The sequence below is a fragment of the Arvicola amphibius genome, chromosome 10, assembly GCF_903992535.2.
Source record: "Arvicola amphibius chromosome 10, mArvAmp1.2, whole genome shotgun sequence".
Lineage (NCBI taxonomy): Eukaryota > Metazoa > Chordata > Mammalia > Rodentia > Cricetidae > Arvicola > Arvicola amphibius.
In genome coordinates this window covers 92,221,035-92,362,466 of record NC_052056.1, presented here as the reverse complement: position 1 = coordinate 92,362,466, position 141,432 = coordinate 92,221,035, and the positions used below count along the sequence as shown (strand labels likewise).

Genomic DNA, 141,432 nt, shown 5'->3' with positions numbered 1-141,432 from the left:
AGGACCTTGAGTGTGGGGTGGGTGGGGACAGAACAACACTGAATAGGAGGAGCTTTGGTGATCCCCTTGCAGGTCGGGGAGCATCTTCCCCACCACAGCCCAATGCAGGAGTTCAAGCTCATCCTTGGCTACAGGGTGAACTAGAAGCCACCCTGGGGACCTGAGACTGTGTCTCAGAAAACAAAGAGGACTGAGCATGGTGGCACACATCTTTAGTCCCAGCACTGGGGAGGCAGAGGCAGGTGGATCTCTGTGAGTTCGAGGGCCAGAACAAAACTTCCATTGTTAAACAAATACAGCATAAACAATGTAACACACCTTTACACAGTTAAGTACTCTTCTGCAGCAGGAACAAAGGTAGCACATCTTTGCCCAGTTAAAACAATACTCCACAATGGGACTGCCCTCCTGCTGTGTCTGCTCACCCGGTCCTCTCCCCTGTGCAGACATCACAGGCCCCATCATCCTTCAAACCTATCGAGCCGTTGCTGATTATGAGAAAAGTTCCCGCACGGAGATGACTGTGGCTACCGGAGATGTGGTGGATGTCGTGGAGAAAGGCGAGAGCGGTCAGCACCCCCACCCGCCATCCTGAGGAGATGCTTCCTTGAGTTCCATGCAGAGGCCCTAGCAGCCTTTGGCCTCCAGCTCAGGCCAATCCCATGCCTGGGTTGTATTTAGGGGTGCCGTCTCACCTGCGCATGGCAAAGGGCTCTGAGCTCGTGTCCCCGGGGTGGGATTCGGGTGTGGAGTTTGGAGATGTTGCTGAATACGTGCATCTGGCATTCCCTTCTGTGTTCCCACCACCCTCATGGCTGAAGAAGGCTGCCAGGCACCATCCCTCACTCGTCTCTCTGTGCTCTTGACATAGGCTGGTGGTTTTGCCAGATGAAGACAAAGAGAGGCTGGGTCCCCGCATCCTACTTGGAGCCCCTTGACAGTCCTGATGAGGCAGAGGACCCGGATCCCAACTACGCAGGTGCTCCCTGCCCTCTGAGGCAATATGGGGTGTGGGATGAAGGAGAGGAAGGGGTACGGGGACATGAAGAAGCCAGCACTTCTCTGTTATTCTTAGCTTGGTAATGTTGTTGGTCAGAAAAGTTGGAGGCAGAGAGGGCCAGGGAGAAGCAGACATCTGGGAACGTGTGAGCAAGGTGGAGGCTGGTACAAGGTACAAGGGATGGGGAACAGAAGTTGAACTCAGGCTGGGAAGGCACGCTTCCTGGGGTAAGGTCATCATCGCCCAAGGTAGAAGCTGGCAACTCCAGGGCTTGAATGGCCTCTGCTGAGTTTGAAAGCAGAATTGTTTGGTCATGCTTAAAGATTGTAAAATTCCACCTGGGTGTGGCGGGGCACACCTGTCACCTCAGCTACTCAGGAGGTTCATGCAGGAGACGCTCAAGTCTAGGGATGCACAGGCAGGCTGCAGAGCATGGCCCAGTCAGCAACATAGGGACGCCCTGCTACAAAAATATTGTAGAATCCCCCAGTGAGGGGCTGGGGTGTGACTCAGTGGTAGAGCCCCTGCCTAGAATCCCCCAGTGAGGGGCTGGGGTGTGGCTCAGTGGTAGAGCCCCTGCCTAGAATCCCCCAGTGAGGGGCTGGGGTGTGGCTCAATGGTAGAGCCCCTGCCTAGAATCCCCCAGTGAGGGGCTGGGGTGTGGCTCAGTGGTAGAGCCCCTGCCTAGAATCCCCCAGTGAGGGGCTGGGGTGTGGCTCAATGGTAGAGCCCCTGCCTAGAATCCCCCAGTGAGGGGCTGGGGTGTGGCTCAGTGGTAGAGCCCCTGCCTAGAATCCCCCAGTGAGGGGCTGGGGTGTGGCTCAATGGTAGAGCCCCTGCCTAGAATCCCCCAGTGAGGGGCTGGGGTGTGGCTCAGTGGTAGAGCCCCTGCCTAGAATCCCCCAGTGAGGGGCTGGGGTGTGGCTCAGTGGTAGAGCCCCTGCCTAGAATCCCCCAGTGAGGGGCTGGGGAGTGGCTCAGTGGTAGAGCCCCTGCCTAGAATCCCCCAGTGAGGGGCTGGGGTGTGGCTCAGCAGTCGAGCTCTTTCGCTGCATGTTGCAAACCTTTGGTCCCATCCTTACACTGTTTAATCTTTAAAAACCTAAAAAGGAACCAGGTGGATGTGGTGACCTCTTAATCCCAAGCTCTCGGGAGGCAGAGGCAGGTGGATCTCGAGTTGAGGCCAGCTTGGTCTACAGAAACTAATTCCAGGATAGCTGGGACTGTTACACAGAGAAACCTTGTCTCGAAACAGACAACAAACAAAAACCTAGAGAGGGAGACCTAGGAAAAGATCTAAGGAGACAAAGGAGGGGGACTTGGTTTGCTGTCGGTTGGGCTGGACGTAGTGGAAGAACACCCCGGGGAAGTGAGGAGCAGAGAGCTGGGAGCTGAAGTACAACTCTCACCTCATTGGGATGCCCCTCGTGGAACAGGTGAAACCATATGTAAACATCAAAGCCTACACTGCTGTGGAAGAGGATGAGGTGTCCCTTGTCGGAGGTTGAAGTCATTGAGGTCCTATCAACGCTTTCTGGATGGCTGGTGGTGATCAGGTAGGAGATCCCCCTCCCCCTGAACACCAACTTACCTGACTGGGTCACGGGGGACCTCACTTGGGCTCCTAAGCTAACTTGACAAAGGAAATCAAACAAAGCCAAATCAAGAAGGAAAAAATGACAGTCTCTTAAAAGTGTCACAACACACAATGTCAGGATTCACACCTGACTTCCTGCCCAGACTCAAAAGGGCAGGTTGGTGGGGGGGCAGGCGACTTCTGTCGCTACAGATAAGGAAAACAGGCAGGCCCTATTGGGTGTGAATGTTTGAAGTATCTTAGCCTGCACTTGGTCCCCATGGCTGAGGCACTCTGAGCCTTTCCAGCTCTGTGAGCACACCCCTCTGACTGCCTGGAGCCTCCAGTGTGGCCCATCTTGCAGGAAAGGAGACGTCACCGGCTACTTCCATCCATGTATCTGCAGAAGGCTGTGGAGGAGATAACCCAGGCCCAGAGGCAGATCAGAGGCCGTGGGGCACCTCCACGCAGGTGAGAGCCGCCCCTCCCCCACTGCCACGACTGGGCAGGCCTGAGGGAGGGCCACAGGGTCCTGGCAGGTAGGTACCTATCAGGTTTAGTGCTGTGCCTTCACTGTTGCTGGATGTGGCAGACACGGATGGAGGGAAGGTAGGAGCAGAGGTAGTGAGGAGCCCGCTGATGCTTAGAGGCCTTTGAGATGGTCAGGGAGGCCTGGGAAGTCCCCAAGTAAGGACATGTTGATGGCCAGAGCAGGTGTGGGAAACAGGCCTGGGCTCTGGGACAGGAAAAGATCTGGGATACCCACAGCTCTTGCAGGTTTTTCCTGCCTGCACTCCATAAATATAGGCTTAGGACCTGAGGGGGTGCCACAGTCCCTCTGCACCCACTTGCTGGGGTCAGACTTAGGATTTCAGGGTGCCACGTCTCTCCTCACCCTATTTTCTCAGGCCAGGCTTGGGTTCCCAGGGACCCCGCGTGCCGGGGACAGGGATTCCGGGTCACTGACACCTCCATCCTGCTGTGCCAGGTCGACCATCCGAAATGCACAGAGCATCCACCAGCGTTCTCAGAAGCGCCTCAGCCAGGACGCCTACCGCCGCAACAGTGTCCGATTCCTGCAGCAGCACCGTCGCCCAGCACGACCTGGGCCACAGAGTGCGGAGGGCACAAAGAGTGAGAGCTGGAAGGGGGCGGGGCCAGGGCCATCCCATCCCCTAATCCTAGGCGGACTAGACCTAACGGGGTGGGGTGGATGGCGCGTTACTGCCATTTTAGGGCTGGGAGGCAGAGCCTCTGATGGTCCTGACATTCCCGTAGACAATCTGTCGACTCAGCACAGCAAGGCGCAGCCCGCAGTGCCCCCGAGACCCAGCGCGGACCTCATCCTGCACCGCTGCACAGAGAGTACCAAACGGAAGCTGGCGTCTGCCCTGTGAGGGCGCTGCCGCCTCTAGAAGGCGTCCCATTCCTATCCCTGTATATACTTGTATATAGCTTGTAGTCAGAGGTTCCTCCCTTGCCTTAATAAATGTTGTTTGGAGTGAACTGAGACTCTGTAGTCAAGGACGGGACTGGGCTTCGCTCCAGGGGTATTGCTAGGGGTCAGTGAGCGCTGCTGGGGCAGTTTGCAGGAACAGAGAAAGGTCTGGTTGCATGCTGCTTTAGTCTTGGCCAAGAACAAGTTTGCAGCAGGCCAAGTGCTTTAGTAAGGCCCTGAGACAGTAGTTCTCAACCCACCGGAGTCGCCTAGGGCAATGGGAAAACACAGATATGTACATTGCGATTCACAACAGTAGCAAAGTTACAGTTATGAAGTAGCAATGAAAATTTTATGGTTGGGGGTGTCCACGATATGAGGAGCAATTAAGGGTCGCAGCATTAGGAAGGTTGAGAAGCACTGCCCTAGGGTCTGTGGACGATTTCCAGCTGACTCCCATCCCCTGCACCCCATAATCGGCTGTGTCAGTGGTCCAGCATCTGGGAGGTCAAGGCAGAGGCTCATGTCTGTAATTTCAGAGCCCAGAGGCAAGGAAAGTGCTGCCAGGTTCAGCGTCGTTCTGGACCGTGTAGTGAATTTGGGATCATGTTGAGTTACTGTGTGAGACCCTGTCTCAAACTACTGCACCCCAAGATGTAATCTTAGCATAGAGGGTCCTGGGGGTTATGACGGAAAACAGCAGTTCATTCACGGACAGTGTCCACCACGGTCATTGCTTTCATGTCCCTAAGACCTTGCGGCAGGTGGTTCCTTCCCCAAATGCAAAGAAACTGTGCTGGCTAGTCTTCCCTCAACTTAACCAAGCTGAAAGAAGGGAACCTCCATGGAGAAAATACCTCCATTGGAGCTGGAGAGAAGGCTCAGCAGTTAAGAGCACTGACTGCTTTTCCACAGGACCGGGGTTCAATTCCCAGCATCCACATGACAGCTCACACCTGTCTGTAACTCAGTTCTAGGGGATTCAATAACCCTCACACAAGCATATATTCAGGCAAAACACCAATGCACATAAAAATAAATACATATTGACCGGGCGATGGTGGCGCACGCCTTTAATCCCAGCACTCGGGAGGCAGAGGCAGGCAGATCTCTGTGAGTTCGAGACCAGCCTGGTCTACAAGAGCTAGTTCCAGGACAGGCTCTAAAGCCACAGAGAAACCCTGTCTCGAAAAACCAAAAAAAAAAAAATAATAATAATAATAAATAAATAAATAAATAAATACATATTGAAAGATAATTTATAAAAGAGAAAATGCCTCCATAAAACCAAGATGTAAATCACACCTTTAATCCCAGGAGGCAGAGGCAGGTGGATTTCTGTGAGTTCAAGGCCAGCCTGGTCTATAGATCGAGTTCCAGGACTGTCATGACTACAGAGAGAAACCCTGACTTGAAAAAAAGCAAAAATTGGGGGATGGAGAGATGGCTCAGAGGGTAAGAGCCATTGCCTGCTCTTCAAAGGTCCTGAGTTCAATTCCCAGCAAACACATGGTGGCTCACAACTATCTGTAATGGGGTCTGGTGCCCCTCTTCTGGACTGCAGGCATACAGACAGAATATGTATAAAGAAAGAAAGAGAGAGAGAGAGGGAGAGGGAGGAGGAGAGGGCGAGGGAGAGGGAGAGGGAGAGGGAGATGGAGGACGAGGAGAGAGGAGAGGGAGGGGAGGGAGGCGAAGAGGGAGGGAGAAAAGAGAGAGAGAGAGATGAGGAGAGAGAGAGACGAGAGACAGACGGTGAGAGCGGAGAGAGAGAGAGAGAGAGAGAGAGAGAGAGAGAGAGAGAGAAAAGTACTGGGCGTTGGTGGCACACACCTTTAATCCAGAATTTGGGAGGCAGAGGTAGGCGGACTCTGTAAATTCAAGGCCAGCTTGGTCTACAAAGGCTCCAAAACTACAGAGAAACCCTGTCTTGAAAAACCAAAAAGAAAAAAGAACCCCCTCCTCAACAATAACAAAAAAAACCCCAAGAAAACAACAAAAAAATCTGTAAGGCATTTTCTTAATTCGTGATTTTAATGTGGGAGGGCCCAGTCCATGATGGTGGTACCATCCCTGGGCCGGCGATGGTCCTGGTTCTATAAAAAGCTGGCGAAGGAAGCCAAGAGAAGTGAGCCAGTAAGCAGCATCTCTCCATGACCTCTGCATCAGTTGCTGCCTGGATTTCTTTTGGTATTGAATAATGATTTGGAGCCAATTCAACCCTTTCCTTCCCAACTTGCTTTTGGTCATGATGTTTTGTAATAGCGATAGAAACACTAATTGTAAGATTTTGGCCTGAGTTGAGACCCTGGCAGGTCCCAGAGCTGGTGGGGGACCGTGGGCGGGAAACAGAATACATCATGCATCATGCAGAGGGAGCTTGGGGAGTATGAAGTTTTCGTTAGGAAGAGGATATGGGGGGGGGGGTAGAGAGGAGGAAGGGAGATATACAGGGCCGGGGTGGGGGAGAGGGAAGACAGACACACACACACACACACACACACACGTGCACACATGCAGGTCAGGTGGCCTCAAATCCCCTAGCTGGTAGAAGATGACCTTGATATCCTGATCACCCTGTCTCCATCTCTGAGTGCTGGAATTCCAGCTGTGCACATCCCCTCCATTTGTTTTTCTGTATTTCTGATCTTGCTGATGCTGTCTTGTATCAGCCTTAGTGTCTCCGGCCAAAGGCCTGTGTGTGCAGGCAGGGAAGCCCTAGAGAGAGCTGCCAGCCTGTCAGACATCACTGCCTGCTGGCCGTCTGTCTTCCTGAGTGTGCATACAGTATGGGGCTTACTCCAGTGTCTTTGGGCTTGAAATCCAGAGACACGAGTCCACAGCCCAGGGGATGTTGGCAGTTTCCTTAGGGTAAATCCATAGGAAAGAGGCAGAGGCTATTCGGGATCTCACTAGCATGGGCATATGAACACATAGTTTTTTGAACAGTTTCTCTTTTGTGAAGACAGGGTTTCTCTGTGTAGCCCTGGATGGCCTGAAACTCACTCAGTAGACCAGAACTCAGAAACCCACCTGCCCTTTCCTCCCAAGTGCTGGGATTACAGGTGTGTGCCACCATGCCTAGCTAGCTGGACCACATTGTACGTGTGCTGTATGAACTGGATTCACTCTAGTGAGGTGGGTGTGTCCTCTGGGCTGGGTTTATCTGGGCCACTTCTTCTCCTTTGACTGATGGGCATCAATGCCTGATCTGAAGAAACAGCAGCAAATCAAGAACCAGCTCCCGCGGGAATGAAGGGATGGCTCAGTGGGTGAAGGCGCTTGCTGCCAAGTCCAATGGTCTGAGTTCAATCCCTGGGACTCACGTAGTAGAACTGACTTTCACAAGTTGTCCTCTGACCCCCACGTGTGCACTGAGACACAAATGCACAGCCTACCCACATAAGCACACATAAAACAAATACATGTTAAAAAACAAAACAAAACAGCTCCCAGGCCAGTTCCTTCCCCATTTACCCGGCCACACAACTCCGTAGTCATGCCATTGCCATAGTTACTGAAGGACTATGTTCCTGCCCATAGTCCATCCTCTCCCACAGTGGAAGTGCCTGTCAGTCCCCACAGGGTCCCACATCACATTCCACGGTAGAGAAGGATTCTGGAGCAGATGCCATGGAGTGTTCCTGTAATCCCAGATCTTTGGAGGCTGAAGCAGGAGGTTCTGGTTTCTAGGTCAGCCTGGTCTGCATAATGAAGTTCTGTCTTAAAAGAGGAGGTGGGAGAAGGACAGAGAAAGGAAGGATGGAGGAGGAGAGAAGATGGAGGAAGAGGAGGGGAAAGGAAGAGGAAGGCGATGACGGCCTTGAAGCCTCAACTTACCTGTCTGTTAAATCCTGTGTTCGTTACTCCGATCTTCTCCAGGCACAGGAATTCTGGAATATGGGACAGTGTCTCCAGATGATTGTCCTTAAACTCAGGAGCTTACTAGACCACAGGCCACAAGCTGGTAAAATGGGGAGACACCCGTATATGCGAACACCCCTACACACACACACATACACACATCTTTCAGTGGGTTTATTACAAACTGTATTATGTGAATGGACAACACAGGGCGGTCAGGAATAAGAGGCACCAACCACTGGAAACACCTCAGTTACACTGAACCCCCTCAAATGCCATCTGAACAGGTGTGGTATGCAAACTGGGGTTCCAATTCAAAGAGGGACTTTTATCCCATTCAACTGAGAGGTTTTTACAGTCGGTTGCTCTCATCTCACAACCTCTTAGGCCTGGGACAGTCTAGGTCTCCACACAATGGGGGGAACAGGGGAACAACGGCCATGTTTCCGCTCCTTCCGTATCTCTTCCAGCACTTTCTCTGGGGTCTCGATACTGATACGTAGCCCAGGCGGATGGCAAAGTCAAACTCAGATCCTCCTGCCTCGACCTTCCCAGTACTGGGATGTCAGGCCCCGGCCCTCTCCTCCCTCAGGTTGCTACCTGCGCCGAGCCCCACTGCGCCTCCTTCTTGCTCAGCTTCATGATGGAGAAGAGCTGCTCGCAGATGTGGGTGCTGCTGAACATGGAGAGCATCTTGGCACAGTGGAGCCTGTATCTAGGGTAGCTGCTCCAGAGGTGCTTGTAGAAGTCCGGGACGCCCACCTTGTCGTATGTGGTCCTCAGTGCCGTGTTGCACTGCAGGTCGATCACCTCCATCTGGAGCTCCTCAGGGACACTGTCGATCTTGACGGAGAAGGGGGAGCTCAGCAGCATGAGCTCGTTCTCCCAGGCCTCGAAATCCGCCAGCCGCTTCTGGAACTCAGCTTTGAGTTCCGCGATCTTGGGTATGTAGTTAAGCCCGTCGCTCTCACTCTGGGAAACAGACTTCAGCGTGGGGAAGTGGGCTAGGTTGTTGCTGGCCAGGTGCGTCTCCCAGAGGCACAGCTTTGCTAGGAAGGCCCGGATGAAGTCGTACATCTGTGTCACCATCTGTGAATGGCCTTGGAGGGAGGCGTCCAGTGTGTTGAGGTGTGTAGTCATGTCCACTAGGAAGGCCAAGTCCAGGATCCAGTCCTGGGAGCTGAGCTGGGGCACAGGTTTGCCCCGGGAAGACATGAACAAGTCTATTTCCTCCAGAGATTCGAAAAACCTCCTGAGGACCAGCCCCCGGCCCAGCCACTTGAGGGATGTGTGGTACAGCAGGCTACCGTATTGGCTGTCCAGCTCGTAGAGCAGCGTCGTGAAGTCACCGTGGTTCATGCCACGGGAGCAGATACAGTTCACCGAGTCCACCACCACGTCCATGACGTGGCCCATCCGTAACTTCTGGGAGCACAGCCACTCGGGGTGGATGATACAGCACACGGACTTGAGGTCGGCCCCCTTGCAACATGAGGCTGCCCTGGCTCTGAGCTTCGTCACCAGCCCACTGTTGGCGTCCACCATGGCCGGGGTGCCAGTGGAGGCCACACTCACCAGCTTGGACCAGTCGATACTGAACTTCTTGAGACTATTCTCTACGCAGAGAAGAATCTCATTCCCGGATTTGGCGCCTGTCATGGGCACAGTGTCCAAAAGCTCCTCGGCCACGTCGAAGTTGTCATCTATGCCGCGGATGAAGATGGCCAGCTGGGTGGTGTCGTTGATATCTGTAATCTCATCGATGGCAATGGAGTACGCCACAAATGACCGGATCTTCTGTCGGACTGTCTTCCATATGTTCCCGGCCAGGTCTTCCACGGGTGGGGCCACGGGGTTCGCAGGTGGACTTGTGTTGGAGAACGCTTGCTCGGGGCACACGATGTCTGAGGCCCCCACGAGGTACTTCTGCAGCCCCGCTTTCAGTTCTTGCAGCTTCTCGTCCCGCGCCTGCCCCGAGTACTGGTCATAGTGCCGGCTGTGGTTGGTCTGGTAGTGGCGGCGCAGGTTGTATTCCTTGGACACCGACACGCTCTGCTTGCAGATCAGACATGTGGGGATGTTCTGCACCTCCACAAAGAAATATGCTCGCTCCCACTTTTCTTGAAACACTCGGCCCTCCTGGTCTATCTTCCGTTTTCCCACTTTATAGAGACAAGGAAAGGTGATTTCGCAACTCCCTATCCCTTACCCCGTTTTCTTGTATTTTTGAGAGTGGGTATCCTGATTCCTCCTCAGCTGGCCTCAAACTCACTAGGCAGCCAAGAACTAGGTAGGAGACCTTGAATTTTGATCCTCTTGCTTCTACTTCCTGAAGGTGAGATTATTGGCATGTGCTACCACGCCCAGCCACTCTCTGAATCTCTCTACATAGTCTTCCCTGGCTGTTCCTGGAAGTCATTCTGTAGACCAGGCTGGCCTCAAACTTGGAGAGATCTGCCCATCTCTGCCTCCTGAGTGCTGGGACTAACGGCCTGCGCCACAATACCCGGCTCTCTTTCTCTGGCTTTTTGAGACTGCCATAATCTGTAGCTCAGGCTGGCCTTGAACTCCTAGCAGGACTCTTGCCTCAGTTTCCTGAGTGCTGAGATCACAGGTGTGTGCCACCTTACCTAACTTCCCAAGAGAGATTTGAAATATTAAAGTAGGGCCCAAACAGAGGTGATATATGACTTAATCTGCTGTCAATCTCAAAAGACCCAGGGTAAGGACGGGCAGTGTTGGTGCACGTCTCTAATCCTAGCACTTGGGAGGCAGAGGCAGGCAATTTCTGTGAGTTCGAGGCCAGCCTGGTCTACATAGAGAGCTCCAGGACAGGCTCCAAAGCTACGCAGAGAAACCTTGTCTCAAAAAAAACAAAAACCAAAACTAAAACAAAAATAAATAAAGGTAAGTGGAGCAGTTACTGATAACACAGATATGAAAATTTATCTTAAGAAAATGTAGTTGGGGGGCTGGAGAGATGGCTCAGTGGTTAAGAGCACTGACTGCTCTTCCAGAGGACCTAGGTTCAATTCCCAGCACCCACATGACAGATCACAACTGTCTGTAACTCCAGTTCCATGATACCCAACACCCATCGCAAAACATCAATGCACATAAAACAGAAATAAATTAAAAAAAAAAAAAAAAAAAAAAATGTAGTTGGGTAACGAGGTATAGTGGTCATAGTGGTGCATGCCTTTAATCTTAGTACTTGGGAGACAGAGGCAGGTAGATCTCAGTGAGTTTGAGGTCATCCTGCTCTATGATCTCCCAGAGTGAGTACCAGGACAGTCAGGGCTATACAAAGAAACCCTGTCTTGAAAAACCAAAAATAAAAAAATTAAAAAAATAAAGAAATTGTAGTTGGGGCTGGGGTGTGATGGAGCACTTGCCGGCTATGTTTGAAGCCTGGGCTCTGATATCCAACACCACATAAAGCCAGGCATGGTGTCATGAGTGTGAATCTAGCACTTGGGAGGTGGAAGCAAGAGGATTGCTGTGAGTCTGAAGCCAGCCTGAACTACACCATGAGTTCCAGGCTAGTCCGGGACTGCAGGAATGTGCGATGTTTCCCAACACCTAACAGCTGGGTGTGGTGATGCACACCTATAATCCCTTCACCAGAAGCAGGAAGCAGAGGCAGGTGGATCTTCGGGGAGTTTCCAGGCCAGCCAGAGCTACACACTGAGACTGTCTCAAACAATAACGAACAGCAACCAAACAAAAGGTAACCAAAGAGAAATGTAAACCAGGGCTGTGGATGGAGATCAAAGGCAGGGTGCTTGCCTGGCATGTGGGAGACCCTGGGTGTCATCTCCAGCCCCACAACAAAACAAACATAACAAACACACTTGAATGTCCACGCGCTCCACTGGAAGGCTTCAGACTACAGACATGGGACTCTGTCCCAAGTGCCCGCCAAGACACTCCCCAAAGCACCATGTCCCGCAATGTTCTTACTTTGTAGAGTACTCACCATTACTAAGTTCAAGTCCAGGAAGGGGTCTGCAGGGAGACACAGGAGAGAAAGGGGGAGCTCGTTTTCATTCTGCCCAGCAAGCTGTGTCTCCACACTTTTGGTGGAATCAGCACAATGCTAGGCAAAGTTGGAAGTCAGGCCAAGGGGCGCTGCCCACGATAGTCAGCAAGATGCTTGCTGCCAAGCCCGAGACCTGACTGCGTTCAATCATGGCCCACGTGGGGGCAGGAAAGAACTGATTTCCACAAGCTGCCCTCACACATGTGCCATGACAAGCCCCTTGTAAATAATTGCAATAAAAAAATAATGCAAGGAACTGGAGACACAGCTCTGCCAAAGTGGAAGAGAGGGAAAGCCTTGGGACATCTCGGCCCCGAAATGAGGTGCCGCTCCTTCCCACACCTTGTCTCCTGGCTGAGTTCGTGCACTCGGCAGCTGCCTGTGTCCAGCTGCGTTCTCACGTGGAGCTGGGACGCGCTCACCTGACAACTGTGAACTTGATGAAATCCGCCGCATCCAGGATCCTCCTCATGGAGCTGATCTCCAGGTACCCAGGGGCTTTGAACACCACTCCTGGGGGCATGCCATCGATCACCACGCAGCCGGGGTTAAAGGTGATTCTCCTGTAGGGAACCTTCACAGGGAAGTCCACTCCTATGGCCTCCCCTGTGATGAGAGGCAGGGTGTAAACTGGGTGACTTTGGGGTTTACTTTTCCAAAACTCTGCTTTTTGTTCTTGGTCTTTTTTTTTTTTTTCTTTTTGAGTCAGGGTCTATGGTGGCCCAGACTGGACTTGAATTCACAGCAATCGTCCTGCCTCGGCCTCCTAAGTGCTTGGATTACATGCCAGGCTGTCCATGCTTGGTTGTTAATGTCACATCTGAGCTGGACCTAGAGGCACACATACAATCCCTGCTGCTTGAGTGGTTGAAGAGTAAGATCACTGGAGTCAGCTAGGGTGAGATAAGTGACAAGCTGTCTCCAAACTCAACGGCGACTGAGCTGAGCCTCGTGACACAGGCCGAAGCAAAGCAGGAGGCCGAAAACGCATACTGCTTACTCTACGGAGACTTTGGAAACACCTGCCAACGGTACTGGCCTGTGCTTCTGGCACTTCTCAAGGGCAATGCAAGCATGTCCTGACTGACTTCAAGGCCAGGCTAGGCTATCTAGCCAAGTCCTTTCTCAAAAACAAATAAAAAGAAAAAAGTATTTTGGTTAGAGACTAGAACAGGCCTAGAGTACTTTCAATGTTCAGTGCTTCAAATGGGTGGAGGGAATAAAGTTTACAAATTTGGGGGCTGTAGAACAGCAATGACTCAGCAGTTAAGAGTCATTAACTTCCAAAGGGCTGAGTTTGATTCCCAGTACCAATACTGGATGGGTAGCAACTGCCTGTAACTCCAGTCCCAAGGGATCTGGCGCCCTCTGCTGGCCTCTAGAGACACTGCACTCGCATGTACATACCCTCCTCCCCCACATAATTTAACAAATACATACATTTTGGATGTATAACAAGACAGAAGCTTACCAAATTTTCTGCTGAAGAGGTAGTTCACCTGTTCTCGAAGCTGCTTAATTTTCTCAATGCTGGACAGTCTCTCCTTCTCATTATCTAAAAATAATTTGGAGAAGCAAACCAGGCTCATTCATACTTTTTTTCCCCTCTAAGACAGGTATTAGCAGAAATGCCTGTTGGCACTTTACCTGCTGTGGTGGTTTGAATAGGTATGGACCCCAGAGGCTCATGTGTTTGAATGCTTGGCCCATAGGGAATGGCACTATTAGGAGGTGTGGCCTTGTTGGAGGAAGTGTGTCACTGTGGGGGCGGGCTTTGAGGTCTCATATGCTCAAATTATGCCTAGTGTGGTACACAGTCTCCTTCTGCTGCCTGTGGATCAAGATGTAGAACTCTCAGCAACTTCTCAGCACCACATCGGCCTGCACTCTGCCATAATGATACTGGACTAAACCTCTAAAACTGTAAGCCAGCCCCAATTAAAAGTCTTCCTCTATAAGAGTTGCTGTGGTCATGGTGTCTCTTCACAGCAACATAAACCCTAACAAAGACACTCAAATCACCTGAGCACAATAACTAAGCATTTGGGAAATTCACAAAATGGAAGCCATTACAGATGATCACTTTCTGAATGACAACCCTATAGAAATATACGCCATATTACTTTTAAATTTTTATTTGTATTTATGTGTATGCCACATGCATGCAAGAGCCCTTTGATGAGGATAGGGGCTCCCCTGGAGCAGATGTGGGATGGGAAACAAACCCAGGTCCTCTACAAGAGCAGTAATCTGTCCCTCTCAGCCTTGGGCCATCTCTGGTCCCTGCTCACGCTACGTTTAGGAGCCTTCAACGCTGCACGAGACTTCTGCCTTCAATGCCATGGCACAGATCTCAGACCACGCAACACGACGACAAAGGAAAAATAAATGATGCTGGGACTAGAAGGGAATATTCTATTTTTTTTAAATTAAAGTTCCGTGTTTTCTTTTCCAGACAGAGTTTTTCTTTGTAGCCTTTGCTGTCCTGGAACTCACTCCGTAGACCAGGTTGGTCTTGCATTCGAGATCTGCGTGCCTCTGCTTTCTGAGTGCCGGGATTAAAGGTATGCCCCACCATGCCTGGCTCTTTTTTTTTTTTTTTACAGACTTTTTTTTTTTATTTATTAAGTATGCAGTGTTCTGCCAGAAGAGGGCACCAGATCCTATTATAGATGGTTGTGAACCACCATGTGGTTGCTGGGAATTGAACTCAGGACCTCTGGAAGAGAAGCCAGTGCTCTTACCTCTGAGCCATTTCTCCAGCCCCCCTGGCTCTTATTTTAAACAAAAAAAAATTTAAAACTGGTGTGGTAGACACACCTTTAATTTTAGCACTTGGGAGGCAGAAACAGGCAGATCTTTGTGATCTTGAGGCCAGCCTGGTCTACAGAATGAGTTCCAGGACAGCCAGGGCTACATAGAGAAACCCTGTACCGAAAAACCAGAACATAGCTGGGCAGTGGTGGTGCACACCTTTAATCCCAGCACTTGTGAAGCAGAGGCAGGTGGATCTCTATGAGTTCAAGGCGAGCCTGATCTAAAAGAGCAAGTTCCAGGGTGAAAAAAAAAGACAGCCAGGCAGTGGTGGTGCAGGCCTTTAATCCCAGCACTTGGGAAGCAGAGGCAGGTGGATCTCTGTGAGTTCAAGCCCAGTATGGTCTACAGATCTGTAGAACCAGTGCCAGGACAGGCTCCAAAGCTACATAGAGAAACCTTGTCTCAAAAAAAGAAAGAAAAAAAGAAAGAAAGGAAGGAAGGGAGGAAGAAAGGAAGAAAGGAAAAAAAGAAAAACCAGAACATAAATAAAAATAAAAAATATTTTTTTTTTGTTTTTTTTCGAGACAGGGTTTCTCTGCAGCTTTAGAGCCTGTCCTGGAGCTAGCTCTTGTAGACCAGGCTGGTCTCGAACTCACAGAGATCCACCTGCCTCTGCCTCCCAAGTGCTGGGATTAAAGGCGTGCACCACCACTGCCCGGCTAAAAAATAAATTTTAAAAAAGGTGGTGGGTGGGAGCGGCAAGGGAAAAGACTCAGCAGCTAGAACACTGTTGCTCTTGCAGAGGACCTGGTCCCTTTTCCAGCACCCACATGGTGGTCACAACCATTCCTACCCTCATCTGAACTCCACAGGCAGCAGGCATGCCTGTGGTGCACAAGCATACACACAGGTGAAATTCATACATGGAAAACAAATAAAGACATATCAAAAATAAATAGAATCGGGCTGGAGAGATGGCTCAGAGGTTAAGAGCATTGCCTGCTTTTCCAAAGGTCCTGAGTTCAATTCCCAGCAACCACATGGTGGCTCACAACCATCTGTAATGAGATCTGGTGCCCTCTTCTGGCTTGCAGACATACACACAGACAGAATATTGTATACATAATAAATAAATAAATGCTTAAAAAAAATAAATAGAATCTTTATGTCAGGTGTGGTGGTCCAAAAGTCAGGAGGCAGAGGCAGATGAAGCACTGTGAGTTCAAAGCAGCCTGAATCTTGAGACCCTGTCTCAAAAAGAAAAAGAAAAAAAAAAGAGTTCAAGGCCACCCTAGTCTACATAATGAGCTCCAGAATAGCCAGGGACACACAACGTAGTCTGTCTCCAAAAATAAGTAAATACATAAATAAACAAAATTGATGTGGGAGGGTCTTCTGTTTGAGTTGATTTCATTGGTTAATGAAGAAACTGCCTGGCCCATTTGATTGGCCAGCCCTTAGGTGGGCAGAGTAGACAGAACAGAATGATGGGAAGGGAAGTTAATAAATCGCCATGCCTCTGCTCTCTGAGCCAGACTGCCGTGCCTCTCCTCAGAGAGAGAGACGCGATGAAGTGCTGGCCCAAGATGGACGTGCACTAGAATCTTCCCGGTAAGGCACTTCGTGGTGCTACACAAATTATTAGATATGGGTTAATCAAGATGTGAGTAAGAGGCTGAAACTAATGGGCCAGGCAGTGTTTAAATGAATGCAGTTTGTGTGTTGTTATTTCAGGACATAAGCTAGCCAGGCAGCCGGGAGCCAGGTGGGACGAAAAGCAGGCCTGCCCGCAGCACCTCATTACACAAAATACTCAAAACTTTTCATTTAAACTATTTTTTTGGGGGGGAGGTATTATGTGGAGAGCAGAGATCCCTCCTTCTAGCATGTGGGTCCTGGGGAGGAACTTAGATGGTTATTGGTCAGGCTTGGTGGCAAGTACTTTTACCTGCTGAGCAATCTCATCAGCCCTAATTTTACTTTTGAGTAACTAAAACAGTTGTGTGGCTCAAAATTCAAGAAGTATAAAAGTGTGTATTAAAACAATTCTGGGAGGCTGGAGAGATGGCTCAGTGGTTAAGAGCACTGGCTGCTCTTCCAGAGGTCCTGAGTTCAATTCCCAGCACCCACACGGTGGCTCACACCATCTATAATGAGATCTGGTGCCCTCTTCTAGCCTGCGGGCACACATGGAAGGAATGTCATATACATGATAAATAAATAAATCTTAAAAAAAAAACCAATTCTGGGAATGGGTCTGGAGATGGCTCAGGTTAAGAGTGCTCACTGCTCTTGCGGAGGATCCAGGTTTAGTTTCCAGCACCCACATGGTGGCTGGTAGCCTCCTGTGACTCTAATTCCTGGGGGATCTGACATCTTCATCCAACCTCCATGGGCTCTTACATACATGTGATGCACACACACACATACTCAGGCCCATACACTACACATAAAATAAAAAATATGTACTAACACACACACACACACACACACACACACAGTAAATTAAATGTAACTAGATACTGCCCCCCCCAACTCAGTTTCCTACTTTGGAGTAACCATGTAACTAGACTGTTTACCGAGTTCCTAGACAGAGCTTATATACACGTGGAGAAAAGATGATTTAAATGACCAGAAGCCAGTTCTGACTGCCTGGGAGCATGAAGCTGACTGTAGGAACCTAGGCAGAACCTGGGCGTGGCTGTGTGGCACCTGCAGAGTACTAGATGCTCACAAAGCCCCACTCTTTAGTTATGGTAAACCAGGAGGAAACACAGCACCATGAGACTAACACACGCTGGAAAACTGTTAAGACAAAAATGAAGACTGTAACACAGGGCTGGAGAGAGGGCTCAGTGGTTAAGAGCGTTTGCTGGGTTCAGTTCCCAGCACCCATACAAGGCAGCTCACAACTGCCTGCAATTCCAACTTCATGAGATTCAAGGCCCTCTACTGGCCTCCACAGGCACTGCACTCACATGGCTGACACACACACATACACACACACACACAAAATTAAAAGAAAACAATCTTTACAAAAAGAAAAATATTTAATCCTAGAACTTGGGAGGCAGAGGCAGGTGAATCTCTGAGTTTGAGGCCAGCCTGGTTTACAAAGCGAATTCCAGAACAGCCAGAGCTGTTACACAGAGAATCCTGGTCTCAAAAACCAGAAAAGAAATACGATACAAATGATGACAGTAAATGACTGTCCTACCTGGAACTGTCACCTGTACGATCCTAAGATCTTCAACACCCGCTGCAGAGTTTACAATGTTGGACAGATTTGCGGTTCCTTAAGAAAGAAGAGTTGGGATGAGCAGAGAAGCAGCAAGTCTCTACAAACTACCTGTTGGATGAGAAGTACAGACTGGATGTTTTACAGCCCAGAACAGTGAGCAACCGGGTGGGGTGGTGGAGGGATGGCTGACCCTGAAGGTCTGAGGGTGCTTCCAGGGGTTTAGTTGAGGGAAGCTCCACCCTGGTGTTGGGGCTCCACCTCATGGGCTAGGGATCCAGACTGAGTGCAAAGGAGAAAGCGAGCTGAGCACCAGTATCCGGCTCTCTGCTTCCTGTGGATGTTGTGTGACCAGCCACCTCAGGCTCTGGCTGCCATGCCTTCTGTACCGTCAAAGACTGTATCCCCTCAAACTGTGAGTTACAAGACACACTTCTGCCTTTAAATTGTTGGTTTTCATAGAAAAAATCTGTTTATTTATGTGCATGAGCGTGCATCTATGCTGGGATCTGTTTGTTTATGTGTATGAGCGTGCATCTATGCTGGGATCTGTTTATGCGTATGAGCGTGCGTCTATGCTGGGATCTGATTATTTATGTGCATGAGCGTGCATCTATGCTGGGATCTGTTTATGTGCATGAGTGTGCGTCTATGCTGGGATCTGTTTATTATGTGTATGAGTGTGCGTCTATGCTGTGATCTGTTTATGTGTATGAGCGTGCGTCTATGCTGGGATCTGTTTATGTGTATGAGTGTGCGTCTATGCTGGGATCTGTTTATGTGTATGAGCGTGCATCTATGCTGGGATCTGTTTATGTGTTGTATGAGCATGTATCTATGCTGGGATCTGTTTATTTATGTGCATGAGTGTGCGTCTATGCTGGGATCTGTTTATGTGCATGAGCGTACATCTATGCTGGGATCTGTTTATGTGTATGAGCATGCATCTATGCTGGGATCTGTTTATGTGTATGAGCCTGTGTCTATGCTGGAATTTGCACAGGTGAATACAGTGGAGGTCAAAGAGGGCATCAGAGCCCTGAAGCTGGACTTACAGGCAGTTGTGAGCCACTGGACATGGGTGCTGGGAACCAAACTCAGGTTCTCTGGAAGATCAACGCACACTCCTAACCTCTGAGCCATCTCTGCAGTCCCTTTAGACAGGCATTCTGTTGCAGCATTGTGACAGTACTAGCATGCCAGGTGGATGGCAGGGACTGGCACTGCACTGTGCAGCTTAACAGGATGACCAAGGAGAGGGGGGCTTGATCTTCCTCTCACCTGATGTTCCCGCCACCCCGCCTGCATTTATTTCTTTATTTTGTGCATCAAAATGAACAACTTTAAAGATCTGAAAACACTACATCTGTGGAAATACACACGACTGCAGAAAAAGACACGACTTTATTTAACTTGGCTCTCGAATCGCCTTCCTTGAAAATCAACGTTTCAGGAGGGGAATTAACCTTTCTTCCTGTCTTTGCACAGCTGACTTGGGACCCTAGCTTTCTTTGTATGTGCTGTTCTTTGGCTGGGAGAATATATTTTCTTCATTTTTAGAGGTACCCTGCGAAGCCTGAGGCCCCACTGCTTAAGGCTTCCTTTGACTGAGAGAATGCTGTCCCTTTCCTGTGTTCCAGATCCACAATCAAGAGCTGGTGTGGAAAGAGCCCCAGAAAAGCCACATGTGCGCGTTTCTCCAGCATCACAGCCATGTCCAGGACCTTCTGAGCAGGTGCCAGGCTAGCCCCCTTCTGCTTGATGACGCACATGGTGACATCTTCAAAAATGACTGATTCTTGAGGCTCACCCCTTAAGGAGACAGCTGTCATAACTAAGTCTTTTATTCTTGTTGTAAAGGTCAAACTACCAGGACCAAGGGCTCCAACTGCTCTTGCTAGTTTTTCACAAATGGAGACTGAGGACCCCACACAGTGACCCCCCACAAACCAAGCCCACAAGCGTTAATTCTAACTACAGTTAAAGAGAGAAGTATTAATCGTTCATATCTGCGGGCCAGAGATGGCACAGTGAGTAAAGGTACTTTTTCTGCAAGGCTGGTGACCTGAGTCCGGTCCCCAGAACCCATGTAAAAGTGGAAGAGAGGGGGCTGGAGAGATGGCTCAGCGGTTAAGAGCACTGACTGCTCTTCCAGAGGACCAGGATTCAGTTCCCAGCACCCACATGGCAGCTCACAACAGTCTGAAGATCCAGTTCCAGGGGATCTGACACCTTTATACCAATGCACATAAAATAAAAAGTTAAACTATAAGAAATATTTTTTTAAAAAAAAGTGGAAGAGAAGGGGCTCCACTGTCCTCTGACCTACACATGCACTGTGGCACAGGATCTGTCTTAGTTAATTTTCTGTTGTTGCCAAGGTAACTTATAGAAGAAAGAGTTTATTGGGCTTATGGTTTCAGAGGGTTAGAGTTCATGACCACAACAGGGAGCGTGGCAGCAGGCAGGCATGGTGCTGGAGCTGGAGCTCACATCTTGATCCACAAGCACGAGGCAGAGAACTGGAAATGGTGTGGGCTTTTGAAACCTCAAAGCCCACCCTCAGGGCCACACCTCCACCACAAGGCCACACCTCCTAAACCTTCCTAAACAGTTCCACCAACTGGGGACCAAGTATTCAAACACATGAGCCTGTGGGGCCATTCCAATTTAAACCACCACAACACACACATGAACGTAAGCACACACACTCTGGCTTCGGTCACCATCCTACACAAATCATTTCAGAAACAGTGAAAGTCACTCTGACCATGTGACAATCACAAGTGCTTTTGGGGACTCACCTTCCATTTTCACATTGGCCTCAGGATCCTCATTTGTTTCTGAAGAGACCAGTGGAGTGGACTCTTGAAAAGAAAAGGTCTAAAATGACATTCATTATTAAGTAATCTCAAGTTCCAACAGTTTACTGTTCGCATCCCACCCTTCACCCAAATCTGTCCTCAACCCTGGGGTTCTGTTTTGTTTTGAAGCAAGGACTCACTCTGCAACTCAGCTGGCCTCATTTTAGAATTTATAAAAAGATTTGTTTTATATGTATGAGTGTTTGCTTGCATGCTTCTATGAACATATGTGTGTGCAATTCATGCAGAGGTCAGAAGATGTCAGGTCTTCTAGAACTAGAATTATAGCTGAAAGTAGTTGTGAGCATGCTGGGAACTGAACCAGGTCCTCTGGGAGATCAGCAAGGGTTCTAACTGCTGAGCCATCTCTCCAGCTTTTAGCCTTGACATTTTATGGTTTTTAATTATGTTTTGTACATACTAAACACACAGTGAATTTTAATTTTGTCAGAGGTAATCATCAGGCACTGATGGGCAATTTCCGGACAGGGGACTTGGCTCGGTTAGTAGACACTTTGCCTATCATGCACCAAGCCCTGTGTTCCATCCCTCAAAATGCACAAGGATCAGAAGTTGAAGGTCATCCTTAGTGACACAAGGATGTCACAAGTCTGTGGCTAGTCTAGGCTACATCAGACCTGGTCTCCACAAAAGTAAACATCATGAATTTATATGGGATTCCCCTATTAAGAATGAGGGGAGACAGAAACTCCCACAGATTCCTAAACAATATCAAACTCTTCACATCCACGGACACGGAGTATTATCAAACAATATAGAGCTGCTCACATCCATGGACACGGAGTCCTCTGCTTACTGCAGCAGGATTTCACACGGTCACAGTGCTTCTTAATTTTGTAATGGATTACTTTGGGGTGGGGAGGGGCTGACAAAGAGATGACTTTTTTTAATTTTTGGTTATTTTTTGTGTTATCTATCTATCCCATCCATCCATCCATCCATCCATCCATCCATCCATCTAACTGTTGGGGGCAGGGTTTTTCTGTAGAGCCCTGGTTGTCCTGGAACTCACTTTGTAGACCACACTAGCCTAGAACTCAAGTAGATTCACCTCCCTAATGGTTGTGCAGCACCCTCCTGCCCCTACTGAGATGACAGCCAGGGACAGGAAAAAGAGCAGACATGGCTTCTGAAGCCTCCTCCCACACTCAGAGGTGGACAGGACTGATGCAGAGTCGCGGCCAGTGGCTCCATGCTGAGCTCCAACCTGGGCTATCCAGAGCCTCAGTCGACACGCAAAGACCTAGGGCTGTAGCAAGGCCACAGGCGGCACTGGTTCCCACTTACAGTCCAGGGACCAGAGCACACAGCCCTTACTGCTGCTTCCTAGGACAGGTGTGCCAGGAAGCCACTTTCTTTATTTCCCACATGGGTAAGGGAGCAGATGCTTTGTTTTCTAACCTGCAGACGGCAACTCCATTCCTCTGACTTCACTGATGGTGGAAGAATGCTCATTTCCTGAAGGGAGAAGAAGCAACCTACAGTTCAGTGAGAAATGCGGATTGTTCAGACGTCACTCAGCAGGTAAAGGTGCTTGCAGCCAAGCCTGACGACCTGAGTTTGATTCCCAGGACCCATATGAAAGGGGGCGCTGACTCCTGAAAATTGACCTCTGATCTCCACTCAAGCACTATGGCACTTCCCTCTTTTCCCCACCAATAACTAAATAAAAATGTGATACAACATTTAGAACAAAACACAGAAGTCACTGAATGCAAGGGAAACATTTCAAAGACTGGGGTGCGCTCAGCAGGCAGAAGGCTTCCTACTGTGCAGAAGTCCTGTGTCCACCCCAGCACCACATGAAACTGGGAGCTGTGCCCACCTATAATCCCAGCACTCAGGAGGTAGAGACAGGAGGATGGGGAGTTCAGTATCATCCTCTAGGACACAGTAAGTTTGGGGCCAACCTGGGCTACATATGAGACCCTATCTCAAACAAACAAAATAAAATACAATAAAAAGGAGGCGTTACAGAAGCATGGGTGACCCCAAAACAATTAAATCACTACCAAAATCCTATTTTTTTCTTATCTTAAAAAATTATTTTGAGGCCGGGTGGTGGTGGCGCACGCCTTTAATCCCAGCACTCGGGAGGCAGAGGCAGGCGGATCTCTGAGTTCGAGGCCAGCCTGGTCTACAAGAGCTAGCTCCAGGACAGGCTCTAGAAACTACAGGGAAACCCTGTCTCGAAAAACCAAAAAAAAAAAAAATTATTTTGAAAAAAATTTATTTTGGGGGCTGGAGAGATAGATGGCTCAGAGGTTAAGAGCACTGGCTGCTCTTCCAGAGGACCTCCGTTCAATTCCCAGCACCCCACAGTGGCCTACAACCATCTATAACGAGGTCTGGTGCCCTCTTCCGGTTTGCAGGCAGAACACTGTACACACGAACAAACAAACAAATGAACACATCTTTAAAAAATTTATTTTTATGAGGGATGGTGGTGGTGGTGCACGCCTTTTATCCCAGCACTCAGGAGGCAGAAGCAGGTGGATCTCTGTGAGTTCGAGCCAGACTGGTCTACCAGTCTAACTGGCTAACCCAGGTTAGCCAGGGTTACAGAGAAATCCTGTCTCAGAAAACCAATCATCATCATCATCATCTAAAGTATTTACATTAATTTATCTATTATTTGTATGCAAATGTGTAGGAGTGCAAGCCATAGTGCACGCATGAGGGTCAGAGGTCAACCTGTAGGTTTGGTTCTCTGCTTAGAACGTGTGGGCGCATGCAGGCTGGGCAGCAGGCACTTTACCCACAGATCCTCTATTTTTGTTGTTGCTGTTATGGAAAACTGTTTATTTTTGAAACCATCTTAATGTAGAAATAGAAACCATCTTAGGAGGAGGGCAGGCGAGGACGCAAGGCATACAGACAAATCTGTCTGCCATGGGCTTCTCACGCCTCACCTGTTCACTAGTGCCCAGATGAGGATGCACTCAGCCACCCACAACAGGGTCAGTATAGGCGTGTGGACCAGTGTCACAAGGAAGCCAGTGAATCTCATTACAGAAAATCCTATTGCTGTGCCCACAGCAGTCTTCTGGAATTCATGTTAAACCCCATCTAATGCCTATGGGGCTTTGTCTGCAAGTACATCTGTAGACCAGAAAAGGGCATCAGATCCCACGAGACCACAGTTACAGACGACTGTGAAACCCCATGTGGGTGGGGGGAAGTGAACCCAGGTCCTCCGGAAGAGTGTACGGTGCTCAGGGCCTTTAACTGCTGAGCCATCTCCAGCCCCTGGAATTCTTTCCTGTGAGGTTTGGCGTATCTTTTAACCAGCTGAATTGGATCCTTTACAAACTGCTGACTTCGCTCAGTGAATTGCATTATCTGATCAATCCACGATTGCACACAGGATTTTGAGAAGCTTTTCTTAAATTTTTGTTGTTGCTGCTTTGTTTTTCAAGATAGGATTTCTCTGTGTAGCCCTGGCTGTCCTGGAGCCAGGCTGGCCTTGAACTCAGATCCACCTGCCTCTCCCTTTCAAGCACTAGGATCACAGGCGTGAGCCACCACTGTCCCTTCTCTTATTTTTTTAAAAATTATTTATGTATTGGGGTTTTGCCTGCATGTATGTCTATGTGAGGGTGTCAGCTCTCCTGAAGTGGAGTTACAGACAGTTGTGAGCTGTCACGTGGGGCCTGGGAATTAAACTCAGTTCCTCTGGAAGAGCAGCCAATGAGAATTCTTAGGCACTGAGTCATCTCTCGAGCCTGATTTTCTTCATTTTTGAGATAGGGTCTCATGTAGTGTGGAGTCGAACTTGCTATCTAGTCAAGGATAACCTTTGGGGGGGGAGGGCTGAGAGATGGCTTAACGGTTAAGAGCACTGGCTGCTCTTCCAGAGGTCCCGAGTTCAATTCCCAGCACCCACATGGTGGCTCACAACCATCTGTTGAGATCTGGCGCCCTCTTCTGGCCTGCAGGTGTACATGCAGTGCACTCGTACATAAACTATAAATAACTTAAAAAAAAAAAAAAAGGATAACCTTGAATTTGTGATTCTCCTGCCTTCGCCTTCTGAGAGCTGGGATTATAGGTGTGCCCCACAAATGCTCCACTGGACTGAAGATAAATTCAATCCATTCAATAATTAAAAAGAATTTTTGTTAGGGTAGGTCAACACACATACATCTGTGTTCCTCTTTTTGTGGTGTGGTATATTCCCATGTATGTGTGTGTGTGTGGTATATTTACACATGTGTGTGGTATATTCATATGTGGGTGTGTGAGGTATATTTACATGTATATATGGGTGGGTATGGCATATTCACGTGTATGTGGATGTGTGTGGCATGTTCACATGTGTGTGGTATATTCTCATGTATGTGGGTATGTGTGGTATGTTCACACGTGTGTGTGGTATATTCACACGTGTGTGGGTGTGTGGCATATTTACACGTGTGTGGTATATTCATGTGTGGGTGTGGTATATTTACATGTGTATGTGGGTGGGTGTGGTATATTCACACATGTGTGGATATGTGTGGTATATTCACACGTGTGTGATATAGTCACATGTATATGTGGGGGTGTGGTATATTCACACATGTATGTGAGTGTGTGTGGTATATTCACATGTGTATGTGGGGGGGTACAGACACACGTGTGAGCACAGGTGTCCATGTGCACGCACAGAGGATGGAGGAGGATAGCCGGGGTCCTGTTCTATCAATCTCTACCTTATCCCCTTGAGAAGGGGCTAGGTCAGTAAGCCCTAGGGATCTTCCTGTCTCTGCTCCCCCCAGTGCTGATGTCATAAGCAGCTGTGGCCACACCATGCTTTTTGCATGGGTGCTGGGGATCTGAGCTCAGGTCCTGTGCTGCATAGCAAGTGGTCTTGCCCACTAAGATCTTCCCGTCCCCTCTGTTCCTCTTTATCACCTCTCAGGTGAGTGGGGTCCATCATTTCGGTGAAGAGCCAGGACAGCATTACCTTGCACGTCACACTGATAGTAGTTAGGATCCTCTGACTCTGTCTTGACTAAAACAGCTGCCGCCTTCGGTGAAGTACCTGGGAGAACAAGAGACCACAGTGAGGGCTCAGGTAACCACACCAACTAATGAAACACCTAGTGTGGTGGGAATGCTGGCACAAGCCTGCCATCCCAGCACTCGGGAGGTGGAGGCAGAGGCAGGAGAATCAGCTCTCGGGAGGTAGAGGCAGAGGCAGGAGAATCAGAAGTTCAAGATCCTTTTTGGAAGCAGGGTACTATGGCACACACCTTTAATTCCAGCATTCCAGAGGCTGAGGCAGGCCAATCTCTATGAGTTCAAGGCCAGGCTCATCTGAATGATAAGTTCCAGGCCAGCAAGGGTCTGGTCCTAAGGACTTAGTCTTAAAAATAGAATCCTCTTTGGCTAAGAGTAAATTGAAGGTCAGTCTGCAGGGGCGTGCCTCCACGACCTGAAGACTTCCCAGTAGACTCCACCTGCAAAGGCCCCACCATCTCCCAGTGCATCTGTGGGGAACCTTGTGGGAACATGCAGGACCAAACTCTAGCAATAGCTCCGGAAAAAGGAGAAACAAAGCCAAGAGGAAGAAATGAGCCAGTGTCACACCAGAAGAGGGCATTGGATCTCAGGGATCCAATGTTATAGAACATTGTGAGTCATCATGTGGGTGCTGGGAATTGAACTCAGGACCTCTGGAAGAGCAGCTGGTGCTCTTAACTGAGCCATCCCTCTAGCCCCATAATCCCATATTTTAAGCCTGTACATATAAGTATATAAGTATTTAAGTATATAGCAAGACTTTGTCTCAGAAAAAAAAAATCCAAATCTGACAAAATCCAAAACTGAAGATGCTTTTAGAGCCAAACTTTGTTTATTTTATCTAATTATTTTCTTCTGGATTTATTTTATTTCAGTTCCTCTGGAACTGGAGTTATATATGGGTGTATGCCAACATTTGGGTGTTGGGAACCAAACCCAGGTTCCCTGAAGAACAGAAGTGTTTCTAATGGCTGAGCCGGCTCTCCTGACCTTTACTCATGTACTTTTCTATGAGTGTGGTGTGTGCATGTGTATGCATGTGCCGTGGAGTGTGGTGTGTGCATGTGTATACATGTGCCATGGAGTGTGGTGTGTGCATGTGTATGCATGTGCCGTGGAGTGTAGTGTGTGCATGTGTATGCATGTGCCGTGGAGTGTGGTGTGTGCATGTGTAAGCATGTGCCGTGGAGTGTGGTGTGTGCATGTGTAAGCATGTGCCGTGGAGTGTGGTGTGTGGCAGGCAGAGGACAGCCTGTGGGTGCTGGCTCTCTTACAGGATGTACATCCTGGGGCTTGAACTCAAGTCAACAGGCAAGTGTCTACCTGCTGAGCCATCTCAATGGCCGGGATTAAACATTTCAGATAAGTAGCACTACCCTAGGACTCTATAAATATAGTCTGAGTTATGATTAATTACTTATTCTTTTTTTTTAAATTTTTTTCAAGATAGGGTTTCTCTGTGTAATAGCCCTGACTGCTCTGGAACTCACTATTGTAGACCAGGCTGGCCTTGAACTCACAGAGATCTGACTGCCTCTGCTTCCAAGGGCTGGGATTAAAGGCATGTGCTATCACTACTGGACTTACTTAGTTATTTTTTTTAAGATATATATGTATATATTAGGTATATATATTAGGTATATATACATATATTGGGTATATATAAAGTGTATATATGTATACAGTGTTCTGCATGCACATATCCCTGCAGGCCAGAAGAGGGCACCAGATCTCATTCTAGATGGTTGTGAGCCACCACATGGGTGCCGGGAATTGAACTCCTGGCCTCTGGGAGAGCAGTTAGTGATCTTAACAGCCGAGCCATTTCTCCAGCCCCCTTAGCTATTCTTATAAAAGACGTAAGTCGTTTTTATAAAAGTAAATAAAAAGTAGCCAGTCAAGTGGTAACCTGCTAACATTAGGTGGTCAGAGCATCAGTGTACCTACCAGAATCTTCCATAGGTTCAGTTTTCACACTGATGGGGCCACAGCTGCAAGGAGAAGGGAATCCGGGTCAAGAAATCAGTGGAGCTGGGCATGGTGGCACACACCTTTAATTTCAGCACTTAGGAGACAGAGGCAGAAGGGGGATCTCTGTGAGTTCCAGACCAGCCTGAGAGCCATCTCAATGGCTAGAGATGGGTAGAGAGTGAGTTCCAGGAGAGTCAGAGTTACATAGTGAAACCCTGTTTCCTCTCTCTCTCTCTCTCTCTCTCTCTCTCTCTCTCTCTCACACACACACACACACACACACATGTGGTACACATACCTACATGAACACATAAAAACAACATTCTTGACTTTTTTCGGGGGGGGGGGTTGAGACACGGCCTCACACAGGCTGTCTTCAAATTCACCACATGCCAAGGGTCTTGACCCCTTGGTCGCCTTTCCTCTCTATCCTCATCACAAGGCTTTGCCACTACTTCTGGTTTATTATTTGTTCTATGCCTTTATTATTTATTTATTTTGTTTTTTCGAGACAGGGTTTCTCAGTGTAGTCTTGGCTGTCCTGGAACTCGATCTATAGACCAGGCTGGCCTTGAACTTCCAGATCCATTTGCCTCTGCCTCCCAAGTGCTGTTTAAAGGCATGAGCCACCACTGCCTGGTTTATCCTGTCTCTATTTTATTTTTTAAATTTACTTATTATTTTATGTGCATTGGTGTTTTGCCTACAGGGAGTCAGAGCCCCTAGAATGAAGTTACAGATAGTTGTGAGCTCCCATGTGGGTGCTGAGAACTGAACCCATTCTATGCCTTTATTAATTGCTGTTTTATTTATTATTATTGTTGTTGTTTTTTACCTGTCAGTTGGTGGCAGTGCCAGCCTCTTGGCATCTGTCAGCATCCCAAGACCACCTGTGCAAGAACAATAAGGTGCACGTTAGTCTCTCGGCACTGTGGAACAGGACTCACATTCAAGGACACATCGTTTGAAAGCAAAGAGAGAACAGAGACTGCTCAGCTCAAGGCCATCACAGACGGCCAGTGGGGAGAAAGCTGGTCAAAACAGCCCTGTTAGAGCAGCTAGTGGGGTTCGCTGGAGTGAGCAGGCAGTGCCAGGAGTGTGGGTGTCACCCTAAGCCTGGCCACTCGCCAGCTAGGTCTCCTGAGCGAGTCAGTACACCGGCTGTCTGCTTCTTCATGGGCACAGTGAGGCTTAGCGAGAAGTCAGGCCCTCCACAGCCAGAGGTTCCCAACACCCAGGCCCCCAGCCCAGCCTGAGGGGACTCTGGGAAAAGCCAATGTCCTGGACATGAAGAGGCTTTCTGTGTCACCATTATCCCCTCAGCAATACACTGATACCTTTTGGGTTTCATTGTTGGATTTATTTTTCAAGATAGGTAGCTCAGGCTGGCTTGAAATACCCTGGGTACTAAGGATAACCCCGAACTCCTGATCCTCCTTCTTCCACCCCAAAGCACTAGGCTTTCTTCTCTCCTTCTTGCTTTTAAAACATCTTTCCTCATTTGGATTAGGACTTTTATTTTCCTAATTTATTGATTTTAAGTCTTATTTTTGGTGCTGAGGATTGACCCAGAGCAGGGCCGAGTACATGCTAGGCAAGTGCCCTACCACTGAGTTCCGTCATCTCTGTTCTTTTTTGGTTTGCAATGAAGGCTCATCATGTAGCTTGAGCTGGTCTGGAACTCATTCTAAGGCCCAAGCAGGCCTCAACCCTGTTATTCTCCTGCCTCAGTCTCCCCACCACTAAGATGGCAGTCCTTGGTCATCATGCTGGTCAGTCTAACCCTTGCTGCTCGTCCATGGTATTGGGTGTTCTAAGTGGGCTGCACTGGAGTAATGCAATGTGTACAGAAGGGATCTGGCATCCAGGGACTTCGGAGTCCTCACATGGAGTGGAGTTCCAGTGCTGACATCCCACACGGGCTGAGGAGTCACAGAACAGTGTCACCGTGGAAGCACTAAATGTCAGTTGCTATGTGTGACTGCTGTTTGATAAGAAAATATGAATTATTCTGGGGTGACAGTCACATGGTCTCCTGTCATCCAACCACCACACTAAGGGTTTTTTTTTTTTTTTTTTTTGGATTTTCAATTTTATTTATTCATTTCTGCTTTTTTATGTGTATTTGCTAGTATGTATGTATATGTGTATGTATGTATATATGTGTGTATATATATGTGTGTATGTATGTATGTGTATGTATATATATATGTGTGTGTGTGTGTCTGCATGCATGTATATCACATGCATGCCTGATGCCCTTGGAAGCTAGAAGCAGGCATGGATCCTATAGAGCTAGAGTAATAGGCATTGCAAGCCACTGTGTGGTGCTGAGAACTGTGCCCCGATCTTCTGCAAGAGTTATTAACCACTGGAGCATCTCTCCAGTCCTTTCTTTGGATTTTTTGAGACAAGGTTTTGTTATGTAGCCCAGGCTGGTCTTGAACTCTCAACTCTCCTGACTCAGTCTCTCAAATGCTGGGATGACAGTGTGTACTACCACACTGGACACCAACTCCCTTCTCTAACAGGAGCCAGAGGACCACAAGGCCCTCACAGAGATCCCACAAACAGGTGGCCTAGAAGGGGCCCACAGTTGGGTACATAGCAACGGGAGGACGATAGTTCCCAACCCTGTAACTCCTTCCTCTGCCTGTGCTGTCAATCATGACATCCCCTTTAGATATCATAGTTTGTAAGCCACTAGGGGCAGAGAGCTCCAGTTACATTTCAAAAATCATAATTTAAGAAAATAACATGAATGGATTTCTTCATTTCTTTTCTTTCTTTTAGACAGGGTCTTACTATGTAGCTTTGGCTGGTTAACGGTTTCACTAGGTGGACGAGCCTGACTTTGAACTCAGATATAGCCCTGCCTCTGACTTCCAAGTGCTGGGATAGACATTTGATATTACGCCCAGCCATAGATGGGTGGATTTTTAAATGCTTTTGGCAGAGGTATTTGACATGCACACGTGTGTGTATGTGGGGGGTGGGGGAGGGTACATTCATTGCTGTGAATCAAGGGGATGGGGACATCTGGGTTCCCACAGGTTTGAGGGTACTCTGCCACACAGCTTTGTTACCTCATAGGAACCAACCTGATGAATCGTTGCTTGTTGATTTCTTAAACTTTTGTCTCTTTGAGGCAGGTTCTTTTTGGCCTCGAACTCAGAGAGATTTGCCTGCTTCTGCCTCCCAAGTGATGGAACCAAAGGGGTGCACTACCACCGCTCGACTGAGGCAGGGTCTCGCTATGCAGTCTAAGCTGAACTTGAACTTGCTACATAGTTCAGGCTGGCCTTACCTCCTGCTCTTGCCTCAGCCTCCCCAGTGCTGAGACTACAACAGTGGTCCACCACCCCAATGATCCCCTGCTTATCGTGAGAGCCGTATCACTGTGAAGGTTTTCAATCAAGCTGTTCCAGCCCCATCCCAACCCCACGGATGATGCTAACATTCTAAGAGCACCACTGTTTGCCTGGCTCTTTGCTAAACAGATCATTACTTCTCCTAGACCCGAGTTTCAGGGACAAAGGAATGAATCCTTGACCCTTAAACCCATCAACCCCTGGTCCATGCAGAACTGGTACTCAGACCAGCAGCTGACTCCTTACGTCCCCACACTCATCTGGAAGACCAGGTGGGTGTCACTACAGAATCTCCTTAGTCTAGGCTGTGATGAGTCTCCAGATGTTGTCTCTTCCTGTGCTGGCCTAGCTCTTGAGAGTCATAGATTCTCTCTCTCTACTTTATAGTGTTGATGAGAGAATCCTGGGTCTGATGCATGTTATGCAGGCACCCCCCACTGAGGCATGCCCCAAGCCCACCACTGAAGGATTCTAGGCAGGTGCTCTACCACTGAACCTCACCCTAGCCCCTCACTGGGGGATTCTAGGCAGGTGCTCTACCAAGTCACACCCCAGCACCTCACTGGGGAATTCTAGGCAGGGGCTCTACCACTGAGCCCATACCCTGATACTGGACCAGGTTTTTCCCACTGAGCTATGCCTCCAGAACCTCACTAATGGATCTAGGCAGGTGCTCTACCACTTAGCCATTGAGGGATTCTAGGCAAGTGCTTTATTCTTGAACCAAACACTCAGACCCTCACTGGGCAACCCCATAGGTAAGAGATCTACTATCAAGCTGCCACCACCCCCAAGCACAGGTTGTCTCCTCGATGTGGTAAAATGAAGGAGAATATCAAAGCATGCATTATCCTCATCATAATAGCGGATGGGTTCAGTGGTTCTGGGCAGTCACCGAGGATCAGAACCTGCTACTCACCCAGCTGGCTCTCTGCACCTTGGAAAGGTCTGCAAGAAAACCAACACCATTACCCAACAGGAACACAAGCAGAGCAGTCACACACAGTGAACAACCCACTTTGCTGCAGTTCTGGGCCTAGAACCCAGGACCTGGTACATGCCAGATGAGAGCTCTAGGACTCAGCTAGGGCTTCAGACCATGATAATCTTATGTATTTATTTATTTTTGAGCCGGGTTTCAGTATACATCCCAGGCTGTCCTTGAACTCACTGTAACCCAGGCTTGCCTCAGTGACTCTCCTGCCTCAGTCTCCAGGTACTGGAATCGCAGGCCTGTGCCTCCATACTTGATTCAAGCCAGCTTACCTTTGAGCGAAACGTTAGAGGACACGGAGCAGATTTACCTGTTTATGATGAATGAAATCCCCGCTTTGTTCTCCAGAATCCACCTCAGGGTTTCAGGACTGTAATTGTTGGGGTGCTGAAAGGCCAGGCCTTCCGGAAGGCCCTGCACCAGCACAGCTGTCTTGTCCTGAAGCATCTGCTCATAGGGAACAGGGACAGTAGCTGTCGTGCCCAGTGCTTTACCTAGAGCGGGCGGTGAGAGATGGCGAATGACAGCTGCAGAATTTCAACCAGCCAGCTTCACCTAGGCAATTAGACGCTAGGATACGTGGCTTGAACATGCATTAAAAGCACAAAGTGTGCTCTCCTTCCACTTCCTGAGTGTGGCTGCAGTGTGATCAGTAAGCTCCCTGCTTCTGCTGTCCCTTCCCTGGCTGTTGCCATGGTTACCCTGCCATGATGGACTCCACCCTTCGTGTGATGGCTAATCTTGCTTGTCGACTTGAATGCATTAGGAATCAACTAAAAACCAAGAAGCTGGGCACAGCCATGAAGGATTTTCTTGACTGGATCATTTGAGGTGAGGTGACTTACCCTAAATCTGAGCCACACCTTCAGGTGGCAGGTCCACATTAAAAGGACAGGAAGGAAGCTTTTGCATTTTGCCTGCTTGCCCTCAATCTCACTGGCAAAGTAATTTATCCTGCTGCTGCGGTATTCCTTTCCTGATATTAGAACCTGCTCCTTCGGGATTCCAGCACAGCCTGAAGACTAGCTAAGATATCCAGCCCTGCGAAATACACACACACGCACGCACGCACGCACGCACGCACGCACTCATTCACTCATTCTATTAGTTCTGTTCCTCTAAAGAACCCAGAGCAATATACCTTTAAAACAACAGCCCAAAGTAAACCTTTTCTCATTTAAAAACAAAACAAAACAAAACAAGGTGGGGGGGCACAAAAGAGATGGCTCAGCGGTTAAGAACACTAACTGTTCTTCCAGGGGACCTGGGTTCAATTCCCAACATCCACATGGTGGCTCACAATTGTGTGTACTTCCAATTCCAGAAGATCCAATATCTTCTGACCTCTGTAGGCACCAGGCACAAATATAATGTAGACATACATGCAGGCAAAACACACACACACACACACACACACACACAATTTTTTATTTAAAAAGGCACAAAGTAGCTTTTTCTTCTCTACCCTAAAAATTTTACAATTCTACATACATATAGTGTTTGCTTGGCACAGACAGAAGCTCGGGGTTAATACCCACCACTGTATAAAAACAGGAATGGTGGTACATACCTGTACTGCAGCACCCCCACATGGTGGTTCACAAGCAACCATAACTCAAAAGGATATGCTGCCCTTTCCTGACTTTCATGGGCGTTAGACACACACACAGGGAACAAACAGAGGACAACAGGCCTGTTCTTCCAGTCTCTGGTGGCTAAACGGTTCAGCAGTGCTTGCCCCAGGTCGGTCTCTATAAAAAGCACCCTAATCCAGAGCTCAACTGAGACCTGGAGGGGGTCAGTTAGCTTGCTTGTCAGTTAGCTCACCACTTGGAGCTAGGTCATCAGCAGGGGCGGAGGCCCAAGGCACTAGAAGCCCACTCCTCACAGGGAAGTATCACTTGGGACCCCAGGCACTTATGCTACAGAAATGCAGGAGGCTGTGTGGGGTTGGAAAGGCAGCCCCTGAGAAACTGAGGGCAGTATATTGTACTTATGGTGATGTTGTGTGATGTCTTTAAGTCAGTCTCTTATTGCACAGGCTAGCCTTGAACTCCTTACCCTTCTGCTTCAAACGGCTGAGTGCCAGAATTACAGGTGTGTAACTCCATCCCAGCCCCTTAGATTGTTTTCTTTTCCTGGTTTTCCATTTCTTTTCTTTCTTTACTTATTTTTCCTGGACTCCAACTCAGAGATCCACCTGCTTCTGCCTCCTGAATGCTGGGATTCAAGGTGTGCACCACCACTAGGCTTATTTATTGTTTTGTTTTGGGTTTTGATTTTTGGTTTTGTTTTTTTTTTTTGAGAGTTTCCCTGAGTAACAGCCTTAGCTGTCACTATGTAGACCAGGCTGGCCTCAAACAGACAGAGGTCTGCCTGCCTTTATCTCTTAAGTGTTGACATTAAAGGCAGAATTTTTTATTTCTGGTGTATAAAGTGTGAGGGGGGGGAGGCTGGAGAGATGGCTCAGCAGTTAAGAACACTGGCTGTTCCTCCAGAGGACCTGAGTTCAATTCCCAGCAACCACATTGTGGCTCACAACCATCTGTAATAATATCTGGAGTCCTCTTCTGGCCTGCAGGCATACATAATAATAAATAAATAAATCTAAAAAAATAAATAAATAAAAGAAGTGTGTGTGTAAGCTGGGCAGTGGTGGCGCATGCCTTTAATCCCAGCACTCGGGAGACAGAGACAGGCGGATCTCTGTGAGTTCGAGGCCAGCCTGGTCTACAGAGTGAGTTCCAAAATACCCAGGGTTATTACACAGAGAAACCCTATCCTGAAAAAGAAAAAGTGTGTGTGTGTGTGCGTGTACCATGTGGCTGTGCAGATGCATATACCTTCACATGTACACATGAAGGTGGACAAAGATGTCCTTCTTTGTCCTTACTTCAGTAAGACAGGGTCTCTCAAACTGGACATGATAGCATACGCCTTTAAACCCAGCCTTGAAAGACGGAGGCAGGTGGATCTCTGTGAGTTTGAGGCCAGCCTGGTCTACATCTGAGGTCCACGCTACCTAGGGGTATATAGTATGAGAAGTTCACCATTTTGGCTAGCCTGGCTGACCAATGGCCTCCTGGGATCCGACTCTGCCCTGCAAAGTTGGGACTACAGGCACTTGCAGTCATTGTCTGACTTTGTACATGGGTGCTGGGGATTTGACCTCAGATCCTCATGCTTGCACAACATTTTTTGTTTTTTTTTTTTTTTGGCCTTTTTTTTTTTTTTTTGAGACAGGGTTTCTGTGCAGCCTTGGCTGTCCTAGAACTCACTCTGTGGACCAGGCTGGCCTTGAACTCAGAAATCCTCCTGCCTCTGCCTCCTGAGTGCTGGGATTAAAGACATGCTCCTGGTTAGGTCTTTTACTTTAGTTTTTGAGAAAGGTAGCCCATGGTAGCCTGGACCCGGGTTGGTATCCACCTTGCAGTGGTCCTCCTGCCTTGGGGTCCTGAGTGCTGGAATCACATCTAGCTCTCCTGTGATGTTTCCTATATGACCGTTTATCATTGTATTTTCTCCACACTTGAACTCATTACCCTCCCCTTTCTGCTGCACAGCCATTGGGTGATTTACAGGTAGGTATGTTCTGTTTTTATTCTTTTTTTTAAAATATTTATTTATTTATTTATTTATTATGTATACAATATTCTGTCTGTGTGTATGCCTGCACGCCAGAAGAGGGCACCAGACCCCATTAGAGATGGTTGTGAGCCACCATGTGGTTGCTGGGAATCGAACTCAGGACCTTTGGAAGAGCAGGCAATGCTCTTAACCTCTGAGCCATCTCTCCAGCCCCTGTTTTTATTCTTTGTGATGCTGATGACGGAACTAGAATCTATCACCCAGTGAAAGGCTGGAGGTGTGGCTCAGTGGTACAGCACCTGCCTGGCAGGCATAAGACTCTAGGTTTCCCTCACAACACTGCAAAGTAAATATATAAATTAATGAGTAAACAAGTCCATAGAATCCTTAGTCATCAAGTTGATACAATTACACAACTCCTCCATGGCTATTTAGAGCACCCGTGAGACCGAGAGAGGGTTCAGGGGTAAAAGAGCTTACTGTACAAGCACGGTGACCTGGTTCAATCAATCTCCTGAACCCACAACAGAAGGAGAATACCAACTTCCTCCAAGGGTACTGCACGGCAAGTGTGCACCCCCCCCCCCACACACACACACGGGATGTATGGAGGCGGTACCCATGCTCCATCAGGACTCACAGTAACAAAGGCAGAAATGGTCCTCCACTGCCTTCCTGAGCAGCTGGGCTTCTCCATTTTCGGGACACAGTGGTTTCTCTTCAGTCAGCCCTTCCCCCTGGCCTGCAATCACAGGATGAGCATGGATCAGAGCAAGCATTCTGTCTGGCCCTTCTATCTGTATTTTTGGTACTGAGGGAAAAGGAGGGAAAAAAGGAAAAATCATAAAATGACCCTCTAACGTAAAGAAATAAAGAAGGATCTTTTTTTGGTTGGTTTTGGTTTTTGTTTCTCAAAGGATAGAAGCCAGAGCTTCACACGTTCTAGAAAACCACTCTACTAACTGAGCTGTTTCTCCTAGTCCCTAGAGGAATTTTTTCCAAAAAGATTTATTTATTTATCCATTATGTATACAGTTTTCTGTCTACATATATGTCTGAAGGCCAGAAGAAGGTACCAGATATTATTGTTGATGGTTGTGACCCACCATATGGGTGCTGGGAGTTGAACTCAGGACCTCTGGAAAAGCGGCCAGTGCTCTTAACTGCTGAGCCATGTCTCCAGTTCAAATAGAGTAATTTCTTTAAAGAGTTATTCTTATGTGCATCTGTGTGTAAGTGTGTATGACACATGTGTGTGGATGCTCTTGGAGGCCAGAAGAGAATATCCGATCCCTTGTCGCTGGAGTTACCAGAGGTTCTTACAGATCTGATGAGGATGCTGAGAGCCAATCTTGGGTCCTGTGTAGGTGCAGCAATTCCTTAACCACTGACTATCTCTCTAGCCCCAACAGAATGGCAGGCTTATATGAGGAATAGGATCAAGCCTGGTGGCCACCCCTGAAATGAAGCTACTGCTCCCCGTATGCCTGCGTGACCCAGCACTGGGAGTCTGAGAAAGGAGGACCAGCGCAAAGGCAGCAATGACTACATTCTCACAGGTGACCCTATCTCAAAATGACACAAATAACAAGAAAAATCCTCAAATCAGCAACTAAAGCGTACACCATCTCAAGAATCTATAGCTGGGCATGGTGGCACACACCTACAATTGCAGCACTAAGCAGGTGCAGGGAGGAGGATCCGGAGTTGTAGGTAATCCTCAGCAGTAAATGCAATACACAATGTCAACATGAGCAAAATTCCTATCATCACGCTACGCATGCTAGGACGTGTTAATCCCAGCATTCAGGAGGCAGAGGCTGATGGATCTGAGTTCAAGGACAGCCACGGCTACCCAAAGAAACCCTGTCTTGAAAAAACAAAACCAACCTGTAGTTGGTTTGTTTAACTATTTATTTTTAACTCTTTTGGCTCTTTGGGGCCTGTCACCCAGCTCCCAAATAAATTACACAGAGGCTTATTCTTTTTTTTTCTTCTTGTTTTTTGTTTTGTTTGTTTGTTTTTGGAATTCCTTCTGTAGACCAGGCTGACCTCGAACTCACAGAGCTCTGCCTGTCTCTACCGGCTGAGTGCTGGGATTAAAGGCATGCACCACCACAGCGGGGCAATTATTCTTAATTCATTCATTTATTTATTTGTTTGTTTGTTTATTTATTATGTATACAATATTCTGACTGTGTATATGTCTGCAGGCCAGAAGAGGACACCAAACCCCATTACAGATTGTTGTGAGCCACCATGTGGTTGCTGGGAATTGAACTCAGGACCTTTGGAAGAGCAGGCAGTGCTCTTAACCTCTGAGCCATCTCTCCAGCCCCTTATTCTTAATTCTTATAAATTCCTGGCCTTAGTTTAGTTTATTTTTAGCCAGCTTTTCTTAATTTAAATCATCCTGTCTATCTTTTGCCTCTGGGCTTTTATCTTTCTCTTTCTGTATACCTTTCTTTCTTTCTTTCTTTCTTTTTTTTTTTTTTGGGTTTTTCGAGACAGGGTTTCTCTGTGGCTTTGGAGCCTGTCCTGAAACTAGCTCTGTAGACCAGGCTGGTCTCGAACTACAGAGATTCGCCTGCCTCTACCTCCCAAGTGCTGGGATTAAAGGCATGTGCCACCATCTCCCAGCCTCTGTATACCTTTCTATACTTTTTATTCCATGTTTGGCTGTATACCTGGCCCCTGAAGTCCTTTCTCCTTTTCTCGTTCCTTGATATTTTCATCCCAGATTTCTCCTATTTATTCTCTCTTCCTGCCAGCGCCACCCATCCTTTCTCCTGCCTGGCTATTGGCTATTCAGCTCGTTATTAGACCAATCAGGTCTTTTAGGCAGGAAAGTAACACAATTCACAGACTTAAACAAATGCATCATAAAAGAACGCAACACACCTTTGTATCATTAAACACATGTTCCACAGCATAAACGAATGCACATCTTTAACTTATAGTCTACAACACCAAACAAACAAACAAACAAAAAACAAACAAAAAAATCAATAAATGCAATACATCATGTTAACAGAATGCTCAGCAAAAATCCTATCATCAGTGTGGTATATGTTTTCATCTTGGGAGGCAGAGGCAGGAGGATCTCTGTTGAGTTCAAGACCAGTCTGGTCTAGATAGCAAGTCTTAAGTCAGCTAGAACTACATAATGAGACCCTGCCTCAATTTTTTTATATAAAATGAAATATGAGGCTAAAATTGGGGCTACAGTATACAGTTCAGTGGTGAAGTACTTGTCTAGCATGTGTGAGGACCTAAATTCAACCCCCAATATAAAAACCAACCAAACAAACAAACAAACAGCACCAGGGAAGACATGATACAGTGCTGGCCACCTACAATGCTGTGCGAAGTCTTTCTGGAAATCCTGCCTGGCGTTGACAAAGGCACAGCCTCGATCTGTCCCCACCACGTACACCTCCGCCTCGTACACAGCGATGCAGGCCACCTCGGCCTTGGACTTGGCCAGCTCTTTACACTGAAACAGAAACGCAGAACAACGGTGGCTTCTACACACGCAGGACGCGAGTCAGTTAGGTGGGCTGAGGAGTCCTACTAAAGGGACAGAAGGAAAAATCAAGTACAAGAGAGATGGCGCACACCCATGATCCCAGCACTGAGGAGGGAGAGGCAGGAAGATCAAAGTCTCCCTGGCATAGCAAGTTCAAGGTCAGCCTGGACTGGATGAGAATCTGTCTCAAAAAACAAAGCAAAGAAGGGGCAAGTACGAAGAGACTTTCTCCCAGACACCAAACTGCTCGCTCTCTCTTTGCATATTCTACTTTTCACTTTGTTATGAGCAGTAGTGCGCGCGCATGCATGCATCAGCATGCCCACATCACAGTATTCGTGTGAAGGTCAGAAAACAGCTTGAAGGGTCAGTTCTCTCCTTCTACTCTGTGGGTCCTGAGAACTGAGCTCAGATAGTCGGTGTTGTGTCTGTTGAGCTATCTTACCGGCCCTGCTTTACGGTTATTATATTTACCGACAGAAACACATACGCACAGGATAGAAGACCTGTGAGGGCCTGCTCTGCCCTCATGTCTTACACCCCAGTGCCTAGAAGAAGCCTGGATTGTAGGGGGCCCATCATGAGTGCTTGTTTTTCAAATGCAGGAATGGATCTGTTTCCATTCCATTATTTGGGGGGCAGATATTTCTAGTTTTATTTTTTTTCTTTTCTTAGGGGGTAAAGAGGATGGTCTCATGTGTCCCAGACTGGCCTTGAACTCACTGTTAGGCTAGCAAGATGACCCGGTGGATAGCTTTACAACCTGAGTTTGATTCCCAGTACCCACAAGATGGAAGGAGAGTACCAGCTTCCCAAAAGTCATCTTCTGACCTTGGGGTGCATTCTATGGCATGTACATGCGTGCGCACATCACATACACTAAATGTTTGTAAAACAATCAAAACAACCCCGGACCCACGCCCTTGCTGACCTTGAACTCCTGATCCTTTCTCTACCTCCCAAAGTGCTGGAGTTTACGGGTGTGTACTGCCACTCCTGGAATAAAGAATACCTTCTTACAGACAAGATGGGGTACATGAGAAGTGACCCTGAAGTATCCTTCAGCAATGGTCTGAGATATTGGCAGAACCAGAGCATCTCACCATGGACTCCAGAGCAGACATGAGGAATGTCACCACCATCCTGCTGTCTGAAGACTCATCTCCAGTGGGCACGGTGGGCACTGCTACTTGGGCCATTGCTCCTGCAAGAGAGAAACAAGAATGCAAGTGGTGTCAGTGTCCTTGTGATCACATGACTACAGCTTCGTGAGCTCATGAACTGAGGGGTCATTATGGTTTAAAGTTTTGATCCCCAGGCTGGTGCAGGATGGAGATGCCAGTAACTCTGGGAGGTGAGGCATCCTGAGGACATGAGGGTACCCTTGTAGGATACCCAGACTCTACCTAACCTGAAGCTCCCACAGCAAAGATATAAGATAAATGGAGGAATGTGTGGTTGAGGTGGGTCCCATCATGACCTACCAGGAAGTTCTTGAAAGACGAGTGCTCCAGTTATTTTGTTAAAGGGTCTCACAAAATAGCCCCTGGCTGGCCTGGAACTCATCTATAGACCACGCAAGCAGGCCTCAAAATCATAAAGATCTTCCTGTTGCTGCCTCCTGAGTGTTGGGATTAAAGGAATGTGCCACCATGCCTGTTTCTATTTTATTTTATTTTGCAGAAGGGTCTTAATGCAGCCCACCCTGCTGACATTGAACTATGTGGCCAACGATGACTTCATATATATATATATATATATATATATATATATATATGTATGTATGTATATTTATTTATTTATTATGTATACAATATTCTGTCTTTGTGTATGCCTGAAGGCCAGAAGAGGGCACCAGACCTCATTACAGATGGTTGTGAGCCACCATGTGGTTGCTGGGAATTGAACTCAGGACCTTTGGAAGAGCAGGCAATGCTCTTAACCACTGAGACATCTCTCCAGCCCCCAACAATGACTTCCTGACTGACCCTCCTGACTCTATTTTCCAAGTGCTAAGAATACAGACACATACCACTATGCTTGGCTTAAAACATTGGCCTTTAACAAAGAAGGAAATGACAGGAAGAGAGGTGGGGGCTGATCCTAAGGGCTTATCAGCTGTTATCAATTCTGCACCAACAGTAATGAACAATCAACAGTGTCCTACTAATTATGCTTTAATTTAATTTAAGAGGCAGAGAAACATTCTTAAAACTGCTTTTATTATCTTTACTTATTGTATTATCTTTACTTATTGTATTATTTACTTATTGTATTATCTTTACTTATTGTATGTGTAGGCATATACACCAAAGCACACACATGGAAGTCAGTGGACAACTTTTTTTGAGGTTTTGGTTTTATTTCTCTCTCTCCCTCCAGACAAGGTTTCACATAGCTCAGACTGGCCTTGAACTTACCACTTGGCTGAATTGGCCTTGAATTCCTGAGCCTTCTGTCTCCACCTCCCAAGTGTTCAGATGACAGACAGCTGTCACCACATTGGGCTCCCAGTTTTCTTTTAAAAATGTTTCTACTTATACATAGGCAAATGTGTGCATGGGGGTGCCTCCAGAGGCCATAAGAGGGCCTCAGATCCCCCGGAGCTGGTGTTAGAGGTGGCTGTGAGCCACCTGACATGCGTACTGGGAACAAACTCAGGTCCCCTGCAAGAGCAGCAAGTGCTCTAGTCACTGAGCACCTCTCTGGCCCCATAACGACCATTATTAGCCCTTCTGAGAAAAGGGTACATTATGCAGGAGCCCAAGCTAACTTCAAACTCATGATCCTCCTGCTTCAGCTTGCTGAGGCTTAGGGTTGCAGACATGGACCACTAAACGCAGTGGAACTAAACACTTTAGGCCATCAACAAGCCCCATAGAATATAATCTCTAATAGGTCTTAATAGTAAAAGCCCAGAGTCAGATATTGGGGGAAATGCTGAGAGACAAAGAAGCAAAACCACAGTCACCTTACCTACTCAACTTCCCAGCCAAAAAGAGACTGAGTTCCTGTTTCCTCCTGCCTCATCACCTCCTCTCTCTGCCCAGCCATATCACTTCCTGTCTGTCTGTACCAAACTCCAGACCTCTATGATTAGCTAGTGGTTAGCTCTGCCCTCTGGTCTTCAAGCAAGCTTTATTTGTACAAACAAGATATCACCACAAAGTTTGATCCAGCAATTCTATTCTTTAGTAAACACCCACAAGAATCCAAAAATAAATACCCATACCCAGCACACAGAAATAAACACAGTGGTGTCATCCACCACAGGCAAAACGTGCTTTACTTATTCATTCTCCTACCTTTAAAAGATAATTTAGTTATATGTGCACATGTGTGTGTGTGCACACTCACGTGCATGCACTAAGGTGCCTGTGGAGGCCAGAAAAGAGCTTTAAATCCCTTGGATCTGAGTTACAGAGGGTTGTGAGCTCCCTGCTATGGGTTCTCAGAATTCTACTTTGGTCCTCTGCAAAGGCAGCAAGCACTCCTAACTGCTGAGCCACCTCTCCAGCACCTCCATTTATTGTTATAAACAAATAGGTCTTATTTACTAGGTTCTCAGAAAATGTTAACTGTATAAAACTTACAGCGAAAAATTACTACATTTGAAAAACAGCTCCATGGATCAAAGGAGAACACAGGACTGTAATAAGCAGAGTCCTAGAACATAGTTAAAGAGGTTTGCAGAGGGAGCTGGAGAGATGGCTCAGAGGTTAAGAGCACTGACTGCTCTTCTGGAGGTCCTGAGTTCAATTCCCAGCAACCACATGGTGGCTCACAACCATCTGTATCTGGTGCCATCTTCTGGCCTGCAGGCATACATGGAGGCTGAACACTGTGTACATAATAAATAAATAAAATCTTAAAAAAAAGAGGCACAGATAAAAGACTGGCAACCAATGGACTGTGCATCTTGGGGACATAAATGAGGACTTGGGACAGAGTTATACTAAAACATTCAGACAGCAACACCGTCTCCTCTTATGCTTTTCTCTCATAATAAAACCAACTCCAAAGGATCCACAAGCTGTCTTTTCCGAGCCAGGCATGGATGGCGCACGCCTTCAATCCCAGCACTCAAGAGGCAGAGGCAAGTGAATCTCTGTGAGTTCGAGGCCAGCCTGGTCTACAGAGTGAGTTCCAGAACAGGCTCCAAAGCTACACAGAGAAACCCTGTCTCAAAAAACAAAATAAAACAAAATGTTCTTTTGGGCTGTACTATTTAATAAAGAGCCAACAGGTCTATGAGACCTCAACACCTTCTCCAAATTTCACTTGTAGTAAAACGTCTCTCAGAAAACCATCTTTCAAAATTTCTCGCCTTACGATAATTTCAGAACAAATAGCCCTTACTGGCAGCACCTGCTGACGAGCCCAACAGCCCAGAGGAGCCGGGACACCTGTGGAGGGGCATGCTTGGAAGAGCTCTTTCATAAAAAGTGTGTGTGTGTGTGTTTCCCACATGTATGTATACCATGTGCATGCCTGGTGACGGAGGAGGTCAGAGAGGATATTGGATGCCCTGGAACTGAAGTTACAGGTAGTGGCAGTTTTGAGTTGCCAGATGGGGGCTGGGAATTGAACCCTAGTCTTCTGCAATAGCAGTACAAGCTTTTAACTCCTGAGCCATCTCTTCAGCCTCCTCTCTTCCATTTATTTATTTATTTATTTATTTATTTATTTATTTTTAAAGGAGTACCTGACTATGTACTTTTATCCTTAACTCTCTGAAATCCTCCTGCCTCAGCATCTCCAGTGCTGGGCTGACTGACACGTATCAGTTACTCTGTTAGCCTTAAGTTATGTTTTTCATTTTATTCTATGTTTTTATTTTGCTTTAGGCGGGAGTTCTTTTTCTGACTTGCGTTATTAATATTTTAAGGGGTGAATTTCCCCGTATCTAAATAAAGCTGTTATAATTTATTTAGAGACAAGGTCTCACTGTATAATCCCAGCAGGCTTGGAACTTGCTATACAGACCAGGCTGTCCTTGAACTCAGACCACCTGAAGACAGGTACCACCACTGCTAGTTCATTTCTGGTTCTTTACGCTGAGTACATGCTAGAATAATGTTTTGGAAACAATAGTTTAAATACATTGTTGAAGTAAATTTCACTTAATTTTTTTTTTGGTTGTTGTACTAAGTGTTACGGTCATAGGCCACCTCGTACTCTCAACCAGACCGGACGCAAGCCACATTCTGGAGCCTGTGTCCTTTCCTCTGCTTTTCTTGAGCACAGACGTCCCTGGCCGCTAAGAGCCCAGATACGCCCCTCAAATCCTGGGGCAAACTGGAAAGGTGCGACATCAAGGGCGGAGCCAGAGCCCCGTTACTAGGCAACCGCGATGGCACCGCCTCTCCCTTTAACCAATCAAGTGCTTCCACAGCCAGCGCAGGCACGTCGGGTACCGCGTGACCTCCTTTCCCGCCTCCACGCTCCCGTCGCAGCCAATCAAAACAGAGATTCTGGCGTGCGCCGGTCCGGTCGCCCAGCGGCGCGTCTCCCCCGCCCCACCCCCACTCCGCAGGGCCTGCTCTTGGTTTGGTAAACGGGGTTCGGAGCCGGCCTCCGGGCTCCTGAGTGTTCCACCACGCGCCCCGAGACACGTCTCTTCCCCGGGGGGCTTCTGGAAGCGGAAGTCGTGAGGGAAGCGGCAGTGGAATACGCACCTGAGGGCCCTGCCGTGCGGGCCGCGCCGGGGTCTGAAGCCTGGGCTGCGCGTGCGCAGCGGCCCTCGTCTGGCGGCGGGAGCGCGCACGGAGAGGGAGGTTGGGCCGGTGCTGCCTCCTCTCCACCGGCCTCTTTTTTCCTATTTTATTAATTCTTTTGTCTTTTTTTCTTTTCTTTCTTTTTTTCCCCTTATCTTTGCTTTCCAGAAGGTCGGCTTTCCGCGAGTGTCCGAAGCACCCCTAGTGGGGACGGCCACTTCCGGTGCGCTGCGGCGCGGCTTCCGCGAGGCCGCCAGCTGGAGTGCGTGGCGCGGACGTGTACCCGCGCCGCCTCCTAATGTGCTTGGTCTTTCTTGATACACGAATATCTTTAAATTTGGCTTTGAGTGCTCTCACGTGCTTGTGGAGGCCAGGACGTTGCCTTGCCTTTAAAAACTTGTGGCTAGTGCCTGGAATATGTTGATGTGTGCGCGGATGCATGCCTCGGGAGCTATTCCTAAGGCCCCGTCTGCTTTAAGTGTTTTGCCAGTATGTGCGTGTGCACCACGGGAAGGCTAGAAGTCTCGGGGATCCCCTGGCCCCGGAGTTAAAGATGGTGTCAAGTTGTGTTACTCCATGTCAGTGCTGGAAACTGATCTTGGGTCCACTGCAAAAGCAGCAAGTGTTTTTAACCACGGAGCCACCTTTCTGGTCCCATTTTATGAGGGTTTCGGTTTCTCCGCTTTAAAGTTTATATGAGAGATGGCCCAGCTGTTAAGAAAGACCGGAGTTGGATTCCTAACATCCATGTCAGGCAGGTCACAAATGGCTGTAACTCCAGCTCCAAAGGATCAGAAGCCCCTGACCTCTGCAGGCAACCACACGTGCTTAAAATATAGATTCTTAAAAAAGTATTTTTATTTAAAGGTTTAATGCTGGGTGTGGTGGTACATGCCTTTAATACCAGCATTTACAAGGCCGAAATAGGCAAATCTCAGTGAGTTTGAGGCCAGCCTAGTCCACATAGAGAGTTTCAGGCTGGCCACCCCTACATAATGAGACCCTGTCTCAAAATAAAATAAATCGAGAAATAACGCCTCGTAGATATCCAGAAAAACTGTATGTACAGTCTCCAAAGTTAGTATTTGTCCATGTTCTTTTTTTTTTAAGATTTTATTTATTATGTATAGTGTTCTGTCTGCATGTACACCTGCAGGTCAGAAGAGGGCACCAGATCTCATAGATGTTTATGAGCCACCATGTGGCTGCTGGGACTTGAACTGAGGACCTCTGGAAGAGCAGTCACTGCTCTTAACCTCTGAGTCATCTCTCCAACCCCTTGCCCATGTTCTTGAGCCAGCTATAATGACTTCTTTTCTCCCAGATCACAAGTGGGTCCCCTGTCGCTAGATCCTGTGGTCATTGCTTTGGCTGCAAATCCCTTGCTCTCCGGACTTGTCAAAATCAAGTCACTCACACTTGCAACATGTGGCCTTCCAGGACAGCGATCGGTGGTGGTTCTTGCTCCCACAGCCCTCTTTTCCCCACTCTCTTGTTACTTCAACATTCCTACTTTCTGTCTCGAGTCTGTTGTTTACCCCCAGTCCTTGACTCATCTTACCTAGTTTAAGGATTGTTAAACACCGTTTACATAATTTGTGTTGTTTTGTTGTTGCTTTTCAAGACACGGTTTCTCTGTGTAGCCTTGGCTGTCCTAGAACTTGCTCTGTAGAGCAGGCCGGCCTGAAACTCACAGAGATCTGCCTGCCTCTGCCCTTAAGTGCTGGGATTAAAGACCTGTGCCACCACTGCCCAGTCCTCTGAACTTAAGATCTATGTAAACAACTGTCTGTTTTGAAATCTCCGCTTGGGAGATGATCGGCTTGTGGGATGACATGACCCACCCTCTCCCCATCTCCAGCAGTCCTCCCCACCTCCAGCAGTCCTCCCCACCTCCAGCAGTCCCCCCCCATCTCCAGCAGTCCTCCCCCTCCCCATCTCCAGCAGTCCTCCCCATCTCCAGCAGTCCTCCCTATCTTATGGGTTTCAGCCCATGGTGCTTGACCCCGTTGGCTTAGACGACTTCCTGGGAGTAGGAGCAAGTTCGGGGGGGGGGGGGGCTGTTTCATTTCCTGATAGTCAGGAAGCAGAGGAAGGGAATGAGAGAAAGGAAAGGGAGGGAGGGAGAGAAGGAGGAAGTAGAGAGAGAGGAAATAAGAAAGGAGAGAAGAGAACAGAGTGGAAAGAGGGAGGAGGAGACAGAAAATATAAGCTGACTTTGGGACTGGAGAGATGGCTCCAAAGTTAAATACCGACTGCTCTTCTGAGGGGTCTGGGTTCAAAGCCATTCTGGTGTACACAGCAAGTTCTAGGTCAGCCAGAACTACATATGGAGACCATTGTCTCAACATTAATAAGCTACACATTGCAATTATAAAAGATCAGTATCAACAAGAAAGGACCAAATAAAAAAAATGAATAATGTTTAGCAACAACAGGCAGAGTGCAGGGCCCGCTCAGGCCGTTGCCCAACACACTCCGTGACACACTGGCGAACGCTGCACTAATGAGCAGGAGGACTCAAAGTTGTCAATGCCATTTATAGTGTCTCTCAGCTCATCGATTTAATGGAAGCCCAGTGAGAAAACCCAGTGGGACTTTTTAAAAATGCTGCTTGACAAGATGACTTCTTAGCTTATATGGAAGTAAATGTTATGAATAGCAAAGTCAGGTCTGTGAGAACAGAACCGAGATCAAAGCAGGGGGAGCTGTGTAACAACCAGAACACACGACACAGCAGCGGAAACCTTGTAGAATTGCTGAGCTTTCCCCCTCCACCTCTGTTTTTTGAGACCAGGTCTGATGTAGCTCAGGCTGGCCTCACATTCAATGTGTAGCCAAGGATGACCAGGAAGTCCTCCTGACCTTCCTGCCTCTACCTCTCAAGTGCTCGGATGACAGCCTTGCATCCCCATGCTCAGCTTCGTCATGGCATTTCAAACACTGAGGCCATGTTTGTGGTAGATAATAGATTATTTTGGGGTGATGTATTCATTTGGCCTCATGCAGTGGCACACACCTTTAATCCCAGCACTTTGGAGGCAGAGACAGAATCACTGTGAGTTCCAGGCAAGTCAGGGCTATACAGTCAGGTCTTGTTCCAAAAAGAAAGGGAAGTGTATGGACAGTTGTTAGTTGCAGGGCAGTGAGATGGCTCAGAGGATAAAGGCGCTTGTCTTTTTTTTTTTTTTTTTCCGAGACAGGGTTTCCCTGTAGTTTCTAGAGCCTGTCCTGGAACTAGCTCTTGTAGACCAGGCTGGTCTTGAACTCACAAAGATCCGCCTGCCTCTGCCTCCCAAGTACTGGAATTAAAGGCATGCGCCACCACCGCCTGGCTGAGACCCTGTTTCAAAAATAACACAATGTTAATGTGAGGCTATAGAGAGAACTCCCAGCTTTGCACAGGCTAGGCAAGCACTCTACCACTGAACTACACTTCTGTAATAGTAAATCTCACTCTGAACCTGCCTGTTGTGAGCTGGCTGGCAAATGGGAACAAAATTGATGGGCAAGCACTGCCACCTAGTGGCCACAACTCACAATGTACCTGTCCTCTTGTTTTCAATTTTTTCTTTTACTTTTTTTAATATTTATTTATTATGTATACAATATTCTGTCTGTGTGTAAGCCTGTAGGCCAGAGAAGGGCACCAGACCCTATTACAGATTGTTGTGAGCCACCATGTGGTTGCTGGGAATTGAACTCAGGACCTTTGGAAGAGCAGACAATGCTCTTAACCTCTGAGCAATCTCTCCAGCCCCTTGTTTTCAATTTTTTTTGTTTTGTTTTTTTGAGACAGGGTTTCTCTGTGCAGCCCTGGCTGTACTGGAACTCACTTTGTAGACCAGGCTGGTCTCTAACTCACAGAGATCCACCTGCCTCTGCCTCCCGAGTGCTAGGATCAAAGGCAAGTGCCACCATCACCTGGCTATTTTTTTTTTTTTTTGTTTTTTCGAGACAGGGTTTCTCTGTAGCTTTGGAGTCTGTCCTGGAACTAGCTCTTGTAGACCAGGCTGGTCTCGAACTCACAGAGATCCGCCTGCCTCTGCCTCCCGAGTGCCTCCTCCCGTGCGCCACCACCGCCCGGCCACCTGGCTATTTTTTAAAAATTATTTTTATTTATGTGTATGTGTGCATGTCTGTATGTGAATGGCACGTGTGTTCAAGGTCCCATGGAGATCAGAAGAGGGTGTCAGATCCCCTGGAGCCAGAGTTACTGGTGGTTGTGAGCCACCTGATGTGAGTCTTGGGAACCAAACCTGAGTCCTCTGTAAGAGCAGCGAGCACTCTTAACAGCTGAGCCATCTCTCTAGCCCACCTTCCTGTCCCGCACCCCCCAGTTGAAATAAAGTCTCCCCAGGTAGCTTTGGCAAGTCTGGAACCCACTGTGTAGACCAGCCAAATTTATATGTGCCTCCTGAATGCTGGGATCAAAGGTGTTTAGCTCCTTCTTTCTAATTTTACATTTTACACCAAAGACTTCTTTCCTTTGGCCTCTTTATTTCTGATTTTTTTTTTTGTTTCTTTCTTTCTTTTTTCTTTTTCTTTTTTCTGAGCCCGGGTTTCTCTGTATTCTCTGTAGCTTTGGAGCCTGTCCTGATGAAAGACCTGGATAAATCCAGACCCCTCTAGCAGAAAAAAATAGAGCCAAAAATCTAAGCAGGGAGAGAAGAATCAGAAATCTAGGATTAGCCGGTTCAGTGACCGTGTTTCAGGAACTAGCTAAAGATAAAGTTAGATTATAATCTTAAAAATAATCTTGAGAAACAGGGAGTTTCCCCCTTGTGATTATCATTGGTATTTTTGGAATACTGTGTTTCAGGATCTAGCTGATTATGATGACCCTGAGAGTGATCTTGAGAGGCAGGGAGTTGCCCCCTTGTGATCATCACTGGTATTTTTGAAATTTTCTGTGACACCCTCCCTACCTCCTTTGGATCACTGGGCTGTGATTTCTTCCCTTAAAAACCCCTTCTCCTGGCCACTTGGGGTCGAACTCCTCCCCTGCGTGGGTTATGAGTCTCGGCCCCAGTGCATTGGTACCTGTCAATAAACCTTGTGTGATTGCAGCAAGGACGGTCTCTCGTGAGTTACTGGTGGGGGGGTCGTGTTATCCCGAGACTTGAGGGAGAATCTCCCCACACTAGGGGTCTTTCACATGCTGTTGCCCAGGCTGGCCTGGGACCCTTGATTCTCCAGTCCCAGCATCCATAATGCTGGTATGACAGGGTGTGCCATCACATTTACTCCACTCATTCATTGGTCCCGATTTTCACATCATCGCCTCACGACATCTTCCTAATCACACCTGAATGAGCACCTGACAGGATATTTAGTCAGGAAAGACACCTTGGCATCTGTGAACTGTCTTCACCCCCTTTCACTCTGTCCTCCTCCATAAGCCACATCTTTTGTTGTTGTTTTTTCCAGACAAGGTTTCTCTGTATTTCTCTGGCTGTCCTGGAACTTTGTAGTCCAGGCTGGCCTCGAACTCACAGAGATCCACCTCCCTCTGCTTCCTGAGTGCTGGGATTAAAGGCGAGCGCCACTACTGCCCAGCTCATGGTCCACATCTTAAGGGGCACATGTATCCTCCCATCTTGCCTTGGCTCCTGCAGGGTTGGATTAACTTTGCTTTCAGTGTATACCAGGAAGTGAGGCCCCTCCTTATATGAGTATTGAGTGTCTTTCTCTGCCAGGTTCTGCACTACTGAGACCTGACTGGGAGATTGACCTAGAGGCTATAAACGGAGGCTGCCAGATCTCGTGGCTGTCTGTTGTGAAGCATCCACTTTGGGGACGGGTTTTACCTGTTTTCTAAGCAACAGGTGGCTTCTCCTAGCATTGCATAGACAGCATGTTCATAAAAAGAGAGGCCAGCTGGATACTCACCTTCTTGGTACTTTATATCCCACTGCAGTGCAGAGCTCTGTCAAGCTCTTTACTGGCTACCCCACCTTTTTATTTACTTTGCATCGATTTTGTGTAAAAGTGTGGGGACACGTCCACGATCCGGAGCCGGTTTGGAGGCCAAAGGACAACTTGGCAGGAATTGGTTCTCTCCCTCTGCCATGTGGATCCTGTGTTTTGGTCTTGGTGGCAAGCATCTTTATCCCCTGAGCCATCTTGCCTGTCCCCAGTTTATCCCCTTATCTTTTTTTTTTTTTTTTTTTTTTTTTGGTTTTTCGAGACAGGGTTTCTCTGTGGCTTTGGAGCCTGTCCTGGAACTAGCTCTTGTAGACCAGGCTGGTCTCGAACTCACAGAGATTCGCCTGCCTCTGCCCCCCCCCCCCCCCCAGTGCTGGGATTAAAGGCGTGCGCCACCACCGCCCGGCTCCCCTTATCTTTCTTCCTCTTCTTTTCTTTATTTATTTTTTGGTTTTCTAGAGAGGGTTTCTCTGGGTAGCCCTGAAAGACCTGGATAAATCCAGACCCCTCTAGCAGGAAGAGAAGAGCCAAAAATCTAGGATTAGCTGGTTCAATGACTCTGTTTCAGGAACTAGCTGAAGATAAAGTTAGATTGTAATCTTGAGAAACAGGGAGTTACCCCCTTGTGATTATCACTGGTATTTTCAATGATCACTGGTATTTTCGGAATTTTCCAATGATGCCCTCCCTACACCCTTTGTATTACTGGGTTGTGGTTTCTTCCCTTAAATACCCCTTCTCCAAGCTACTTGGGGTTGAACTCCTCCCCTGCATGGATTATGAGTTTTGGCCCCAGTGCACTGGTACCTGCCAATAAGCCTCCTGTGATTGCAGCAAGGATGATCTCTTGTGAGTTACTGGGAGGGGTCATGTTATCCCGAGACTTGAGTGAGAGTCTCCCCACACTAGGGGTCTTTTAACCCTGACTGTACTGGAACTTGTTCTGTAGATCAGGCTGGCATCGAACTAACAGAGATACCTCTGCCTCCTGAGAGCTGGGATTAAAGGTGTGTACCACCACTGCCCAGCTATCCCCTTATCATATTGGTGGATTTTCCTTTATGAAACAGCCCCACATCCCAGAATATTAACTACATAATGATAGACACACACGGTCTAGATACGTAACATTCTATACACTTTGAGCTTATCTTGGGGGTAATTAAAATTGGATGAATTATGGGGCTTCAGATGTAGCTCAGCCGACAGAGTGCTGGCTCAGCATGCAGGATCCTCTGGGTTCTGTTCCAGGACTGCATAAACTGGGTGTGCTGCTGCATGCCAGAACCTCTAGTGCTGAGGATAGGAAAGAAGATCAGGAGTTCAAGGCCATCCTGGGCTACACAGTGAACTTATGCTCAGCCTGGGCTACATGAATCCCATCTGAAGAAAGAAAATAAGTTCCTGTTTATCAAGCAATATACAGTGAGGATGAGCAAAGAGCCAGGGAGGAAAAGGTTTGCTCTCTGCATTAGAGCCTGGCATTTGGGATGCCCTGTCATGGACTTTAGCCCTTTGTTTTGTTTTTTTTTAATTTTTAATTTTTTTTATTGTTTTTTTGAGACAGGGTTTCTCTGTGCAGCTTTGGTTGGCTTTGAACTCACAGAGATCTGCCTGTCTTTGTCTCCTGACTGCTGGGATTAAAGGCAGGTACTTTGTTTTAAAAAAACAATCTCATTTCATAGACTGAAAATTTCCGTTTAGCCTTTCATTCTGAAGCTGAGATCCAAGGGGCTAAGAAAGACACACAGAATTCAGGAACAGTTCAACCAGGGTTGAATATGGTAATCCCAACACTGAGGCTGAGGTAGGAGAATTGCAGTGAGTTAGAGGCTAGCCTGGGCTACAGAGTGAGACCCTGTCTCAAAAAAAAAAAAAAAATCAGAGAGTTGGAGAGGGGCTCATCAGTTAAGAACATTGTTTGGTTTCCCTGAGGACCAGGGTTCTGTTTCTAATATTCAGAAGGGCGCTATCAACTGTAACTCTAGTTACATGGTGCACAGACATACTTGCAGGCAATACAGCCATATACATGAAATAAAGTCTCCAAAATAAAATACATCAACCAACCAGCGCTGGGCATGGAGACACACACTTTAATTTCACCACTTGGGAGGCAGAGGCAGGCAGACGTCTGAATTGAGGCTAACCTGATCTACATAGCAAGTTTCTGGCTAATTAGGGCTAAATGAGACCCTGTCTCAAACAAGCAAACAAAAAAAATATTAAAAGCTTTCTTCTCTTCCAGGCTGGCTTCCAAATTGCAGCAATTTGCCTCAGCCCTCGAACTGGGGTTACAGATGGGGTAACAGGCTACCGTTCCCATTTTCACTTCGGTGAGATAAGCATCTAGAATGCTTCCTCTAACTCCTTTCAATATTTATAAAAACAATTCGTGGGGCTGGGAGAGTGGTTCAGTGTTGGCCTATACCCTAAATACGTGTGAGGTTCTGGGTTCAATCCCCAGCAAATTGAAATTCCTAGAACTTGAAAAGGGGCAGGAAGAAGCATAGGGCGGCAACACTTCACAGGCATCTTCAAATAACACTGGGACACTCATTTAAGTCCCCTGCTCATGGATAACGACGGTAAAGCTATAGATTTCCCACAGTGTTTGCTTTCATTTAGGAGTAGCTCTGGTAGGACCTCCTCAAAGACTTTACCATTTGCCAATAGTAAATATGGCTGCCTTTCCTTAAGAGCTTCGCCTTCAGCCAGTAGTAAGTATGGCCGCATCTACTTCCGCCAGGCCAGGGGGGTCAAGGGTAACGCAAGATGGCGGCGCCCATAAGCGGCTAAGGCGCGGAGCGGAGGATGCTGGCGGTGGCCGGGACTCTTCTGGGGCGGCGGCTGAGGTGGCCGGCACCGGCCCGCGAGCACTGGAGAGCGGCCGGGAGCTCACGGAGCCGGCGTGAGGCGGCCGAGGCAGAGGCGGACGCTCCGGTGTTCCAGTATGTGGGCGAGCGCGCGGTCCGCGCCGATCGGGTCTTCGTATGGGGCTTCAGCTTCTCGGGGGCTCTCGGAGTGCCCAGCTTCGTGGTGCCGGCCTCGGGGCCCGGACCCCGCGCTGGGCTGCGGTCCCGACGGAGAATCCAGCCGGTACCTTACCGCCTGGAGCTGGACCATAAGGTGAGGGCCCCGGCATCCTTACGGCCTTCCGTAGGGTACGTTCTTTCCTAGGTGGCCGGACTTCCGGGAGCTTGATTTCCTAGTTCCTGGCATTTTTGGGGAAGGCCAAGAAGATTGTTTATTTCAGTCCTCTGCTTTTGACTGCTGAACTTGCTTCTGTGTCTTAGCATTTTTGTGTGTGTGTGTGCGGTTTGCTTGTGGCTAGAGAAAGTTTTGTGTCTTCGTTTATTTTTCTTGCCAGATTGCATAGGTTGACAACCACACCAGGTGTTCTGCCCATCTTGGATTATTTGCTCAGCACGCCAGGAGACTCGCCTTCAGTTACTGGGGAAGAAAGGGGGTTCCAGAGGGGTTAAGAAAAGTCCAAAGCCTGTTTATGTTGCATTTGTTTAACATGTAAAGATGTGTCGCTTTGCCTGCCTAAGGCACCGAATTGGTTTAATAAAAAGCTAGCTAGGGGCCGGGCGGTGGTGGCTCACGCCTTTAATCCCAGCACTCGGGAGGCAGAGGCAGGCGGATCTCTGTGAGTTCGAGACCAGCCTGGTCTACAAGAGCTAGTTCCAGGACAGGCTCCAAAGCCACAGAGAAACCCTGTCTCGAAAAACCAAAAAAAAAAAAAAAAAAAGCTAGCTAGGCAATAGAGGGATTGGCGGGGCTGACAGACAGAATGATTAGGAGGAGAGAAGAGAGCAAGAAGAACAGGGGAGATCCCCAGGGCCAGGCAACTACCAGCCAGCCAGCTGGACATGGAGTAGGAAATACAGAATGAAAGAAAGGTAAAAAGCCTCAAGGCAAAATGTAGATGAAAAGAAACAGATTATAAATTATAAGAGCTAGTAGGACAAGCTTAGGATAAGGCCGAGCATTCATAACTAATAATAAGTCTCTGGTTATGATTTGTGAGCTGGTTAGTGGGCTAAAAAGAAAGCCTGCTGCAGTTGTGAGCCTCCATGGTAAGGTGCTGGGAATCAAACCCAGGTCCTCTGAAAGGGCTAGACGTGTTCTTTACCACTGAGCCATCCATCTCTCCAACCTGTTCTTTATTTTGTTTCATTTTTTTTCAAGACAGGGACTCTCTATTATGTAGCTCTGGATGTCCTGAAATTCACTTTGTAGACCAGGTTGGCCTAGAACTCCCAGAGATCCACCCAACCCTGCCTTCTGAGTGCTGGGATTGAAGGTGTGCTTCATTAGGCCTGCCTCCAGCCCCTGTGCTTACAGACTTTTGTGCGTTTCTTAGTGTTTTCTATGTGCAGGTGGCCTGTGGATAGAGGTAGCTTTCTGTCCTTCTTTCTAATTGGATGATGCTTTTCTTTTTTTCTTTTTTTTTTTTGCTTGATTTAATGGCGTGAGGGTGGGGGTATAGTGTTAAATTGAATTAGTAAAAGCTAACTTTTTTTTTAATTTTAGTATACAATATATGCCTTCAGGCCAGAAGAAGGCACCGGACCTCATTACAGATGGTTGTAAGCCACCATGTGGTTGCTGGGAATTGAACTCAGGACCTTTGGAAGAGCAGGCAATGCTCTTAACCGCTGAGCCATCTCTCCAGCCCCAAAAGCTAACATTTTTTATTTTCACTTTGAGACAGTGTTGATAACCCACGATGGCCTCAATCTCAGTGTGTAGTCCAGACTGACGTTAGAGTTGTGATCCCCCTGCTTCATTACCCTCCATGCTGGGACTGCAGGTGTTTGCCACCAGATGCCGTCTTATCTAGTATAATTCTTGCTTGTTGGGCAAACATTTATGAACCTCTTCGTAGACTGTGGCTGAGGTCCCCTTCTGCTATGTCATCCTGTCAGGCTCTCACTTTAGCTGACACTGCTAGATACTGGTCAGAGCCTTTCACACTTGAGCAGATTAGCTGGTGCCATGAGCCCGTCAAATATTTGTTGAGTGTTAAATAAACAGGCATCGCTAAGCATGAGAATAATCTTCATGTGCTGAGCATAATGTTTTTTGTTTTTTTTTTTGTTTGTTTTTTTTTTTGTTTTTGAGACAGAGTTTCTCTGTGTATAACAGCCCTGGTTGTCCTGCCTCAAACTCTCAAGAGAGAGTTCCTCCTAAGTGCTGGGATTAAAGGCGTTCACCACCACTGCCTGGTTCTGGGCATAATTTTTTAGACCTATAATTTTTTGTTTATTTTTTTTTTGTGTGTATGTTTTGCTTGTGTATTTGTCTGTGTATTGCTTGCATGCCTGGTGCCCACAGAGGCCAGAAGAGGGCATCAGATCCCATGGAACTGGAGCTGTGGCCCGTTGTGAGCAGCCACATGGGTGCTGGGAACGGAACTTGAATCTTTTCCCTTTTCTCTCATGCAGTCCAGTTAGCTTCAGCCTCCCATGTGGGTCATCTCTGTGGATCTCAAGCTGTGTCAGAAATTTGGTGGCTCCAGGAGGCTAGAAAATAAGGGTTTTGAGCAGAAGGATGGTGGTATATATGTCTTGTATGAATCTTAGAAGGGAAACTGTCGGGCTGCAAAAGTGGTTCAGCAGTTAAGAGTACTTCCTGAGTACCTGGGTTCAATTCCCAGCACCCACATGGCAGCTTACAACTGTCTGTAATTCCAGTTTCAGGGGATTGGATACACTCACACCAATGTATGTTGAATAAAATAAATTTTAAAAAAAAGAAGGGAAGGGCTGGAGAGACGGCTCAGAGGTTAAGAGCATTGCCTGCTCTTCCAAAGGTCCTGAGTTCAATTCCCAGCAACCACATGGTGGCTCACAACCATCTGTAATGGGGTCTGGTGCCCTCTTCTGGCCTGCAGGCATACAGACAGAGAGAATGTTGTATACATAATAAATAAATAAATATAAAAAAAAAAAAAGAAGGGAAACTCACAAGGTGAAAATAGGGTCATGTCACTTTGTTCAGTTGTGGCTGTCCTGGAACTCACTCCATAGATCAGGCTGACCTCAAACTCAGGTCCGCCTGCTTCTCCCTGTGTTGGGATAAAAGCTGTGTGCGCCACTGCCCTGCTGACATGTCACTGTTACTTTTGATGGCATGATTATACAAAGCATCAACAATTCTTTTTCTAAGTTTGTTTTTTCAAGATAGGGTTTCTCTCTATCGCCTCTACTGTCGTGGATGTCACTCTGTAGACCAGGCTGGCCTCTGTTTCCTGAATGCTGTGTTCAAAGGTGTATACCACCACCACCTGGCAACAAATTTTAATAACAAATTTAGCTAAGAAGTTGTGGAGATGGTTGAGCAGGTAACAGTGTGTACTGCCGAGGAGCACCTGAGTTCACTTCCCAGCACCCCAGCAGGGTGGCTCATAGTCACCTGTGACTCCAGCTGCAGGAAGTCCAGCACCTCTTCTGCACTCTGAAGGTACTCGAGTGCATGTGTGCATAGGCACGCACAGACACATCAGTGAAAATAGTAACTAAAAAGAAGTAGTTAGCTAGAACTAAAAACAAAAAGTATGCCTGGCCAGTTGTGGCTCATGTCTGCAATGGCAGCAGTTAGGAGGCTGAGGCAGGAGGATTAGGAAGAGTGATACTCTTGCATTTTTGTTTAGGATCCAGTGAAATTCAAAGGGGTTCTTTGAGGGAGTTGGTGGGTCTCTGGTAAACTCAGCTGCTGAGAGACTGTGGGGTGACACTAGGCTGGGAGTGTATAATATGGGACATCAGGTGTGAAGTCGAGGGCAACCCCTGCTAGCTTGGGGTGTAGCTGTGGGTCGTATGGGCTGTGGGTCGTGTGGAGACGATTGATTTTAGAATGAACCCCTGGGTTCAGGTTACCTCTGCCCCAGTTAGACTTAGTGCTCCCACCAGAAGTGACGTTTCCATCCCAAGTTGAGTTGCCCCAGTCAGTGAAACTGAGGACCGGTGATGGTTTAGGTGAAAGACTGAACAAAGATGTGGGTGCTGTTAGTGTGTCAAGTTCACAGCAGCTATGACAACACCTCTGCATGCCCATGGGTTGAAGAGGTAGCAGTGTCGCATGGGCAGCGCTCTGGAATGAGACCCTGCACATCATTGGCGATGTCCAGTGCTGTTTACCAGAAAGGCTTTGGATGTATGACAACAACCCAGAGAGGAGGGCTTCTGTCATATCATTTTGTGTGCCTGTGGATGAAGGGGTGTGTGCGCGTGGACGCATGTGCCCATGCATGCACAGGCAGAGGCTGGACTGTCTTCGTCTGTAGCTCTGCATTATTCTCTTGAGGTAGGATCTCTCACTGAACTGGAAACCCTCAATCTTGCTGGACTGACTGGCCAGTGAACTCCTGGGATGTTCCTGTCTCTGCCCCGTAACTGAGATTACAGCCATGCCAGACTTTCGCATGGGTGCTGGGAATCTGAGTTCAGGTCCTCAAGCTTGCAGAACCAGCCCTCTTACCTACTGAGCCTTCTCTCCAGCCCCTCATCTCCTTTAAAAAAATTCGAATATTTATTCTTTTGTGTGTGTGTGTGTGTGTGTGTGTGTGTGTGTGTGTGTGAAACACATGCTGGTGTGTCATAGCACACTTGTAGAGGTCAGAGGACAGCTTGCAGGAGTCTGTTCTCTCCTTCCACCATATGGTTCTGGGGACTGATCTCAGATCATCAAGTTCAAGTGGTAAGTACCTTTATCTCTTAGGTCATCTGCCTCAGCCTTGCTTTCCTCTTTTAGAGAGGACTCTCTAGAGAGGATAAATAATCCCTCTCAAGATACGCAGCTGGTAGGGGTGGGCCCGAGAGTCACACTAAGACGCCATGCTGGACCGTGTCATGGTGAGTGTGATGAAAGTGCCCAGTGCATGAAGTGTGCACAGAAGGAAGAAAGAGACGGCTAGCACGGCACGGGGAGGACTCCCGGTCGCTGTAGGACGACATAGCGCATGTAAATAGCTCGGCACTTTGTTTGTTTGCTTCGTTTTTCAAGACAGGGTTTCTCTGTGTACCTTTGTAACCTGTCCTGGACCTCTCTTTGTAGACCAGGCTGGCCTCGAACTCACAGAGATCCGCCTGCCCCTGCCTCCCGAGTGCTGGAATTAAAGGCATGCGCCACCACTGCCTGGCAGTTTGTCACTTCTTGCTGAAAGAACTGACATCACAAATCAGTCCGTGGTGCATTGTGGGAACTCTTTTTCAGATTTCCTCTGCTGCCTGTGGCTATGGATTCACACTGCTGTCCTCCAAAACCAAGGACATTACGAAAGTTTGGGGCATGGGACTCAACAAAGATTCTCAAATTGGATTCCACAGAAGCCGGAAGGATAAAAGTAAGCAGGTATCCTTGCCATAAGCTAGAGCAGCAAATGAAGAGGGGTGTGTTGGTGTATCCCAACAGAGGCTGAGGGAGGAGAAGAAGCTTGAGTTGGAGGCCAGTCTGGGCTACATATCAAAACCTCAAGGGTTGAAGCCAGGTCTTGTTTTGGAATATTATTTTAACTGGGCAAAGATGTGTTACATTTGTTTGTGCTGCAAAAATACTACTTCAGCTGTGTAAAGGTGTGTTACTTTTGTTTCTGCTGCATTTGTTTAATTATGTAAAGATGTGTTGCGTCTGTTTCACCTTATTTGCCAGGCACCTGATTGGTCTAAGAAAGAGCTGAATGGCCAATAGCTAGGCAGAGAAAGGCTAGGAGGGGCTGGCAGGCAGAGAGAATAAATCGGAGAAGAAAAAGAGAAAAAACAGGAAGAAAAGAGAGAATGAGGGTCATGTCTGGGGCAAGAAACCAGGCAGCCACCAGCCAGCCAGACGGGAGAAGCAGTGAAAGTAAGACATTCAAAAGTAAAGTCTTGAGGCAAAAGGTAGATAAAGGGAAACAGGTTAAATTAAAAGAACTAGCCAGAAGTGAGCCTAAACTAGGCCAAGCATTTATAACTAATAGGAAGTCTCCATGTCATGATTTGGGAGCTGGTTGGTGGACCAAAAGAAGAAGCCTGGTATAAGGTGCAGTGGTGAACACCTATTTGAAATCCAGGATCTGGTGTTCAAAGTCACTTTAGCCTTATAGTGCGTTTGAGGCCAGTCTGGATTACCTGAGACCTGTCTTAAAACAAGACAGCCACCCAAACCCAAATTAGATGGAGTCTTGGGGGATGTTTGCAACCCCTGGATTAAGTCATTTTTCAGTCTCTTTGGTAACAACATGGAATGGTTAGACAAAAAGTGTAGTGATATTTCATTTGTATTTTAATAATTAAAGCTTGCCTGAAGACCAGAATGTAAAACAGCCACACTAGTCAGCCATAGAGGCCGGGTGGTGGTGGTGCACACCTTTAATCCCAGAACTAGAGAGGAGTATAAAATGGGAAGAGACAGGAACTCGCTCTCTTTCAGTCTGAAGATTTCACAGAGGCAAGAGCTCTCCAGTTGCCGGGCGGTGGTGGCGCACGCCTTTAATCCCAGCACTTGGGAGGCAGAGGCAGGCGGATCTCTGCGAGTTCGAGGCCAGCCTGGTCTACAAGAGCTAGTTCCAGGACAGGCTCTAAAACTACAGTGAAACCCTGTCTCGAAAAACCAAAAAAAAAAAAAAAGAAGAGCTCTCCAGTGGCTGGCTGCTCTGCTTTTCTGAGCCTCAGGTTGAACCCCAGTATCTGTCTCTGGGTTTTTATTAATCGTGCTACAGAAAAGAGGTGAGCACTTGCGGACCTGTGTGTCGCTTCGCATTCTGAAATGCCTAGAGTGTGGGCTGTTGCTATGACTCAGTGGGTCAAGACCCTTGCTGCCAAACCGGAAAACTCGAGTTTGACCTGGGACCCAGGTGGTGGAGGGAGAAAGCTGACTGTCACCTTGTCCTCTGATGCCACATGCATACTGTGGCACATGGATATCTGTATTCACACACTAAGTGAAATCCAAACGTTTAAAAGACTGAATGAAGTCATTAAGATAGAGGCTTTACTCCAAGCGCTGGAAACTTCAATTATAATGTTAGGAAGAGGGCCTGTAGAGATGGTTCAGCAGCTACTGAGCATGTACTGTTCTTCTCGAGAACTTGAGTTTGGTTTCTAGCACCTGCTAGGCTGCTCAAAATTGAACACTCAGCTCCAGAGGGTCCAGCACTCTCCTCTGGTCTCCAGAGACACCACACTCATGTGTGTGCACACAGAGACATGCACATACACATAATTAAAAATAAATCTTTAAAAGATATTAGAAATGGCCTGGTGGTGGCGGCGCATATCTTTAATCCTAGCACTTGAGAGGCAGAGGCAGGTGGATTTCTGTGAGTTCGAGGCCAGCCTGGTCTACAAGAGCTAGCTCCAGGACAGGCTCCAAAGCTACAGAGAAACCTTGTCTTGGAAACAAAACAAAACAAAACAAAACAAACAAACAAACAAAAAATTAGAAATGGCCAGATGGTAGTGATGCAATTTTTTTAAAAAGTAGATTCAATAATTACACTTTAGTTCTGTTATTACTATATTTCCCCCTTTTAAAAGGGGGATTTTATTTATTTATTTATTTATTTATTATGCATAAAACATCCTGCCTTAATGTGTGCCTGCAGGCCAGAAGAGAGCACCAGATCTCATTACAGATGGTTGTGAGCCAGTACATGGTTGCTGGGAATTGAACTCAGGTCCTCTGGAAGAACAGTCAATGCTCTTAACCACTGAGCCATCTCTCAAGCCCTAGTGATGCAATTTTTAATTTTAGCACTTGGGAAGCAGAGGCAGGCAGATCTGTGAGTTTGAGGCCAGCCTGATCTGCATAGTTCTAGGCTAGCCAGGGCTACGTAGTGACATCCTGCTTCAAACAACAAGTTAGAAATAGTTTAGAGTGCTTTTTTAAAATTGTGTTTGAGACAGGGTCTCACTACATAGCTGACTGGCCCGGAGCTTGCTATGTAGCCCAGCCGGCTTTGAACTCCCAGAGAGCCACTTGCCTGTTTCTGGAGAGCTGGGATTGAAGCAGTGCACCACCACACCCACTCAGTATAGTGGTGTGGCTGTGACTGGTGGCAAGGTCCTTACCCAGCATCCATCACGCCCTGGGTTCCATCCCCGTGCAGCTTAACTGTGGGTGAGCATCTTCAGTCCCAGGGCTTGGGAAGTGGAGGCAAAGAGGGTTTGCTCTGTAGATGAGGGTAGCCTCGCACTCCTGATCCTCCTGCCTCTGCCTCTTCTCCAGCTCTTTTTTTTTTATTATGTTTAGGGGTGTGTGAAGGGCGTATGTGCCACACTGTGTGCAGAGGTCAGAGGACAACTTGCGGGAGTTGGTTCTCTCTCCGCCATGTGAGTCCTGAGGACTGACCTCGGGTTGCCAGGCTCAGTTTCGAGCGCCTTTACCAGCTGCGCTGTTTTTCTGGCTGGCCTCTGTATCCTGAGTACTGGCATCACAGCCGTGACTCTCTAGTTGAAAAAGTTAATTTCTTTCTTTTATTCACTTCCTGGTCCTTTTAGATAGACTGCTTCTTCCCCTCTCACAGTTCTAATTTAATTTGTTTCTCTCTCTCTCTCCTCTGTGTGTGTGTGTGTGTGTGTGTGTTGTATGTTGCTGGTGATCAAATCTTGTGCAGCTAGATTATTGGCCCACGAGAGTGATTTATTTATTCAGGTTTTATTGAAACTAGGACTCCATCTGTAGCTCCCCGCCTCAGCATCCTGAGTTCTGGGACTGTTAGGGCCAACTTTTTTTTTTTTCCTAAGACAGGGTTTCTCTTTGTAGCCTAGGCTGTCCTGGAACTCATAAAGATCCTTCTGCCTCTGCCTCCCGAGGGCTGGGATTAAATGCGTGCACCAGCACATCTTTGTCTTTTCCTTTTTAAAATGGGTTTCATATCGCACAGGCAGGTTTTGAACTCACTGCTCATCCGGGGATGGAGCCCAGGTCTATGTGTATGTTAGGGAAGCATTCTGAGCTTCCACCCCAGTCCCGATTTCTTTGAGGAGGCGAATCCAGTGTATAGGACCTGCCTGTGGTGTGGAGGCAGTACGGGAGGACAGGCTGGGAATCCGGCTTCTCAGGCTAGCCTTGTGCAGAGCGTGCGTGCTGAGTATTGCTGAGCTCCTTCCTGTCAGGTTTCTGTAAGAGCTGAGGCGGCTGAATCAGTAGCCGCCTAGTGACATGTGCTTCTCTTCAGCCAGGGGCTATGAGTACGTTTTGGAGCCCTCGCCTGTCCCACTGCCCCTCGACAGACCTCAGGAGACAAAGGTGTTGCAGGTGTCCTGCGGCCGAGCACACTCCCTTATCCTGACAGACCAAGAAGGTGGTGAGTAGTTTTGCTGAGGGCGTCTGTGTGGCTTGGTGTGGCGTCGGGTTCCCCAGCAGACTCACTGGACGGCGGGTTCGGAGGGTGGTGTTGGCGGACTCGCTAACCCTGTGCTCCCCGCGATGCTGGAAAGCTGCCACCCGCTCTGCCACTGACCTCTGCCTCAGCCTTTGCTCTTTTCTAAGATTTATTTTTAATTTTTATTCATGTGTATGTGTGTCTAAGTGTATGCTACATATGTGTCGTCTCTGCAGAGGTCAGAAGACCGTATCAGATCTCTGGAGCAGGGTGGTTGTGATTGCGCAGCGTGGGTGTTGGGAACTGAACTCGGGACCTCTGCAGGAATCAGCAAGATCTCCTAATGGCTGAACCGTCTCTGCAGCCCTACTTGTTTTTTGTTTTTCATGACTTTATTTTAAATTGTGTATGTTTATGTCTGAGTATGTATGTTTGTGGGTTCTGAGCGTGCTAACAGTGGTCATTGTGCAAACATTATTAGCCTCAAACGCCCAGCTGAACAGAAGCTCATCTATCGATGGTTTAATTCCCATTGCAGTTCTCCTGGGGTCATAGCAGTTAATTGTGACCTTCCATCCCTGGAGGTGGAAGCGGGTCTGGAAGAGAAGCCCTGCTGCTCTCATGGGCTGCTGCAGGGGCTGGGGTGTGGGAGAGGGAGACCTAGGACAGTGAGGTTGAGCAGGCCAGGACCACCTATGTTAGCCCCTCCACTCCTGATGTGGTGGGACCCTGGGGCCCTCAGAGCTGACCTGACTGCCGGGCTGTGCTTCAGTCTTCAGCATGGGGAACAATTCCCACGGGCAGTGTGGACGGAAGGTGGTGGAGGACGAAGTGTACAGGTGAGTCTGATAGCGCTGCTTTCCCCATGAGGGGGGGAGGCTGGGCGACACACCTCTGAAGGCTCCTAATTATTCTGGACGTACACCTGAGTGTAGGGCCTGGTCCTTAATACTGAGGAGGGAGTGCTTACCTTAGCAGAGGCTCCATCGTTTGTAGGGTGAGATCAAGATGTGTAAAGCTGTTAAAACTTTCTATGTTGTGTGTATGAACGTGCGTGTGCGTACACGCGCATGTCCCCATCATGTGTGGTGGTCAGAGGACAACTTGCAGGAGTCAGTTCTAACCTCCTACCATGTGACTTCTGGGGACAGAACTCAGGTTTGTTGAGTTTGGTGGCAAGTGCCTTTACCTACTGAACCGTCTTGTTAGGTCCCGCAATTTTTTCATTTTTCTAGAGACAGATTTTCACTGTGTGTCCTTGATTGGTCTGTAAATTTCTGTCTCAGGCTGGCCTTGAACGCACAGAGATCCACCTACCTCTGCCTCCCAAGTGCTGGGATTAAAGTGTGTACCATTATGTCTGGCTGTTCTCAATTTATTTTTGAATTTTTTTTCACTTTATTAAATTAATCTTAAAAAACTTCCCTCTTTTTAATTTAGTGTTGGAAGTATTTTCCCGAGCCAGGCATAGTGGTGAATGGCTGTGATCCCAGCATTTAGGAAGCACAAACAGGAGAGTTGAAAATTCCTGGCCTGGCTGCAGTTTATGCAGACCTTATCTCCAAAGATAAAAACAAAGGGTTATGGGTAGGGTGTGGTAGAGCAAGCCTCTAGTCCCGGCACCCAGGAGGCAGAGGCCAATGGATCTCTGAGGCCAGCCTGGTCTATAGAGTGAGTTCCAAGACAGCCAGAGTTGTGTAACAGAGAGGTCCTGTCTCAAAAACAAACAAACACACACAAACTGCCCCACATTTGACCTTGAGAACTGTTCTAATGTTTGTGCCTGTGGGGACCTGATTGTGCAGGTAGGACTACAGGAGGGAGGATGCTGGGTGGGGCCCAGCCTGTGCTGTGCTCACGGCTGCCTCTGTTCTTTCTTCCCAATTTGTTCCTGGCTGCAGTGAGAGTCACAAAGTGCACAGGATGCAGGACTTTGATGGACAGGTGGTTCAGGTAAGAGGCTTAGGCTGAAGATCTCTAGGCCTGTCTCTGGGGTGCTTTTGAAAGGGTGCAGGGTGCACAGGGTGATGTCATATTTGTTGTTGGACTTCTCTGCATGTCTTAGGGGCACTGTGATTGTGATGAAGCACCATGACCTTAAACAATCTGGGAAGGAAAGGGTTTGTTTGGCTTAGGCTTCCATATCACTGTTCATCATGGAAGGAAATCAGGACAGGAACGCAGGGCAGCAATCTGGAGGCAGGAGCGGATGCCAGAGGCCATGGAGGGGCGCTGTTTGCTGGCTTTCTCCTCATGGCTTGTTCAGCCTGCTTTCTTACAGAACCCAGGACCACCAGCCCAGGGGTGCCCACAGGCTTGCTTAAGAGCACATTCTTTGTTTTTTCAGATAGGGGTTCCCTGTGTATCCTTGGCTGTCGAGAAACTCACTCTGTAGACCAGGCTGGCCCCAGATTCACAGCAATCCTCCTGCTTCTGCCTCCCGAGTGCTGGGATTAAAGATGTGTTCTACCATGCCAAGCTAAGCCCAATCTTATGTTGAAGGCATTTTTCTCAATTGAGGCTTCCTCTTCTCTGATGCCTCTAGCTTGCATCAAGTTGACCTAAAACAGCACACTGGATAGAGATTAGTCGAAACTGACTTACCACAGGTCAGAACCGATGCTAGAATGTAGATGCAGGGTAGAAGTGAAGGGGATGTAGCAGGATTAGGGGTAAGGTTGCAGTAGAGTGGAGTTCTTCTTGAACTGGCTTCATAGGCCTGGGAATGTGAGTTCAAGTCCCTGCTTCTCCACTTACTGAGTGACTTTGGGTAGGTCACTAAACTTCGGGGATTCCATTTGTTAGGGCGTCTCGACTGTTGCCTTAGCACAGCTCCTGGTGCAGCAGCTGTCCTGTGAGTTAGGAGGGGAAGTGTGGCATCTTACTGTACTGTGGATAGGCGGTCCTGTGGTGTGGAGCCACAGGAGAGCCCTGGGGTGTGCATGGTGCCTTCCAGAGAAGTGTGAAGTGGGCAGAGACAGCCCATTCCTACAGGGAAGGTTACAGAGTGGAGGTGGGGAGGACAGATGGGAGGTCAGTGTGGGGGTGGAGGAGGGAAGAACTGATAGAGGATCCACTCCTCCCCCCCCCAGGCTTGGCTGCCTAGGCACAAACAGCACTGTCTCTGTGTCTTCCAGGTTGTCTGTGGTCAGGACCACAGCCTGTTCCTCACAAACAAAGGGGAAGTCTATTCTTGTGGATGGGGTGCCGATGGACAGACAGGTAGGTTCTTGTCCCCTTGGGGAGGTGAAAGATCTTGGTCTGTGGCCTCTGCAGTCATTGTGGACTGTAGGGTTTATGGTCTAGATTTGGGTCTTCTGGGCACTGCCATCTTTTACGTCTTTTCCTGTTCCTTTTGCTGCTGGTTTCCATAGAAACAAACCAAGACGGTGTCAGAGGTTCCTTGGCACTGTTGTCAGTAGCAGAGCCCTGGGCCTCATTCATCCCAGCGAGTGGAGTCTGGAGGAGCAGGCTTGTCTGTTGCCTCTGCTGACTCATGACTCATTCCAGTAGTACCCGATCCCCTCAGGGGCTTAGTGACTTGATTATGAACTTGTGTTTTATTGAGTCTAATTTGTGGGAACCTTCAGGACCTGCATTAGAGAGCATTCCTCTAAAAGGCATTTCATTGGCCCTGGCCTGGTACCAGGGCTTCTGCTTTTCTGAGATCCTGGTTTACCCAAGAGTCTGTGTTTGGCCAGCTGCCTAATAAGGTCTTGTGTTGCCTAGGTGGCATCTAATTCCTGGCCTGAGTGGCCTCTTCCGTTTGCCTGCTGAGTCTACATGTACATGAACCTACAGGTGCATGCCACTGTGCCTGACTTCTGTATGGACTAGCAAGCCCAAGAGTGTTAGAAACTGCTTCTCACTGGGCCAAGAGAAGCTCATTGGTCGTTCCATCCCAACAGCACATAGAAGAAAGGCTGTAATTGCTTCTAATTTATGCAAACTCTAAAAGCTTCATCATATAATGCTAGTTCATCTTCAAAAATTTTCTAACTTGGCTTTTGGGAATTTTGTTTGAGGGTTTGCTCTTTCTCCTTCTTTCCTTCCTTCCTTCCTTCCTTCCTTCCTTCCTTCCTTCCTTCCTTCCTTCCTTCCTTTCTATTTAGTCCTGTCTATCCTGGAACTTTCTGTGTAGATCAGGCTGGCTTTGAATTTACAGAGGCCTCCTTCCTTTGTCTCCCACATTTGTTGAGGGCCTGTTTCTAATCTAAGGCTGTCCTGGAACTCACCATCCTCCTGTCCTCAGTCTTTCCACTTAATTTAGACCTAAAAATTCCTAGGGTGTTTAAAGTAGACTGGATACGACTTTGTTGTTTGTCCTCTTTGGTGCAAAGTGCTACCCATGTGCCTGTCCTTCCCTAAGTCTCCTATGTCTGTGAGCTAATGCATGTTTCCTACTATGCAGGCCTGGGTCACTACAACATCACCAGCACACCCACCAAGCTGGGCGGAGACCTTGCTGGGGTGACGGTTGTTCAGGTTGCCACCTACGGTGATTGCTGCTTGGCTGTGTCCTCAGATGGAGGTGTCTTTGGCTGGGGAAATTCTGAGTACCTGCAGCTGGCCTCGGTCACAGACTCCACTCAGGTGTGTAGCCTGGTGTCACACTGCCTCTGCTCTGCTGTCTCCTTAGCGCCCCAGAAAGAGGAGGTCTGAGGCCACTGCGGCTAGCTGGCCCTGGCTTAACCCTTAAGACAGTGTTTTTATTTTTGTGTGCTTTGTGTGTGTGTGTGTGTGTGTGTGTGTGTGTGTGTGTGTGGTGTGTGTGTGCATGTTTTGCATGTGTGCACATGTACATGTGGAGGCCTGTGATTGATCTTGGGAACCATCCTTGAATATCCTTCCATTATATTGATTGAGGCAGGGACTCTTAATTAGACTCAGAGCTTATCAATATAGTTTGTCTTGCTGGGCAGCTTGCTCTGGGTATCCCTCATGTTGGCCTTTAGAGGCTGGAGTCACAGGCAGACTACTGGGGATCTATCTGGTCTCGAGTCCTCAGGCCTACAGGCAAGCACTTTAACCACTGAGCCATTTCCCCAGCCAGTATGTGTGTGCTTTGAGACAAGGTCTTGCTGCACAGATCTGGCTGGCCTCAATTTGTAACACTGTTCTTGCCTCTGCCTCCTGATTGCTGCCATCTCAGGCAAGTGCCAGCACATCCAGCTAAGATAGTGCATCAAGTTTATCTCTCCTCTTATTCCTTCTTTCTTTCCTTCCTGCCTGCCTTCCTTCCTTCCTTCCTTTTTTTTTTCTTCTTTTCCGAGACAGGGTTTCTCCCTGTCGCCATGGATCCTGTCCTGGAGCTCACTCTGTAGACTAGGCTGTCCTTGAACTCACAGAGATCCACCTGCTTCCCTCTTCTGAGTGCTGGGATTAAAGCACTAGCTTCCCCCACCTATTTCTAAAAGGCATATGAGACAGTGTATGCATGTGCCCACAGTGTCATAGAATCTCTGCCCTAGTGCAGCATATATGTAGCTAGGCTTGATGACAAGGTGGAAATTACCCTGGCTGTGTAGTGAAACAACAGAACAACGCACACCTGTAATTCCAGCACCCAGGAGTTGGAGTCATCTCGGCTACAGAGTAAGTGTGAGGCCAGCCTGGCTACCTGACACCCTGTCTCAACAAGTTAAAAGAAAATACAGGCGCCAGAGCATGCAGACCCTAAACATACAAGCTGTCACTGAGGCCAGCCTTGGCTCATGGTCTGTCTCCCCAGTGCTGGGAGTACAAGTCTGTGCTGCCATGCCCAACTGGCTTTAACAGTTTATTAAGGACTATTTTGAACATAAACAAAAAGTAGAGATTATTTTGCAACTAACATCTTTCTTTCTTTGTTGTGGTGGGTGTGTATGTGTGTGTGTGTGTGTGTGTGTGTGTGTGTGTCTGTCTGTCTGTCTGTCTGTAGGAGGAAGGACAACCTCAGTTGTCATACCCCAGAAGCTCTCCACCTTATTTTTGAGACAGGGTCCCTCACTGAGACCTGGGCTCATTCATTAGTCTAGGTTGGCTGGATTCTGGGACTGATCTGTGTTTGCCTTCTCTGTGCTCGGATTACAAGAGCACACCCTCATACCCAGCTTTTGTGTGGGATGGGTTAGTCCTTATAGCAAGCACCTTCCTGATTGAGCTGTCTCCCCAGTCCATAACTAATACCTTTCTATTCTTCACTGACATTACTTGCCTGTGGCCAGTTCTTGGCATCTGTTTTTTTTCTTTTCTTTTTCTTTCTGAGATTTTTTTTTGAGACAGGGTTTCTCAGTGTAGCCCTGACTGTTCTAGAATTCTCAATGTATACCAGGCTAGCTGAACTCAGGGATCAGTCTGCCTCTGCCTCCCAATTGCTGGGATTTAAGGTGTGTACTATGATGCTTGGCATCCTAATGGCCAGTACTTAGTAATGAAAGTATAATTTACAAATTGTTATTCACCAATATGAAGTGTATGCAATTTATTATTTTTTTTCCTCCAACATAATATTTTTACTGATTCAGTTTAGTAGGTTTTGATTCATTTCCAAAGGTTGCAGGCTGGTGACATAGCTCAGCAGATAGAGGGGCTTGCCACCAAACCTAACGACCTGAGTTTTATCTCTGGTGAAAACAGAGATCTGACTCTCACAAGTTGCCCTCTGCCCTCCAGTGTGCTCTGTGTCATGGGTGCATGTGCATGTGTATATACACGTCGATAATAGATACATAGAATAAATTAATAAAAATTAAACATTAAACAGCTTGGCAGTGGTAGTGCACTCCTTTAATCCCAGCACTCGGGAGGCAGAGGCAGGTGGATCCCTATGAGTTTGAGGCCAGCCTGGTCTACAGAATGAGTTCAGGACAGCCAGGGCTACACAGAGAAACCTGGTCTCAAAAACCATACAAACATGGGGCTGGAGAGATGACTCAGTAGTTAGAGCACTGGCTTCTCTTCCATAAGACCTGGGTTCAATTCCTAGCACCCATATGGCCGCTCACACTGTCTGGAACTGTTCCAGGGGATCTGACTCCCTTACACAGACATACATGAAGGCAAAACACCAATACATATAAAACTGAAAACAAATAAAAATGATACAAAAAAGAAAAGAAACCATAAATTTAAACAAAAAGCTTATAACCTTTTCCCAAAGGTTTTTACTACTGTCAAACTCCCAAAGCATCTTTATCAACTCCCATAACTCACACTGCTAATGGCTAACATCTCTCGTTCTATTTCTCTGTCCAGACTTTTTGTTTTTGTTTTTGTGGTTCTGGGAATGGCACCCAGGACCTTGAGTGCACTAGGCAGGTACTGTACCACTGAGTTGCACTCCCAACACTTCACATTTTGTTTGTAACGGTGGGTCAGGAACCTGCCATGTGCAGCAGGTTTCTTGGCCCCGAGCCTGTTACCGGGTTTCACCAGGAAAGAGCTGCTTCCACCCTTCCTCTGCTGGCAGTTGTCAGGATGCAGGCTCTTTGCTGGACAAAGGCCCTGGGGCCTCACTGGAGGTTGGCCATTTGATAACTGCTGGCCAGAGCTTTCTTGATTCCTTGCCATGTGGGGCACTCCACTCTGGAGGGGTTGTTGACAGTGTGGCAGCTGGCTCCATTAGATCAGCAGATGAGAAGGCCATGTTGGATCATTTGAAGTGACAGTCCCTCACTTCTGGAATTCTGTTCAGTAGAAGCAAGTCACCTGGGTTAGCCCAAGCCCAAGTTCACCTATGGGTGCGGACAGCAGGAGACCCAGCTCCCTGGGAGCCACTGTGGAAGTGGACAATGCAGTTCTGTTTAGTTTTGTTGTTTTGCTTTGAGACAGGATCTTTCTTTTTTTAGCCCTGGCTGTTCTGGAACTTGCTGTGTAGACCAGCTTGGACCTGAGTTAATAGAGTCTGCCTGCTTCTGCCTTCTGAATGCTGGGATCAAAGGTGCATACCATCACACCCAGCTTATTTTAATGTTTTTACACTCGTTTGTTTAGAGCATGTATGTCTATGTGTGCCATGGCATGTGTGTGGTCAGAGGACAGCTTGTAAGAGCTGGTTCTCTCCTTGTATCATGCTGGTTCCTGGGATTGAACTCAGGTCGTCAAGCTTGTCAGAAAATGGGTTTATTTTCTGAGCTATCTCACCAACTCTTATTATTTATTTATTTAGGTTTCTTGGAATAGGGTTTTCTCTTTATAGCTTTGGAGCCTGTCCTGGAACTTGCTCTGTAGACCAGGCTGTCCTTGAATTCATAGAAATTTGCCTGCTTCTGCATCCTGAGGGTAGGGCTTAGGGGTGTGTGCCACCTTGCTTTTCTTTTCTTTTCTTTTCTTTTCTTTTCTTTTCTTTTCTTTTCTTTTCTTTCTTTTCTTTAAGACAGGGTTTTAATTCATAACTCTGGCTGGTCTGGGACTCTCTATGTAGACTAGGACCTCAAACTCATAGAGATCCACCAGCTTCTGCCTTCTGTGCTGTGATTAAAGGCATATGCTACCAGTCCTAATCTCTTAGAGTGGGCTGTCCTTGTCCTGTTCCCTTGGTACATCTCGTCCCATTGGAGGATGCTCCCTTCTCCCCTTGCATACCCTACGTACCCTTCAGAGCTCAGGAAAAGTGACGCCTCTCCCCTCCCCCATGTCAGATTAGCCTCTTAGAGACTCTGGGAAATCCCTTCCACACTTTGGTCTAGCACAGATGTAACAAGGGGCAAAGTCTGCCTTCCAGAAGAGTGGGAACTGGGCCCCCCAGCTCCCTTCTGTGTCCTGAGCCCTTAGTTAGGAAGCTTAGTGAGTGAGACATACTGGGGAAATCTTTGACGTTAATAAGTGAGCTGGGACTTTAGCCAAGGATTCTTACTGCTTCTGGCTCCTTTGTTTTCCTAACCATGCCCACCCTTTTCTTTGGTGCAGGTTAATGTCCCTCGGTGCCTGCCTTTCTCTGAAGTAGGCAAGGTGAAGCAGGTGGCTTGTGGTGGCACAGGCTGTGCTGTATTGAATGGTGAGAGCTACTTCTTGCATCTCTTTGAGAAGCACTGGACAGATGAGATGGGGAATGGGACAGTTTTGTGCTTCAGACTCCTAGACTGTAGATGATTCCTAAAGAGGGGAGTGTGGCTATGGGAGCATCTAGTTGCAGTCATTCAGTGATGACGGGGTAGGGGTGAGTTAGTAGCTCATGATGTAGATGTACAGATAACCATGGGGCTTTGTCATTTTATAACAGACATCTGGATCTTGGAGCTGGAGATCAGACACAGGCCCCTGTGCATGCTAGGGGGATTCTAGGTAGGGGCCCTACCCCTGAGCCACACCCCAGCCCCTCACTGGGGGATTCTAGGCAGGGGCTCTACCCCTGAGCCACACCCCAGCCCCTCACTGGGGGATTCTAGGCAGGGGCTCTACCACTGAGCCACACCCCAGCCCCTCACTGGGGGATTCTAGGCAGGGGCTCCACCACTGAACCACTTGTCTCATGCATGAGAAACCCGCTTTGTCACTGTGCTCCACCCTGAGCAGCGGTACTGCACTTGTTACAGCCAGGGCTGCAGAGTTCAGTGGTAAAGCACTTACGCATGAGAGCCAGATACTGTCCTAGCACTGTACCAAAAAGAAAGAAGGGAGGAATGGGAGAGGGTGATGAGAAGAAAGGAAAGACGGGGAAAGGGAAGAAAACTGGACATTGTGGTATAGGTCTCTGATTCCCAGCACTCAGGAGGCTGAGGTGGAGGATTATAAATTCCAAGCTAGCCTGGACTATATAGCAAGACTGTCTTAAAATACCTGGAGCTGGAGAGATGGCTCAGTGGTTAAGAGCACTTGTTTTTGCAGAAGACCCAGGTTCGATTCCCAGCACCCACATGGAAGTTCACAACCACCCATAATTCTACTCCAGGGAATTTGATACTCTGTTTTGACCTCAAAACATCAGGCACCCATGTTGTACACAGATACACATTTGATCAAAAGACTCATACACAGCCGGGTAGTGGTGGCGCACGCCTTTAATCTCAGCACTTGGGAGGCAGTGGCAGGCAGATCTCTGTGATTTTGAGGCCAGCCTGGTTTATAAGAGCTCCAAAGCTATAGAGAAACCCTGTCTCGAGAAACAAACAAACAAACAAAAAAAAAAAAAAAACTCATACACATAAAATAAATCTAAATCTAAAAAATAAAGACAAACAATCCCACAGCAAAACTCAAAATTTCTACTCTCCCAAAAGCAAGTTAGAAAGCATTTCTAAAGTTGTGTGTGTGTGTGTGTGTGTATGTGTGTTTGTGTATTTGTGTGTGTGTGTTTTGTTTGAGACAGAGTTTTCTCTGTGGCTCTGGCTGTCCTGGAACTATGTAGACCAGGCTGGCCTCGAACTCAGAAATTTGCGTGGCTCTGTCTCCCAAGTACTGGAATTAAAGGTGTGTGTCGCCACCTAGCTCATTTCTAAGAGTTTTAAGAATCTGGCCAGAATGGCTTGTGTCTGGTATGGCTCCGATCAGTGTGAAATTGGAGTTGTTGGTGGGGAAAATGTCCAAAATTTTGTATGCCAGTGGGTTTTATGGATACCCTCCCCCCATTACTCTCAAGAAGTTGGTTGTTTCTGCTGAGTTTAGCTTCCTCCCTAGCCAGACTCCATAGACAAGTATTTAATCAGGGCAGAGAGTCATTTTCAACCTGCTAGCACAGTGTGTCTCACTCCCATATTCCAAGGTGATCTTCCTGCCTCCACCTCCTGAGTTTGGGGATTACAGGCATGCTCCGCCACGCCTGGTTTCTAGGGACAGAACCCAGGGCTCTATGTATTCTAGGCATGCGCTCTACCAACTGAGCCCCTCCCCAGTCCCTGTAGTTTTCACGGCCAGGAGGGCTGTACCACTCACAACCACTGTTTTGTTGTAACATAGAAGAAGGACATATCTTCGTCTGGGGCTACGGAATTCTTGGGAAAGGACCAAACCTCTTGGAAACGGCTCTTCCAGAAATGATTCCACCTACGCTCTTTGGCTTGACGGAGTTCAACCCCGACGTACAGGTTTCCCAGATCCGATGCGGCCTTAGCCATTTTGCCGCAGTTACCAGTAAGTTACCCTGCTGGGCAGACAGGCCAGCATCTGTTCCTTCTCCAACCGGACAGTTCTCTGCTTCTGTCATCAATCTGCATCCATTTGTCCACCCGTGTTTCCGTCTGTCCTCCCCTCCATTCTGCTGTCTCTATAGCTGTTCATTTCTGTCCTCTAGCCTTCCCTCCCTTCCTCATCCATCCTTCTGTCCATCTGTCTGTCCATCCATCTCTCCACCCAGTAGATTGATGTCTTCATGGGATAAGTAAAGAGGGAGGCCATGTCGAGGTAGTCCAGTCTGTGTTGTAGGACACATACCTTCCTTTCATGCTGGCGTTTTGGTTTGGATTCTTTGTTTTGTGGTCAGGCTTCTGCTGTAGTGTGATCTCTTAGGAGCCTGTGGGGGGTAGGTAGGGAGAAGGGGTTGGTAGAGTGCTAGTAAGACCAGGGAGCTTTGGGCACACGTGGGTGAGTGATGTGGAAATGAGTGTGCAGGGTGGCAGGTGGCCTACCTTACCTGTGGTAAAGCTCAGAGCCTCCACTGTGCTGGGGAGGGGGCCCACAGAGGCGGCTGGCTGGAGACTGACTGGACAGGCTGTAGAGCCATGAAGTATCAAGTAGTTCCACAGGCTTCTAGACAGACCGTGGTCTTCTTTGTGTTCTGCCACCACACCTCAGCTCAGGCAGCTGCTCTGCAGTCCTGGACAACAGTTACCATGTGCATGTCACTGTAGTGATTCCCAGGGATTTGCTGCTTCCTTGCCAGTCAAAAAATCTTTTTTTTTTTTTTTAAAGATTTATTTATTATGTATACAACATTCTGCCTCCATGTATGCCCGCACGCCAGAGGAGGGCGCCAGATCTCAGTACAGATGGTTGTGAGCCACCATGTGGTTGCTGGGAATTGAACTCAGGACCTCTGGAAGAGCAGCCAGTGCTCTTAACCTCTGAGCCATCCCTCCAGCCCTCAAAAATCTTCTTGAGAGAAAAGCTTAACTTTTCCTTTTTTTTCTTCTTACCAGAGCCTAAATTTGCTTTTTCTGGTACTTTTAGTCCGCCATGTAACTGACCTTCATGCCTAACTCAAACAGCATGACTCCTTTTCACTCTGAGGCTCCCACTGTGACTGTAATAAGCTGCTCTCTAAAACTGAAGTCTTTTGTGATTTTAGATATGACTCACCAGTAGAGCTTCTGCCTAGAATCCCCAGTGAGGGACTGGGGTGTGACTCAGTGGTAGAGCCCCTGCCTAGAATCCCCCAGTGAGAGGCTGGGGACATGGCTCAGTAGTAGACTTTGCCAGTACTAGACTTTGCCAGTGAGGGACATGGCTTAGCAGTAATTCACTTTCTTCAAGGTGTAATCATTGTATTTATTAGTTTGTTCCTTTGTTTATTTTGGCTCTTCTACTAGGCGAAGTTCATGAGGACAGAAAACATGTTTGTTCAGTTGCTGTCCTGTCCCCAGTGCCCAGCACACAGGCATAGCCCCGGCACAGTTAGGAACCTAGTGCTCTATAGCTCCTCACAGAACACACCTACACACTGAAACTCAAACAGAGCTGGTTGTCTTGCCTCACTGTCAGTCAGAGAGGGCAGAGCTATGGGTGGCAGCAGGCCATCAAGATGAGCAGAGAGGGCTGTGCATGGGAGCCTTGGAGTTTGCTTCACACACAGACTTGTCTTCCTAGGCTGGCTGGCCGAAGGTCTGGCCTGGGACCTGGTTTATGGATAGAACTTCTCTAAGGTGCTTTTCTCTGAGATTCAGTTGAGAGGCTAAATTGAGCAGTAATTTCTGTTTGTCCCTGACTCTTAGAAGGCCGTCCTCTTGATGATCTGCTCCTTCTGTAGCTCCAGCTAAGCCCCTGTCTTCCTTTCTTTGCAGATAAGGGGGAACTGTTCGTGTGGGGCAAGAATATCCGAGGGTGCTTGGGAATCGGACGCCTTGAAGACCAGTACTTCCCATGGAGGGTAAGACCATACGGTGGGGGAGGAGAGGATGTGGAGGGTAAGACCATGCAGGGATGGGTATGGAGGGTAAGACCATGCAGGGGTGGGTTGTGGAGGGCATGCCAAGAGAAGCAAAGCCAAATACAGGACAGAGTCCAGGACCTTTTGTGTGTTGCCATCTAGGATGGACGCCAGGGAGGCTTGTGTGGAGGTGATGGGCGGGGCTGGATGTAGCACCAGCCTCCAAGTGTGCAGGCCTTCAGCCTTCTGCTCTGTGCAGTCAGTGCATCCCAGGCACCTGCTTCACCTACTCAGTGCTCCAGTCCCTGTGAAAAGCTACCAGGTGGGCCAGAGATGTGGCTCAGTTGGTAGAGTAGGCATAGCAGGCGTTAATCCTTGGGATCCATCCCCAGCACCATGTAAACTTAGTGGGGTGACCCACACCCCTAATCCCAGCACTACACTTGTAGAAGCAGAAGAATCAGAAGTTCAAGGTCATCCTTAGCTACATGGCCAGTTTGAGGCCAGCCTGAGTTGTGCAAGACCCAGTCTTTAAAGAAAAAAATCTTTCACAATTTAGGAACATTATCAAAATCCAATCTTTCAAGGAACTATGTATACAGGCACACATGTGCATGCAGATCTCCCTGCAGACTATTGCTGGTCTTGTCTGGAGAGCCAGCACCTCCTTCACAGCCACTCCCCCTCCCCCACTTGTCCTCTTTTCGAGTGTGACCTTGGAAAACAGTGGAAACAGTTGGGTGTTGGAACAGCAAGCACTTCCCAGGCCTGTCACCTATGAGTGTGGATGGGTTAGTTTCTTCTCTTGTTGCTTTGACAAAAGCAGCTTAAGGGAGGAAGGGTTTCTTTTTGGGTCTCAGTTTGAGGGTCTAGTCCATCATGGCGGCGGACATGGCAGCAGGAGCCTGAGGTGGCTGGTCACATGGCATCCACAGTCAGGAAGCACAGAGAGAGATAACGCTGGTGCTCAGCTCCCCTTCTCTTCTTTCTTCAGCCCAGGACCCCGGCATGTAGAGTAACGTCATCCTCATTCAGCATGGGTCTTCCCACCTCAGCTAACCAATCTAGAACTTCCCCAAGACAAGCCAAGGAGTTTGTCTCCTAGATGACTCTAGATCCTGTCATGTTCACGATCAGTAATCACATCGCAGCTGGTTTCCTGCGGAGGCAATTTGGCAAAGCATAGCTGCTGGGGAAGAGTCCATGTCTAGGCTGCTGGAACCTGATGCCTCCATTCTCAGCATGCACCCTCTTGCACTTAGTCAGCCAGAGGAATGGCGTCCTGCTGGCCGTGGGCTTCCTGATATGCTTTCCTGTTGAAGGGATGAGCCTGTCTGCCCTAGAGACCACTCTGTTGGCAGCACCCTGTTGTCCACCTTCTTGCACATTTGGTGAGCCCCAAGGGGTCATGCCAGGCAACTACATTGTCTTTTGTCACGTTTTGATTAGATGAAGGGGGGGACTTGACAGATTCATTAGTTTTTCATTCTTGTAACAAAGTGCCTGGGGTCATCCACTTAAGAAGCAATGTTTAATTTGGTTCCTGGTTTTAGAAGTTTTTGTTGGGGTCAATTAACCCCCATTGCTTTGACCCTTTGGCAGGGCAGTGCAACATAGCAGGGGACAGGTGACCTTAAAGCTGCTTACCTTATGGAGGCTGGAGTCAGAGGTACTGAAAGGAGTTGGGGTCCTATCATTATCTTCAAAGGCATGCTCCCTATGCTGTCTACTTTTCTTTTCTTTCTTTCTTTTTTTTTTTTTTTGGTTGTTGTTGAGCTTGACAGCAGCCAGAGTCATCTGAGAGGAAGGAACCTCAGCTGAGAAAATGCTTCCGTAAGATAATATAGCCAAGCCTGTAGGACATTTTTTAAAATTAGTGATTGATGTGGAAGGGCCTACCCCACTGTAGGTGATGCCACGTGGGTTTGTGGTCCCGGGGGCATAAGAAAGCAGGCTGAGCAAGCCATGTAAGCAGCATCCTCCACAGCTTCTGCCTCACTCCCTGCCTCCAGGTTCCTGCCCTGATTTCCCTTGGTGACGGGCTCTGACATGGAGGCCGAATGAATTCTGTCCTTCCCAAGTTGCTTATGGCCATGGTGTTTCATCTCAGCAGTGGACAGTTACGGCATCTCCAGTCCCTGATCTCAGTAGGCTCCACCCCTAGATATTTCTGCTGTTTCCCAGTGGCACCGAGCTGGAGATCCAGCTTTCAACACACGGGCCTTCAAGGCATACTTGAGATCCAAGCCATAGCCACAGGGTGGCGTGCGGCTCCCACAGCACAGCCCGTCTTGCACAGTGGGAGCTGTGAGACTGAGGGGGAGCCCGTGAGGTCACTCACACACGTCATAGGTGAAGAGTGGTGCTCGCCTGCAGTCCTAGCCACTTGGAAGGCCGAGCAGGAGAATCAAGTCAGTCTGGGCTATATAATGAGGTATTCTCTCTCTCTCTCTCTCTCTCTCTCTCTCTCTCTCTCTCTGTCTCTGTCTCTCTGTCTCTCTCTCTCGTTCTCTCTCTCTGTCTCTCTCTCTCTGAGAAGAAAAAATAAGACTTGCTTAGCATGAAAGCAGCCCTGGGTTCAAGCCGTAGCAACACATAAACTGAGTATGGTAGATCACAGAAGTTTAAGGTTATCCTCAGATACACAGGGAGGCCAACTTGGGCTCCGTGAGACCCAGAGACCAAAATCCCCACATGACTGGGGACAGGCTTATTGTGGCATCATTTTAGAGACCTGAGAGACACATGGCAGGGGACACTGGAGTCTTAGGAACCACTGCTGCTCCCAAGGTCTTTGATGGCCACAGGTCCTGGCCAGCAGGCAGAGAGCAAACAGCTTCCTGTGCTTTGGGCTCTAATGGCCTGAGCATCTGGGGAATGGCATATAGGTGCTTAGGTGCAGCGGGCTGACTGCGGATGATCATGACAAGGCACTTTCCCAGGGAAGGTAAATAGATGATCTCAAGGGGCCTGAGGGGTTGCTAAGAGCCCACCTGGCTAGGTCATCAGGGGGCAGCCGGCCACTGCTGTTCTGGGACAGCGTTGGCAGCTCCAGGCTGCCTCTGTCACCTGGGGCCCATTTCTGTTTGCTCAGTGGTCTGTGTGGCAGCTTGTTCCAAGGTGTTTTGTTTGGGGAGGCTGTAAGACAGCGTGGCGTTTCCTGCCTTCATTTGCCGTCACCGGCAGCCCCTAATGGAGATGAAGCTCCACGGTCAGCACCTGCCACTTCGGTGCTTTTAGGCCAGGCCACCTGTTGCAGGCATTCATTTCTGTCCTAAACTCAGGAAACTGCCCAGGCAGTCATAGCTTCTCTGCGGCTGCCAGCGGGAGGGACTACTGAATAGGGATCTGGCCAACTGATCCCGCATCCACATCTGGGTGAGGGTCTGAAGGCACAGTCATGCAGGGTGTGCCCAGGGAGCCACAAGGCTGGCATGTGCCCTTCTGCACTGAGAGCCTGTGAGGAACACAAGATTTGATTTAAGTAGTTCTCAGTAGGGTGCAGGGCATAGGGTGACTGGGTTATTAGGAGGTACTTGACACCTGTGTATTTATTTTGACAGGGACTTATGTAGCCCAAGCTAGCCTCAAACTCATTGTATAGTGAGGAACTTCTTGTCCTTTTGCTTCTACCTGCCAAATGCTAGGATGAGAGGTGTGAACCACCATGCCTCATTAATAGGGTGCTGGAGATGGAACCCTGGGCCTCATGGTTTTCCATTGAATGTCCTTTTATAGTATAGCATTGCTCATTACTATGTATGTATCATAGTAATACATACGTTACTATGATAAAGAAACAGTGGTTAAAAAAAGAGAAAATGGGCATGGTGGTGTACACTTCTGCTTTCCGGAAACTGAGGCAGGAGAATGCTGCAAGTTCTAGGCCAGCCCAGGCTATGTAGTGAGACCCTGTCTGAAAACTGAAACAATTCAGTGTGTGGTGGCACACACTTTTAATCCCAGCGCTCAGTAAGCAGAGGCAGGCCGACTTGACAAGTTCGAGGCCAGTCTGGCTTGCATAGTGAGTTCCAGGCCAGCCAAGGTTCCATAGTGACATCCTGTCTCTACAACAAACAAAAGGGAGCTGGGGAGACGGCTCAGTGGGTAGAATGCTTGCTGTATCAGTATGAAGATTCGAGTTTGGGTCCCCAGCGCCCACAAAAAGCTCTGCTCCACCATGTGGTCTGTAACTCAGTGCCCCATAGCAGAGGGAGAGTCAGATCTCAGATGCTTGTTGGCTGGCCAGTCTAGCTGAAACCATGATCTTTAGCTTCACTCAGAGACCTTGTCTCAGATAATAACGTGGGGAGTGCTAGAGGAGGACACCTGAGGTCAGCCACTGTTTCCACACTCACACTGCACTGCACAGCACATACCCATACCACACACCGCACTCCACACACCACACAGTGCACACCCATACCACACACCGCACTCCACACACCACACGGTGCACACCCATACCACACACCGCACTCCACACACCACACAGTGCACACCCATACCACACACCGCACTCCACACACTGCACAGCGCACACTCATACCACACACCGCACTCCACACACCACACAGCGCACACCCATACCACACACCGCACTCCACACACCACACGGTGCACACCCATACCACACACCGCACTCCACACACCACACAGCGCACACCCATACCACACACCGCACTCCACACACTGCACAGCGCACACTCATACCACACACCGCACTCCCATACCACACACCGCACTCCACACACCACACAGTGCACACCCATACCACACACCGCACTCCACACACCACACAGTGCACACCCATACCACACACCGCACTCCACACACCACACAGTGCACACCCATACCACACACCGCACTCCACACACCACACAGTGCACACCCATACCACACACCGCACTCCACACACCACACGGTGCACACCCATACCACACACCGCACTCCACACACCACACAGTGCACACCCATACCACACACCGCACTCCACACACCACACAGTGCACACCCATACCACACACCGCACTCCACACACCACACAGTGCACACCCATACCACACACCGCACTCCACACACTGCACAGCGCACACCCATACCACACACTGCACTCCACACACTGCACAGCGCACACCCATACCACACACCACACAGCGCACACCCATACCACACACCGCACTCCACACACTGCACAGCGCACACCCATACCACACACTGCACTCCACACACTGCACAGCGCACACCCATACCACACACTGCACTCCACACACTGCACAGCGCACACCCATACCACACACTGCACTCCACACACTGCACAGCGCACACCCATACCACACACTGCACTCCACACACTGCACAGCGCACACCCATACCACACACTGCACTCCACACACTGCACAGCGCACACCCATACCACACACTACACTCCACACACTGCAGTGCGCACACCATACATAGTACATTTACACACATATAAGATAAACACAACAAAAAGAGGAAGAAAAAAATAAAAAATAAATTTAGAGCCTGTGAAGGCCCACTGGGTATAGGCACTTGACACCAAGCCTGACTACCTGAGTTTAATAAATCCAGTTTCCACAAGGTGGAGGGAGGGAACCAATTCCTGAAGGTTGTCCTCTGACTTCAAGTGTACTGTGGCGTGTGAGTGTGTGCTTTAGCACACAAAATAATAAGGATTGAAGGCACCATCCCTCTGGGAGGCCCAGTGTAGCTCTGAAGCTTGCTTGTACTTGGTTAGTCTAGGGAAGGGAAGGCAGGAAACGCTCTTAAACAGCAAGTGCCCTTTGAAGGTGGACAGACTCTGTGACAAGGTTGGGAAGGACGCTAGCCTCCTGCTGTGCTGAGGGCTAGGTCTTCCTGGAGCAAAGACTGGCCCGACAGGCAGCTTGGCTAGATCTGTGGTAAGACCCTAATGTCTTTTGTTTTGTTTTGTTTTTTTGAGACAGGGTTTCTGTGTAGCTTTGGAGCCTGTCCTAGAACTCGCTCTATAGACCAGGCTGGCCTTGAACTCACAGAGATCCCCCTATCTCTGCTTGGGCTACCACTGCCCTCCCCTAATGCCTTTTGAGATGTAGCAGAAACTCTGCCTCTCAGGTGGCCATGGTGGGGGACACATGGGATCCAGCTTATGGCTGCAGGTGGGGTCAACAGGTAAAGTGACAGAAGCCACTGTGCCAGCGTGTCCTTGTTCCCACACTAGACCCACCAGGCAGAAGCCTTTCCTGCACTCTTGGGAAGTACTTAGTGACCCACAGACAGGTCACCGAACACTCAGCTGTAGACGGAAGTTTCTGTCCCACCTGGTCCCACAGATGTCAGTTCCAAAGAAAGACATAGTGGCTTATATTAATTATAAACTGTTTGGCTCAGGGTTATTATTAACTAGCTCTTTTTTTAAAGATTTATTTTATTTATTATGTATACAGTGTTCTGTCTGCATATTTGCTTGCAGGCCAGAAGAGGGCATCAGATCTCATTATAGACAGTTGTGAGCCACCATATGGTTGCTGGGAATTGAACTCAGGACCTCTGGAAGAGCAAGCAGTAAATGCTCTTTAACCTCTGAGCCATCTCTCCAGCCCCCTATTAACTAGCTCTTATAACTTAAATTAGCCCATAATTCTTGTCTACGTTTAGCCACGTGGCTTGGTGCCTTTTCTCAGTGCAGCATTCTCATCTTGCTTTCTCTGTGTCTGGGTGGCAACTGTGTCTGGCTTTTCCTCTTCCCGGAATTCTCTTAGTCTGGTTAGCCTGCCTATACTTACTGCCTGGTTACTTGCCAGTCAGCATTGTATTTAACCAATACAAGTGATGAATCTTTACAGTGTACAAAAAGCATTATGCCACAGCAGTCAGCCTTCAGGCAGGGAATCTGGAAGCCATTGTCACAGTGGTACCAGGAGCATATGTGTCCTTCTCCAGGGTCACGTCTCTAGGGTAGCTACCAGAGGTGATGCATTGATGGGCAGGGAGGTGGGGTGGCTGTGGATTAGTGTGCGGCTGAGGGTGAGGCCCAGTAGGTGCAGTTCTTGCCTAGCACACAGAGCCCTGGCTAGGGGCTGTCTCCAGTACTATAAAGCACGTGTGGGACTCATGTCTGTAAACCCAGCACGGAAGGTAGAGGCAGGAGGGTCAGAGGTTCATGGTCAGCCTCAGCTACACAGGGAAATAGGGCCATCAAGTCCCTGTCTCTCCCAGATGTGCTCCAGAGCCTGCTCACCCTTCCCCTCACTGTGTCCTGGGGCTTGTTTTCCAGGTGACGATGCCCGGTCAGCCTGTGGACGTGGCATGTGGTGTGGATCACATGGTAACTCTGGCCAAGTCATTCATCTAATCTCCTTCCGGGCCCATCCCAGGCAGGCCCCAGCGTCTGAACTATACCGACAGCAACAGCTTGACAGAGGCAGGGTGTGGCCACCAGCAGAGCTTCTGAGGATGCTGGGAGAGGGCCAGGGCCTGTGTGAGCAGGAGGCTTACTCTGTGTCCAGTGGGGACATAATAGGAGTCTGTGGACAAGACCTTTCCCTGCTGTTGAGGCTCCTGGCCTGGTGTGCTCCTGAGGAGTACCAGGGCATATGGCCCTAGGATGGCAGGCTCATGTCCTTTCCAGGTAATACGTGGTGCCATCTGGGAATGCATCTTGCCAGAGACACTTTTCTTAGGGGAAGTTCGTTATTCATGGCACACTGGAGACATGACGAGGCATTCAGGAGAATCCGTAGTCCCTTGTCACAAAAGGACACGCTTGGGCCTCTGGCTGGCCCAGCTCAGCAGGAGAGCCAGCTAACTTCAGCTAGGGCCTCTCTGATCAGCTGCCACTCAGGACACCGTCCAGGAGCCCAGAATGCGTTGGCTTGAGACTCTTTATGGAGTAGCTAGTGTGAGCCAGCCTCCCGCCACGGTCTACAGTATCCCAGCCTTGGAGCCGTCTCTCTGCCTGGCTCTGAACAGTCCAGAAGCCCCTGAACAAGCTGCAAGCCAAATGCTTGTGGGCTGAGGGCTGTGGAATCTTGGCTGGAGGGCCAGCCTTGGAGTAGGAAGCATCACAAAATGGGAAAATACTTGTTTTTAAGAAAACTTGCCTTTTCAGAACAGTGTTTGAAAAGTTCTTTTAGAATAAAGTCTATTTTCTGCCTTTTTAAAAATGGAGGTCTTTCGAGACCATAAAGGAAACCAATAGAAGCCAGTGGAGAACACTTTAGAAGGCAATCCCACCTGGGACGTGTTTTGTGTGTGTGCAGTTGGGTGTGCACATGGGTGTGCATTCATGTGGAGGACAGGACAGTGTCAAGTGTCATCATTCCTCGGGTGCTGTCCATCTTAGTGAGATGGGGTATCACTTCCTAGACCAGGTTGGCCTTGAACTCGCAGAGTTCTGCTTGCCCTTGCCCCCCAGAGTGCTGGAATTAAAGGCTTATACCACCATACCCAGCTCCACCTTATGTTTGGACACAGGATCTCTCCCAACCTGAAAGTTCCCAAGAAGGCTGGCTGGCCGGAGAGCCCCAGGGATCCTTCTGTTTCAATTCCCCAGAGCTGGGATGACAGGCACATGATGCCACGGCTTGCCTTTTTTTACATGGGTTCTGTTGACTGACCCCGGGCCGTCAGCTTGTCAGGCAAGCACTTAACCCACTGAGTCATCTCCCTAGCCCTGAACAGATAGATTCTTCAGCTGGGGAGAGCTGGTGCCTGAGTCACTAATTATGATCTTTCACGCTGCCTGCTACACCCCTCCCGCTACTTGTTCACTCTACAGGTACGTGTGGGCCCCTTAAGTACAGGCGTGGGCCACTGAGTCATGTGGAAGAATCCCTGCTTTGTGCAGCCTGGGGAGGGAAATGGACATTATTATACAAAATACAGAGTTTGGTAGCTGCTTGTGTGGGCTGTGGAGGAAAGCACCAAATACCTGACAGCAACAACTTAAAGGATTTAGTTTGGCTCTCAGTATCCGAGGGTTCTAATCCAGCATGGCAGGAAAGGCACGACAGTTTCTGGGGGTTGGCGCATGTGGTAGAGGCCTCTCACTTGGCAGACCAGGAAGCAGCATGCAACTGGAAGTTGGCTGGACTACCATCCTTAAGGACCACCCCCCAGCGGCCTCCTGTTGTCCAGGCCCCACTGACCCTCTAACGTGCCAGGCTTCCAGAAAATGCTGCCTGTGGTGGAGCACACATTCAACACATGAGCCCGTGATGAAAACCCTAACATGGAGAAAACCTAACAAGGAAATGGGATGTGTTGGAAGGTTGCAGGTTGAAGTTGAGGGGTCATCAAGCAGGATGTCATGGGGACCAGTTGGCTGGTGTTGGAAGGGATGGCTGTTTTGGCAGTTACAGGGCCCCTTCACCCAGGTGGATCTGTCCCCGGTTCTCTTCAAGGGCTAGTCTTAGGCTTATAATAGGAAGGGCTGCTGTGAACTTGAAATAGAAGTTGAGCTGGAGAGATGGTTCAGTTGTTAAGAACAGTTACTGCTCTTCCAGAGGACTTGAGTTCAAGTCCCACACCAGGCAGTTCATAAATGGCTGTAACTCTAGCTCCAGGGGATCTGACATCCCTTTTCTGCTTCTCAGAGTGTCTGTATGCATGTGTACATACATGCTTCTGTCACCACATACACATGACTAAAAATGTTTTTAATGTAAAAAGTCCTTAGAAAATTAAAGGGGCCAGGAACATATCTCTGGTAAGGTCTTTGATTATAGCATCCATGAAGCCCTGAGTCCGATTCCTAGCACCTCATCAACAGGATGTGGCGGCACATTCCAGTAGCTGACTGTGGCAGACCTGGAGGCAGGAGGATCAGAAACTCAAGGCCATCCTGGGCTACACGTTGAGTCCGAGGCCAGCCTGGGATACATGAGACCACAAGACCCTGTCCCAACAAACTACAAAGCAAAACAAGCACCTTACCTTAGTCACCTGTGTACAAAAAGGGCGCCCTCATCCTCAAGTTTGCCTTAAAGCCTGTTTTACTTGTTGGTCAGCCTGGCCATGTAGCGTCTGTCCTCTTTGCATGCCACCAGGGCCTCTGCTCAGCTGCCACCTGTACCTGGGTGTTGGTGTTGGTCTCTTTGGTCCTGACCCTCTGACACCTGGAAACACTGCTAAGCCATTATCTGGGTTGCTTATGCTGTTCCTGTAAAAGTGTGCATGTTACTTGTTCTCACTTTAGTGAGCATGTGAATGATACATACCCTGGGTGAAGTGAGAGTCACCTGCCTCTTCCCAGGTGTCCTCTTGTTCTCACGCCTTTAATCCCAGCACTCTGGAGACAGAGGCAGGTGGATCTCTGTGAGTTCAAGGCCAGCCTGGTCTACAAGAGCTAGTTCTGGGACAGGCTCCAAAGCTACAGAGAAACCCTGTCTCGAAAAACCAAAATTTATTCTTATGTGTGTACGTGTTTTCATTCCATGTCTGCATGCCATCTTTGTGTAATGGATGTCAGAAGGTGGCATAAAATTGCCGGGAACCAGAGCTAGAAGAAATCTGAGCTATTAAGTGCTAGCAACTGAACCTGTCTCATCTGCAAGAACAGCAAGGGCTCTTTAACCACTAAGCAAGCCATCTTCCCAAACCCCTTACATTTTTTTTAAAAAAAAATTATTTTTAATGTTTTTTATGTGTATGAGTATTTTGTCTGTGTGTATGTACACCACATGTGTGCAGAACTCAAGAGAGGCCAAAAGAGGGCATCAGATCAGGAATTGGAGTTACAGATGGTTGTGGCCCATTGTGTGGGTACTGGGTACTTGCTGGACTGAGAGATGTTTAGGTTTACATTCCTGTCTGTTTCTATGACAACATGCCCAGAAACATACAGATTACGAAGGCTCTGACCTAACTAATGGACAATTAATGGATTGATGATAGCTCGACAGATTCATCATTTGTGGACATTACTGGGAGGTAAGGATAGATAAGAGGTGGCACTTCACTAAAGGTCACAGAAGATGCTATAGCTTGCCCTGGCCTTTTCCCGTGTTCCCATCTCTGCTTCTTGGATGCCACGAACAATTCCTTCTCTACAAGTTCTCGTTGTCATGGTGTTCTGCCTCACTCAGGTCCATGATCACAGACCGAACCCGCTGAAACACATCATTCTTCCCTTTAGCTTTTATTTATTTTATGCATATGGATGTTTTATTATATGCATGTCTGTACTATATGGGTACCTGGTACCCATGCAGAGGACAGAAGAACTTGTCAGATTCCCTGGGACCAGAGTCACAGATGGTTGTGAGCCACCATGTGGGTGCTGGGAATTGAACCCAGGCTCTCTGGAAGAGAGCATCAACCAGTGCTCTTAACTGCTGGGCGACCTCTCCAGCCCCTTTTACTGAGATAGGGTTTCACTATGTAGCTCAGGCAAGCCTGGAACCCTCCATCCTCCTGCCTGAGCCTCCTGAGTGCTAGGATACAGAGACGTATCATCTTAAGCCACTGTTTTAGGACAACTTTTTTTTTTTTTTTTTTTGGTTTTTCGAGACAGGGTTTCTCTGCAGCTTTTTTAGAGCCTGTCCTGGAACTAGCTCTTGTAGACCAGGCTGGCCTCGAACTCACAGAGATCCGCCTGCCTCTGTCTCCCGAGTGCTGGGATTAAAGGCGTGCGCCACCACCGCCCGGCTTTAGGACAACTTATTACACAGCATCAGGTAGCTGATACAAACCTCCCGGCAGCTTTTGAGACTCAGGGTTACACCTGAGGGTTATCCTGACTCCTCTAGCCATGTTCTCTGAACCATATGGGAAAGAGGGAAGAAATGAGACACGATCCAGCACAAATCAACATAAAATCATACAGCTGTCAGCCAACATCATCTTTTTCCCCCTTCATTTAATGAACACTTTACAAAGTACAAAATATACTGTCTTTTTTTTTTAGGGGAACATTAGATACATTTTTTTTATCTCCATCATACAGTACACAACTCTCAAGGGTTTTGTTTCTTTGACAAAACGAAAGCATGAAGGCCCTGGAGGTGAAGAGAGTCGGACTCCAGTCCTCCCCTCACTCAAGCTGCTGGACTAGTGAAGCCCAGTGTTGCTGGTGACCTGGGCACAACATGCCAGGCGAGGGTCAGCTGGGGCTGCGGGCAGGGCACCCACACCTGCTCCCCTGCCTCAGGATAACGGAAATGATTTTGGCATACAAGAGGAGGGCTCTGGTCATGCATTCCTCTCCCTGTTGTCTGGGGGCTGACTCTGCTCTCACTCTTCCTGTGACACAGGTAAACTGAGGCAGTAGAAAGGGAGCCATGCTAGGCTCTGCCCCATGGAGACCTGAATTTTGCCCATTGCTGGGGCCTCTAGCTTTGTGGACCCCTTTCCAAGATGAGTTCCTGGTAAGCGAGGGGTCCTCGTGTCTCCAGCCCCTCTTCCTGTGAATACTGTCTTCAGAATCAAAACCTCTGAAGAGTGACATGGGTGGCCTGGGCCAGCTCAGGCGGCCTGCATGGACTCCTTGGGTCTCTGAGGGCAGAGTCTTTCCTGGGGATGCAGACAATAGGGGAAGGAGCCTATCCTATCAGGGCAAACCTCACGCTCTACCCCAGAGCCAAGGTCCGCATACCACCCCCCCCCCCCAATCTGGTTAACTGTGTGGCAGTGGGCTGGGCTGAAGGGCCAAACACTGCATAAAACAGCTCGCAGCTCTGAGATAGGCTCTGCACGTGTGCACACACTCATGCCTAATACAGGTATACACACACATACACACACACACACATGTAAATATAACCACACAGAACGCCTCCTGACACACAGGACGGAGCCACCCTGCACTTTTGGCTCTCCCAGATTCCCTGCTCTTCTACCAGGTACCACAAACCATCACCACCAAATTGATGCTCACAAGCACTGTGGCCCTGGGCTTCTACTGGTGCCCTCAGCTCCCCTTCCCCCAGATGAGTAGTTTTTGTGGGGGAGAGTGGAGGTCACCCTGGGATCAGCTAAATGTGTCCTTCTGTTGCTTCAAATTGGGGAATGGACATGAAAAGAAAGCAGAGGTGTATGAAAAGGTTAGGTCTGTTAAGTTAGCTCTACTCCACAACATCCCCACGCAACACAGTAAGGCCGATCGGCTGTCGGCCATCTTGGCCTCGCTTCCCTCCTGGATGTCAAAATGGAGGTCTGCCACCCTTCTAAGCTACACTTGGACCCCCAGCACAATGACCATCACTTGCAGACTCAAAGCTAAACTGGGTGATGCAGACTTTTAATCCCGGCACTCAGGAGGTGGAGGCAGATGGATCTCGGAGTTCGAGGTCAGCCTGGTCTACTGAGAGTTCCAGGACAGCCAGGGTTGTTACAGAGAAACCCTGTCTCAAACAAAACAAAACAAAAACCCCTCAAAGCTATATCCCATCCCTGTTGGAGAGCCCTCTATTCCTCATCCAGGCTCCCCTCACCAAGCCAAGTGCCGACCCCACCTATGGTTCCCCAACTGCTCACAGAAGGAATACAGAAGGATGTCAGTAATCATCTCAATAGGATCTAGAAACGCCTACGAGACAAACCTCTGCTTACGTTTGTCAGGGAGTCTGGATTAACTGAGGTGGGAAAACCTACCCTGAATAGAAAGGAGAAAGCGAGCTGAGCACCAGCGTCCATTTCTCTCTGCTTCCTGACTGTGGATGCCACGTGACCAGCTGCCTCACGCTCCTGCTGCCACGCCTTCCCCACCACTGTGGACTGCATTAATCCCATCAAACTCAGAGTCAGAACAGACACTTCCTCCTTTCCACTCCCTCTGTCATTGCCTTAGCCAAGGAAGAGCCTATGTTGTCCCCACAGCCAATCAGAGGCTCTGGCGAATGGCTCAAGGGTAGCTGGGGACTTTTAAAGGTCAGCCTGGGAAATGTGGTGGGGAGGGGCTGGCAGGCTGTGTGCAGGCACTAGCTCCTTCCCACCTGCCTGGTATCTTCTGACTTCCACAGTTCCTTCCATCTTGCCACAGGGGAACCACCTCACGACACTGCCTAGTGGGCAGCAGACTGAATCAGGTCCCCAGAACCCGCCCAGCAGCTGGTGGGGGCAAGGTCAATGCTGATCCTCCAGGGAGGGTTGAAGAAGCGCGTTTCACGGGGCCGGGACTGCCTGCATGCGTGTGTGCATGCGTGCATGTATGTCTTCAGACACCCTGTGGAGGAAGGGAGTATATAGTTGGCAATGCTGCTGGGGTGTGGGGGAGAAGCAGATTTCTTGGAAAGCGGGCTGTGGGGCTGAGCTGAAGTTAGGGAGGGGGCTTTGTCAATGGGGACACTGGATGGTTTCATTAGCCTGTAGTGGACAGGTAGTCAAACATACAGGTGACATTTGGCATTTTTTCTGAGACAGGGTCTCATGTAACCCAGGCTGGCCTTGTGATCTGCTTGCTTCCATCTCCTGAGTGCTTCATGCACGCTGGGCAAGCACACTGTTCCACTGTGTCCTCCGAGCTTTTCTAGTCTTCCAGGCAGACACAAACCCCTGGAGCCCACGATCAGGTAGCCCTGCCCAGGGGGTCTGTCTGTGTCTCCCAATACTTTACCTTAACAGCCCATTCTTCTTCCCCCCACGCGAGCCAAGAGACTCTCCGCTGCTAGGAGCTGGGAGCGGCTCAGCAGAATACTTGCCTCCAATGTACTAGGCCCTGTCCACAATCCTCAGCGCTGCAGAAAATCACAAACAAAATCCCTGTAGGGAACCTTGACTGCTAACTGGCATGTCACTTGGGTCACCTCTGAGGCTGGGCCAGCAGGGGGTGGAGTGACCTCCACATCCTTAAAACCAGAAGATGCCAAGAAGTGGGGAGACAGCACTAAAGACACAAGAGTAGAGGGCTCAATGTCACATCCCCCAGAGCTGTAGAGACTATGTCACGCCAGTCACAGAACACAGAGACCCAGCTTCCTCAAAAAGGACCCACTGTAGCTCAATAGTGGGGGTCTCTGGAAGGCTGGCAGGCAGAACCTAGGCCCCAGCTCCTCGCCAGATGGTAAGATGTGTGGCGTTTTGAGGCCTGTGGAGTCAGCCCTAGGAAGAGAGCAGGGAAGAGAACCTGAGATTCCTAAACTAGCAGGAGTTAAGGAAAACAAATCACCTAGGTGTGGTGGCGCAAGCCTTTAATGCCAGCACTCAGGAGGCAGAGGCAAGCAGCTTTCTATAAATTCAAGGCCACCTCATCTACACAGGGAGTTCCAGGACAGCCAGGGTTATAAAACAGACCCTGCCTCAAGAAAACAAATAACACAATGACAAGAAATCAGCTAAGATGCCAGGCCTACAGCTTCCTAGAGAGAGGGGACTCTGGGAGGGAGGTTAGAATACAAGGGGTTCACCAGACAAAGATTTTGGAGTAACCCTGAGGGAAGGAGCCACTGTCAAAAATGCAAAGAATTAAAAAAAAATCCAATTCCCCTTCTGGATCAATGTTCCAGTAAGAGCATCCAGAGCTCGAGGCTGTGGGAATGGGGTGCAGTAGCTACGAAGCAGACAATGCTGGCCCTCTAAACCTGTCCCAGATGCAGTAGGCTGGTGGTTTTGTCTCCCCTCCAGGCTGGCCTCCTGGACCCCAGGGCTTTTCCAATCACTGTATTGCCTACATATTCAAATTAAAAATATATGGTGGCTCAAAATGTTCCCATGTGTGCACACATGAGGTGGGGTCCTTGCCTGTATTCTGCGCACACAGAATATATTAACATATATATTGCTCAAGTAATATATGCTATTTACAGAATATATCTCTATGAACATAAAACACGTATTTATAGGTGTGTACAATACACAGTTTCATCCTAGCAAGCCTAGGGGCCACACAACTCTGGGGTAGGGGACATGGGCTCAGCACACTTACACAGTGGGAAGGGATACCTGGAAGGCGGGACCAAAGGGATTACAAAGAGGCGCGCCCTGGACAATCAAGGCCTTGGAAGGGGAGAGAAGGGGACTCGGGGGGCCTCACTATGGCCCTGTCTACTTGGCCATTTCCCTTTTGGGAGCAGAAAAACGATTGACGATGTTTGGTTGTTTTGTGAAAAAGGAATCAAAAAACAAAACAAAACAAAACAAATAAAACAAACCCCACCAGAGGTAATTTTGATTAGCATGCTGGGTTCTGAGCTTCTACAAGATTCTAGGATAGGTCTTCCGCCTGGGTCTGCTCCTATAGCCCAGAGAAGCGAGAAACGCAGTTCATACTGAGACCTGTGCAGGGGTAAACACACATTCCCTCCTCTGACCTTGTTGGAGACAGTATAACACAGGCCCGAGAAAACACCCCAAGATCCTAAGTCTGGTGGACCTCATAGTCCCAGCTTTATGGTTCCTCTCAGGTGCTCTTACTGGGTGCCCTGCAGAGGATACTATGGGGGTCCTGGTGTCTTGTGCCAGAACTCTGTTCCCGATAACTCTCCTCAGAAGACAAGGCCAAGATTCTTAGGAGCCATCCTTGCATTTGCGTCTGTCCCGGGAGAAACAGGGTGCTGCTGCTAGGTGCCGCTGAACGCTGGGCACCCTTGTAAGACTCAAGCAGGCCCCACATCCTTCAAACAAAACCACTTCTTCCCCAGCCACCTGTATGCAAACAACTGACTAAAAAACCCCAAGGGTGACTTTTTTTCTCTCCAAATGCGCACCATGGTCACAGACTGCTGGGTTACTTCCGGCAGGTATGTGAGCTGGGGGGCCAAGGCCTCTTTGTCCCCTCCGGGTGGGGTAGAGAGGATGAAGGGGGAAACTCTAGGCTGGTCTAAGTGACAGCTGGAAAGGTGGACACGGCCCAAGGCACTCTAGGCCTGGGCTGGTGGGGATGTCCATTGCTGGGAACGAATGGAGTCTTTGCTTGCCCATGTTGGGGTCCAGGGAGAGCGAAGCTGGTGCTCTAGGCTGGTGGGAAAGGAGGGGTCCTGGGATTCTGTCCTCCTCCAGGAGCAAGGGCTCTTGGTGGGAGGTTGATCCAGGACTCCTCTTGGCAGTCGTAGTGGGAATCGACACAGGCCCCGCGTGGTCAGCAGGTGGGGTCTAGGGTCTTGGGTTTTTCTCCCCCAGCTTGGTGGCAGAGGGCCCATTGCCACTGTCCGAGGCTCACTGACCATTATGACCTGAGGGTGGCCTGCTGGCCTCTGTCCTGAGGGAACCAGCCCCTGAGCCTCTGAGATTAGAGCAGCAACCATACCATTCATCCTGAGAGGTTCCTCACGGGGGCTTCCTCAGCTCTGTACACCCACTCTTGCGGCACCAACTTCCTAAGATGTCCCTTGGTGCATCAGGACCCCAATCCCAACGTCTTGTGGGCGGTGCCAGCTTCCTTTGGTGTTTGCTGGAGGGTGTATGTGAGGCCTTGGGCTCTCTCCAAGCCCCCTGGGCCTCAGAGACCACAATCTGGGGTGGAACTTGGGGGAGGAAGATGGGCATGCCCCCACTGGGGGGAAACCAAGTCATTATTGAAAAGGCTGGGGATTCTGGAAGGCTGGAGGTGGATGTGGGGGTGGCCTTGGTTTGGGTCCAGGCCTGGAGGAGTCAGGAACTGGGGGTGTGTCCCAGACGTCCTTTCCGTAGGGTCCCAGGGCCGATCTTTCAGTCCGTAGGGAAATACTGCAAGAATAACCTTCGTGGGGTGTGGGGGGGGGGAAGGGCCAAGTGGACTGCAGCTAGGAGGAGCCCAGAGATGAGCCTTTCCTAATGCTTCCCTCCTTGACTGACCTTCAGGGCATGGATAACCCCACTGATATTCTCTTCTGGAACCTAGAGGGCAGGAAGTGAAAAAAAAAAAAAGTGCATTAGCCCAGGAACCTATTCCCTACCTTATAGCCCCTGCCTGCTCCCAGAGACTACTCACCAGTGCATGGTCGAACTTGAAAGTACTGATGTAGTATGCCGGGATGTCTGCAGCTGCCAAGGGCTCAGAGATCTGGGCTACAATTCCACACTCGTCTAGGGAAACACAGATGCTTAGAGCCTAGGCAGGCACTCTACCACTGAACAGCCCCTCACTGGGGGATTCTAGGCAGGGGCTCTACCACTGAGCCACAACCCCAGCCCCTCACTGGGGGATTCTAGGCAGGTGCTCTACCACTGAGCCCCCCTCAGCACCCACTGAGGAATTCTAGGCAAACATTCTACTGCCAAGTCTCACTTCCAGCTCCAATGCCTTAATTTTTCATCTGGAGGGGGTGGGAAATAAGAGCCCCCCTTATTGGTCTCCCGAGGCCTTCACATACTCGTCATACCACAGGCAAGGGATCTGTCAGAACAGGGACTTCAGGCTCTTTTAGCATCGGTCCCCCTCTTTAGACCACCATGTAAGTGTGGAGCCGGCCAGGTACCCCAGGAATGCCTGCATGGATCCCTGCCTACAGGTGTCGGACCCCATGGGCTCACCAAATCCAAGGGGCTGTCCTCCTATCCGCACCATCTTCCAGAGCTCTCCAGATGCACTCGTGAATAGCAAATGACTCGGGAACCTTTAAAGGAGGGAAGAGAACTCTGAGGCTGGTGCTAACTGGTGCTCCCCCAGCTCTGGGGAACCTTCTCTGCTTGGGGGGGGGCACTATAGGGCCAGAGTGACGGAGTGGCTGTTTCTTGGGTGGGAAAGAGCAGAGGCTCCAAGGATATTTCAGTCCCATTGGGGTCAGTGAGGGAAAGCAATGCTGGGGTGGGACTCTGGAGGTAGCTGGGACTGTGGTTCGAATCTTCCGTTTGGTACCATCATGCTGTGGACCTTGGCTGACCCCTGCACCTATAGGGACATCTCCAATGAAGGGAGTAGGGCAGACTGACGAGAAAGAAAGTACATGCTCCCGCCCGGGCCCCCTTAACATCCACACAGGGCCCTGCCCACCTCTGCTGGGTTTGTACATCCATCACCAGTGAGATGTAGCCCTCAATGAGTGAGAAGGAGAAGAAGCGGATGTGGCCACAGTCGTCACTGGCAGCCATGGGGTCCTTCACTCTGGGGATCAAGAGGGAGCTGTGAGGGTGTGGCCTCTGCTACATCCTCCATGCTATCTGTCACCCACCAGTCTGGCAGGAAGGGCTGTCCTGCCTTGTGTCTCGCCTTCATCAAAACCCCATGACTCAGGGAGTCATCGACCCTGAATGTTACATTACTGACCTGCCGGGTAAGATGTGACCTCTGGTGCCATAGTGGCACGACAGTTATCAGGACAACCAACCACTTTCTGTTTGAATCTGGGACCTGCTTCACATGGGGGAAATCCATGTTTACATGACCATGTTTATATGTACCATAAGCCTGGTCAAAAGCCTATGGCTTGGGAGGTCACGGGCCCTAGAGAAAAACCTGTTGTTATTTTGTCTTCTGGATATTTATATTCAGACTGATGGATTAGGCCCGCTCTCAACTGCGGCCAGAGAAGCATTCTTTCTCCATCAGGCGGCAGTTAATGTACACACTTACCTAGCCAAAGTGCCTGGAGGGACTTTTGAGTGTTCAGCTCTATATGGGACCCCGACCCCACCACCAAGGCTCAGAATCCATTATGAGAGACAAGGCTGGAAGACCGTAAGAGCTAGATGATAGGCACACACACGTCTCCCCCTTTAGACTGGGTTCTTGGGTAGAACAGTGCCTCTCTCCTCAGACTGGGCTCTGTATTGGCTAGTTTAATGTCAACTCGAGACAAGCTAGAGCCATCAGAGAGAAAGGAGCCTCAGTCGAGGAAATGCCTCTATGAGATTCAGCTGAAGGCATTTTCTCAATTAGTGATCAATGGGGGAGGGCCCAGCCAAACCAGCCCTTGGTGGGTGGTATCATCCCTGGACTGCCGGTCCTGCGTTCTGTAAGAAAGCAGGCTGAGCAAGGCAGGAGAAGCGAGCCAGTAAACAGCACCCCTCCGTAGCCTCTGCATCAGCTCCTGCCTCCAGGTTCTTGCCCTGCTTGAATTGCTGTCCTAAAGGCCTTTGATGATGAACAGCAATATGAAAGTAGAAGCCAGATAAACCCTTTCCTCTCTGACTTGCTTTTTGATCATGGTGTTTCTAATGCAGCAACAGAAACTCTGAATAAGCCAGGCTCCTAGGTGGAACCATCCCTCTTTCCTCAGACTTGTTTCTAGGGCAGATCTGTGTCTCCCCTTCAGATTAGGCTCCTGGGCAGAAGGTGTCTCCTCCTGCAGACTGGACTTAGGGGTAAAATGAGGTCTCTGCCCTCAGAGCTCCTGGATGGAGTGGTATCTCCATGTCTACTCCCTACCCCAACACCTACCCATTGGAGTAGAACATCACATCCATGAGAAGCGTGGCGACGGCGGGCAGCGTGTCGGGGTCCAGGCTGGTGACACAGAACCTGTTGCTTGGGCTGGATAACGGGTGGATGACTGGCCTCTTGACTGAAAGAACATAGGATAGAAGTATTAAGGCCAGAGTAGCGCTTTTGTGTACAGGAGTTGGACCAAGCCTCAGACTTTCTTCACCGTGGCCCATGTGGTCTTTTTTTAACCCCCAGCACACACTGCACTGATCTTAAATTTCCCTTCAGAACCTTGGGCTTCTGTGTAAGCTGCTCAGCTGCTGAGAAAGTCCTTCCCAACAGCCACCATCTGGCTCAGCTCCCAGTGCTTACGCTTCTACTCCATGGTCCCTCCTATAGGTAGCCACCCTGATACCACAAGCTAGCCTGAGATGTGAGCCATCTCTGGCCACTGCTAGCTGCCCCTCCTGGAATCCGGTGAACACCAGGTGGACTCTGAAAGTCGGGCTTTCTGCTGGGGACACTCCCCTCTACCCCAACTTACCCATCTTGGGCTTCACAAAGCCATTGGTGATACTGAGATTCTCGGCCGCTACCGTTTCTCCATTGACAACCCGAAGAATGGTGAACTCCGAGGACAAGGTGTGAGTGACGAAGGGCAGGTCACACTCGCGCACCTGAGGACGGGAGGCAGAGTCCCTGAGGCCCAGCTCATCCCACCTCCTGCCGTAGTGCACAAGGCCGGGGCGGGAAGAGGAGCAGATGGGACAGGAGGAGAGTGCGAGAAGTGTGTGTGTGTGTGTGTGTGTGCGCGCGCGCGCGTGTTACATGAAGACAGGAGTGTGCACAGCCAGTCTGATGTATGGGAGCTGGAAGTGGCGCGCGTGTTACACGGAGAAGGTTAGGAGTGTGCACAGCCAGTCTCTGACTGTATGGGAGTGTGCATGCCGTAACTTTGACTCACCAGGATGAAGTCAGTCTGATAGGTGGACAACATAAACACGGAGATGTTCTGGTCAGCCAGCGGGGCGATGACAGACTTGGCGATCTTTGTCACACCGATGGGCTGGGAGCTGGAGAAGCTGCCGCCGCCAGACACTACATTCAGGGCCAGCCAGGTGGCATCAGCCACGCTCAGGTGCTCAGAAGAGGGCAGCTCTGCAGGGAGCAAGGGACACAGATGATGATGTTGGTCACTGCCTGGAGCCTGGGTGTTTGCCAGGCCTGGTTGGAGAGGCAGGCAGATGTGTGTGGATCGGCTGAGACCCTAGAGATGGTCTTGCCTGTCTCTAGGCCTGTTTCCTCATTAAAACATTTTTATTAATGTATGTGCATGTGTGTGTGTCCTGTGTGGTTCTATGCACATGAGTGCAATTACTGAGGAGGCCAGAAGAGGGCGCTGGATGCCCTGGAGCTGGAGTTACAGGCGTTTGGTGCTGGGGAGCAAACAGAAGTCCTCTGCAAGCAAGTGCTTTTAACTATTGAGTCATATCTGCAGCCCCCAGTGTCCTCAAACAGGAGAGCCTTTCTAGGGAAGGCTAACCAGGTGATATTCTGGATGGCTTATGATGCTAGGTAACTCAATGGGACCTGAAGCACGTGCCAAGTTGTTTTATCTGTCTCTAGCTTTAGTGTTCTCCACTGTAAAGGAGAGTGGGTAATATCTTTGTGATTTATTGCTTTATTTTATGTGCATATTGTCCACGTTTGTCTGTGTATCACACGTGTGTCTGATGCCTATGGAGGCCAGAAGAGGGCGCTAGATTCACTGGAGCTGGAGTCAGAGATGTAAACAACCATGTGGGTGTTGGCAATCAACCCCCGTCCTCTTGACGTCTGAGCCAACTCACCAGCCCTGAACTCCTTCTTCTTGTTGTTATTTTGAGACAGGCTTTCTCTGTGTAAGAGCCCTGGCTGTCCAGGAACTAGCTCTTGTAGACCAGGCTGGCCTCGAACTCACAGAGATCCGCCTGCCTCTGCCTCCCGAGTGCTGGGATTAAAGGCGTGCGCCACCACTGCCCGGCTTAAAATAAACCTACTTTTATTTGTAACATGTACAGGTGTTTGCCTGCATGTATGCCTATATACCATATTTGTGTCTGTTGCCTTAGAAGGGGAGATCCCCTGAAGGGGGGATTTCATGGGACTGGAGTTAGTTACAGATGGGTGTGAGCTGCCATGTGGGTGCTAGGAATGGAACCCAGGTCCTCTGGAAGAGCAGCCAGTGAGTGCTCTTAACTGCCGAGTCATCTCTCCAGCCCCAGAGTTTATTTCGTTTTTAATTATGTGTATGCATGTTGTGTGTGCACATATGAATGCAGTTACCCTTGAAGGCCTGAAGAGGGCATCTGACTCCCTGGGAACCAGAACAACGGAGGGTTATGAGCCACGCAATATGGGTACAGGGAACCAAAGTTGGGTCCTTTGCAAGAGCAGCAAGCACTCTTTAACTACTGAGCCATCTTCTAAGCCCCTTACTTATGATTACCATGTGTAGCCCGAGTGGCTGTGCATGCCCAGGTGTGTGTGTAGAGGTCAGAGGAGAACTGTGTGGAGTTGGTTTTCTTCTATTTTCACACGACTGAATTCAGATCACCAGGTCTGCACAGCAGGCAACCTTACCCACCAAGTCAACTCACCACCCCCACCTTTTTTGGGGGGTGGTGGACAAGACTGGCCTTAAACTAGCTATGTAGTTAAGGATCCCTGTGCCTCCTCTGCCTCTTGATCACTGGGATGACAGGCATTATGCCATCACTCAGGTTTCTGCAGTGCTGGGCAGGGAACCCGGGGCTTTATGCACACCAGGCAAGCACTCTACTAACCAAGCTCTGAAGGTGTATGTCACAACCCCACACCAGTTTGGAATTATAATTAATAGAATGGTTATTTATTTAAAAGGGAAAAACTTACAGATCACCATCCCAGCCAACAGCCCTCTGCGCAATCAGGAAGGGAGCCTAGTCGCCGGAAGCAGAGCCGGAGTGGAGGGAAGTGGCTGCTTTTTTTTTTTTTTTTTTTTTTTTTTTTTAGAGAGAGAGACCACGCCCCAATGGGCTGGTATCTCAGCGGCTATTGGCTGAAGGAGCGGAAGGAGCTCCCGCTACAAAGCTCCAGTCCAGGAATCCCTATTTCTCTCAACCTTCCTGTGTGTCGTATGCTGTTAGCATGTTAGTTACACCTGCATACTTGACTTAATCTGGAAAAAGATCTTGAATCCAGATGCCTGAATGGCACAGTCCTGAGTCCCATCCAGCAGGGTCAGGCTCCAAGGAGTCCTCCTTGGAGATAAGACAGGGCATGCGTTACAGACATCCAACTGTTGTGGAGCTGCATTTTTATTATATATATGTTTAGTGTGTGTGTGTGTGTGTGTGTGTGTGTGTGTGTGTGTGTGTGTGCGTGCATCTACACCTTTATGCCAGAAGAGGGCATCGGATCCCACTATAGATGGTTGTGAGTCACAATGTGGTTTCTGGGAATTGAACTCAGGACCTCAGGAAGAGCAGCTAGTGTTCTTAACTACTGAGCCATCTCTCCAGTGTAGCTATATTTTTAAACAGAAACATTCCCTTCTGGTGGAAGGCTCTGGAAAATATAGGAAGTCAACAACAAAAGGAGGATCTGGGCATGGTGTCGCCGACCTTTAATCCTAGCATTTGGGAGGCAGAGGCAGGTGGATCTTTGTGAATTCAAGGCCAGCCTGGTGGTCTACAGAGTAAGTTCCAGAGAGCCAGGACTACATTGTGAGACCATGTCTCGTTAAAACGAAACAAATAAAAACTACCCAAACCCCAAATCTCATAGTGCTCAGGAAACTCACAAGACTCAGAAAACCCCTGAAACAGCTCCAGGGCTGCAGCTTTCAGGAGTCATCGCCCAGGTGAGGGCTTTTCATGACGTAGCTGCCTTTAACTCATCTGTGTTCCTGAACATACCCCAATAGATTACTGTTCAATAAGCCAGCCTTGGGTGCAATCATTTCTTGGGCCTGCCGTGGGTGGCCTATTTGGGTGAAGACATGTTTGTTCCTATCTCCCCAGGAGACATCATACAACACCACGTATACATTTCTCCATGGATATGAGCCCAGACACTCAACTACAGGATTCTTCATAAAACCCCAGGCTCCTGCTAAGACCCCCCTCCTGCCATCCCATTCCTGGCACATAATCAGGACGGAGATATGGCAAGAAGTGGACTGTGAAGCTATGCACCCCGCAAGGACCCTGTAGCGGAAGCACGCCTGTCCACTCCACACAAATGCTTAAAAGGAACCAGCAATTTGCCCACTATCTCCAGACCAGGAGCAACCAGGCTAAGATTCAAAGATGAGGCCAGGTAGAGTGTAGCGGGAACTGAATACCTGTAACCCCAGCTTCTTAGCAGAAGCAGAAGATGCTTGAATGCCAGGCTAGCCTGGGCTACAAAATGAGCTCGAATTCCAAATCCAAAAACAAGACAAAGCAACAACAAAAAACCGAAATAGACAAAAATCAAACCAACCCAACAAAAAAAAAAAAAAAAAAGAAAGAAAGAAAAGAAAAAAGAAACGAGGGTTGAAGACATAAGAGTGCTTGGCAGGGTGCTTCTCTAGCATCCAGAAAGCCCCAGGCTCCAGCCCCAGCACTGCACAAAATCAGAAGTGCTGGCGCATGCCTGTGGTTCAGCACTCAGAAAGTGGAGGCAGGAGGGTCAGGAACTCAAAGGTCATCCTTGGTGCTACCAGTCTGTGATATATATCAGATGGTGCCTTTGAGATACATCGGATGGAGCCTCATAAATAAATAAATAAACCAACTAATCAAATTAAAAAAAAAGATTCAAACTCAGTGGACTTAACAAATTCAGGTCATCCAGGAAGTGGTGGTGCACAAGTTTAAACCCAGCACTCAAGAGGCAGAGGTAGGTGGATCTCTGTGAGTTCAGGGCCAGCCTGGTCTACAGAGTGAGTTCCAGGACAGCCAAGGCTACCTAGAGAAACCCTGTCTCAAAAAGCTTAGGAAACAAAACAAAACAACAACAACAACAAAAACCCATCCAAGCCCTGTCTTAAGGGCCAACAGGAAGAAGCAGTAAGTTCCCAAAGAGATGGGGTTGGGAGTAATGTTAGAGAATAGGAGGGGGAGGGGGCCGGGCCAGCTTCCAGAAAAGATGGCTCAGGAGGGGATGCTGAGTGAAGTCTATCAGAATCCTATCTGCCTAGCTCAGTCACCATGGTGACCACAGCCTAGGGGAAGACCATTGATCCTGCTGACTCAGAAGGGCCTGTGGTCAGCCAGCTAGTAATGGAGAGGCAGGCAGCTTCATAGGAAGAAGAGTGGGGAGGGGTAATCCCTGCGTCTTGGGCTTCTGTGACTATCTGTTGCCCAGGAGGTGGGCTGTTTTTCCTACCTGTTTCTTCAGGAACAAGATTCCCAAGCCCTGGCCCTGCCCAGACCTTGCCTTGGCTCAGTGCTGGATTTCTTTTCTATGTGTATGTGTGCACACCTATCATGTGAAGGTCAGAGGTCTAGTTGGTGTCTTCTTAATGGCTCTCACCTTTTAAAAACATTATTATTACTGTGTGTGTGTGTGCATATATGTGTGTGTATGTATGTATGTATGTATGTATGTATGTATGCAGGTCTATGTGCCATCGCACACATGTTGAGGTCAGAGAACCACCTGTGAGAACCAGTCTTCTTCTTTCCACCATGTAGGCTGTGGGGATGAAACTCAGGTTATCTGATGGAGGAGTGTCTATGTGTTACTTTCATTGGTTAATAAAGAAACTGCCTCTGTCCTTTAATAGGACAGAAAATTAGGTAGGTGGAGTAAACAGAACAGAATGCTGGGTAGAAGGCAGTGAGGCAGATGCTTCAGGCAGTCGCCACAAGCAGTCACCATGCTTCTCCTCTCCAAGATGGACGCAGGTTAAGATCTCTCCTGGTAAGCGACCACCTCATGGTGCTACACAGATTACTAAATATGGGTTAAAGGAAGATGTGAGAATCAACCAATAAGAGGCTGAAACTAATGGGCCAGGCAGTGTTTAAAAGAATACAGTTTCCATGTAATTATTTTGGGTAAAGCTAGCTGGGTGGCGGGACACAGCCCGCCGCTCCATCTACAGTTATCAGGCTTGGTTGTGGGCACCCTTACCCACTGAGCCATCTTGCCTGTCTCCCCCTTCCCCCCTTTTTTGAGACAGGGTCTCTCACTGAACCAGACTGGCTGGCTAGTGAGCACCAGAAATCCTCCTGCCTCTGCAACTCTAGCTGTGGGGTTACAGGCACAAAACACAACTTCCTTCCTTCCTTTCTTTTTCTTTTTTAAAGACAGGGTTTCTCTGTGTAGCCCTGGCTGTCCTAGAACTTGCTTTGTAGACCAGGCTGGCCTTAAACTCACTAAGATCCACCTGTCTCTGCCTCCAAATTGCTGGGATTGAAGGCGTGCGTCATGCCATCACCAAGTGGCCTTTTCTTTCTTTCTTTATATAGGGGATTCGATCTCAGGTCCTCTTACTTGCTTGCCAAGTACATTACCAACTGGTCCATTTCCACAGCCTTTTGCTTTTAGACTTCCTAAGGAGCCCAAACTTAATAACCAAGGGCTTCTGGGGGGGGGGGGTGGCATCTGAAGCCCCTATTGTCTCTTGGGGATTTCTGGGAGCCTGCAAATCCTGAAATAAAGCTTGGTGAGGTGGTCACCCTTCTCATCTCTGATCTCCACTGCACCTCCTGCTGATGGCAAGTCGTGAAACCCACACGGCAGCAAGGGACTCGGTAGTCACACTGCAATGTGTCCCACAACAAAACAGACAATGCTTCCTGTCTTTGGAACACAACCTTAAGCCATTTCTGGGAAGGTTCTGGTATGCTTGTAGGCACACATGCTCAGTGGTTAATGCCTTAGATATCAGAGTGACAATGACACCAGACAGCCCTATTTATATATTTTTAACATTAAAAATTTTATGTATGTATGTTCACGTATGTGCAGGTGCCCACGGAGTCCAGAAGAGGGTGTCAGACCCTCAGGAGCCAGAATTAAAGATGGCTGTGAGCTGCCTAATACAGATGTTGGGAAATGAACTCAAGTCCTCCGAAAGAGCAAGTGCTCTCAAATCCTGAGACATTCCTCTAGTCTAGAGACAAGGTCTCATGTAGCCCAGGCTAGCCTTGTATTTTCTCCATTGATGAACAGCTGATTCTTCATCTGTAAAATATGCATTTATCTTTACTCTGTGGGCTACTGGAATGATCCCGAGGTTCCTGCTGAATGCAAGGCTGTTGGGCCTGGTGACGAGAACCTCCTCTTTTAGTGGCAGATACCATCTCAATCAAGACACACAAGTTTGATTCCCCTCTCCCCCACCACCCCCAGAGCAGATATCCCTGGAGTACGGTTTTCCATGGGGGAAGATGAGGAACTAGCAGGTGAAGCAAATCCAAGTTCCAAGTCATGATTTTATACTTTTGTTGGGAATGGAACTTTGGGCTTTGAATATGGGCAACAGCTCTACCACTGAGCCATAACCCCAGCCCCTCACTGAGGGATTCTAGGCAGGGGCTCTACCACTGAGCCACACCCCAGCCCCTCACTGGGGGATTCTAGGCAGGTGCTCTGTCACTGAATCAGATCCCCAGCCCTTTGGGCTTATAGTGCTTTGAAACAAGATGGTCCCCATAGGGACTCACACTTAGGAGGTGTGGCTATATTGTAGTAAGTATGACATGGTTGGCGGAAGTGTGTCACAGTGGGGGTGGGCTTTCAAGTTTCTCATACTCAAACTATGCTCAGTGTGACTCATAGTTACTTCTGCTGCCTGCAGATCAAGATGCAGAACTCTCAGCTCCTTCTCCAGCACTGTGTCTGGCTGCACACTGCCATGCTTCCCACCATGATAACAGCAGACTAAACCTTTGAACTGTAAGCCAGCCTAGTTAAATGTATTCCTTGATAAGAGTGGCTGTGGTCATGGTGTCTCTTCACAGCAACAGAAACCCTGACTAAGACAGGGCTTGAACACAAGGTCTTCCACTGTAACTCAGGCTCGCTCTGAAGTACTGGTCTTCCTACTCAGTCTCTTAGATGCTGGGGTTACAGACCTGTGCCTCCCCTCCTGTCTCTCTCCACAGGCTTCTGAAGATTGGCTGCCTCTGAGTTTTTCCAGAACTCCAATACCTGTGAGAAAATTCAGTGGCTCCCTCTGCCCTGTCATCAATACGGTGGTGCATGAAAGAACAAAATAAATGCATTTCCATTTGCAGAGAGCCTCTGGGGGGAAAAATCAATGTAAAGCTGGACACTGGGTTTGGGGGTGTGGCTCAGCAGCATACCTCATGTCTACCGCGGGCACAGCACTGACAATCACCTCTGGAGGTGCAAAGATAAATGACTAAATAATCAAGTAAAGCTTAATGCACGGCATTAATTTTTGTTGTTATTTTGAGACAGGGTCTCTCACTGTGTAGCTGTGGCTGGCCTAGAACTCACTCTCGTAGACCAGGCTGGTCCTGAACTCACAGAGATCTGCCTGTCTCTTCCCCGCACGTAATGAGATTACAGGTATGTGCCACCACACCTGGCTTGTCAATAAACTGCTCCAACAAGGAAGTAGGCATCAAGTTTTTGGGAGGAGAGGTGGAAACTGCTAATGGGTGGAAAGCTTCATTTCGAGGTGATTGAACAGCCCCCCTCAACCACTGAGGGACAAGGGATATTGTAGAGTGCTGGCCTAGCAGGGATTTCGCCCCAAGTGCGGCATAAACCAGGTGTGGTGGCACACACGTATAACGTAAGCACTAGAGACTAGGAGGGTCAGAAATTCAAGGCCATCTTCAGCTACACGGTTAAGAGTACTTACTGCTCTTGCAGAGGACCTGGTTTTGGTTTCCAGCATCCCCATGGTAGCCAGTAAGTCCAGTTTCAGAGGATCTGATGCCTTCTTTTGACCTCCACAGGTTTCTGCATGCACACAGTACACATACATATATTCTCACACACACACACACACACACACACACTCACGCACGCACATTAACTAAACACATAAAAATGATTTTGCCCGAAAAACATTAAAGAAAAAAAAGAGAAATGGGAAAAAATTAGGTATGATGTCACATTTCTATAATTCCAGCATTTGGGAGGCTATAGAGGAGGACCATAAGTTTGGGTTAGCCAGAGCTATATTGGGACCTTATCTCAGAAACAAACAAAACAAACAAACAAATGCCAGCGAGATAGCTCAGCAGGTAAACGTGCTGGCACCAAGCCTGAGGATCTTAGGGTAACACCTAGAGCCCACATGGAAGGGTAGAACTGACTTCCACAGGCTGCCCTCTGACCTCCACACCCATGTTCTGCCTTGTGTGTGCACACACATAGACACACAACAAACCAATACATGTAAAAAGCTAACAAAAAAAAGCCATCACCACCAAACTCCAAATCTCCAAAAGACAAAACAAAACACCCCAAACAGATTCCCTCTCCCATTTTTTTTGAACAACAAAGAAAACAGAAAAAGAAATAAGGAGGTGGGCAGGTGGCCCGCTTTGGGATGGGAGACACTTACCAAGGAAACCTTCCTCATCCACGATGATGGTGTAGTCCTCGGGGGTCTCCGTCAGACTGAAGAACTTGCACCTGAGCAGAAAGACACAGGAACATCTGGTTAGTCTGGGAAGGTCCCCTGCTGAGCCACAGGTGCTCTACCACTGAGCCACACCCCAGCCCCTCACTGGGGGATTCTAGGCAGGGGCTCTACCACTGAGCCACACCCCAGCCCCTCACTGGGGGATTCTAGGCAGGGGCTCTACCACTGAGCCACACCCCAGCCCCTCACTGGGGGATTCTATGCAAATGCTCGACCAATAAGTGACATCATCAGGTTCCCTGTGTACTCTCTGGTATATAGTGGCGGCTGCAAAATCCTACATCTCTATCAAACCCAAAGAACTGTCCACTAAAAAGGGGACTTTTTTTTTTTTAACACAGTCCAGGCCGGCCTCCAATTCATTCATCACTCACGTTGTAAGGCTGACCTACATGTCCCAGTCCTCCACCCACTAAGGGCTGGGATTACAGATGTGCACCACCACAGCCGGCTAAAAGAGCAGCATTTGCTGTGTATGAATGGCATGTCACAAACCTGATTTTCAAGGGGCTGAAGACACGGCTGTGATCAACCGCACTTACTGCTCTTGTAGAGGGCTTGGGTTTGGTTCCAAGCATCCGTATCAAGAGGCTCACAACTGCCTGCAACTCCAGTTCCAGCAGACCCAGCTCCCTCTGACCTCCCTGTGGTGTGCATGAACCTCAGCCAGGCACATTCGTGTGCATCCTTATAAATAAAATCCCGAAACTGAACAACCAGCCAACAAACTCGATCTTCAAGAGGATGCCTGTTTGGGGCCAGGTGACACACACTTCTTGTGTTGTTAATTTTTCTGATGAGTCACTAACACACACTCAGCTCTAGCTCCTCCCCTTTTCACCTGTGTCTGCAAACGTGAGCAGGCTGTGGTGCACGTTGGGAGGTCAGAGGACAAGTTAAAGGAGGAGGTTCTCTCCTTCCACCATGTGTGTTCTGTGGGTTGAGCTCAGGCTGGCAGACTTAGCCACAGGCCCCTTTTACCCACTGAACCATCCCGTCAGCCCTCTTCGTTTCCTTGGTGACATCTCTATCCATGCCTGTTTCCTAGCCAACCTGTAACTCTTTTAGAGATAGGGTTTCTCGGTGTCACCTTGGCTGTCCTGGAGCTCACTCAGTAGACCAGGCTGGCCTCGAACTCAGAGATCCACTTGCTCTTGCTTCCCAAGTGCTGGGATTAAAGATGTGCACCACCACCGCCTGGCCATTTTATAATTATGTAACTGCCTCAAAGAGTAACAACACTAAACCGTCACCTTGTAAGTGGCAATCAATACTCTAGGAGGGGTATTCCTTCATAGGGGCCCCACATCCTCAGAGAGAGAGCCTTGAAGCTTCCAGCTTCTAGATGGCTCAAACAGGTGCATGCCGGGAGGGATGGGCCTCCCAGCTGCCTGAGAGAGAGAGAGAGAGAGAGAGAGAGCGCCTGGTATACAGGAATGGGCAAGTCACCCTCAAAGCTGTAGGGACACTCCAGAAATAGACTGGACACATTGGTCTGGAGGCCATAAACACCAGCAGACAGCAACTAGGGCCTCTGTGGACACGAGGTATAAATAAATAAGTTGTTGAAGTGACATGTCCCAGGGGGCCAGCCAGCTGCTGGACGTCCATCTCAATTCATCCTGCATACCGCCTCAGAGAGCGCCTTTAGGACAGAGGAGACGGAGGGACCTGCTGCTCTCACTGGTCACCACGTGCCCCATGTCTGTGAACTTCACTCCACCTGACCCTCCAGGACAGCAGCTCTCAACCTCGGGGGTCATGGCATATCAGATATCCTGCATACTAGATAATTATTACAATTCATAATGAAGTAGCCAATGAAATAATCTTACGGTTAGCGGTGTGTGTGTGTGTGACCACAACATGAGGAACTGTATTAAAGCATCACAGCATTGGAAGGAACCTCTAGGATATACAGATGTTTCCTTCCCTTTACTGTTTGTATATGTGTTTGTGTGATACACACATGCATGCACTCATGCGCGCTAATGTGTGTGCCTATATGTTGAGTGTCCTCCTCCCCCTTATTCCTTTGTGGCAGGGTCTCTCTAGAACTTGGAGCTTGCTCTGTTGCTTAGCTGGCAGCCAGCAAGCCCCAGTGATATCTGTCTCTCCTGTCTCTCCACCCAACCCCCTCCCCCTCCCAACTACAGGGCATTTCAGGCTATACCTGGGTGCTAGGCCCTCATGATTGCACAAAGGGACCAGGATAGCCTGGAACTGGAAGCAATTCCCCTGCTCCAGCTTCCTGAGGACTAGGATTATGCGTACCACGTCTTCCTTTCTTTTGTTCTTTGTGTGTGCATACACATGTGGTCCACCACAACCGTAGCTGTTATTAAGGTGGGTGATGCTATTCACTGTAATGTATTTTTTAAACATTTATTTATTTACTTATGTATTGAGTTTTTGGGTGTGCCAGACTGTGTGCATAGACCTCTCAGGACAATCTGTGGGAGTTGGTTCTTTCTTCGCATCACGTGGGATTGAACTCAGGTCATCAGGTTTGGTGGCTAGTCCCTTTTCCCACTGAGCCACCTCACTAGCCCTATGACTAGCACCTGGGGCACAGGGCAGGGTACCAGCCAGCAGCCATTTTCCTTTGCTAAGAGATGCTCCTCGCCGATGGTATTCCAGTGTGAAGCTATCCATAAGGGGACTGGAAGACAGTGGGGGCGGGGTTCGGGCTGACCATGCATTACAATGTGACAGGGACCCTGCACACAGTGTGTACGATGAAGAACTCCCTTGATCATTATGCAGTGCCAGCCTGGTATCTGGTAGAGCACACTTGACATCCGGTGCCATGAAGGATTGCTGTACATTTCAACCAGACGGGGTTACACTGTGAGTAACCATTCTGGGCCAGCCTGGAACCAGCAAGTGCCAGGCATGTTCCAGTCCTTCAACTTCTGACCCTTCTGTGTCAGCCTCCTCTGTGACTCACACCCCAGCCCCTCACTGGGGATTCTAGGCAGGGGCTCTACCACTGAGCCACACCCCAGCCCCTCACTGGGGGATTCTAGGCAGGGGCTCTACCACTGAGCCACACCCCAGCCCCTCACTGGGGGATTCTAGGCAGGGGCTCTACCACTGAGCTACACCCCAGCCCCTCACTTGGGGGTTCTAGACAGGTGCTCTACCACTGAGCCACACCCCAGCCCCTCACTGGGGGATTCTAGGAAGGTGCTCCTCTACCACTGAGCCACACCCCAGCCCCTCACTGGGGGTTTCTAGGTAGGTGCTCCTCTACCACTGAGCTACATCCTCAGCCCCTCACTGGGGGATTCTAGGCAGGAGCTCTACCACTGAGCCACACCCCAGCCCCTCACTGGGGGATTCTAGGTAAGAGCTCTAATGCTGTGTAAGCCACACCCCTAGCTGTGTCTATTCCTTTCTTTCCTTGTACTGAGTTTGGACAAAAGCTGTGAAATTCTTCTTCCCTCTCCTGATGGGACTTGAGACCCAGTGAATTTCCCATGTTCCTTGCTCTGCATAGCAACCCATCCATCCTCCGAAGGATGCCCAACTTTCTGTCAACACAGGAAGAGAAGAACAGAGGAAGTCAACCCTTGCCCATGAAGCAATCTGTGGTCCTGTGGCCGTCTCCCCACATCCCAGACACTATTAACTGCAAAGGACATTCCCTGGAGGGCCCAGCTCGGGTGTTGCCTGAGGCTGTTGACTGGTTGCCTAGTAACACAAGTGCCCTGTTCTCTGGGTCAATGCCACTCAGACTCCCTGTTGATGGCCATGTTCTTTTAGCTGTCTGTCCTTGGTGGCCCGTGTCCAGCCTCATGTTTAGATAACCTTCACTATTCCTCCAGCCTAGACATCCCCTCCCTGACACTTGACTCCACTTCCTTCCTTTCCAAGGCCTATTTCTCCCTATCCAGCTCACCAAGCACCTTAATTTCTATGATATAGGAATCTACTCAGGTCCTTTTCAAAACCCTGAAACTATGTGCAGTTTGGCTTTTGAGACAGTTTGTTTCCTCTCTCTCTCTCTCTCTCTCTCTCTCTCTCTCTCTCTCTCTCTCTCTCTCTCTCTCTCTCTCTCTCTCTCTCTCTCTCTCTTCCTCCCTCCCTCAACCCTGGCTATCCTGAAACTCTGTAGACCAGGCTAACCTCGAACTCAGAGATTCACCTGCCTCTGCCTCCTGAGTGTTGGGATTAAAGGTGTGTTTCACCACCATCAGGTTGCAGTTCGGCTTTTAAGAATCACTTTCAGCCAGGTGGTGGTGGTGCATGCCTTTAATCCCAAGTACTCAGGATGCAGAAGCAGGTAGGTCTCCGAGTTAGAGGACAACCTGGTCTACAAGAGCTAGTTCCAGGACAGGCTCCAAAGCTACACAAAGAAACTCTGTTGGGGGCGGGGGGGGGGGGGGGGAAGGAAGAATGGCTTCTTTCACGAACTGTGACTCCTTTCTGTGTTCTTCAAGCTCCTCTTTCCCCACCACATTCTTCATCCTTGGCTCTTTCCTTCCTAGGGCTCAAGTTTCCTCCAATTATTAAAAAAAAAGGAATTGGAAGAGTTATTTTATGTGTGTGAGTGTTTTGTCTACATGCGTATGTGTAGCCCATGAGCACCTGGTGCCCACGGAAGTCAGAAGAGGGCATCAGATCTCCTGGAGCTGGAGTCATGGATGGCTGCAAACCACTCTGTGGGTGCTGGGAACAGAACCTGCGTCCTCTCAAAGAGCAGCAAGTGCTCTTCACCCCCGAGCTACGTCTCCAGCCTCTTCAGTAAAAACAAAAAAAGATTGATCTTATTTATAATTTGTGTGTATGTGTGTGGGTCTGTGCACGTGAATGCAGGTGACCACAGGGTTTAGAAGGGGGTGTTAGATCCCCTAAAGCTAGAGCTGTAGGCAGTAGTGTGCTGGCCCACAGGGGTACTGGGAACTGAAGTGGGGTCCTCTGCACCAACAGCAAACCCTCTCAGCCACTTCTCTAGGCTCAGGTGTCTTCCATCCTCCAAAGGATTGCCCTTCATCCGCATCTCTTCCTCAGGTCACAAGCCCAAAACCCTTGCCAGCTGGATGGCAGTTAGCTTTGCTCCACCGGGTTAATCTCACCAATGACCTCCACGGTCCACATCCGAAGACTGACGTCCTATTATCCTGCCCTTGACCTGTGTGATTGGTTCCCTATCCAGCTGACCAGAGCCATTCCAGAAACCCTGAGTTTCCTACAGTCTCCACCTTCTTGACAATGGCCACTGTCTTCTGTTCCCAGTAGGAGACAGCTCTGGAGCACCCTGGGGGCCTTGCTAGCCTTGGTCTCTCCCTCTACCATCCTCGGGTTCCCCCAGGTCCAGGTCCAGCTGTTCTTTCCATATTTGCCTTTCCCTAGCTGATTGTTGCTGTCAATTGAAATGCTGCATTTTTACCTCCTCCCTCCCTCCCTCCATCTTCCCTTGACTTCCTTCTCCCTCCACACCCCTTCCTTTCCCCTTTCCTTCCTTTCTTTCTCCCTTTCTCCTTTCTCTTCCCTCCCTGACTTCTTCCTTTCTTCTGTGTAGCACAGGCCGGCCTGCAACTTGAGATCCTCCTGCCTCAGCCTCTAGGCCAGGTTCCACACAAATGTCTCCGAGTCACCCTCTCACACTGCCTGTTCCACAGTGAACCTGGGAGATCACCCAGCCTGCAGCAGGCCTCCTCTGCTGTGCTCCCTTGCCCTTAGGGGGTTGACATGTAGTCATACAAGTCAGTTGGTCTTCAAAATTCTACTGCTGTTCCCTTTGGGCCCGGCTGGAGCCAACCACCCAGGCAAAGCCAAAGCCCAGGGCAGCCTGGATCAGGGGCCCAGGAGCTGAGTCACCTCTGAGAACACATTCCTGTCTTCAATCAGCGTGGACGCCTGGGTGGATGGCCTGGCTGCCTCTGGAAATTCGATCTGTTTACTCTCTGCTTCTTTCACCCAGCAGAGAGAGGCCCTCACCAGGGCCTCTCCCCAGGGCATCCTGGGCCACAAGTCCCCAAACCTGGGCTAGGCTAAGCCCTGTCTGGGAAACATACCTGCAGCCAGAAGGCAGACAGGGTGGGTGAGCGGGAGGCAGTGTCTCCCAGAAAAGCCTTCTTTGGAGAGGTGTGGACCAGACACACAGAACGGAAGGAAGAGAAGTGAAAGCGTTCATTTAATTAGCGGCATAGTTTATCACAGGGTCCCTGCTGAGACCTCAGAAGACGAAAGAGAGGGCATCGTGGGTTAAGAGCTCAAGGACCTGAGTGTGAGCGCCCAGCACCCATGTAAAAAGCCAGCTGGCAGATCCCAGGAGCTTGCTGTTCAGTAAGAGACCCTATCTCAAGGCAACAAGATGGAGACCGATAGGGGAAGACACTCAGGGTCCTGAGACACCTTCTGCGGAAGTGCAAGGCACAGCACCTGCACACACACGTGTGCACCACACACCACACTGACACACCACACACAGACACACCCAGCAGAAGTCTAGATGGGACAACGTAAGCCTAGATACTCAGGACTCAGGAGGCTGAGGCAGGAGGGTCCCGAGTTGAACGCCAATCTGAGCGACATGGCGAGACCCTGTCTCAGGAAAGAGGAGGGACTTCCTGGTATCATCCTGACAGGGCAGTAGGAGACGGAGGAAAGGGGCGAGACTGCGAGGTCATGTTGGCAGCCTCCACTTGCATGGACCTATGGATGGGAGACCCGTCCCTTTCCATGGCGATGTATCCTCTCCTGGCTTTTAGAGACCCTATGTGATCAGTCCTTTATTTTTATTTTATTTTATTTTATTTTTCCAAGACAGGGTTTCTCTGTGGCTTTGGAGCCTGTCCTAGAACTAGCTCTGTAGACCAGACTGGTCTCGAACTCACAGAGATCCACCTGCCTCTGCCTCCCGAGTGCTGGGATTAAAGGCGTGCGCCACCATCGCCTGGCTTTTTTTTTTTTTTTTAAAAGTTAAATGTTGCTTCAAGCTTATAAAGCACTAGCTATCCACCTGACTGCCCCACTGAGATCTAAACTCACTTGGTGGAAGGCTGGGCAGAAGGACAGGGGCTGAGTATGACTCCGGAACCCATGCGAAAGGGTCAAGTGTGTCATTCTGACTTGTAATTCCAGCAGGGGAAGCCTGGGGCCAGTCAGCTGTCCAGTCAGCTTAGGCTATTTGGTGAGTTTTAAATTAGGGAGAGACCCTATCTCAAAAAATAAGGTGGACAGGGCCTGAGGAACAGCAGTCACAGTTAACCTCTGGCCTCCCAGGGGGTAGAGTGTTTGCCCAGCATGCACAAAGTCCTAGGTTCTATACCCAGCATTATATAAAACTCAGCGTGATGATCTTAGGCTTGTAATCCCATCACGTGGGAGCTGAGGCAGGAGGACTGCCATGAGTTCATGATAAAGCCTAGGCTACTGTCTCACCAAGCACCAAACAAGACAACAGCAAAGCACCATGGGTGGAGGCAGGCTGGCGTGTGGAGACAGTGTCCTTTCCTGAAGTCTGAGCTCTTCTGGTCACTGCAGGCCCCTAGCAAGCTGTCCAATGAGGAACTTTATGGCCATGCCCAGTGTCCCCACATCCCTGGGAGCAAGCAAGTGCCTAGCTTCAGAGAACTGCATTAATTTAAGGAGCCTGGGCCTGGGTGAGGCGGGCGCATGACTATGATCCCAGTGTCTTGACTGTTCGCTGAGGCTCCCTGTGTGATAGCTACACTTCACTAGGGAACACGGGATGCTCCCCAGGAGGAAGCTGTGGTTTTATGCTTTTTTTTTCCTGTAAATTCTTTTTTAAAATATGTACATATGTGCCTGTCTGTATGTATGTACAAATGAGTGCAGGTGCACACAGAGGCCAGAAGGGGGCATCAGATCCCCCAGAGCTGGAGTTACAGGAGGTTGCATGCGTCATTTGACATGGTGCTGGGAACCCAACCAGGGTTCTCTGTAAGAGCAGCAGGGGCTTGGAACTGCTGAGCCATCTCTCCAGCTCCCCGCGGTTCTCAGCTCTTTCTCTTGGACCTTCTCTGGGTGGCTAGTGGTCCTTAGGGAGGAGACACGCAGTTCAGCCTCTGGCACTGGCATTCATACCCCAGTAAAATGTGAGGGGAGAGGTGGCTAGAAGGATAAACGGACATTTAAGATTCCACCCTCCCAGCACTTAGCACCAGTCCCAAGATGGTGCTCTCTGCTTGGTCAAAATGCTTTTTTCTCTTTTCTTTTCTCTTCTCCCCTCCCCTCCTTTTCTCTCCCTTCCTGGTACGAGTCACCACACCTAGCTTTTGTAATTATTTTTGTTATTTTATTCTTTTGTTTCGTTTTTCAAGACAGGGTTTCTCTGCATAACAGCCCTGGCTGTCCTGGAACTCACTTTTTAGACCAGGCTGGCCTCGAACTCATGAAGATCCGCCTGCCTCTGCCTCCTGAGTGCTGGGATTAAAGGCATGCACCACCGCAGTGGGGCTTATTTTGTTATTTTAAGTAGGATAAAAAAAAATAACAAAAGAGAACATGAAGTTGGGGGGCTGGTGTGGAGAAGGAGGAAATGGGAGACCAAATGGGAGAAGAGATGAGTGCCGGTGGTTCTGATTACGACACACCGTATACATGTATGAAAGCCTCACAAGTCTTTAGCCTCATTAAAAAATAAATTCCACCCTGTCTTGAAAAACAAAAACAAAAAAAAAAAAAAAGCCGGGCGGTGGTGGCACACGCCTTTAATCCCAGCACTCAGGAGGCAGAGGCAGGCGGATCTCTGAGTTCGAGGCCAGCCTGGTCTACAAGAGCTAGTTCCAGGACAGGCTCTAGAAACTACAGGGAAACCCTGTCTCGAAAAACCAAAATAAATAAATAAATAAATAAATAAATAAATAAATAAATAAATAAATAAATAAATTCTGAGTCTATCCATGGATCAATGCACTGTTAACGTCAGAACCCTCATGATCCAACTGCTACCCCAAAGCCCTGGCAGCTGGCAGTCAACCTTTATCACGTGACCTTCCAGGAACATTTCAGACTCAGATAAGCACGGTTCTGTATTCGCTAGGAAAAAAAAAGTACACTCTGGCTGCAGACCTGGCTTAGTCGGCACAGGGCTTGCTTAGCAATAAATTAGACGTGGTGGTGCACCCCTGTAATCCCTACACTTGGAAGGTCAAGACAGGAAGATCAGAAGTTCAAGGTCATCCACAGCTACATTCTGATTTGGGACCAGCCTGGGCTACATTAAAAAACCACAGCTGTACTCAATAGGTAGACTTAATTTCTGAATAATTAACCAACATAATTAATGAATCTGTGTGTCCATGGATAGATGTGTCATCTATCTACCTTATCAATTATTTATCCACCTACCTACTTATCATTCACCCATGGACTGATCATCAGTCTATTTATCATCCATCTAGATGAGATGTTAGAGAACTATGACACATTACTGTATTATCAGTATGTTATTAGTGACCATGGTACTTAAAAGTCCCATCTTCAGTCTAGACCCATGGGCAGAGGCTGATGGTTTAACTGCCAGTCCCAGCTGAAGGCTTGAGAACCTGAGGGGCCATTGTTTCAGGTGTTGGGATCTAGAGACTGAACATCCTGGAGTCCTGATGTCCAAGGGCAGGAGGAAAGCATCTTAGGTCCAGACTATGAAAATTCTCCCTCTTGCTTTTTTCTACGTAAGCTCTCCCCTATCAAGACATGCCCCCACAAGGTGAGGAATTATAGTCAAATTTTCAACACCCAGTCATACTCCAGCCCCTCACTAGGGATTCTAGGCAGGTTTTCTACACTGAGTCACGCCCCAGCCCCTCACTGGGGGATTCTAGGCAGGTTTTCTACACTGAGTCACGCCCCAGCCCCTCACTGGGGGATTCTAGGCAGGGGCTCTACCACTGAGCCACACCCCAGCCCCTCACTGGGGGATTCTAGGCAGGTGCTCTACCACTGAGTCTTACTAAGTTACCCGGTCTGGCCTTCAATCTACCATCCTCCTGCCTCAGCCTCCTGTGCAGTTGGAATGACAGGCCTTTTTAAAAATACTTTTTAAAACTGTGGTAAGGCATCTAGAATCTGTACTGTACCATCTTAACTCTCCGCACAGTCCTGTGGCAGAAGGGACAGTCACTGTTGTGTACCCATGAAGGCCACCTGTCTCCAGAACTCCTTCATCTTGCAGAACTGAAACACAATACCCTTAGCAATAACTCTGAGCCCCTCCTCCAGCCCCTGGCTATTACATAGACAAGAATAGTAACACTATTACTATTTTTAGTATCTCTTTTGTAAAGATTTTTTTTATTCCTATGTATATATACATGTATGTTTATGAGTGTCTGTGCCCATAAGACCAGAAGAGGGCATCAGATCCCCCAAGCTGGAGTTACAGGCAGTTGTGAGTAGCCCTTTGGAAGGCGGGGAACTGAATTCAGGCCCTTTCCAGGAGCATTAAGGGTTTCTTGTTTATTTGTTTTGGTTTTTGTTTCTTTGTTTTTCAAGACAGGGTTTCTCTGTATAAGAGCCCTGGCTGTCCTGAAACTCTCTTTGTAGACCAGGCTGGCTTCACAGAGATCTCCCTGCCTTTGTCTCCTGAATAGCTGGGATTAAAGCTTTACTTTTGGTATAGTATTCCCCCCCCCCTTTTTTTTGGTATGAGTCAGGTTCTTACAATGTAGTCCTGGCTGTATTGGAACTCACTATGTAGACCAGGCTGGCTCAAACTCGGAGATCCACCTGCTTCTGCCTGGCAAGTGCTGGGATTAAAGGCATGTGCCACTGTGCCTGGCTACACTAAGCAGTCTTAACCGCTGAGCCATCTCTCCGGCCCTTCTATGATTATTTTTGAGGCAGGGTCTGATGTAGCCCAGGCTGGCCTCAAACTTACTATGCAGTTAACTTCATTCAACTCCTAATCCTTCTGCCTTCACCTCCCAAGTGCCGGGGGTCCACACCTGCCTCATCTATCTCTACAAAGTACTAAGGACTTCAGAAAAGTAACACAGCCTGCCTCCCCACCCCCACTGACGTATATCTTAGCACAATGTTCTTCTACAAGTGCGTCCGGGCTGTAGCAGCTGTCAGCTTGTCCTTGAAGGTGAACAGTACTTCATCATACCCGTGTGTAGCAAGTCATGGTTCACCTGTTCACGGATACCTGGGCTTCGACCCTATTTTGGTTTTGGTAAATCATGTTGCTGGGAACATGCATGTATAGGCCACGCAGGAGCCTCCTTCCAACTCTTCAGGGTATGCCCAGAAAGGCAAATGTAATTCTTTTCATTTTCTTCCCTTTCAGATTAGTGTGCGCGTGTGTGTATGTGTGTGTGTATATACATATATACGTATATATATGTTTAGTTATGTGTATGTGCACACACGCATATGGAGGCTGGAAGAGGGCTTCAGATCCCCTGAAGCGGTGGCTGTGAGCCACCATGTGGGTGCTGGTGACAGAACTCAGGTCCTCTGCAAGAGCAGCAAGTGCTCCTAACTCCTGAGCCATTGCTCCAGTTTCCTCGCCTAGATTCTGTTGAGACCAGGTCCCATTATGTAGCTCAAGGTGGCTGCCAACACTCTCTGTAGACCAGGCTGGCCTTAAACTCCTGCTTGAGTTTGATGTGGGGATGACAGCTGGGTTCCACTACTCTCGGTTCTCTATTATACATTTTTAGAAATTGATTTCTTTATACTTGTGTGTGTGTGTCTGCCTGTCTGTCTCTGTGGACGTGATGGCTACAGTTCATGGGTGGCAATCACAGGACACCCCGTGGGAACTACTTCTCCATCTCCTCCTGTGAACTCCAGGGGATGAACCCGAATCATCATGCTTGACGGCAATTGCTATGCCCTCTTGCTAGCTCTGCTTTTACATTTTTGGAGACAGTGTCCCACTCCTAAAGAGTATCCTACATACCGGTACAGCAACAACTTGTGAGGGTTCCAGATTCCAATCTTTCCACCTCTTCCCAGTACTTTATTCATTTAAAGTTTACTGTCTGAGTTGTTTTTTTTTTTAATTTAAATTCTGCGTTACTCGCGTGTCTGTGTGTGAGTACCTGAGGAGCTCAGATGAGGGCGGGTCGGCGGATTCCCTGGGGATAGAGCTGCCCCAGGCGGGTGCGAGCTGCCCCGTGTGGGTGCTGGGAATTGAACCCGGATTCTCTGAAAGAGCAGGGAGCGCTTTCACCACAGAAAACACTCCGGCTTGTTTTCTATTCTTTTGTTTTTGTTTAAGAAACAGTAGTGCAGCCCTTGAACTCCTGATCCTCCTGCCTCCACTTCCCCACTGCGGAGCTGTGCAGTGTTGGGATGGAACTCAGGGCTTCATTCATGCTAGCAACTGAGCTACATCTCCAGCCCCCATTGTGGGTCTTACATCTGTTGAGGGCAGCAAATCACAGGACGTGTGTTGCATGTGTATTTGTGTGTGTGCAGGTGCATGTGTGTGGTGACCTGTATAATAGGCTCACAGATCTGAATGCTTGGTCATTAGAGAGTGGCACTACTTGTACTTGGCCAGGACTAGGAGGTGTAACCCTGTTGGACGAGGAGTGTCACCGGGGGTGAGCTTTGAGGTTTCAAATGCTCAAGCCAGGCCCAGTGTCTTTTTCTCCTGCTGACTGCCAGTCTGGATGTAGAATTCTCAGCTACCTCCCCAGCACTATGCCTGCCTGCGTGCCTCCACGTGTCCCGCCATGATGATAATGGACTAAACCTCTGAAAATGTAAGCCAGTCCGAATTAAATGCTTTCCTTAGAGTTGCCGTGGTCATGGTGTCTCTTCACAGTAACAGAACCCCGACTAAGACAACGTGTGTGCATGAGTATGCACGCATGTATGTTCCTGCGCAACATGGAGGCTGTCATTTTTCAGGTGTTGTCCACCTTTTTTTTTTTTGAGTCAGGGTCGGTCATTTGCCTGGTCTCTCACTGAACAGGCCAGGCTGGCCCATCTATCTGTCTCTGCCTCCCACCCCCGCCCCCAGTACTGAAATTTTACATGCACCTCCAAGCCTGGCTGTTTTTTGTTAAAATTCGGATTCTAGGGACCAAATTCAGGTCCTCATGTCCTTTACCAACCAAGCCATGTCTACAGACCCATTTCAGGACTGTAGCACAGTAGAAATATGGCCAGGGATTTGTTTTTTTTTTTTGTTTTTTGTTTTTCGAGACAGGGTTTCCCTGTAGTTTCTAGAGCCTGTCCTGTAACTAGCTCTTCAAGACCAGGCTGGCCTTGAACTCAGAGATCCGCCTTCCTCTGCCTCCCGAGTGCTGGGATTAAAGGCGTGCGCCACCACTGCCCGGCTGGCCAGGGATTTGGAATAAACATCTGAAATCAGTCTCGGGGTGTCACCTTCTACCATGGGCAGAGACCATCTGTTCTTTTGCTTTCACGGACAGTGTGTGAACAAGTTCTCAAGTGTATGCATATGGTATATGCATACATGTTTATACATGTACGGTGTGTGGTGTGGATAAGGTATATGCACGTGGTCAAGTGTGCACGGTGTATGCATGTGTGTGAATGTGCATGTGGGGGCCCCAGCTTGCTGCCTTATGTGCTGTCTTGCTCTTCCACCTTATTCACTGAGGCAGGGTCTCTCAATCACACCCAAAGCTTGTTACTAAGGCTAGTTTGCCTGCTGTCTTATTCTGGGGATCCTGTTTCTGCCTCTAAGGCTGGAATTACAGATAGCTATCACACTCATCCAGCATTTGTATGGGTTCTGGGGACCTGAACTTTGGCCCTGGAACTGAAGTTACAAGCTGTTGTGAGTTACCTGGTGGGTGCTGGGAACTAAACCCAGGTCCTCTGCAAGAGCAGCAATCACCCTTAAACAGCTGAGCTAATTCTTCAGCCCCTCTGGCTTTCTTATGTGTGCAAAAGGTTGTGTGGAGTCATGCTTGACTTTTACGTTGTGTGCTCAGGGGATTTGAACTCAGGTCCCCATGCGTATACAGCAAGAGCTGTTACCCTTAAGAGTCATTCTCTAGCCCCTTAGCCTTATGTTTTAAAGATAAAGCCTCTCTGGGATCTGGGGCTCTTCCATTAGGCTAGGATGACTGGTCAAAGAACTCCAGGGACCTGGATGTCTCCGCCTCCCTAGTGCTGGGGTTCCAAGTGCATGTCACCATGCTTGGGTTTTTTATGCAGGACCTGGGGATTGCACCAAGGTCCTTATGCTTGCATGGCAAGCACTTTACCCACTACGCCATCTCCCCAGCACCTTGTCTCAAGTCATTCAATTCTGACTATGACCTCAGCTAAGGAAGGTTACCAGGCTCTATATCCCCAATTCACAGTTACGAAGGTGACAGCACCGACAGGACAGGTCAAATGATCTGCCCACGAACATACTTGCCAGAGTGTGGCTATCTTGAGTTTTCCCTGGAGGCCTCCTGGGGCTAGCCTATCTTTCCTAAATGTACTTTCAGACAGCAGCCTCAGCCCGGCTCACCTCGGAAAGCAATAAAGATCTAGCCACACTTTGTATAGCTTTAAGCTTTTCTTGCATAAATGTCTCTTTAGTTGATGGTATCCAGCACCAGTTTGTTGGCGAGACCTTAATACAGCAGTAATGCAGAGACCCAGTACAGGGCAGTATGAACCAGAGACCTTAAATGTATGCCCAATCCAGGTGGCAGTTATGGGGTTTCCTATAGCTATGGGCCAATCAAATGAAATGGGCTTTTTTGTTTGTTTGTTTTGTTGCAGGTTAAACTCAAGTGTATGCGCCTCCTGCCTCGGTCTGCCAACCCCTGGAATTACAGGCCTGTGCCACTACTATGTCTAGTAGGTGCTTTCTATGGTGGCACTTTGTAAAGGTTGTAACAGGGACTAGGTGTCTGGTTCAATTGATAAAGCGCAGCCATTAGGACCTGTGTTTAAATTCCCAACATGAAGGTAAAAAGCCAAACATGTCACTGCGTGCCTGTGGCCTCAGATCCGGGGAGGCGGAGTTAGGATTATTGGGGCTCACTGGCCAGCCAGACTAGTAGAATTGGGGAACTTCAGGTTCAGGGAGAGGCCATGCCTTAAAGATAAAGTGAGGAGCGATAGAGGAAGGTACCGGATGTCAGCTTCTGTCTTCTAACTGCTGGGGGGACGACAGACACCTGTCACCATGGTAAAGCCTAGGATTCTCCAGTGAACACCTTAGGGGTATCATCATGTCTGCCTAGAATCCCCCAGTAAGGGGCTGAGGGTATTGCTCAGGGATAGCAGGCTTGCCCAGAATCCCCAGTGAAGGGTTGGAGTATGGCTCTGGTATAGTACCTTCACACATACGCGCACACATAAGCATACACCAGACTCTGACTGACAGACAGACAGATAGACACAAAGAGTACAGCATGTCCATTGCCTTCCAGTTGTGGCCTTGGCTATCAAGAGACTCCTAGTGACAGGAATCCAGGCCAGCTTGGGTATCTGGCTAGGTGCTCAGAGTAACAGGTTTTCCTGATCTGAATTCTTGGGTCCACACCACAGCTCCCCACCCCTTTCTGGGTATTCCTGTTTTGTTTCTTTATTAGTAAAATTAGGCTTCCGTTCCTCAGGGCTGCTGTGTGGTAAGAGCGCCCTAACTGACAGGAGGGTCCCAGAAGAGCCTGGATTTCCATGGTGACAGTCTCTGATCCTTCCTACCAGGTCCTGGGTCTGCAGCTGTGGCTAGTTTCCAAGGCTGTGGCAAAAAAGTCACAACCTCTCCAGAGGGCAGAGGCAAGCAAAGCAGAGGGGCTAGAGCGTGACCCACCCTGATCAGGGCGCTCACACATCATGTGTCCCCAAACCTTCTCACACTGTGGTTACCCTCCATCACATGGATGGATAGACCACCCAAAGATTCCTCCCCATCTCTAGGCTAGAAACTTTCATGCCGTCAGTCCCACCTTAAAGGGGTGAATCCTGATTGGTCCACAGCGGTCTCATGCATGGTCATGTGACATAGCTCCAACCAATAAGGTGAGAAAGTCCGAGTAAGCCTTGGCGGTGGGGTGAGAGTATAGGACCTGTATGTTTTTTTGCTGGAGGGCTCTGTTGGAAGCCACAGCACTTGCTCCAGCTGGGTTCCTCCCTGTTCACAAGGAAGCTCACCCAGGTGCTCCAGAGTGACACCGCTATTGCTAAGGACGGCCAGTCAGGAAGATGGAGAAGAAAAAGATCCTGACGACATTATCACATCATTAGATTAACTGAGGACACCATCACATCTATAGATTGACGGATACCGAACAGCCCAGCTCCTAGCACTTTTGATGGTACTAGGGGTGTAACTCTTCCAGAGTGAGTGTTCTACCTGCTAAGCCACACCCCAGCCCCTCACTGGGGGATTCTAGGCAGGGGCTCTACCACTGGACCACACCCCAGCCCCTCACTGGGGGATTCTAGGCAGGGGCTCTACCACTGGGCCACACCCCAGCCCCTCACTGGGGGATTCTAGGCAGGGGTTCTACCACTGGGCCACACCCCAGCTCTTCACTGGGGGATTCTAGGCAGGTGCTCTACCACTGAGACACACCCCTACCTGTTATTGTTAGATTGTAGGCATGTGTTTCTACTGCTGAGCCACACCCCCCCAACATTTTTTTTTTTTAATTTTCAGACAGGCTCCTGCTAAGTTGCCTAGGCTGGTCTTGAACTTACTCTAGTATAGGCAGGCCTTGAACTTGTGATTCTCATGCCTCAGCCTCCTGTGTATTTGAATGACAGGCCTATACCACCAGGCCCAGCACGAAGCACTTCTCTTCAGGTTATTCTTTTGACAGTTTCACACACCCATAGATGCACTGCTGCAGTCTGCCCCCCCCCCTTACCCTCCCTCATCGTCCTCCTCACATGGAAACTCTTCTTCTTACAGACTCCTTACCCCTCACCCACTCCATGCAGCTTTTCTATTTCCTTAGGGCCCGTCTCACATCTTCCTCCTTCACCGCGGCAGTTCTCCACCCATGGGCTGCGACCGCTTTGGGGGTGCATATCAGACGATAATTCATAGCAGCAGCAAATCACAGTTATAAAGTAGCAAGGGAATGATCTTATGGTTGGGAGTCACCACAACATGAGACACGAGGAACCATATTAAAGGGTTGCAGCATTAGGAAGGTTGAGAACCACAGCTTTACAATTCTGCTCAACAACAGCCTGCCATATTCTGTCTTCTAGGTTAAAACTGCCATGCCAAGAACACTTTTTTTTTTTTTATTTTGAAACAGGGTTTCTTTGTGTATGTAGCCTTGGCGGTACTAATGCTAGCTCTGTATACCAGGCTGGCTGCAAACTCAGAGAGATCTGCCTCTGCCTCCTGAGTGCTGAGGTTAAAAGTGTGCACCACCACTACTTTTTAAATGGTTCATGGTATTTTTAAATTGTGTTTACATGTGTGGGTATGCACACGGGAGTGCAGGTGCCTAGAGAGGCCAGAAGAGGGCATCAGAGCCCCTGGATCTGGAATTACAGGTGGTTGTGAGCCACCCCGTGTGGGTGCTAGAAGTTGAACTAGGGTCCTCTGGAAGAGCAGAATGTGCTTTTAATGACTGAGCCTTCTCTCCGGCCCTCCATCCCAGAATACTCCCCTGTCATCACTATTAACGTTGGTTCTAAGATGTCCTCCATAGGCTTAAACGCGTGGCCCTTGAACAGAGTTCAGGGCATGGCATTTGGGGTATGGAGTCTCCCTGGAAGAAGTGAAGCCACGGTAGGCAGGCCTTGAAGTTTTCATGGCTGGGCTCCTCCTTCCTGTTTGCCAGCCACTTCTTGGCCTGCCACGACGTGAGGATAGCGGTGTTCCCTGGGCTATGAATGCCACCGTGCCTTCCCCGTGCCTTCCCCGCCGTGACAGACTGTCCTGTCGTACTGTGAGCCCGTGGACACGATTCCTCCTCCAAGCTCTTCCTGCCAGAGCTCTGAGAAAAGTTAGCAGACAGCCGTCCTTCCCACACCATACTGTATATAATAAAAGTTACTCTTTTATGTGCACGTGAGGGTGCATGTGTGTGCACACGCACATGCGTGTATGTTTCACAAGGAGACCAAAGGTTGGTATCAGGTTATCGCCCTCTGTTTTTCTCTATTCCCCCTTTTTCTTTTCTACCCCTCCTTTTCTGATAGGCTCTTCTAACCCTGAAGTTCATCGTCCCCCTGTTTCAAAGTTTTCTTTTTAATTATGTACATATGTGTGGGGACACACACACACACACACACGTGTGTAAACATGATGGCAGGTTATAGAAGAGGGCATTTGATTTGCTGGAGCAGGAGTTACAGGTGGTTGTGAACTGCTTAACGTGGGTGCTGGGAACTCAACTTGGGTCCTCTGCAAGAGGAGCATGTGTGCTCTTGGCCACTGAGCCATCTCTAGCCTTCAAGACAGGATTTCTCTTGGTAGACCACGTTGGCCTCAAACTCAGAGATCCACCTGCCTCTGCCTTGTGAATGCTGGGCTTAAAGGTGTGCGCCACTACTGCCCAGCCATTTTTTTTTTTTTTTTTTTTTTGGTTTTTCGAGACAGGGTTTCCCTGTAGTTTCTAGAGCCTGTCCTGGAGCTAGCTCTTGTAGACCAGGCTGGCCTCGAACTCAGAGATCCGCATGCCCAGCCATTTTTTTTTTTTTTTAAATATAAGCACCGGGGATCCCAACTCACGCCGCTCGTGCTTGCATACAGGTACTTTACCAAGTGAGCCACCTCCCCAGCTCTAAAAGCTGCACTTGACTTAGCCAAACGGGAAGAAACTGAGCTGCCGAGAGCACGATGAACTAAACCTAGGTATAGCGTACAGCTCAAGCCAGGGGTGGAAGGAAGCTCACTCTCAGGACTTCAAGGCTGGAGAAGGGCAGTTAGCCCAGGATATGAGGGTGGGAGGGGGGTGGAGAGGAGGAGAGGAGAGAGACAGGACAGGAATGAGAATGAAGGAATGAGCATGAGCGGATAGAAAGTGTGAGGACTTGAGACAGGCTCTCCTCCACTCCTGCCCTGAACACGCTGTTCTGCAAGTGCTTAGGGACTATGTGATAGACTTCACAGCCAAGCCCAGAGCTAGGGATCTGATAGTATCTCCAAGGAATAACCTGGGGGCCAGACAACAGGAGACACCCCTTGTAGAAGTGGAGCCTCGCTACCCTGCTCCAGTTTTCCTGAGGAAAGATACACCTGAGTACCGCTAGGTTAAGGAGCCAGAAAAATACTGAAGCTATATGTGGTAGCCCAGGTCTGTCTTCCCAGTTACTTGGGAGGCCAAGGCAGAAAATTCCTGAGTTCAGGCTTGTCTTGGTTACAGAGTGATTCAAAGTCAGTCCGGGCAACTTAATAAGGGCCCTGTATCAAAATAAAAACTGGGGCTGGAGAGATGGCTCAGTGGTTAAGAGCACTGCCTACTCTTCCAAAGGTCCTGAGTTCAATTCCCAGCAACCACATGGTGGCTCACAACCATCTGTGATGAGATCTGGTGCCTTCTTCTGGCCTGCAGGAATACACACAGATAGAATATTGTATACATAATAAATAAATCTTAAAAAAAAACAAACAATAAAAACTGAAAAAGGCCAGAGGGGTAGCTCCGTGGTAGAGTTCCTGTCTAGAATCCCCCAAGGAGGGGCTGGGGTGTGGCTCAGTGGTAGAGTTCCTGTCTAGAATCCCCCAGTGAGGGGCTGGGGTGTGGCTCAGTGGTAGAGCACCTGCCTAGAATCCCCCAATGAGGGGCTGGGGGTGTTGATCAATGGTAGATCACCTGTCTAGAATCCTTTAGTGAGGGGTTAGGGGTGTGGGTCAGTGGTAGCGTGTGCTTGCCTTGTATGTAGGAGTCCGAGTCCAATTCTAAGTGTTGCAAATAAGAAAGCGGGTACAAGGGAACATGGAGGTCAGTGGTTTGATCCTGTGCTCTTGACTCTTTCTGAACAGCAATTGCAAACAGAAGGGCTGGTGGCACTGCTGACTATGAGCCTCCTTTGTAACCTGTGCTGGCAAAAACAAAGCTTAATCCACGGAAATGCAGACTCAGATCTTGGGCTCTATCACTGATCTCATAACCTTGAGCAAGTTAAGCCCCGAGTTCCAAGTTCCTTCTTTGTAAAAGCTCTGTCACCCAGTTGTCATTCCCTGCATCACACTAGGATATATGTCATTTACTTGTCTATATTTCTATAGAGAGACTAGATCCCCCTCCTGCCTAATTCCTACTAGGATACTGCATATCATCTAAAGCCCCTTCATTCAGGTAGGCTCCCAGGCAGCCCTAGCCAGTCTTCAGGTTCCCCCTTTCTTTATTCAAAATCATACATATACATTTATACATATGTGTGTGGGTATGCGCACATGAGCGCAGGTACCTGCAGAGGCCAGAAGGGGGCACTGGATCCCTTGGAGCTAGAGTTACTAGAGGCTGTGAGCCACCTGGCATCGGCGCTAGGAAGCGAACTGAGATCCTCTGCAATCAGTCCTAACTGCTGAGCCATCTTGCCAGGCCTGGGCCTCCTTTCTTCTACCCTGTTGGATGATGTTTTCTTAACTCCATCCCTTTCCTTCCCTGGACTGGGCACTCAGCTAGGCAGAGGGAGAGGGAAGAACAGTCTGTCTCTACATCCCTTGGGTTCAGGGCACCCAGGCACTGAGTATTTCCAGTGTTATCCCTTTTCCCATGCTCTACCTGCTCCACTCTGAGAAGACATCAGGAGAGAGAGAGAGAGAGAGAGAGAGAGAGAGAGAGAGAGAGAGAGAGAGAGAGAGAGAGAGAGAGAGAGAGAGAGCGCGAGCGCACAAGAGGAAGTGACTAAGTCTGCTAGGAGGTGGAGGCAGGGGAGTGCTTGGGGAGGTTCAGGGTGATGTCATCATCTTGAGGACTGAAGTGGAATTGACAGAGGTGGAGGGGACATTCCAGGAAGAGATGAACGATGTACAGGAGGGAAGAGGGGCAAGGGAAGCAGGCCACCCGTGGGTCCGTGGGTGTTACTAGTTTATCTCCTGGTGGGGGTGGGGAGGGATAGGTAAAGACAAGCGTTCTGGATCCAGGCTCCTCAAAAGGTCTTGAATGCCACAGCAAGGACCTGGCCCAGTAGAAACAGTGACTGCTTCTTTTTTTTTTTTTGGTTTTTCGAGATAGGGTTTCTCTGCAGCTTTTTTAGAGCCTGTCCTGGAACTAGCTCTTGTAGACCAGGCTGGCCTCGAACTCACAGAGATCCGCCTGTCTCTGCCTCCCGAGTGCTGGGATTAAAGGCGTGCGCCACCACCGCCCGGCTCAGTGACTGCTTCTTTTAAACAGCCAGTGAGATGTTCCGGGGATGCCCCATTTTTTGGGGAGGTAGATGCTAACAGGAATCTGGACCAACATGGTGGGGGAGAAGAATCAAGGTCTACTACCTGTATGGTTCATGGCTGTAAATAAGTGAACAGCTGTTTTCACATGAATTGAATGACCCACCCCCAGCAAGCAGTTCTTTGAAAAAGAAGTGGGCGGGGCCGTGCTATGTCCATTTCATGGAGGGGCAAAGAGAGACAGACAGAAATGACGGCGTCCTGGCCTGGGTCACTGGGGCTAATTCCAACACGAAGCCACGCCTGGGCTCAGAGTGCAATAAGGGCGGCGGGTTGTCAGTCCTCAGACCAGGCTACACTCAGCGGTTTCTAGAGTCAGTGCCTGGAGACAAGGAGATGACCTTTGACCTCTCAGTCATCTCGCTAATGGTCACTTGGGCCTATCCTGGAAGGGGGGAGGGGTACCCACCTTTCAGGGGGACAAGGTTTCCCTGTGGTGAAGTAAGCCAGTGTGAGCTTGCTCTGGGTTTTAATTTGAGACCTTCAACTTGGACCCTGGGAGCGGGCCGCAGATGAGGGATACCCATAAAAAGGCCAGTCCCTTCACCAGGTCACCAGGAACAGCCAGAGGCGGCCTTCCTCCTGTCTTCCTAAGGAGTGTCTGCCTTGAAGCCCTCTTTTCTCCAGTCTGAGAAAGAAAGGAGGAACCAGAGGGCAGTCGGAGGCTGCTGGGGCCAGAAGTTGGGACTCCCTTCCCTCCAGCGTCTGGGTCCTAGGGATTGCCTGGGGGTGGGCAGAGGACAAGTAAGTTGTAGGTAGGGATTAGAAGCTGTTGACAGAGAGAGGGGCTTTTTGCACTTGGGGGTGTGGGAGAGAGAGTGTTCAGAATCTGTGCTGTTAGCTTTGTTTTCAAATGACCTGTTTAATGATTTACCTGGGGCCATCTAAGGAGCAAGGGGTTCTACCCTCAGACAAGGGAGGTGAAACCTTGGGTCCCCACAGAGAGAACAGCCCTCAGAGAAGAAAGTAAACAGATATAAAGCTACCTAGCTGGCTTCATCTTCCAAATAGCCCTGACCAAGCTCCAAAACGTTGAAGTCAAATCTCTGAGCAAGAACTTTTAACAGGCTCTTTCCCCTGAGTTCAACCCCATAGGAGACAAGACTGCCTAAGAAGAAATGAGGGGTATTGTGTGTGTGTGTGTGCTGTCAATTTAACTTAATCTTCACCTGTAAAGTACTCATTCCTTAGACAGGGAGGTTGAAACATCTTCGCCTTGACCGCCCCCCCACCCATCATAATGGTAAGCGAATGAGGTTTAAGTTAACCGTTGCTCGTTCTAATTCCCACTCCACATGGGGAAAAAGGCAATTAAAAAAAGAAGGTAACCCGACTCTAATCCAACAGGAGTTTATGAAGTCAAACGCAATATGAAAAATCCAAAATTTAAATTTTTTTTTCTTTTTCTTCTTACCTCCCAAGGCCTTCCACTATTTTTTCCCCCTGCAACATCCAAGACCAGCCTCCAGGCAGATCCATAAACACGCCTGCTCCTCCCCTTCCATGGTTCAAAATCCCCCCTCCCTCCCACTTCGCTGGACCCCCAAAGAGAAAAGAAACCAGCGACCCTGGCCCTGCAGCCCCTCCCCCGCTGCTTGCACCTCCTCTCTCCCCTCGCAGGCACCTGGAGATAAACATCTACTAATGATTTTATGATTTTTCTGTTCTGGGGTAGACGAGCTCAGCGCCATCCCTCCCCGCTTGCCAGTGGCTACAGGGGGCCGGCCCAACCAGGAGGAGGGGAGTGGTGGTGGTGGTGGATGGATGGGGGGGGATGGGGCATGTTTAGTTTGTTAATTTCCACCTCCGGATCCCCACACCTGTTTTTCATTCATTCATTCGTTCGTTCGTTCATTCATTCATTCATTCATTCATTCACGGATGCATCAGAGGCCATTTGGGTAGGTTACTCAGGATCTCGGGGAAGGGACTGAGATGGGGGGGGGTAGGGTTGGTAGTGTTGGTGGCAGCAGTTGGGAGGCGCAGTGGGGTGGGGGGACCTGGGTGGAAGGGACCCCCAACTAGAGAGCACAGGGGTGGCTTTGTCCGATGCAGGAGGATGGCAGAGATCCCGGGGGGTGGGGGAGCGATGAAGTTGTTTTGCACTGCGTCCCCCCGGGGTGCGCCTCTTTGTCTGTCCCGGGGCGGGTACCATGCGCCCCCCCCATCCCCTCGCCCCATACTCTCTTTCTCTCACCTGGTCTTGGAAGACAGGAAGGCAAGTTTGATGAGGCCGTAGGTGAAGAGCGGGATACTCTCCTTGGCGACGCTGGCAACTTGCAGCCGGTGTTCCAGAATGTGCAGTTCCATCGTCTGCCCAGGGCTCCTCCACAGCGGATCATCCGCGGTGGCCCGAGTTGCGGGGAGGGGGGGGGGGGGACGGGGACGAGCAGCGGCCCCCGCCCCCTGCGCGCCCCAAGCCTTGGGGCAACCGGCCCAGGGAAGGGGGCCCGGTGCTCGGTGCTGGACTGATTTGTTACTCGATCCAGAAAAAAGGAAGCCTGGCAAGTTGCAAAAAAAGGAGGCCTGGGGAGGACCTGCGGGGTACAGCGAGCTACGGGGTGGACAAGCAAACAGCGCCCGGCGGAGCGCGGCGCCCGGCGCAGCAGCAGCTGGTGTTCGCTGTAACAAACAACTTGCCACTCAAACGCCGGGCCCGTGCTGCGCAGGCGCCAGCCGCGGGGCCACGCGATGCCTATCGGGATTTGTAGTCCATATTCGCGATTTTACGCGGCCCTTCCCCCTGGACTACTCCAGCTTGCTGATGTCAAGCCAGGGGGGCTGGGCTGCTGCGCCACGGTGCACCCGGAATGCAAGATTCGGGGTTCCCCAGGGACACAGAAGAACCCTTATGGGACACATTTGGAGCCGACCTAAGCTTAGGTGCATGCTCTGTCGTCGTTCAAACTCAGGATTAGGCGCTTTCTCTGGGGTGTCAAGCGAGCAACCCCTTTCCTCCACAAACAACTCCAGCGTTGGAGAAGGCCTGAGCCTGCCAGGGGAGAGATTTAGAGGAATCGGTGATTGTCGTGCAGCGAAGCCAAAGCAAAAGACAAGGCTTGAGTTAGATAGAGAAGGTTGCTGGGTCCTTGTGGAAGGGTGCTGAGGGCTGAATGAGAGCAAGGGGGGGGGGCTCAGCTCAGAGAGAGAGAGAGAGAGAGAGAGAGAGAGAGAGAGAGAGAGCGCTGCGCGGCCTTCCAGGCAGAAGGAACGCCGTGTCCAAACGCATGGAAGCGTGAAAGCCCCCCCGGTACTGTGTTTGGCTTTGTTGCTGCGGAAAATGTGAGGGAGGAGAGAGATAAGGCAGGTACGGGAACCAGGACCCAGGTCTCCGGGATCATGGGTGCAAAGCTGCTGAAGTAACTGTGGATCTCAGGGAGGGGGGAGAGTGCGGGGGAGGGGTGGGGAGCGGACCTGAATCTGAATGAGAGTCATCCCTAGTGTTTCTAACCCTAGGCTTGCATGCTGTCGGGGAGGGGGGGGGGCTGTTCAGCTAATATGTACCCCCCGCGCCCCCCTCCCCGGTCGTTCATGGCTGACTAGGTTTAGAAATCCTTTAGGTTAAAGTTACTGACTAGTGCTTTTTGCCCTTTGGCAGAATGCTTGGGGGCGGGGGATGTGGGTCAATCTACCTGAGAGGCGGACAGGAAACTTTTGGGGAGGGGGGGGGGGATAGTCCTGCCTGTCAATCTCACATTCTCAGTCCCCTTCTATTAGATAGGGGCTCGTTATGCTTCTTCATACTGACAAGGGTGTGAAACCCCAAATTTTGAGTATGTTTCATAGCCTGTCCATCCCTCTGTTGCTTTAATTTCACTAAAGATTGGGCCATCGAGAAGATTCAGTGGATTAAGACTCTTGCTGCCAAGCCTGATGACCTAAGGTAGATCTCCTGGACCCAGACTTTGAAAGGAGAGGACCGATTCCTGTAGTTTGTCCTCTGATTTCCGTGCGCGCACACGCACACGCACGCACGCACGCACGCGCGCGCGCACACACACACACACACACAGTTTAAATAAGTAATTGATTGCTCTATTTTTATTTTGTCTTTGAGACTGGGTCTCATTTCTCTCATATTATCCTTCAACTTTTTATGTGGTGGAGGATTACCCTGAACTTCAGACTTCAGTCCTGCTTGCCTCGTCTCCTGAGTGCTGAGATTACCGGTGTGCAGTGCCACATCTGGCTTATGCAATGGTGTGGATGGAGCCCAGGGTTCGGTACATACTAGGCACACACTCTCAAGTGAGGAATCCTAGCCTTCATTTTCTTTACTTTAAATTTTTTTAAAAAATATTTATTTATTATGTGTACAGCATTCCTTCCATGTGTGCCCGCAAGCCAGAAGGGGGCGCCAGGTCTCATTATAGATGGCTGCGAGCCACCATGTGGTTGCTGGAAATTGAACTCAGGACCATCTGGAAGAGCAATCAGTGCTCTTAACCACTGAGCCATCTTTCCAGCCCCTAATTTTTTAAAAAAATTTACATTATTTTGTATATATAGCTGCTTTGCCTGTGTGTATGTGTGTATGTCATAAGCATGCTTGGTGACCAGGGAGTCCAGAAGAGAGTGTCAGACCCTCTGGGACTGGAGTTACAGATGGTTGTGAATTGCTCTGTGGGTTCTGGGAACTGAACCCCGGGTTCTCTGGATGAGCAGCCAGTGTTCTTAACCACGGAGCCATCTCCCCAGTCCCTTACTTAGTTTAGGTAGTATTTGTTTTTATTTATGTCTCTGTGTGTATATGTTGTGTCTATACTGGGGGTATGTGTGCCCCAGGAGACCAGAAGCGGGTATTGAACCTCACGGGGCTGGAATTACAGGTAGTCATGAGGCACTTGACATGGTTTCTGAGAACGGAACTCAGGTTCTTTCTTAAACACCAAGGCAGCTCTCCAGCCCACATTTTTGTCTTCTCAGTTTTTGGAGACTGGGTTTCCTGTAGCTCAGGTTAGCCCAGAAATTCTTGATTTTCCTGCTCCTACCTCTCAAGTTCTTGGAGTGAGGGTATGCCTCCACCACACCTAACCAACCACTCAGAGACTAGGTTTCAAGCTGGGCTTGTAGCTCAGTGGTAGGGCACTTGCCCAGCAGTTACAAGACCCTGAGTTTGATCCCCAGCACTGTAAACAGATAAAATAAGATATTGGTCATGATGACACACATTTGTATTCCAGTGCTTGGAAGTCGAGGCGGGAGGATTGTTGTTAGTGGGAGGCCAGCCTGGCTACGTAGTGAATTCATGGCAGACTTTGGCTACATGGTGAGGGTCTGTGAGTGAGGTAACCCAGACCCAGAAAGAGAAATATAGTATGTGTTCACTCATAAATGGCTTCTAGATATAAAGAAAAAAAGCAACCTATAGTCCACAACCCCAGACAACCAAGAGGACCCTAAGAGAGACATACATGGATCTACATAGGAAGGAGAAAAAGACAAGATCTCCTGAGTAAATTGGGAGCATGGGGGTCATGGGAGGGGAGAAGGGAGGGGAACGGATAAAAATGTATAGTTCAATAAGAACAATAAAAAACGGGCCGGGCGGTGGTGGCGCACGCCTTTAATCCCAGCACTCGGGAGGCAGAGGCAGGCGGATCTCTGTGAGTTCGAGGCTAGCCTGGTCTACAAGAGCTAGCTCCAGGACAGGCTCTAAAGCTGCAGAGAAACCCTGTCTCGAAAAACAAAAAAAAAAAACAAAAAACAAAAAAAACGGAAAAAACAAAACTAACAACTAAAAGAATCTGTCTTCTCTAAAAAACCTCTGTTCCATAAAGGTAATGATTTTGGGAGCTGGTGGGATGGCTCAGCAGGTAAAGGTGCTCGCTGCCAAGACTTATGACCTGAGTTCAATCCCCAAGACCCACTCGGTGGAAAGAGAACTCCCTAAGCTGTCCTTTGGCTTCCATATGCATTCTCTCTCTCTCTCTCTCTCTCTCTCTCTCTCTCTCTCTCTCTCTCTCTCTCTCTCTCTCTTTCTTCTCCCTCCCTCCCTCCCTCCCTCTGTCTCTGTCTCTCTCCTTTTCCTCTTTAAGTAAACATAATAAAACATTAAAAAGCAATGGCTTTTGACTGTTCTCTGCTTTTTTTTCCGTTAGCAACAGCTGGTACGTGAGGGACGGCTACTCATTCAGTGTCTAGGGAATGCATACATGCAAAAGTTTATGCCTTTGCAATGGATTCGACAGATCCAGGAGGCCCAGATAGAAATGTTTTCAGGAGGCCAACTCGGTGTTACGTATTTATAACCCTAGCACCTGGGAGGCAGAGGATCAGGAGTTCAAGGTCATCCTTAGTTATGTAAAGAGTTCAAGGCTAGCCTGGGCTACGTTGTGAACTACCTCTTCCCGCCCCCCCACCCCATGCATTCAGATCCCTAAAAGGAAACACAGGCTATGGTTAGAGTGAGGGTTAAGGTAGTTGAGTGGCTGGGCAGTGGTGGCACATGCCTTTATTTCCAGCACTCGGGAGGCAGAGATAGGTGGATCTCTGTGAGTTTGAGGCCAGTCTGGTCTACAGAGTGAGTTCCAGGACAACTAGGGCTGTTACACAGAGAAGCCCTGTCTCAAAAAACGAAAACAAAAAAACAGCAAAGCAACCAATAAAGGTAATTGAGTATCAACCAGTCAGAACTGCACATGAGGTGCACAGAACGTGCCTGAGGTACAGCACCTCCAAACAGCCAACAGGTGACGAAACAAATCAAACAAGGCTCCAATCAGGATCTGGCCGGTTTTCTGGCTTCTGCTCCCAGGGGGCCAAATCAAGATTTTCCAATCTGCAGGCTGTGACCTGAAAGTGGATGGTGAAATCAATTTTTCAGGACATGACTAGCATAAAAACCCACTGAGACTCCAGAAGGGCACGGAGACATGCACATGGTGAGGAGAGGGAGGTTGCTCTGCCACCAGAATTTATGATTTAGTCATGTGGGTCCAACGTGTGCACAGTCATGTGACATAAAGGTTTCTGTTTGTGTGGTGGGGGCTGGGGATTAAGTGCAGGACATCCTATTGAGTGATGCCCTCCACCCCAGCCCCTCCCTGTTAGATTCTAGTTAAGTGTTCTACTGCTGAGCCATGGTTCAAGGTAAGCTCTCTACAATTAAGACATGTTTCAATTCCCCTCACTGGGGGATTCTAGGCAGGGGCTCTACCACCACTGGGCCACACCCAGTCCCTCACTGGGGGATTCTAGGCAGGGGCTCTACCACTGAGCCACACCCCAGCCCCTCACTGGGGGATGCTAGGCAGGGGCTCTACCACTGAGCCATACCCCAGCCCCTCACTGGGGGATTCTAGGCAGGGGCTCTACCACTGAGCCACACCCCAGCCCCTCACTGGGGGATTCTAGGCAGGGGCTCCACCACTGAGTCACACCCCAGACCCCTATGGGGAGGAGGGGATTCTAGGTAGGTTCTTGAACACACTGAATTATACTCCCCAGCCCCTCACACTGGAAGATCAAGAACATCCCCTGAGCTGCATCCCCAACCCTTGCCTTTTTGAGACAGGATCTCTTGCATAGCTTATTGACATGGCCAACCGACACAATAGCGCAACATTATTTTAATTCCTTTACATTTAAAATCCGACGCACCGTTGAGACACTGGAAAATATGCCAGCACGCGCGGGAGAAATTGGTCAATTGTCCTGTTTCCCCTGAGAGTAAGATGGTTTGCCAGAATGGAAGTCTTTCAGTTTAAAAAGCACAGGTCATTCTCTGTTCAATCAAGATCAAGGTGCTCACATCACTTGGAAGTAACTTAGGTATGCAAAGCCATAAAAAAAATCTACATTCAGCCCTGGTAGATGTGATTGAAGTCGAAAAGTTGCTGTGAGTGCAAAATGCACTGGGTGTTCAAAGACTCCACGTGGGAAATATGGAAGGTATTTCACAAATATTTTCTTAAATTTTGGTTACACGTTGAAATGTCAGCTGAACTCAGAACTCACCAGTACAGTATGACTGGCCCATCCCTGCAATATCCTGCTAGCCAGCATGTTCTTGGGAACATCCTAGCTACACTTTTTGAGAGAGCACTGGAAATATAAGTGAGCTGCCATGCCAACGAGGATTTTTTTTTTGGTGTGTGTGTGTGTGTGTGTGTGTGTGTGTGTGTGTTTTAGACATAGTCTCTTTGTTATATAGCTATATAGCTCTGGCCAGCTATATAACACTATGTAGACCAGGCTGGCCTCATTCTCTCGGAGCTCTACCTGCCTCTGCCTCCCTAGTGCATTGCCACTACACCTGGCCAAAAATTGCGTGTGCTTTTTTTCGTTTCTTGACAGTGGTGTGAGGATTGAAGCCAGGATCTTGTTCATGCTCTGCCTCTAAATTGCATCTTCAAACCCCTCACAGGGAGCTCGTGTGCATGCTGGAGGTCTGAGCTCTGGTCCTCATGCTCGCTGCTTGTGTGAAATGTGTCTTAGCCACTGAGAGTTAGCTTCCCTAGACAGGGGTTTGTGGAACCCAGGCTGCCCTCAAACTTACTAGCTGAGAATGAACTCAGACTTGTAATTCTCCTGTATCCACCTCCCATGAGCTGGGAGCACAGGGAACATTACAACGTCCAGATTCTTTTTATGTCTTTGTAGTTAAAATCGCGTATGACTGGCAGTAGAATTTGAAGCTGGATAGCTCTTTCTTATAGGGGTTTTCGAATTGTGGCTCATGCCAGCATCACTTGAGGACTTTTTGTAAAAACATCACTAATGATTTGGTCAGGCTTTGTACCCCAGGGATCCAGTGCTGGAAGTTTGTTCTTTGTTGTGGTATGTTTATTGGTGGTTGGGTCTTTAAAAGGTTGGGCTTAGTGGGAATCTTTAGGTATCAGAGGCATTTTCTCAGACAGGATCATCAATGTAGGTTTTTCTTTCATCCCCCAGTGACTCCCCCAGTTGCTTGCTCTGAGTTTCTTTAAAGAAAAAAAAGAGTTTTTTTTTTAATTGTCTCTATGTGTGTATGTCTGTCTGTGAGTCTGTATCTGTGAGCACAAGGCTGGAAGAGGCTGCTGGAGTTACAAACAGTTAAGAGCTGCCTGATGTCAGTGCTGGGAACTGAACCTGGGTCCTCTGCAAGAGCAGCACATGCTCTCAACCACTAAGCCACCTTCCCAGCCCTCACTTCTGGTAACTTACAAGGCCATTTTGTAGGGAGACTGGAGCACAGACAACAATGGATCAATGATGAGCAAAACTTACCTTGACTGGGCTTGTTTAGTTATGAAAACCTCTTTATTACATTAATTTAATTAACTGACTAGCTAACTCTGTGTATGCACACGTGCATAGGTGCCGTGGCGTGTGTGTCAAGTTTCAGGACTCTGTTCTCATCTTTTACCATTGAGTTCCAGGGATGGACTGTAGGCCATGAGCCTTGACAGCTACACCGTGACCCTATGAGCCATCTCACCAGTCCCTACGCAAACTTTTTGCCCTCTATTTAAACCTAAACCTCATGCCAAGATCCAAATGGGTCACTGAACCTCTATGTACCTCTTCCCAACATGGCCACATTGGATAAATATGCCACCTTTAAAAAATTTGTTTTGGTTCCCCACATAGTTGCAAATTATAGCCAGGGTTAGAAGACCATTACTCTTTGCCATCTCTTCCTCACCAACAACCTGAAAACCTTGCTAGAAATCCAAACGCCATGGAAATCCATTTCTAAACTTACCGAATAGGAAGCCCTGGGATGCTTCCTGCCAGGTATATAGGTGAACAGGACACAGGCTCACACTGGAGAGCCATGACCTGAGACAAGAGCGATGTTGGCACATGACCCAACATAGCTACTTCTAGAGACGTGGTTATGGCCAAGCAGGGTGGGGATGGTGAGATCATTTCCTTTACAGGTCATTCTCAGCCCACACTTGGCTTCACCTAGTAGCCACCTGTTCATGGCAGCCACCTGACATTCATATAGATGGTTTCCTATGTGACAAGACCCGTCTTTGCACAGGGGCAACGTCCACCGTTTCACGGGGCCGAAGTAACACAAAACTATCTATCTGTGGTGGTTTGAATGAGAATGTCCCCCAGAGGCTCATGTATTTGATACTTGGTCCCCTGTTGGTGGCGCTGTGGCACTGTTTGGGGAGGTTTAGGAATGTGGCCTTGCTGGAGGAAGTGTGTCACCTAGGATGGGTTTTGAGAGTTTAAACACCACACACACACACACACACACACACACACACACACACACTTTAATTTATTAAGTAGCCAGAGTGGAGAACACTTGACATGGAGGGCACCAGCTCAGCTTCTGAGACAATGAGATCCACATATCCTGGAGGATGTCACAGAGGTGGATGATAGTCAAGATGTATAGTGGATCTGCCAGGAGACCTTAGAGTTGAGAAGCTGGTGATGAGAGCCAAGCTGGCTGAGTATCTTCTTAAGCCTATTGTGTGTGTGTGGTGTGCGTGTGTGTGTGTACAGTGCAGTGCACGTGCCCACGGAGGCCAGAAGAAAGTGTCAAATCTCCTGGAGCTGGAGTTACAGGTGGCTGTGAGCCATCTAAATTGGTCGTTGGGAACTGAACTGAACCCAGGTCCTCCACAAGAACAGCAAATGCTCTTAACCACCGAGCTCTCTCTCTAGCCCTTTAAAGAAGGAAGGGAAGAGCCAGGTGGTGGTGGGGGCGCAAGCCTTTAATACCAGCACTCAGAAGGCAGAGACAGGTGAATGAATCTCTGAGTTTGAGACCAGCCTGGTCTACAGAGCGAGTCCCAGGACAGGCTCCAAAGCTACAGGGAAACCCTGTCTGGAAAAACAAGAAACAAAACAAAAGAAACTTTAAAAAAAAGGAAGGGAAAGGTCAGAAGAACCCTGCTGTTTGTCCAGTGGGTCTTTTTGTGGCTCTTAGCTTCTTTCTGTATCCTTCTTCAGTTCTGGCTTTGAGTCTGACATACAGTGCCATGGGGCCATGGGGAGCCCCTCCCGCCAGGGTTCCTGTGGAGGGGAGGAGTGTGGGAGGAGCTTGACCGCAGGCCGCAACCTTTCTCAGACTTTTGGACAAAGTGTCAGGAAGCTGCTGATAGGGCTCCGGTTTGCTGCGGGCACCTGTCCCGCCACCGCGTCCATCTGGAGCTACCACACAGGCAGTCAGCGCTAGCTCCCCAAGCACTGTGGATCGTATCGATAGCAGCAGCTGTACGCCTTGGATTTTGTCAATTTGAGACAAACCTAGATGATATCTGGGACGAGGGAATCTCAACCGAGGAATTGCCTCCGTCACATTGGCCTGTAGACGATTCTGTGGGGCCATTTCCTTGATGAGTGATTGATGGGAGAGGGCCCAGCCCACCATGGGTGGGGTATCCCTAGGCCTGTGGTCCTGGGTTCTATAAGAAAACAGAAGTGTTCCTTCGTGGCCTCTGCTTCAGTTCCTGTCTCCAGGTTCCTGCCCCGCTTGAGTTTCTGTCCTAACCTCCTTCCATGATGTAAGCGGAAATAAATCCTTTCTTCCCCAAACTGCTTTTGGTCATGGTGTTCATCACAGCGAAAGAAACCTAACAGAGACGGCAACGTGACTTCTCTACCCAGGCCGCATAGATGTATTGCCATGTATTGAATATAAAGTGTCCCCCCAAAAACGTTGGTTCCCCACTTGATAGATTTAATCATTGAGGAGCGATTGTCTCTGGACGACTGTGACCTCACCAATGGATCAACAGTGATACAGTTTGATAATTTAATGACTTTATTAGGATGTGCTAGCTATGCTCCCAGGCCCTCACTGGGAGATTCTAGGCAGCTGCTCTATTTCCAGGCTCGCTCTCTACCTCTCTTTTTACCGTTTGTTCTTGACATAGAGTTTCACTAAACTGCCTAGAGCCGGCCCTTCTGCTTTTAATCCTTTTCCCTTCATCTCCTGAGTAGCTGGGATAACAGGTCTGCAGCCATCAGGAGGTCCACCGTGAATCATACTGCAGACCTTAAATGGCTATCCTATGAGGAAAGGCCGCCACGTTTCTGTTAATACACTTTGTTCCCGCTAAATTCATCTAGGGCCCGGGGTGCTGGGTTACTCAGCTTCCTGTCGCGGCGACAAAATAGCCAAAGAAAAGGACTTCAAGAAAGACTGATTTTACTTACAGTCTTAGACCCTTCAGTCCCCATTTGGTGGCTCCGCAACTTTGGGCTTGTACAGAGCAGAACATCGCGGTAGGGAGGTAGGGCGGCATAAAGCTGCTTACTTGACAAAGAGAGAAACAGACAGACCCAGGGCGGAGGATAAGACACGCTATTCAAAGACACACCACCAATGACCTGCTTCCTCCAGCCAGGTTCCGCCTCCTAGTACCTGACCAATGAGGGACTAGGGGTCTGATTTAGCGGTAGAACTCCTGCCCAGGATCCAGAATTATTCACAGTGACTGAATTTTCCCCTTGTTCCTGCTACTAGGACAAGGAAGGGTGCTCCTGGGTGGGAGCAAGGCTCTGTTCATCCGGGGCTTCTTGGAGCTGGGTGAAGAAGCTCTAGATCCATGGGATGGGAGCTGAAGCCGCGGTTCACACCTGTATCTACCTTCTCTTGGCTACAGCCTCCTCCCGCAGTTCTGGCCGCTCGGGCTTGCTGATGTGACTTTCCCGTTCTGAAAACACACCGAAGCGACTTGAGCAAGCTTGCAGTCCCTTGACAGTGGCCGTGAGCGACACCTAAGTGGCCGCCTCCCCTCTGTATTGTATTGCTTCTCAGGTTCCTGGGAAGCAAATTGGGGAGGCGGGCATACCAAAGTACTGGTCCAGATGGTAGCGTGACCCCGACCCTACATCCCAGCCCTTAGAAGAGGGGCTATCCTGGAGTTACAGCTATGTGGCCTGGATCTCTGATAACCAAACCATGGTTCACATCTCTGAGGGGTGTGATGAACAGTTCCTTGAGCTCAGCGCATCGCTCCTCCAGCCTTTCCTTTGTTGTGGGGGACCGTACAGACCACACCACCGAGGTCGCTGTACTCTGAGTGTATCCCTGAGTTTTCTAGTTAGAGCAGGATGTCCCCACCAGAAGGGGCATGGGACCCCGCGATAGCCAGATAAGCGGTCTGTTCTCCAGCTGTGCCACCAACGGCTGCAGGCTTGTCAAAAACCAACCCAGAAAAGACGTCAGAGGTAGCGCGGTTGGTAGAGTGCCTGCCTGCAGACCTAAAGGCCTGGGTTCTAGCCCCAGTGCCACATAAAACTGGGCGTGGGGGTGCACACCTGCAATCCCAGCACTCGGGAGGGAGTGGCAGGAAAGTGAGGAGTACAGGTTATTCTGGGCTATGTGATATTTTCAGGCGACCTGTCTCAAAACAAATAGACAGACAGATGGATAGACCAAGAAGCATGGAAATTTGCCAAAAATGACTAGGCTTTGGGGAGGGCCCAGGCTGGGCTCAGAACCTGCCATTTTAGGATCTCAAGATTGTCCTGTCATCTCAATGATTCTGTGGTCCCTAGTGTTTATCTGTGTCCTATTGTCATGACAAAATACCCATTGCTGGAAAATGTATGAGGAAAAGAGGTTTATTTGGTTTAAGGCTCCAGCGCCTCACAAATTCAAGCAACATGGTCTCTGGCAAGGAACCCTGTGTACTACATGATAGCTAGCACCCTAGAGAGGCAGAAAACACAGGGACCAGGATAGTTCTTTAAGAACAACCGCACTTGGAAGAACTAATCCCATCCTATGAGACTTAACTCCTTCCACGAGACCAGTATTACACTTTATAAAGGACCCAGCATTTCCCCTGGCCCACCACCTTCCAAAATCACAGCTAAACTAGAAGCCTAGAAGCCATGCTGTGTAATTATTTTTAATTATTTTTCTTTTCCTCCTCCTCCTCCTCCTCCTCCTCCTCCTCCTCCTTCTCTTCTTCCTCTTCCTCTTCCTCTTCCTCTTCCTCTTCCTCTTCCTCTTCTTCTTCTTCTTCTTCTTCTTCTTCTTCTTCTTCTTCTTCTTCTTCTTCTTCTTCTTCTTCTTCTTCTTCTGTCTAAAACAGGGTTTCTCTGTGTAGCTTTCGAGCCTGTCCTGGAATTCACTCTGTAGACCAGGCTGCCCTTGAACTCACAGAGATCCAC

General features: G+C 49.0%; 4 protein-coding genes across 10 annotated transcripts in view; 2 read left to right on the top strand and 2 right to left on the bottom strand.

The window, feature by feature from the left end:
* Positions 1-4,082, top strand: part of Ncf1 (neutrophil cytosolic factor 1) — an 8,653-nt gene extending 4,571 nt beyond the window's left edge. The window contains 8 exon segments of the mRNA XM_038345914.1: positions 447-569; positions 872-982; positions 2,441-2,493; positions 2,495-2,556; positions 2,941-2,960; positions 2,963-3,047; positions 3,565-3,710; positions 3,855-4,082. Coding sequence (XP_038201842.1) covers positions 447-569; positions 872-982; positions 2,441-2,493; positions 2,495-2,556; positions 2,941-2,960; positions 2,963-3,047; positions 3,565-3,710; positions 3,855-3,973 — 719 coding nt within the window. The 3' untranslated portion in view covers positions 3,974-4,082.
* A 3,955-nt stretch (positions 4,083-8,037) lies between these two features.
* Positions 8,038-45,195, bottom strand: LOC119825463 (general transcription factor II-I repeat domain-containing protein 2). 5 transcript variants are annotated; one of them, XM_038346326.1, is made up of 16 exons: positions 44,939-45,195; positions 40,364-40,464; positions 39,089-39,227; positions 36,372-36,473; positions 32,454-32,637; positions 32,069-32,097; positions 28,614-28,668; positions 27,755-27,798; positions 25,749-25,826; positions 22,202-22,278; positions 20,720-20,798; positions 17,895-17,972; positions 13,392-13,475; positions 12,343-12,526; positions 11,858-11,886; positions 8,038-10,040 (listed from the first exon to the last, which is right to left on the bottom strand). In XM_038346326.1, exons 2-16 carry the CDS (start codon positions 40,457-40,459, stop codon positions 8,467-8,469), a joined length of 2,832 nt encoding a protein of 943 aa, XP_038202254.1. In that variant the 5' UTR covers positions 40,460-40,464; positions 44,939-45,195; the 3' UTR covers positions 8,038-8,466. The 5 variants fall into 5 exon arrangements, with proteins under 5 accessions (XP_038202254.1, XP_038202255.1, XP_038202256.1 ...); XM_038346327.1 differs by having other exon boundaries at positions 20,720-20,782; positions 22,202-22,258; XM_038346328.1 differs by lacking the exon at positions 17,895-17,972.
* Positions 45,196-53,664: 8,469 nt separating this feature from the next.
* Rcc1l (RCC1 like) lies at positions 53,665-84,386 on the top strand. 2 transcript variants are annotated; one of them, XM_038346573.1, is made up of 11 exons: positions 53,665-54,034; positions 59,129-59,258; positions 63,072-63,200; positions 63,991-64,057; positions 65,120-65,171; positions 66,356-66,440; positions 67,630-67,811; positions 72,108-72,195; positions 74,094-74,267; positions 76,133-76,218; positions 83,498-84,386. In XM_038346573.1, the coding sequence occupies exons 1-11, from the start codon at positions 53,720-53,722 to the stop codon at positions 83,573-83,575; spliced, it is 1,386 nt and encodes a 461-aa protein (XP_038202501.1). In that variant the 5' UTR covers positions 53,665-53,719; the 3' UTR covers positions 83,576-84,386. The 2 variants fall into 2 exon arrangements, with proteins under 2 accessions (XP_038202501.1, XP_038202500.1); XM_038346572.1 differs by having other exon boundaries at positions 72,108-72,246.
* Positions 84,387-93,098: 8,712 nt separating this feature from the next.
* Positions 93,099-129,972, bottom strand: Castor2 (cytosolic arginine sensor for mTORC1 subunit 2). 2 transcript variants are annotated; one of them, XM_038346509.1, is made up of 9 exons: positions 129,551-129,972; positions 106,002-106,072; positions 97,404-97,597; positions 96,984-97,116; positions 96,455-96,578; positions 95,069-95,179; positions 94,609-94,691; positions 94,067-94,161; positions 93,099-93,972 (listed from the first exon to the last, which is right to left on the bottom strand). In XM_038346509.1, exons 1-9 carry the CDS (start codon positions 129,661-129,663, stop codon positions 93,907-93,909), a joined length of 990 nt encoding a protein of 329 aa, XP_038202437.1. In that variant the 5' UTR covers positions 129,664-129,972; the 3' UTR covers positions 93,099-93,906. The 2 variants fall into 2 exon arrangements, with proteins under 2 accessions (XP_038202437.1, XP_038202438.1); XM_038346510.1 differs by lacking the exon at positions 95,069-95,179.
* Positions 129,973-141,432: the final 11,460 nt, after the last annotated feature.

Bases quoted from the DNA above. Each gene is read 5' to 3' on its own strand.
- LOC119825463 (XM_038346326.1), bottom strand. From the start codon at position 40,459: ATGGCCCAAGTAGCAGTGCCCACCGTGCCCACTGGAGATGAGTCTTCA. The intron at 32,638-36,371 runs GTGAGTCCTGAT...CGCCCGCTCTAG, and splicing joins CCATTTCTGCCTTTGTTACT to GTAAAGCACTGGGCACGACA. The intron at 28,669-32,068 runs GTGAGTAGCAGG...GTTCTTGCACAG, and splicing joins AGGTGCAGAGAGCCAGCTGG to GTGGTCTTGGGATGCTGACA.
- Castor2 (XM_038346509.1), bottom strand. From the start codon at position 129,663: ATGGAACTGCACATTCTGGAACACCGGCTGCAAGTTGCCAGCGTCGCC. The intron at 97,598-106,001 runs GTAAGTGTCTCC...TGCTCCCTGCAG, and splicing joins GGATGAGGAAGGTTTCCTTG to AGCTGCCCTCTTCTGAGCAC. The intron at 94,692-95,068 runs GTGGGCAGGGCC...CCTCCTTTAAAG, and splicing joins GATGTACAAACCCAGCAGAG to GTTCCCGAGTCATTTGCTAT.
- Rcc1l (XM_038346572.1), top strand. From the start codon at position 53,720: ATGCTGGCGGTGGCCGGGACTCTTCTGGGGCGGCGGCTGAGGTGGCCG. The intron at 64,058-65,119 runs GTGAGTCTGATA...TCCTGGCTGCAG, and splicing joins GTGGAGGACGAAGTGTACAG to TGAGAGTCACAAAGTGCACA. The intron at 67,812-72,107 runs GTGTGTAGCCTG...TCTTTGGTGCAG, and splicing joins CGGTCACAGACTCCACTCAG to GTTAATGTCCCTCGGTGCCT.